Below are 144,179 nucleotides of genomic sequence, written 5' to 3' on the forward strand. Positions count from 1 at the left end.
ACCAATTCCTATCATCTTATCTTGAAGATCATGGCATAAAGCATGAATTATCAGCGGCTAGATCACCGCAACAGAACAGAGTTGCTGAAAGAAAAAACCGCACATTAAAGGAAGCAGCTAGAATGATGCTAGCCGAATCTAGTATTGCACAAAGGTTTTGGACAGAGGCTATTAACACAACCTGTTATACACAAAACCGGTCCATGATCAATAAAAATCATGAAAAGACTCCATATGAGATTTGGACCGGGAATCAACCAGAAGTTGGATAGTTTTGCGTCTTTGGTTGTAAGTGTTTCATTCATATAAATGGGAAAACTCATCTCAATGTATTTAATGTAAAAGCTGACTATGGTATCTTTCTAGGATATTCAGCAGTGATCAAAACATACAGAGCTTATAACCAAAGAACTCTCACTGTTGAAGAATCCACACATATTGTATTTGATGAATCTTCTATTTTTCATGACAATAGTAGTAGCAGTATACATGATTTAATAAATAATCTTGATGCTACTAACCTTGAAACAAGCAGTGATGATGAAGTAGATCTGAGAAAAACAGGTGGAAGCATTTCAAAAGAAAATCCAACCGTTCAAGAACAAACTCCACAGGTGAACGAACCAGAAGAAAACCAACAAATGCAAAACATACAAATAGAAGAAGGAGCACTGAAACAAGAAGAATAAATCACTCAACTAATCGAGCTAAATCCATATGGACCATGTCTTCAGTGTAAAAAGGATCATCCACTCAAGCTAGTCATCGGTGACCCTACTGCTCCTCTTAGAACTAGACATCAAATGATAAATGAATTTATGCATGCTGCATTTGTCTCTCAGATAGAACCTAAGAAAATCGATGATGCACTACTGGACACAAATTGGATAGAGGCCATGCAGGAAGAACTTAATCAGTTTGAAAGGAGTAAGGTCTAGCATCTAGTCCCTCGGCCTAATAACACTCGTGTGATTGGAACTAGGTGGGTATTTAGGAAAAAAATGGATGAAAACAGTTTGATTAGAAGAAACAAAGCTAGACTAGTAGCTCAAGGTTATAGACAGGAAGAAGGTATAGAGTTTGATGAATCATTTGCCCCAGTTGCCAGGTTAGAGGCCATCAGAATATTTTTAGCATTTGCAGCATTCAAAGATTTCAAATTATATCAAACGGATGTTAAATCTGTTTTCTTGAATGGATTGTTAAATGAGGAAGTTCATCTAGAACAACCACCCGGCTTTGTTAATCACACCTTCCCTGAGTATGTTTACAAACTTGACAAAGCTCTATATGGACTAAAACAGGTCCCGAGAGCATGGTATGACACCTTAACCAACTTCTTGCTTGAGCATGGTTTCACAATCGGAACGGTTGATAAAACGTTGTTTAAATTCTCAAAAAATGATCATTCACTGTTTGTGCAAATATATGTGGATGATATTATTTTTGTATCAACTAACCCTAAGCTGTGTGAAAGATTCTCTAAGATGATGCATGAGCAATTTGAGATGAGCATGCTGGGCGAATTAAATTACTTTTTCATAATGCAAATCAAGCAGTCCAAAAATGGTATATTTATCAATCAAGCCAAATATACTCGAGACATTCTAAAGAAACTCGGCATGGAAAATTGCTCTCCAGCTTCCACCCCAATGAGTTCATCAATTAAACTGGATAAAGACGAAGGAATCTCTGTATACACAAAAATGTATAGAGGATTAATTGGTTCTTTATTATATTTGACCGCGAGTCGAACGAATATTATGTTTGCGGTTTGTTTATGTGCACGGTTTCAAGCTAAACCTATGTAATCCCATTTTATTGCTTCTAAACGTATTCTTAAATATCTTAAAGGTACTGCTAATGTGGGTCTTTGGTATCCAAAGATTCAAGTCTCAATCTTGTAGGGTACTCAGACGCAGATTATGCCGGTTGCAAAGTCGATAGAAAAAGTACGAGCAGTTCATGTCAATTCTTGGGCGAAAGACTAATATAATGACTTAGTAAGAAACAGACGTCAATTGCTCATCAACCGTTGAAGCGGAATACCTTACGGCTGGAAGTTGTTGTGCTCAGATAATATGGATACAACAACAATTAAAAGACAATGGCATCCAAGCTGCTGAATCACCCATTTTTTGCGAGAATACAAGCGCAATAGCCATCACATGCAACCCCTTTATGCACTTTCGGACCAAACATATTGACATCAGACACCATTTCATCCGAGAACACGTCATGCAACCCCTTTATGCACTTTCGGACAAAACATATGCTTGGATTAATTGATTTATCTTGATGTAATTATTTCTTGTGTATATTCAGCTTATTATGCAGGAAATAAACGAAACCATAAAGAGACAGTCGGTAATACAAAATAGAAATATTTTATTAAAACAGTCGGCATCGTACATCCCTAATTTCATCTTCAATCGCTCTCGACCAGCTGTCCAACCAAGCGATGAGCTTATCGGTGGAGGTACGTATAAAGTCATCTGAGGAAGCAATCTTCCTCAGAGTCCTCTGCTCTTTTAAGAGCATGAAGAGGTAGACGCCATCATCAGAGAAGGCGTATGATGCATCAGCGACATAAAGAAGACGCTGATATTTCATCGAAAGTGCCACCTCTTTCGAGGTAACACCTAGTACCCCCTCAAGGGAGGACTGAAGCTCTTGGACCTCTGTCCAGACTGCCAGCGTCTTCTCAAAAACGCTATCTTCAAGTTCAGCCTTGCGGGAAGCTATCACTGATTCCATAAACTCTTTCACCAGATCTTGCTCACTTGAACTGCCAGCTTTCGCCATCTTGATATATGTTGTTTAAGTAACCCCTCTACTTGTATTTATAGATGAAATAACATATGAAGGGTCTCTCTCTCATATCGACAGACACTAGGATTTCAAGAGGCTTTCTGTCTAAGCCATCAACGGTTCATCATCCAGTATTAGTTTCTAATCCACATGTTTAGGGGGGAAAATGGTTAAGTAATTAATTAAATAGACTTATCAACCGTTTCCTCCTAACTACATTACTCATACGGTTCATTTTACTTGGGCACGATACTTCCACGTCATTTCATAAAAATTACTCAAACTTTTCAACTGCCTCAAACTGACGTGACAGTTTTTACTTATGAAATTTCAAATTAATTATTTTACCGCCGCCCAAATTTTTCAAAATTTACAAAATTGTCTCCACTAACAGTCCTTCACGTGGACTGACAGGTGATTATCTGAATTGCACATACATACTCTACATTTGCAACCTCATTAAGTTTACCTTGCTATTACAACTCGATCGCATTTTCATCTAACTTGCAAGTGCTAAATTCAAACCCTCTTGGTAAATCAAGGAAATGGCTGCCCCAATTGCTCATAACACAGTCGCTGTTAACTTCGCGTCAATATTCGCCATGCCCAACAAATCAATGCAAGCCATGTTTCTCACGATCGAACACTCTGGGATTCGCTCTTTTCTGGGCTGCCGCTACAGCTAATCTGACACACTACTGAAGGAATTCTTTGATTCCGCATACATGAAAAACAGAGAAATTGTTTGGGCCATTCAAAAAAAAACCTCTTGTTCACACAGAAGATGTTCGATGAATTGTTCAGCCTACCCACGGAAGGAATTATTTATTTCTCTTCACTACCGGTCGGAAATATTGACATTTGGCGTAGTGCCTTCTCAGACACAGACTCTCCAATTTCTCGTCCAACTTTTCAAAAAAGCGACTTAAAGATTCAATTTAAACCGCTGGTAGATATCGTTGCAAAAGGACTGCTTGCCAAAGCTGGTGCTTATGATAAAGTCACCTTGGAGAAATTTCTTGTTATGGCCACTATCTCATCCAAATTGCGAGTAAGCTGGTCTGACGTTCTCTTCAGGATAGTGGTGGCCATTATCAACAAAGAAAATCAATCGCAAGGTTTTGCTCAAGTTTTTAAGAAAAAGAGAACTGCACAACCAGCAAAGATCAAACTGGTCAAACATCTTTCTGCACCGCTCGTTCCTGCCCCAATCCCTGCAATCTCAATCACTAAATTGAAAGGAATTCACATTTCAGAACCAGTGATTGAGTCCTCCTACTTCGGACTTCCTATTATTCTCTCCTCCGATAAGGACAAACAAGTGATGATTGAAAATCCACATCAAAACAATGCAGTTCATATGGCCATAGTGCTCACAAGCGAGCATGTAAATGAGGCTGTCCAGAAGTAGATAAAGATGTTTGATAAATGGGTTCAATATCGGACTGCTGTAACTTTTGATTCGTTACTACAAAATATAAAAGCAGCCGCTAAGCTTGAACTGTTGATTTTGGAATGGACAGAAACGGCTGAAATTCAAACCGCTCTTCGTCGTCGGGACTTTCTGGAACTTCAAATGAAAGAAAGCACTCTCTGAATCATCATATAGTTGAAAAGAAACAATTTTGATCTTTTTTGTCCTACGGCCAAGGATGATTCAGTAGTCATCTCTCAACTTGAGATGGATGCTTTGTCACTTGCTATGAGATTCGCTCAAATGCGATAGGATCTCAATCTTCCAGCTGTTACAGAATAGGGAAAGTTAGACTCTCTGATGGACATTAATGAAGATCTGAGCTCAGAAAAGTTTCAAGCTATCCCCACTACAAAGGATTCCTCATCTATTTCTCCCGGACAAGTCCTATACGCTCTTCACCAGTACTTACCGTGACAACTCAACCAGGTGATGAAGAAAACACTATGCCCTTTTTTGGAAAAATCACGCCTGATAACTTTCCAAGTGGTGAAACACTAAGCCATCAGATTACCACCGACATTCAATCTGAGTCTCCCACAATCTCTGCCATGGATCAGTCTACACAATTGCCTCCACTTGATCTTTCAGTTGCTCAAATTTTTCTGTTGATGAGGCAGAGAAGTTTTTATCCGATTTTGATAAAGCTGTCACCTTTCAAGATCAAACAGTCTCTTCACCAGGTTCTCCCACCAAGGATGAGTCAACAGCTCTTAAAGAACAGCTGTTGACCTCCCCCAAAGATTTTCATACAACTCAGCTGAACAGCCCTTTGATGCATGAAAACTCTCCTCCACCAAGTTCTTCGCCAACAAAACCAGAGAAACCAGATGTCACTGGATCTAAACCGTCTGCTTCTGCTGAAAACATTGATCAACTTATTCAGAGCATTAAAGATGAACTCCTTGAGCCTGAACCATCTAAATTCGCTGGTAAGATATCCTCCTCTCAACTGGTTTCTTTCAAGAACAGGTTGTTATCTGAAGACGACATACCTGAAGACCAAGATTTTCTAAAATAAAGTTGCCAGCAGCAGATTCTGACCAGGTTGATCACCGTGGATCAATCAATTTTGGCTCTAAATCGAAAACAATTTGATCTCAAGGAGGACTTTCGATCAGTTAAGACTGCTTTCCGTAATGATCTTTCCACCATGAAAACAACTTTTTCTCTCATGCAAGCAAAACATAATTCTGCTCATCTTAACCTGTGCATTGGCCTATCAGAGCAAATGACACGTCTTCAAACAAATTTGGAACAACGCCTCGATTCCCAAGGTGCTCAGCTTATAGAGATCATGGAATTTCTTGTTCATGGTGCTGTCAAAAAAGGGGAAAGAGAGCGACAAAAGGCAATTCAAGAAGCAGAAATATCTATTATGAAGGAATTGCATGATTTAAAAGGAAAGGAAGACATGGTAAGAAGCAGTGGAACAAAGTAAAAGGTCCAAAGAAACTCTTATTGCCCAATTTTTTTACAACAGCTAGTTACTGTGTTTATTGTAATTTAATTCTCTTAATGAAATAAAATATTTTTCGCTTTTATATATCTTCGTCAATATTATTATGTTTCTCAGCCCTACAGCTAGGTTTTGTCATCACCAAAAAGAGAGAAATTGTTAAGAAAATATTATTCCCAAGAATTTTGGTGTTTGAGAAAAACAAATCAGATCAGCTGCGGTTCGTATATGAGATATGCATCAGTTTAGCAGCTCGGCTCATCCACTGGTATATCTTCCTGACCGACTAAAGCTCCAAGAAGTCTCAACCGCTTACTTCGGACCGTTAGTAGATTCAGCTTGGAATTTAATGATTCTCAGAACCAGATCATTAAAGAGAACCATTTATTGCTCAAAGACATTCTCTAATCGGCTTAATACAATTCAAAGTATTACACCGTCTTGGAGTCAACGTATACATTCATTAGCTACAAGAATGATATGCATTTATATCCTTATCACAGAAAAGGAAGACCAAGTATAGACTTCGTGTTATGATCAAAGAAGACAGTTACCATAAAAAGAACTCTTCAGTTAAAGCGATTCAGAACCCTGCTGAGCAAAAGTAACATTAAATGATCTTACGAAAGATCATTTAATGCTCTTAAATTCGACAACAACACATTTGTTCAGTGGATGAGATTAACGTTGATGCATTTTTTCCGACCGTTAAGAAGATCGTTTATATATTAACAGAGGAATGTGCTAGCTGGCTGTGCTCTTGATCTACCAGCTAAAAAATCTCGTTGCTAGCATACACAAAAAGATCTCAGAGCACTACCACAAGTTTACATACTTCATCGCTCTCTCAGCACGCTTAAAACAGCATGACACTCGATTTTCTCAGGATCAATTTCGTGCTATCCAAAACAAACTGATTGTTCACATCAGTAACCTGTTGGTTATTTGATTTAGTTTCAATTTCTGGTGAATTAAGTGTTCTTAAAATCCATAAGTGTAAAGTGATCACTAAGAGTTCCAAAATAGGTAGTGTGATAAGTCCTGATTGGAGTTGGCTGTTGCAAAAAGTTTGTAGAACCAAAGTCTTTTAGTAGAAACCTTCCCAAGGGGAAGAAGAGGTGACGTAGGAGTATTCATTCTCCGAACATCCATAAAAACCATTGTGTCACTTTACTTATCGCTAGCATTCTCTTTGTTTCTAATTTTTGAATAAGCCTGTTAACGTGTGCAAGCTTTTATTTGAAATTGTGAACCGTCTTCCGCACTAAATAATGGTTCATATTTCCAACCGTTTGAGAAAAATTGTCTCAATCGTCTAAAAAACGGTTGACACCAACATTTTATACGAGAAAATTTGAAAGAGTTCATTCACCCCCTCTCTAAACTCTTTCTCGATCCTAACACACAATCTTTCTATCTCACGCTGCTCACTTAACACACTCTTATCAGTTTATATCAAATCATCAATGATCATTTCGTGCGACACTAACAATTCAAAGATGTCAAACACTTGGGTGTTGTATTGTTGTCTGGTGAACCGATGGTTTTTAACATCCAGATTTGTAAATTTATCACTAAAAGTTTCGGTCTAGGCAGTGATAAGTCCTGACCTAAGTGTCTTGTTACAAGACGTTGTAAAACTAAAGTCTATTAGTGGAAGAAGGGGTGACATATGAGTTTTTTCTCCGAACATCCATAAAACTACTTGTGTTATTTCATCACACACTCTACATTCTTGCAAAATCATATTGCAAGCCGCTTTTGTTCAAATATTGTTCATCATTAATCAATCCGGACTGTTCCGCACTTATTCATTTTTTAGTGGTCCAACAAGTCTAGTCGTTCAATAATATTTTTTAACAACATAAAAAATGTTCATAGTTTAGAAATATTTTAAAAAAGTTTATTCACCATCTCTAAACTATAATATGATATCAACAAACACATTTAAATGTTCGCATTTATTAAATTATTCATTTATTTTCGATTATCATTTTGAGTTTTGTGTTACTTTTATAAATTTAATTCTCATTACTCTCTATCTTATTAAATAAAATAATTTTTTTATATAGTATAATGTTTTTCAATTTCTAAAAAAAATTTCGTTGTGAATTTTTGGTATATTGATATTATTATTATTATGTATCTTAATTAGAACTTTACTATAAATATATTTTATCTATCCTAAAAAATAATTAAACATTTTAATCAAAATTTATTCATCGAATAAATGATAAATTTTTTGACGTTTTCTAAAATACTTATTTATTGTTTAAATTTTGGATTCGCAAAAAATCATTTTAAAAGATATTTTTCTATTTTTTTATTAGTAACAATTAAATTTAACCAAAATAAAAAAAATCAATTCAACAATGATATTGTTATCCCCATTTAATGCTATCTCAAATAACATTAATATTTTTAATATTAGAATTAAAAATATTCATTATATTATATCAATAATTATAATTAATTATTCAAACATTAATACTTAAACTAATTTAATCTTTACTAAATAAAATAATACTTTGTGCATCACATGGCTGAAATACTGGTTGGAGATTAATGCTCGCAAATTGATAAATGATACAAAAGATCTCAGTTTTATTAGCAAAATTGGACATTTTTCCACATTTAAATAGATATTTTTTATATTTAACTTATTAGAAATTCAAACTTCGGATCCTAAAATTACGTTAAAGTCCAGTACTACTTCACAATATTCAAAAATAATAATAATAATAATAATATATTTATATAATAAGCGTTAGAGAAGAGTTACACTCAACATTGAGAGCGACGGGCGACGAACAAAAAAATGAAAAATATTCACGTGTTTGATTGGTTCGTACGAGTCAAAACTATATTGTATTAGACAAAAATTTATGTAAGACAGTCACACGAATCATATTTGGTGAGACAGATATCTTATTTGGGTCATCAACGAAAAAATATTACTTTTTTGGCTAACATTATGACTTTTTATTGTGAATATCGACATGATTGACCCGTCTCACAGATAAAAATTCGCAAGACCATCTCACAAGAGATCTACTCATTGTATTATATCAAGTTTCATATCATACTGAATTAATTTTTTTTACATATTTATTCTTTTATTCCTCAGTATCGTTTTAACAAAGATCATAAAAAGTATAATGAGTAATTTAATTTCAATCTCTATTTTAAAAAATATAATAATTAAATTACGTATTAATTTTTATTTTCTTTTTTTTTTCCCAAAAAAGACATTCATAATTGCATTTGTGGTTTCTAGTCATCAGCATCACAATTCGATTTTAATTCATAGTTGATTATGCGGCTCGAGTGGTCTATTGCAAGAACCCTCTGAATATTTAATATATATATATATACAACATGATATTAATTAACGAAAAGTCAATTCATAACACATGCATATATATTATTTTGACTTATATATATATATATATATATATATATATATATATATAAGTCAAAATAATATATATGCATGTGTTATGAATTGACTTTTCGTTAATTAATATCATATTGTATAGTTCAATTAAAATAAATCAAGTAGTTGCTGGTTGACCAAATTTATAAATTTCACTTTATTTTATTGAGTGCATTTTATAATTATGAGTGACCAATAGTGATAAAATAAAATAAAATACGTATAAAACTAAACCAATTTGCCATTAATTAAACCGTTCAGCCGACAGGTATCATGCATGCATGGAACGAAAATGATTAAAATTTTCCGACAAAGCCATGCAATTTTAGTATAAAGGCAGTATGCAGTCTCATTAATTTAATTACTTTGACAACAAACCTTAATGATCTGTAACACTGTTCAGGTTCACGCATTTTCCCAATAATTCCTCTTTTCAACAAACACATTCAAAACTCATCCATTTCCAATACCCAAACAATTATAATATATATATATATATATATATATATATATATATATATATATATATATTGTTGAAAAATATATTTAAAATGTGTGTATTGAATATTTGAATGTTGAAAATAAGAGTTGTAAATATTGAAAATTAGTGTGTGATGATTTAGGTAATGATGTATTTTATTTTTGGATTCTTTGTAAAGATTTCCTATAAATAGATCTCTCATTTGTGAAGAAAATCACAATTGAGTAGAGAGAAAAATATTATAAAGTGTGTAGTTTGGTAAATTTTGAGAGTTTGAGATTTTTACTTTTTACCATAATTTTTTACTTTTTCACAATACGTTATCAGCACGAAGCTCTAAAAGTCCTTCATACTTTTCCAAACTCCAAACAGAAGAAAAAGGTAACAAAAGTAATAATTTTTATTTTACTGTTATTTATTTATTGTGTATATATTTAATATAATATAATGTTATTATTAGAAATAATAAAAATAAATTTTTCAAAAACTTGTTATAAATCCTGGGAGGATGTTAAGACGACATCCCACACTCCCGGTAAGGGATACGACAAGTATAAAAGATTATAAGGTTTTTAAACAAAATAAATTATGACACTCATTATAATATTATGATATGATATACATAATTATTTAAACATGTCTAATATTATATATACCATATTATTACCATAAAATTATACAAATACATATCTTTATTTTTTTGTACACCAACGGTCATAAATGGTAAAAAAACGGCTAGTTTTTGCCATATAAATATGATCTCACAAACATATTCAATCACTCCAACTTTCTCTTCTTCTCTAAAAATTATTCTTCATCAAATTTTTCGAAGAAAAAAGAAGATGGCTTTCTCAAAGTTATTTTTAATTATTTTGGTTATCATACTCATGAGTCTTGTATTTATCGGAGAATATACTCCTCGTGTGTTTTCTTTATTTTTACAAATGCTTGTAGTTGTTGTTTATCCATTACTTTGTATTGAAATATTCATTAACTAATAAAATGCATCGTAATTTTTTTTAGTACCACCATGTCAAATTTAACAAAGCTCGAATTTGTTGCGCTCGAAATCACGGGGAAAAATTATATGCCATGGACTCTCGATGTAGAAATGCATCTTGAGTCATTGGGTCTAAGTGAGACAATAAAAGAAAATGACATATCGACATCACAAGAAAAGGCAAAAGCCATTATATTTTTGCATCGACATCTCGACGATGGATTGAAATGTGAATATCTGACTGAAAAAAATCTCATGGCTTTGTGGAAGGGATTAAAAGAAAGATTCGAACATATAAGAGAATTTATACTTCCGAGCGCCCGGAATGAATGGAATACATTGAGATTCCAAGAATTTAAAAAAGTCAGTGATTACAATTCGGCGATGTATATAATAATCTCGCAATTAAAATTTTGTGGACATGAGGTCACAGAATCTGATATGTTTGAAAAAACATTTTCCACGTTTCATACATCAAATATTACTCTACAGCAACAATATAGAGTACGTGGATTCGCGAGATATTATGAACTCATCGCCTGTCTTCTTGTGGCGGAAAAGAACAACGAGCTATTAATGAGAAATCATCAGTCCCGACCCACTGGATCAACAGTATTTCCAGAAGCAAATGCTGTAAGTAAAAATGAATTTAAACCTCGAAACCAAAATCAAATTCAAAGACAAGATTTTGGTCGAGGTCGTGGACGTGGACGTGGAATTGGCCGTGGTCGTGGTCGAGGCCGTGTTTTTGAAAATAATAGAGATAGTTATTTTTATAACTCATCTCAAAAGAGCGTCCCAAACCATCCACCGAAAAGGCATCATGAGAATACAAGTGTTAATGAGAATCACTCAAAAAGATATGAAAGTTCTTGTTTCAGATGTGGTACTCCAGGACATTGGTCCAAAGTTTGTCGAGCCCCTGAACACCTTTGTAAACTTTATAAAGAATCATTAAAGGGGAAAGAAAAGGAGACCAACTTCACTGAACGCAGTGACCGTTTGAGTGATTCAACTCATTTTGATGCTGGTGATTTTATGAATGATTTCTCTGGAAATGATCAATATGTTGGTGGGATAGAAATGAACAATATTGATGCTGCAGATTTCTCAACGATTTCTCGGAAAATGAACAATATAATGGTAGAATATAAATGTACAATAATTTATTTTTCATGTATTCATAGAATAATGTTTTATTGTATAATTATGATATGTGTTATATTTAAATATATATTGCCCGAAATTTATTTCATTGCATATTTTTTTTAAGTTCAAATATGGAAAATGCTATGAGCAAAGCTGAAGTTTGCATACCCGATAGTGGTACAACGCACACTATCCTCCGAGATAAAAGATATTTCTTGGAACTAAAACCAACAAAAACAAGGGTGAATACAATATCGGGTCCTGGAGACTTGATTAAAGGATGTGGTAAAGCAAAATTTTTGTTACCTAATGTTACAAAATTTTTGATCAATGATGCTTTATATTCACCACAATCGAAAAGAAATTTGTTGAGTTTTAATGATATATATTCCCATGGGTATGATACTCAAACAATGAATGAAGGGAATGAGAAATATATGTGTCTTATCACATATAAATCAAGAAAGAGATATGTGATTGAAAAACTACCAATGCTCCCTACTGGATTGCATTATACACATATAAGTCCCATTGAATCAAACATGGTAGTTGATAATTCTTCGATATTAACCAATTGGCATGATCGATTGAGACATCCTGGTTCAACAATGATGCAAAGAATTATAGAAAATACACATGGTCATCCACTGAAAGACCAGAAGATCTTTCAGAATAATAAGTTTCAATGTAAAGCATGTTCTATTGGAAAACGTATTATAAGACCATCACCAGTCAAAATCCAAACTGAATCACCAATGTTTCTTGAACGTATTCAGGGTGATATTTGTGGACCAATCCATCACCATGTGGACCATTCAGATACTTTATGGTATTGATTGATGCCTCCAGCAGATGGTCACATGTATGTTTATTGTCAACTCGAAATGTTGCATTTGAAAGATTACTTGCTCAAATAATAAAATTGAGGAATCAGTTTCCCGATTATACAATCAAGAAAATTAGACTTGATAATGCTGGTGAATTTACTTCCCAGACTTTCAATAATTATTGTATGTCTATGAGAATCATTGTTGAGCATCATGTTGCTCATGTACATACACAGAATGGATTGGCTGAATCATTGATTAAACGTCTGCAAATGATTGCTAGATCAATGATTATGAAAACAAAGCTCCCTATTTCTATATGGGGACATGCAATTTTACATGCTGCTTCATTAATTCGCATCAGACCAAGTGCATATCATAAATACTCTCCATTACAGCTTGCATTTGGTAAAGAACCAGATATTTCTCATCTGAGAATTTTTGGATGTATGGTGTATGTGCTTATTGCACCACCACAACGAAAGAAAATGGGACCTCAAAGAAAGGTTGGAATTTATATCGGTTATGATAGTCCATCAATCATTCGATATCTTGAACCTCAGACAGGCGACGTGTTCACAGCACGTTTTGCTGATTGTCATTTTAATGAGGAAATCTTCCCAATGTTAGGGGGAGAACAGAAACATACCGAAAAAGAAATTACATGGTATGTATCATCATTGTTACATCTGGATCCAAGAACAAAACAATGTGAAAAAGATGTACAACAAATTGTACACTTGCAAAGAATAGCAAATCAAATACCAGATGCATTTGCAGACACAAAAAGGGTAACTAAATCATATATACATGCTGCAAATGCCCCTGCTCGAATTGAAATTCCAAAGAAACAAATGGAAGATACTCATGATGTCATTAAACGCCTGAAGCGTGGAAGGCCAGTCGGTTCCAAGGATAAAAATCCTCAAAAAAGAAAATTCATAGAGAAACACGATGATCACAAAATAAAGAATGATGTTTCTGAAGAAACACATGATGATCACAAAATAGAGAATGGTGTTCCTGAAAAAACACATGATGATAAAAATGTTCTGTCAGAACCACAAACTGACGAGAATCGTGAAATCTCTATCAATTACATTAATACTGGAAAAATATGGAACCGAAAAGATATAGATGAAATTGATGATATATTTTCTTATAATATGACAATCGACATCATAAATGATAACGAAGATCATGAACCAAAATCTTTTGGTGAATGTAAAAATCGGCAGGATTGGATAAAATGGAAAGATGCCATCCAGGTTGAATTAGATTCGCTAAATAAACGTAATGTTTTTGGACCTATAGTCCTTACACCTGAAGGTGTAAAACCTGTTGGATACAAATAGGTTTTTATTCGAAAGCGAAATGAGAAAAATGAAATAGTAAGATATAAAGATCGACTTGTTGCACAAGGTTTTTCTCAAAGGCCTGGAATTGATTATGAAGAAACGTATTCTCCTGTGATGGATGCAATTACGTTTCGGTATTTGATTAGCTTGGCGGTATCTGAAAATTTAGAAATGCGTCTTATGGATGTTGTTACAGCTTACTTATATGGATCACTTGATAGTAATATATATATGAAAATCCCTGAAGGATTTAAGATGCCTGAAGCACAAAGTCCAAAACCCAGGGAATGTTATTCTGTGAAATTACAAAGATCATTATATGGGTTAAATCAATCAGGTCGAATGTGGTATAATCGACTAAGTGATCACTTGATGAAAAAGGGATATGTAAATAATTCAATATGCCCTTGTGTTTTCATTAAGAAAACAACATCCGGATGCGTAATTATTGCTGTATATGTTGATGATTTAAACATCATTGGAACGAATAAGGAAATTCAAGAATTTGTGTCATACTTGAAGGAAGAATTTGAAATGAAGGATCTAGGAAAAACCAAGTATTGTCTGGGTTTACAAATTGAACAAAAAGAATGTGAAATGTTTGTTCACCAGACAAATTATGCAGAAAAGATCCTTAAACGTTTTAATATGGATAAAGCAAATCTTTTAAGTACTCCAATGGTTGTTAGATCATTAAACATAGAAAAGGATCCATTCCGTCCATGTGAAGATGATGAAGATATTCTTGGTCCAGAAGTACCATATCTAAGTGCCATCGGTGCCCTTATATACCTTACAAATTGTACAAGGCCTGATATATCTTTTGCCGTAAATTTGTTGGCAAGATTTAGCACATATCCAACAAAGAGACACTGGAACGGAATTAAACATATATTCCGTTATCTACGAGGAACGACAGACTTGGGACTTTTGTATTCAAAAGATGTTAATCCAAGTATAATTGGTTATGCTGATGCTGGATACTTATCTGATCCACACAAAGAACGTTCTCAAACTGGATATGTATTTACTCGTGGAGGCACTGCAATATCTTGGCGTTCACAGAAACAAACGCTCGTAACAACTTCATCAAATCATGCCGAGATTATTGCACTACATGAAACAAGTCGTGAATGTGTGTGGTTAAAATCAATGACCCAACATATCCAAATTTCATGCGGATTATCATTCGATGAGAAGCCTGTGATACTATATGAAGATAATGCTGCATGTGTTGCTCAAATGAAAGAAGGATACATAAAAAGCGACAGAACTAAACATATTCCTCCTAAGTTCTTCGCATTCACCAAGGAGCTTGAGAAGAATAAATGTATTGATATTCGTCACATTCAATCAAGTGAAAACTCATCAGATCTCTTCACAAAGGCACTTCCTACGACAATATTCAGAAAGCACATATATAATATTGGGATACGCAATCTACGAAATTTGTGAAGAATTGTTCATGTCAAAATCAGGGGGAGTTTACGTGACTGTACTCTTTTTCCCTTACTATGGTTTTTATCCCAATGGGTTTTTCTTAGTAAGGTTTTTAACGAGGCAGTATAAAAACACGTAATGAAGACAATCATTATGATCATCATCACAAGGGGGAGTGTTGAAAAATATATTTAAAATGTGTGTATTGAATATTTGAATGTTGAATATTTGAATGTTGAAAATAAGAGTTGTAAATATTGAAAATTAGTGTGTGATGATGTAGGTAATGATGTATTTTATTTTTGGATTATTTGTAAAGATTTCTTATACATAGATCTCTCATTTGTGAAGAAAATCACAATTGAGTAGAGAGAAAAATATTATAAAGTGTGTAGTTTGGTAAATTTTGAAAGTTTGAGATTTTTACTTTTTACCATAAATTTTTACTTTTTCACAACATATATATATATATATATATATATATATTTATATATATATATATATATGTGTGTGTGTGTGTGTGTGTGTTTATATATATATATATATATATGTGTGTGTGTGTGTTTAGTCAAAATATGTGAAATTTATTATAAATAATGCTTCTTAACTTCCAAAATCCAAGTTTGAAAATTTTAAAATTAAAATAATTAAGAGGGAAGAGTAGTTTGTTTGTCTGGTTATTGAATAACGAAGTTTCAAGTTCAAGACTTAATTGTAGGGTATCTTCTTCACGGCTGAAGAAACCAAGTTGGTAGATTTTTCAAAAGACTCAAGAACAGAGAGTTTTTGGTACTTTTGCCTTTAACTTCTTATTTTACGAAGGTGGAAAAAGTTATCTTAAAAACAATTGGAAAAGTAATTCTTGAGTCTTGAAAAAGTTTAACCAAATGAAATAAACAAAACGAGGGTTTTTGTATATTTTCTAAATGTTACGGCTTCACTGAACTTTTGGTCAACATAAATTTAGATTCTTTACACAACCTGTAAATAATTCAATAAATTTAGGTTTCATATTATATAATGAATTTAATTTGTCTTTATGATTGTGATTGTAACCTTAGCTTTATATTTGGGCTTGTAAAATATAATTATGGACCAACATTTGGCGACTGTGGGTTTTATTATAAGCCAAGAATGAAATAAAACTATTGGGCCAAAAACTGTAGCCTGTACATATAAATAAAGCCACTGGGCTTGTCTTAATCTGATCCAGCTTTCCTCATCCGTATTTTACTAGGATCCAACTTTGAAATTCACTATTCAATTTTCACAATCATTGATTTACATATTATTGAATCGAGGAAAATAGTCTAAGCTACCCGTACTGTGCGTTGACGTATTTTAAGTTTCGATTTTCTAAACAGTCAAAATTTGGTTTTAGTTACAGTATGTCATGCAAGTATCAGATGTTATTGATGTCACATCGGATAGTGTCAACGTTTCAATGAAATATGAGTAGAGAAAAACATGTTATTGTACTGAGAAGATTTTATGATAACACATAAAAACAGAAATTTTCCATGTCGATCTTGCTAGTGGATCAACAACCTGACTAACGATAAGTGATCACTCTAGTCGAGTTCTCATCATCGGAGCTGCTGGTTTCATCGGCTAGTTCATCGCATAAGATACCTTGAATTCCGGCTGGTCGACTTTTATTCTTGTATGTTTGATACCGAGTTGCCAGGCAAAGAACAAGGCTCTTAAAGGTTTTGAGGATGAAGGAGCCACCAGTCTTCTATTTGATTCCATTTATGGTTTTGTTTGAGCATTTTCATTTTTCCCTGGATGATTATTAATGAATTAACTTTATACTTTATTAGTTTTTTTTATTTAAAATTTGAAAGTTCTGTTCCCACAGTGTGAGTGTGATGAGGGTGATTGTTGTGTGTATCAGAAAGTATGTGTGGTACGTAGGTGTTGTAACACCCAAGACAACATGCAGCGGAAGTTACAGTTTAAGAAGCTAACACACAACTTGAATTATAATAATAATACGAGAGACGAGATATAAATTATGCACAAGTATCAAATACTTGTGCGGTGCCTCAGGGCAAAAATAATTCACTAGGAAAACTTGTAAGTTTACAAAAATCAATACCAGTGAAAAAATAAAACAACTCCTTTAAAAGGCGAGTAACAAATTGCATCCTAAACCACTAACAAACCGTATAACCAAAATACATAGGATGCATCAACTGAGAAGTAAAAGGTCTTCAAAAGTTCAACACACTAATCAAAGCAGTGATTAGGTGTTGTCTTCATATGTTGTCAACACTTCACAGCAACACTTCATCAACAGCGAGAGATTGCTTTAATCAGGAAAACTCTCTTTGTATGAGTGCGTCTCTCTCTCAGAAAAACAAAATTCCTTTCAATCTCCCCCTTTTTGCCTTTTTGGACAAAACAACCACAAATGGTATTTGACTGAACCCCCCCTGAGTTATTGGCTTGTTGACTCACCCTGAATCAGTAAACACAGTAGGTGTTGTATGTTAGATGTGACAACATCCAGAGCACAACATTGAAGTAGTTCATACCATACCATTAATCAAACTACGATTAGATGAATAGTATACAGTACTACACACCAAGGCAGTAAGAAAAACCACTAGCAGTAAGAAAAACCACTAGAGTGAAAACTTCAGCATAGTCAACCAGACTCTCAGTCAATTTCATCCTCCTTCATTGCTGTCCGTGTCATCTCTATCATCCATTTGTATTCCACTGGTTCCAGCTTCATCTACTCCCCTTTTTTGTCCAGAATGGATACTCGCAGCCAGTAGAAGTTCATAGTCTGCCACTTGATGTTCATAATGATCAATGGTCTGTTTAGCATGAGCAATCTGTTCTCGACCATAGGCAATCTGCGCTTGAATGTAGGAAAGAGATAATGTAACATAGCCAGGAGGAGGTGTAGAGGGCAGGCTAGTCAAGTCAGGCAGAGACTCCGATGTGGCATCAGCAATATTGCCAACATCCGGAGCAACACTGGAAGTCACCCAAGGCAGATCAATCTGTCTGTTGCCTTTAAAATACACATGAGAAATCTTCAGGGAATCTCTAACAAGGCAGAGATCTTCATCAATGTCCCTAATGAACCCTTGAGACTCCAAGATTCCATAGATCAGTGAGGGATATGGTAGCTTAGTCTTCTTGAAGTCCCCTTCAGCATATTGTAATGCTGTCCTGAACACCAACCTCCCAAAATTAAAGGCCCTTCCAGTGCCAATATTAAACAATACCATGGCTTGAGATCTGGTCACAGTGGTGGAATTTGTTGATTGGGTCCAATTCCAAATTGAGGTCTTATGTAGGACAGAGTAAAAGGAAGTGAGATTAGCAGTACTCAGCTTCTTGGGATAGTCGGGGAATACTTTGATCACACTTCCAGTCAGCACGGAGGTTACACCATGGATGTCCAGGGCCTCTTCCCCTTCCTCAACATCTGGGGTGTTGTAGAATTTGTTGATTACAGAAGGTGAGAAATTGTAGATCCGGTCACGAACAAATGCTCTCCCATACTTCACTGATTCCTCATTTCCCACACTGCTCAGAAGATTGCAGTAGAATTCCAGGACAAATAGGCGGCAGTAGGGCATTACAGTAGTTACAGTGGAGAACAGCCTCCGAGTTTTGAAGAACTCAATCAAATTGTATCTCCCATACACATCAAGATCAATGTTCTTCTCCTCAATCAGCTCTCGCTGAACAAACAATGGCCACAATGCCAAGGCATCCTCTGAATAAAATTTGGGAGAGAAAGACTTACTCAAGTCGTAGTCATCAGAGTCAGTGTGTGGCTCGGTGTTGTCCACATCCTCCTCAACATCGGCAGCAGGATCATCGGCAACTTCGAAAGATTCACTATCCTCAGAGCTAATATCTTCAGAATCATCATCATTTTGTTCTTCAGACTCAAAATCGGATACAGAAGATGAAGAGGACTCTTCAGATGCTCCAGCCCGGTTTTGCTCAAATTCCTTCATCATTTCTGAATCAGGCTCATCATCTTTAGGCGGTTGTTTCTTGGCAGCCTTTTCTTCCTTAAGTTGAGCAAGGAACTCGGCCAGAGATTGTTCATCTTCTTCAGGTTCATCAGTAAACCTTTCTTTTGGAGCTTTTTGTGCGTCAGTGATGGGGTTTGGTTTTTGGATACCCGACGTAGAACCAGTTTCCTTAGCCGCAACAGTTGGTTTAGGGCGAGCCACCAACTCAAAATCATCATCATTGGAGTCGTCTCCGGATGAGAAATCAGGGTCCAGAATATTTGAGACGGTGGATGCCCTTGGCTTCTTAGTGGGGACAAAGTCAGGATCGAACCCTGCTTGTCTTTTTTACCTTCGCCGCATAGGAGCAGGGGGAAAGGCTCTATTCACGGCCTCAAAATTTGGGGGATTCTCGACATCGATTTCGTTCCCAGGTTCACCAGGAGCGATCATTTCCAGCGGGATTGGTTCTTCTGGTACACCCACAATTTCCAACCCTTCAACATTGGTTTCAGCTGTGGGTGTTGGGTCAGGTGATTTTTCACCCATGCTTGCAGCCATTTCACTCATAATGTCGTGAGGATTGAAGCCAGCCATCTGCGAAATAAAGAACGAAAACAGTAGAATGGTTCGAAGAACACAGAAAATCGCAAAGAACAGAGATATTTTTCGCAAAAAAAAAAATGAATTGTGAGGACAGGAGAAACTTTTGAATGTGAGGGAAAATAGTAAACAGTAAAGTTGATCCTTAATCAACCCTAAATATTTAAGCACACCCCTCCAACGGTAACATTCTTTCGAGCCGTGACTGCAGCCCCTTTCCAAATCAATTTTTACTCTCACCCAACGGTAACTTTCTGAACCAGTGTAATCATTATTTCAAGAAAATCAGGCAGGATGAAACGCCACATCGAATTAACCCCACTAACCGTTAGATATCAAGGTATTTAAAAATTAAGTTGGTTAGGTAATTTTTCGAATTTCATGAATTAAAAACTGGTAGCCCACTGGACATGATGAATTTACATAACATCAGTATGAGTGACTTAAATTTATGCCTAAAAATATGATCAAAAATGAAATATACACGCATGTGATCAAACTGTGATCAGTCTGTACTTGGGTGTTGGCAACACATCTTGGCAACACTCACAAGTTAGACTCAAACTTTCTTGAACGTTTTTTAATTCAGACATGGTAGCTCGCACTCCAGAAGAACGGTCTTCATAGGACTCCTCTAGGTAGCTTTTTCCATCTGTATTTTGACTTAGAAGTGGTAGCTCTCACACTAGAAGAACGGTCTTCATAGGACTCCTCTAGGTAGCTTTTTCCAATTTCTTCTAAACAATTTTTTGTTCAATTCTTCTCCTCTTTTCTATTTTTCACCTTATTGCTCAAGAATTTCCAAAGTCATTATCTACATTGGACAAGATCATGTGGGACACGAACATCCTCAACAGCTTTATGACTTAGATTGAGCACACTCCATACTTTTAGAAAATTTTGATAGAAAGTTTGAATCACAACTGAGAGCGCACCATTTAGTATCCTTCACTTGTACAGACTTCTCACAAAACAGGATGTATGCAATATGTCTAGCATCCTACAAATAAAATGCACATGCATACTGAGTGTTGTCCATAGGTGTTGTAACACCGAGGACAACATCCGTGAGTGATCATTGTGTACACAAGCTGAGAGACTTCCTAAGATTGGAAAATCTCTCAAAATCCAATGGTTTTGTGAAAATATCAGCCAATTGGTTCTCAGTTCCAACAAATTCCATTCGAATCATACCCTTTTCAACCAAATCTCGAATAAAATGATGTCTAATGTCAATGTGTTTCGTTTGAGAGTGTTGCAATGGATTTTTTGAAATATCAATTGCACTTGAATTGTCGTAGTATACAATTAAGGTGTCACTGTTGAATCCATAATCTTTAATCATTTGATTCATCCACAGAAGTTGTGAGCAGCAACTAGCAGCTGCAACATACTCAGATTCAGCAGTGGACAAAGACACACAATTTTGCTTTCTACTATACCATGACACCAAATTGTTACCAAGATAAAAACACCCACCAGTGGTACTTTTCCTATCATCTAAGTTTCCAGCCCAGTCAGCATCACTAAAGCCCACTAAATTGGTGTTTGTTTCTTTGGTGTACCACAGACCTAAGTCAACCGTTCCAGATATATATCGCAAAATTCTTTTGACAGCTTTTAAGTGAGTGATTTTAGGGTCAGCCTGGTACCTGGCACACAAACATACACAAAACATAATGTCGGGACGACTAGCACTTAAATAGAGAAGACTGCTTATGATGCTGCGATACTGGGTGTTGTCAACACTTGTGGCAACATCGTCTTTGGACAATTTTTCAGTCGACCCCATTGGTGTTTTCATGTGTTTAGTGTTCTCGGTAGTAAATTTCTTCACCAAATTCTTGGCATACTTGGACTGACATAGAAAGATACCATCATGCATTTGTTTAATTTTCAATCCAAGAAAGAAACTTAATTCTCCTACCATGCTCATTTCAAATGTGGTAGACATGCATTTAACAAATTCATCAACATGCTTTTGAGAAGAAGCTCAAAAAATGATGTCGTCCACATAAATTTGACATACAAGTATTTCATGCTTTGACTTTTTAGTAAAAAGAGTTTTATCAACTTCACCTCGTTTGAAGCCTAAGTCAAGCAGAAATTCCGTAAGCTTACCATACCATGCTCGTGGAGCTTGTTTAAGTCCATAAAGTGCCTTCTTCAACTTGTAGACATGGTCCGGGTGGTGTGGATCTTCAAATCCTTTAGGTTGGCTTACATAAGCTCTTCTTTCAAGATGTCGTTCAAAAAGGCACTTTTCACATCCATTTGATATAATTTTATGTCCATGTGACAAGCAATAGCAAGTAAAAGTCTAACCGATTCAATCCGGGCAACAGGGGAAAATGTCTCATCAAAATCAATTCTTTCAATTTGAGTATACCCTTGCGCAACTAGCCTTGCTTTGTTTCTCACAACAATTCCAGATTCATCAGTTTTGTTTTTAAAAATCCATTTGGTTCAAATAACATTCACATTATCAGGTCTCGGAACCAAATCCCACACATCATTCCTAACAAATTGTTCGAGTTACTCATGCATTGCATCAACCCAAAATTCATCTTTTAAGGCTTCATTTATATTTTTGGGTTCAATGAGTGAAACAAAACAAGAATGGCTTACTTGAGAGTATACGGAAGTCATGCATATTAGTCCCATCATTTTCCGATAGTCTACCTTCTCCTTTCTTCTAGTTTGCATTCCTCCAAATGTTTCTCCGAGGATCTGAGATGAAGGATGATTTTTCTGAATCTTACTGGGAATATCAATCCCTTCATTGGTTACATCATCATCCTTTTCAGAATTCTCTCCTTGTTCATCTTTTGATTCTGCCGATGCAGGTGTTGTCTCAGGTGTTAGAACACCGGGTACAACATCTGTGTTAGGCAGTGTCTCACTTGTATTCAGGAGCCCATCAACATCATCCTCAATTGTTTTTCCCATTAGATCTGCAAGATCATCAAAAACAACGTTAATAGATTCCATAGTCGTTCTTGTTCTCAGATTATACACGCGATATGCACGACTATTAGATGAATAACCAAGGAATAGACATTTGTCACTTTTAGAATCAAACTTCGCAAGATGGTCTCGGTCATTCAAAACATAACATACACACCCAAACACATGAAAATACTTAAGGTTTGGCCTCTTTCCCATGATAATTTCATAGGATGTCATGGTGGAACCACTCCTTAAGTACACACGATTTGAAATATGACATGCTGTGTTTAAGGCCTCGGCCCTAAATCTCTTTGAGATATTCTTTGAACTCAACATGACCATAGCCATTTCTTGCAGTGTCCTATTCTTCCTTTCGGCTATTCCATTTTGTTGAGGAGTCTTAGGGGCCGAAAATTCATGAGTTATCCCTCTCTTTTCACAGAATGATATAAAGTGTGAGTTTTCAAATTCTTTACCATGGTCGGTCCTTATCTTACCAATCCTCAGATCATGTAGATTAGTAATCTTAGCATGTAATTTCTTAAAAACATCAAATGTATCGGATTTTTCTCTAAGAAATCTTACCCATGTAAAGCGAGAGAAATCATCCACACAAACACATGAATACTTCTTGTAAGGCCCGAGATAATAAAGATGATATTATTTTAATCCGAGAGTATGTAATTGGAAACTTTTGGAGTGTTGAATTATATTCCAAGATGTTTGCAATTATTTAGGATTGAAATGGAATTATTTAGGATTGAATTGAATTAAAAAGATTGAGCGGGGGCCAATTTGCAATTAGTGAAAAGTTGAGGGACTAAAGTGCAAATATGGAAATTTAAGTGGGACACTTGTCTTGGTCACCTCTTGAACGTGGCATTCCCTTACAATTTTCATTTTTTTCATGGATGCCTAGCTTGGAAGGGTTAAAACGTGAGTTTCCATGGGTTCCTTCAAGGATTTTGATATTCAAAAAATCATATCTCAACATCCAACCATCAACTTATTAATCCAAGTATAGATTCTTGATCCTTACCTTAAGAGCTTCAAGGGGAGGTAATTTTCATCCATTTCCAGCATGTTTAAAAATTTAGATGTTGGAGGATTTGTGATTTAATTGTTGATATGTGTTCTTGAGTATATAGAGATTATAGAACCGTAATCGGATCGAAGAACGAACATCATATGAATTGGTTTGAAAAAATTCAGCATGTTGTTCGAACCTAGTAGGTGCAGATTTTATTATGTTGTGGTTGATATTGTGAGGTTTTTAGTCGTTGGTATCAGATTAATGATGTTTGAGTTGACGGGTATATCGAATTTGCGCCGTTATGCCGCCGGAATTGATATAGATTGAGTTTTGAGCAAACCAAGTCTTACTTTGAATTATTTGATTTATATGGTATTGATTATGAATTCTGATATGATATTTGTAATGTTGCGATTGACGGGGTTATCGAGACTATATTGTTGTACCGTCGAAACATCAGTTGATTAGATTGATCAAATTCAGAAATGATTTCGATTATATCGTGATGCCGATGATATGAATTAGATTGTATCTCGTTCAGATATTGATCAGATTGTGTTTTGATTCGAGTATTGATCAGAACAGCTTGTGGAATTGAGTTATACATTGATACAGTGTATTCGATATTGTCATTTCAGATTTGATATGGACAGATTTGACTTCGAGACTTCGTCTTCGTCAGACCGGGACGACAAAGGTATAATTCATGTGATAATCGGGAAGATACAACTCAATTAAGATCTCATTTGAGTTTCCCAATAAAATCACATAGTAGAATTATTGTTGTTTATTTTATGATATGATTATGATGTGTTTATAGATGTTATAGATTGATATGCATTGCATTTAAGATAGGGAGTCTTGACAGAACAGTCAAACTTCTAGACGTTCGGTGGTATCACAACGTAGGGGAAGATCAGTCTCCTATTGTAGATGTGGATATAGATCAGGCCGAAGTCTAGGAATAATACGTACCGTCACCCCGATTGATAGGGTAGGTGATAGATCGTATTATTCACACCTGGATCCCTAGAGTTATAGTTGAGTCTAGTCTAGACATGATTTGACTAGAACTGCGTGCGTTTATAGATGTGGTTTCATAGACTATGAAACCCATGTTTATTGCTTTCAGTTATGATAGCATGTTTATATGATTTGATTTAAATTGCATGTTTATCTGAATTGAGTTGCATGCTTATTTTGATTTGATTTCATGGATTATGAAATCTATTACTTCTGAATATGATCATGATAGCATGTTTTATGATTTAGATTGTTTCTATACATGCTTACCATGTTTTATACTGGGATTTATTTTCACCGGAGTTATCCGGCTGTTGTCTTGTTTTGTATGTGTGCATGACAACAGGTGGGGCGGGATCAGGGTCGAGAAGATGATGAGAGAAGACGAGTTTAGCGTGGTGATTCCGGACTTATCGTAGACTTGGTTTTATTACTTGAACTTTAGTAGTTAAACCTTAGATTAGTTGAAAGACTGTTGTACCTTTATACTGAATGTAGTTTTATGCAGATATGTATATTATGTAGATTCCATTACCTTCCGCACTTGTATTTTTAAAAAGAAAAATTTTTAGACCCTGTTTTATCTTAACTGATAATTAAATCCCAAAGATGATTAAGAAAAAGATCAGCGTCCGGGTCCCCACAATAGGTGGTATCAGAGCGATAGATCCTTTAGGATGAGATAATTAGAGCCATAGATCCTTTAGACTGAGATAGAAGAGAATGAGCCGGGTAGATTGGATTTCTTTCCTTGCATGTGATTGCTAGCATGAGAATTATTTCAATGTTGAATTACATTGTGTGTGCTAGCATGATTTATTGCTTTCCCTATTACATGTTGTTTGTTATCTGAGTTGACTACAACATTTAATTACCAAGACTGAATCAGAACCGAGTCTGAATCAGAGGTATATGATCAGAGGAGGGCTGAGACAGATTATATAGATTGTGTATTGATTTGTTTGATATTCAGATATACCGCCTCGGAGATTTCCAGAAAGGGGTAGTACTTCAACTGAACAGATAGATGCATCAGAAACTCAGATAGAAGCCAAGATGAGGGAATTTCAGTTATTACAGCCGCCGATTCTGAGTGGTACCGAGACATCTGAAGATTGTCAGAACTGGTTTGATGATATAGAAATCTTGTTTGATTTACTTGATTGTACAGATGAACAGAGAGTTAAACTGGTATTCCACCAGTTACGAGAGGCTGCCGGAAGTTGGTGGATTACAATCAAAGGAGTATTAGCACAACGTGGTACTGTGATCACGTGGGAAGTCTTCAAAATTGAATTCTATCAAATATTTTTCTCCGTTTCCTACCGAGAGGACAAAAGAGCAGAATTTGAGAATTTGAGACAAGGTCCATTGAATATTGACGAATATGCTTCTAGATTATCTACTTTACTGCGTTTTGCTCCTAATTTAGCTGGAAATGATGAAGCTGTAGTGAATCAGTTAATCAGAGGGTTGAATTCGGAGGTAGTTACATTGATGAATTTGCAGCGACCTTATCATTTTGCTGATATCTTGAGTAGAGCGAAGAGAGCTGAGGCGAGTCTGATTAGACAATTGACAAGGTTGTGTGTGAAGCAACCTCAGACACATCAATCCCCTCTTCGATATGATCACGGCAGTACGAGTGGGAAGCAAGATTTGCTGAAAGTTCGAAAGAAGCCATTCAAGAAGATGGGAAGTGGTTCCTCTAGCTCAAGTGGTTCCAGTCCAAGCCATACTGAAGTCTATTGTAGGACTTGCGGAGGGAGACATTCCTCAGAGCAATGCCAAGGAGTGCTTGGTAGATGCAATATTTGTAGACAGCCAAGGCATTTTGCTAAGGTTTGTCCACAGAGAGGTCCCCGAAGATCTTAGAGGGCTGGACCATCTGGATATGATGATCGAGGGACAGACCCAGGACCCACTGGGTGTCATAGTGACATGTACTGTTCTTTTATGAGTACATCACATATGTATTGATATATACTAATGCTTTCCTTACGATTATCTGTGACTGAGTTGTATGGAAATATGATGTATCTGTGGGGTTTGTTTGTACTGTAGTATTGATCTCCTATTTGTTGGGAAATAAAGAGTGATATCAGAGATTTCTGTGACATATTGCATACTACAGTAAGATGTGACTGAAATGGAGTTAGATTTTGACGTACTTGTGTTTTATGATTTGACCGCATTATTGATGTTAATATGCTGAACAAGTACAGAACTATTATAGATTCTTTTCAGGAGAATATAAAATTCAGACCAGATTTGGCTGATGAGTAAAGAGTTCACGGTAAGGATTCTAGATTTAGAATTCCTTTGATATCTGTGTTGTCTATGACTCGATTATTACAGAAAGGAACAGATGGTATCCTTATGTATTCAGTAGATTTACTGAAATCGAGCATAGCATTGGCAGATTTGTCAATGATAGACAAATTGACTGATATTGCCCAGATAAGATTTTAGAATTGCTTTATATCAGAAAGATAGATTTCAGAATTGAATTCAGATCAGATATTGATTGTTGTTTTAGAATTCAGCATAGAATAACATTGAATGTACAGAATGAATTGAAAGATCAGTAAAAGAGTACCGACCAGGAGTTACATCTGATTTAGTGTTGCTCTTTGGCATGTTTCAGTATATTCAAAGATGTTCTGATGATTTTATGCTTGTTATATCTGTGAGATTTTGATATATTTCCAGCATTTGATTGATTGAAGAGAATATCTGAAGATTGTATTGAATATTCTGAGAACTGCGATGATTGTATACAAAAATTATTCAGATAAGAATCCTGCTTGAAACAGATTGTATTCAGAGTATGCGTTATCTGAAGTTAGTATACCGAGTGAGTTTGACACAGTTGAGATTGCAATCAGTGACAGATAGGATACCGATATCAGAAAGATCAGAAATTTCAGAAATGTCAGAATTGTCAGAAATGTATTTTGTCTGATTTGGCAGATTATTTTATTCGACTGTTGCTTTATATTTGCTGAATATTGTTATTGTTCTAAATCAGTATTTGAGACATCTTATATTGTTTTGGGGAGCATATTTTATTTGCAGATGAGATATAACAGTTGATCAGAATGACATGAAGATATTTACCAGAAATCCTTGTTTTATGAGTTCACTGAACTCACTAGATCTGTATAGGATATTGATACTTCGTTTCTGATTTGATATTACTATTGTTTTGAATCCGTATATGCTACATATTATTGTGAATCACGGAGAGTATATACAGCTCCAACCGAATCAGAGTTGAATTCGAGAGTTACAGTAATTCAGGAATGTGATCAGAATGTTCAGAACTAGATTTCAGTAATCAGAGTCGAGTAACAGATATGTGATTGTGTATTTTATATGAGACTGATTATCTTGTGGTATCAGAATGTTTCAGAATTGAATAACAGAATTGATATCGATAGTCAGAGCTGAATACCAGGTAGGTATTTTTTTCTTTACTTTATGTTATTAACTGATTTGTTTATGTCAGTAGTTCGGATCTGAAATCACAGATAGGGTCAGAAATGCACCGTAGTGGATTTAGTTTTCAGTTTGATGATTGAGAATGTATGATATTCGAACAGATAGTTGTGATATATACAGATGAGATCAGTTATGACAGGAATTGTATTGAAATATTGGCAGAATTTATGTTGAAATGTTGGCAGAAATTGTATTGATATGACTGAATCGCTAACAGAAAAGACAGAAAGATAGAAATCAGAAGATTTATTACAGAATTGTATAGTTCTAAATAGAAGTGGGAGTACATTTCTATGGCTTTCGTAATGAAATTACCGCCATTTTCTCCAGATCATGATAGAATATGATTGTGATTGATAGATTATGTTGGAACTTTTCAAGTTCGCAATCTTTGCTTAATTTTGATGCTAACAAAACTTGTTATTTTGTTTCTAATAATCTACCTTAGTGTGCAGTAAGCTGGAACTGAAATAATCAGTTACGAGCCAAAACTAAAGCTGTCGAGGAATGCTAACTGAAGACGTCCAACTGATCGCGTAAACTGAAAACAGTAGAACTGAAGTGCCAACTGAAAGACTAGTTCAACTGAATGTCCAGCTGATGAGCAGTTCAGCAGAAGACCTTCAGAAGCCCGGCCAGCTGATGAAGTGTTCAACTGATGAAGAGCCCAGCTGACCAGTTCAACTGAAAGAGTGAAATCAGTTCAACTGATTTCACCAGCCCAACAGAAGACCAGTTCAACTGACCAGTTGAAAGCATCAGTCAGAGTCAATCAGTTGCAGATTAAGACAAGCTTAATAATGGAATCCAGCTAAGCACGAAGGTACAAAAGCTATTGTACTACCACAGTACAATAAGAGACGTTGCATCAGAGCTTAAAGCCAAAAGTTCCGGAAAGATGTCGAGGAACAAATTCAAAATGCAACGGACACATTATTGAGTCTTACTGTACGGTCAGCCAAACGCCTATAAATAGAAGCTGAAGTTCAGTGAAGACTAACACTGAGAAAAACGAGAACAGAGAACAAGGGCACGCTTATTACATATCAGCTTGTTAGAAGCAATCAGCCCAGAGGGAACACTTCATTGTATTATCAGCTTAGATTAGAAGCCTTTTTCCCTCAGTGTGTGAGAACACTTTCGGGTAGTGTTCATTGATCAGTTCTCACACACACACACACACACACTCACTCATCATCTCAGATTCCGTCTTGCACACAGACGTAAAACATGTGTATGTAGTCTTTCTCACATAGACGTTAAAGAAGTGTTGACTGGAAGGTGATGCCTTCAGTTTAGAACTAGGAGTTCAGTTAGGCAGTGGGTAAGTCCTAAGCTGGGTGGGTTTGTACAAAGGTTTGTATAAATCAAAGTCTTCTAGTGTATCCTACCCGAGGAGGTAGAAGGGGTGACGTAGGAGCAGTTGAAGTCTCCGAACATCCATAAACATATCTTGTGTTTTGTTTTCAGTCTAACTGTTTAACTGTGTTGTTCTTAATTGTTTCATCAGTCCAGCTGATATCAGTTCAGTTCTGTCCATAACCGAACTGATATAAGCTCTAACTGACTTCTTTTCTTCAGTTAACCAGTTGCACAAGATATATAAAATTGATCAGTTTGTTTTCTTAACGAAGAATTATTTTGAGTATCTTCCGCTTGGTTTTTAACCAAACTCGATTTAATTCATCGGTGTATTTATTCTTAGAACACGAGCTATTGCAGCTCATTGGTAGATTAGTCAGAAGGGTCAACGACTGATGCACAGCTTCGTAACTGATGTTCAGTCGGGGCCCCCATAATCGATCCTGACAGATTATTCAATCTATATTCTATTAGTTTGTACAAGATCATGTACAAATATGACCAAATGACACATATCGTTGTCAGAGAAGTGGTCAGAAAGATCAGAATGCCACAGTAGATTATATCAGATTGTGATTTGATTGATTTTTTTATGTGTGACAGAGTATATCACGAGCTCTCTCTTAAATGGTTTTACAGATTGACAGACTGTCAGAATGTATTAGCCAGATATTAGAAGATTTTGGTACAGCTTTAGTGCTGGATGTTAGCACTATACAGCTTTAGTGCTGGATGTTAGCACTAGTTGTTATGACTTATTGTCACTGTATAAATTACTGTATGACAATAGCTATTAAGGCAGTTCAGAATGGACAGATTTAAGAAACCAACGTCGGATGATGACGATTAGTATTTGAAGCTGAAGATGGTATATGTCCTTGATTGAGATAAAGAGATAAACAGTTTTGATAACAGCAGATGGTACTGATATATGATGAGTTGTAGCTTGGTTTATACGGATGGTGTATAGCCAGTAATGCGAGATTGATTCTATCAGAAGGACTGGAGAAGTATTATGACATTATACTTAGTGAATTATTATTCCAGACTGGAATCAGATATTTGAATTTTGATTTACCTCTTGTATACGTTTCGTGTTGATATCTGACTTGATTACCTGTGATTTCGAGGACGAAATCGTATATTAGAGGGGGAGAAATGTAAGGCCCGAGATAATAAAGATGATATTATTTTAATCCGAGAGTATGTAATTGGAAACTTTTGGAGTGTTGAATTATATTCCAAGATGTTTGCAATTATTTAGGATTGAAATGGAATTATTTAGGATTGAATTGAATTAAAAAGATTGAGAGGGGGCCAATTTGCAATTAGTGAAAAGTTGAGGGACTAAAGTGCAAATATGGAAATTTAAGTGGGACACTTGTCTTGGTCACCTCTTGAACGTGGCATTCCCTCCAATTTTCATTTTTTTCATGGATGCCTAGCTTGGAAGGGTGAAAACGTGAGTTTCCATGGGTTCCTTCAAGGATTTTGATCTTCAAAAATTCATATCTCAACATCCAACCATCAACTTATTAATCCAAGTATAGATTCTTGATCCTTACCTTAAGAGCTTCAAGGGGAGGTAATTTTCATCCATTTCCAGCATGTTTCAAAATTTAGATGTTGGAGGATTTGTGATTTAATTGTTGATATGTGTTCTTGAGTATATAGAGATTATAGAACCGTAATCGGATCGAAGAACGGACATCATATGAATTGGTTTGAAAAATTCAGCATGTTGTTCGAACCTAGTAGGTGCAGATTTTATTATGTTGTGGTTGATATTGTGAGGTTTTTAGTCGTTGGTATCAGATTAATGATGTTTGAGTTGCCGGGTATATCGAATTTGCGCCGTTATGCTGCCGGAATTGATATAGATTGAGTTTTGAGCAAACCAAGTCTTACTTTGAATTATTTGATTTATATGGTATTGATTATGAATTCTGATATGATATTTGTAATGTTGCGATTGACGGGGTTATCGAGACTATATTGTTGTACCGTCGAAACATCAGTTGATTAGATTGATCAGATTCAGAAATGAGTTCGATTATATCGTGATGCCGATGATATGAATTAGTTGTATCTCGTTCAGATATTGATCAGATTGTGTTTTGATTCGAGTATTGATCAGAATAGCTTGTGGAATTGAGTTATACATTGATACAGTGTATTCGATATTGTCATTTCAGATTTGATATGGACAGATTTGACTTCGAGACTTCGTCTTCGTCAGACCGGGACGACAAAGGTATAATTTATGTGATAATCGGGAAGATACAACTCAATTGAGATCTCATTTGAGTTTCTCAATAAAATCACATAGTAGAATTATTGTTGTTTATTTTATGATATGATTATGATGTGTTTATAGATGTTATATTCATATCCTTTGAAATGAGTATGTTTTGTTTATAGATTGATATGCATTGCATTTAAGATAGGGAGTCTTGATAGAACAGTCAAACTTCTAGACGTTCGGTGGTATCACAACGTAGGGGAAGATCAGTCTCCTATTGTAGATGTGGATATAGATCAGGCCGAAGTCTAGGAATAAGACGTACCGTCACCCCGATTGGTAGGGTAGGTGATAGATCGTCTTATTCACACCGGGATCCCTAGAGTTATAGTGGAGTCGAGTCTAGACATGATTTGACTAGATCTGCATGCGTTTATAGATGTTGTTTCATAGACTATGAAACCCATGTTTATTGCTTTCAGTTATGATAGCATGTTTATATGATTTGATTTAAATTGCATGTTTATCTGAATTGAGTTGCATGCTTATTTTGATTTGATTTCATGGATTATGAAATCTATTACTTCTGAATATGATCATGATAGCATGTTTTATGATTTAGATTGTTTCTATACATGCTTACCATGTTTTATACTGGGATTTATTTTCACCGGAGTTATCCGGCTGTTGTTTTGTTTTGTATGTGTGCATGACAACAGGTGGGGCGGGATCAGGGTCGAGAAGATGATGAGAGAAGACGAGTTTAGCGTGGTGATTCCGGACTTATTGTAGACTTGGTTTTATTACTTGAACTTTAGTAGTTGAACCTTAGATTAGTTGAAAGACTGTTGTACCTTTATACTGAATGTAGTTTTATGCAGATATGTATATTATGTAGATTCCATTACCTTCCGCACTTGTATTTTTAAAAATAAAAATTTTTAGACCCTGTTTTATCTTAACTGATAATTAAATCTCAAAGATGATTAAGAAAAAGTTCAGCGTCCGGGTCCCCACACTTCTTACCTCCAAGGCTTTCCACTTCCATTGGACCCATAAGATCCATGGGCAAGAGTCCAAGACACCATGTTGTCCCAAAGTGTTGCAACACTTGATGGGGAACACGTGTTTGCTTGCCCTTTTGATATGCACCACAAACATACGGAATTCCAGAGGATAAATTAGACATACCTCTCACAGCATCGTACTCACCAAGATTCTTTAATGTCTTGAAGTTTGCATGTCCCAATTTTTGATGCCACAAGTTTAATTCACTCACCTTCGAATGATTGCATACTAAGTCTTCTCCAAGTTGATAGCAATTGTCAGCAGACCTTGTACCTGTCAAAATACGAGTATTAGTATTATCAAACACTTCACAATTGTCTTTGTCAAACTTAACATGCAAACCGTCATCACAAAGTTGACTTATGCTTATTAAGTTTGAGTTAAGCCCTTCGACATAAAGCACATTGTTTAGATTAGGCAGTCCATCAACATTCAAGGTTCCTTTGCCAGCAATTCTTCCTTTAGCACCGCCTCCATACGTCACATGACCATTTCTTAGTTGAACATAGTCAATCAAATGGTCTTTAGAACCTGTCATGTGGCGTGAACAGCCACTGTCGAAGTACCATATTCCTGCAATGTTAGTCTTTAATGAAGTATAGACCACAGAACATTGAATCTTAGCCTTTGGCACCCAAATCCTTTTCACCGTCGGTTTTCTTCTGGCAGTGTTGCGCCGGGTGTTGTACCACACCTGCGGCAACACCTGTTCAGATTCCCACCTTTTGTAGTCATCTCTTAGTTTAAAACATAAGGTTTGATATGTCCAGGTCTGAAACAGTAGTGACAGATAAAGTGGCGTTTTCTGGATTTGTACTTCTTGGTAGATATTCGCCCTTTTGATGGAGCATCTTTTTCAGTGTGTGTAGCATTCGAGGTTTCAACACTTCCTTTGACAAAAACAGTTGGTTTTCTCTCAGTATTGGAAGATTCTCCAATTTCGAACAGACTATTCGGATAACCAAGTCCAGCTTTTTCATTCTGTCCAACCATCAAAAGTGAATCAAGTTTGGATGAACTTGAATTCATCTTGGCAAGAATCTGAGTTGCTTCTCTAAGTTCTTCCTTGACTTTGCATAATTCCAGATCTTTCTTGCTTAAGATTACTTCAAGTCGTAATATTTGTGACTTCAGCTCAGCGTTCTCTTTAGAGAAAATTGCATTTCCTTTAGTTCTTTTGATCCAGTCTTCATACAGTTCTTCGTACATTGTCTGCATATTTTCTAGAGTGACTTCATCATCATCTACCTCTTGGATTTCAGACTGACTTGACTCCCCAAGGATTGTCGAATTAAGACATACTGAATTCGAAGAGGTGTTGCGGCCAGGTATTGCAACACTTGTGGCAACACCCAAAGGATTGATTTGCCTTGAGCGTTTCTCCTTGATCACAGCAGATAATGATGTGTGATTTTCCGATTCATTTGATCCTTGATCATCATCAGACTCTTCATCACTCAGGGTGACAGTCATGCCTTTGTTTCTCCGAAGTCGATTGGCACACTCATTGGCATAGTGTCCATATCCAGAACACTCTCTACATTGCACTGAATCTAAGTTTCTGACATTTGATTGGATTTGCACTTCGGTTTTTGGTCGGAATTGTCCTTTCATAGGAGTAAACTTTTGAGCTTTTGCAGAAGTGGTGATGTTGGGCAACACAGATTTCTGCCCACTTTTCTTCTTCTCTTTCATGGTCTTCAAGTAATCACCGAATTTCTTAGTAAACAGAGAGATCGATTCTTCACCTAAATCAGACTTTTCCACCTCTTTTGATATTTGAAGGATTTCATCATAAGATTCGGTTGAGGCTTCAAGGGCTATTGTTTTCCCTTTATCCTTCCTTTGTAAATCAAGGTTCATATCAAAGGTTCTGAGAGAACTCATTAATTCATCCAGATTGATTTTTGAAGTGTCTTTAGATTCTTCAATTGCACACACTTTGACATTACATCTTTCAGGGAGAGATCGTAAGACTTTGTTCACCAATCTTTCACTGGGCATGGGATCTCCAAGACTGTGAGCTTCATTAGAAATTTGTCTCAACCGGCTATCGTACTCAAGAATAGACTCCTTGTCCTCCATCCTCAAGCTTTCAAATTTTGATGTCACCATCCTTAGCCTAGTTTTACGCACGCTCTCAGATATTTCACAGTGTTTCTGAAGTATATCCCAAGCTTCTTTAGCACAGACACAATTGGTGATTAGGTTAAACATCCTTGTGTCAACAGATGAAAATATAGCATTGAGAGCCTTGGAATTAAAATTTGAAGTTTGCACTTCATCAATTGTCCATGTACTTTCAGGTTTGAGCCGAGAGTCTCCATCAGCATCCGCGATCTTTGGTGGATTCCAGCCATCAAGTACACGCAGCCAAGCTCTTTCTTCAATAGATTTTATAAAAGACCCTCATCTTTACTTTCCACAAAGCATAGTTTGATCCATCCAACACGGGAGGTCTAAAAACATTGTTTGTTGATGTTTCCATAATCCTTTTTCACTCTGAGAAAACAAAACAAAACATGATCTCACTTAGTAGCGTCAAGTGGAAGCTCTGATACCAATTGAAAGTTCTGTTCCCATAGTGTGAGTGTGATGAGGGTGATTGTTGTGTGTATCAGAAAGTAGGTGTTGTACGTAGGTGTTGTAACACCCACGACAACATGCAGCGGAAGTTACAGTTTAAGAAGTTAACACACAACTTGAATTATAATAATAATACGAGAGACGAGATATAAATTATGCACAAGTATCAAATACTTGTGCGGTGCCTTAGGGCAAAAATAATTCACTAGGAAAACTTGTAAGTTTACAAAAACCAATACTAGTGAAAGAATAAAAAAACTCCCTTAAAAGGCGAGTAACAAATTGCATCCTAAACCACTAACAAACTGTATAACCAAAATACATAGGATGCATCAACTGAGAAGTAAAAGGTCTTCAAAAGTTCAACACACTATCAAAACAGAGATTAGGTGTTGTCTTCATATGTTGTCAACACTTCACAGCAACACTTCATCAACAGCGAGAGATTGCTTTAATAAGGAAAACTCTCTTTGTATGAGTGCGTATCTCTCTCAGAAAAACAACCCCAAGATATGTATCTTCTTCTCCTATTTATACCCACTTCTCTTCGTAGTCCTATTAAACAAGGAAACCAATTTCATTAGGAAACACACTCTTTTGAAACAAGGCTAATATATCTTAGAGATCATATCTTAAAGATATTTTTAGTCTTTTGAAACTACACGAAATCATCGTTTAGAAAGGCAAAAATACTAAAGATATTTTCAAAAGGAAAGTAATTGACAAGGAAAATATATCAAGGAATAAAATTCCTTTCAAAATTTAAATGTAGGGGGTGCCATAATCGACCAAGAATTGATGAAGAAAATAATGTAGGGTGCCATTGTTGAATACTGCTATGTGGAGGGAAAAACCATTCTCTTTTATTTCTAAAATCCCTTTCACTTTATCTATACAATTGTGAGTTTATATACAAGAAGGTAAAAAACATATTATAGTGTCTAACACTTTTATGCCTATTGTGTGTATATTAACTAAAACCAACTACGACTCCCCCTCAAGATTGGTGGAGATTTAAAACACCAATCTTGGACATCAAGTAGGTGTGTTGATCCTTTCCAAAGCTCTTGGTGAAAATGTCTACAAGCTGATTATTTGTAGGAACATAAGAAGTCTTGAGCAGCTTGGCTTGAATATTTTCTCTATCATCAAATGACAATCGATTTCGATGTGCTTCGTGCGCTCGTGATAAAGTGGGTTAGCAGCAATGTGCATAGCTGCCATGTTATCACAATAAAAAGTAGCTGGTTCTGTAATGGACACACCCATATCTCGAAGTAACTCAGTAATTCATACAATTTCACAGGAGGTGATTGCCATTGCCCTGTACTCAGCTTCAGCGGATGATCGCGAAACGGTGCTCTGTTTCTTAGTTTTCCATGACACCAATGAATTTCCTAGCTTCACACAAGAGCCTGTAAGTGATCTTCGAGACATAGGGCAGGCAGCCTAATCTGAATCGCAGTACGCAGACAAGGAAAGAACACTATGAACAGACAACAAAATACCCGAACCAGGAGTGGATTTTAGGTAGCACACAACTCGAATAGCAGCTTCCATATGTGATTTCTTAGGTGAATGTAGGAATTGGCTGAGATTCTACACCACATAGCAGAGATCGGGTCTAGTGACAATAAGGTATATCAACTTTCCCACAAGCTTTTTATAACTACTAGAATCTGGCAGCAATTAATCAACATTATCTAGTGAAGCCTTTTGTTGAATAACATAATCAAGTTCATGACTTGTAAGCCTAAGATTTTGCTCCATAGGTGTAGCACACGGTTTGACACCACTCAAACCCATTTTAGAAATCAATTTCAGTGTGTACTTGAGTTGACATAGGAAGATTCCTTCACGAGATCGGGCAATCTCAATCCCTAAAAAATATCGCAACAGATCTAAATCATTGAGATGTATTCTGGAATGAAGAAAGGTCTTCAGCTCCTTAATAGAAGCATCATTATCACCAGTTACTATGATGTCATCGACATACACAAGCAATAAGACTATTCAACCGACAGTTTGTTTAATAAACAACGAGTCATCATGTTGCGACTGAAAATAACCTGCATCTTTCATAATGCTAGAAAACTTATGGTTCCATTGTCTTGAAACATGTTTTAGCCCATATATGGATTTCTTTAACAAGAAAACCTTGGACTCCCCCTGTTTGCTCTAACCCAAGGGCATATCTATATATACCTTCTCATCTAAATCTTTCGAAGAAACGCATTCGTGACATCCATTTGATGTAAATTCCAGCCTCTAATAGCTTCCAAGCTCAACATACACCAAATGGTCACAATCTTGGCTGTGGGTAAGAATGTGTCATGATAATCAATTCCTTGTTGTTGTGTATATCCTTTTGCCACAAGCCTTGCCTTGAATCTATCCACAGTTCTATCAGGCTTGTGTTTAATTTTGTACACCCACTTACACCCTGTCGCCTTCTTATTGGCAGGAAGGGCAACAACATCCCATGTCTGTAATTTCCAAATCCATAGCCTCTCTCCATCTAGGATCAGTCATTGCTTCATGATAGTATTGAGGTTCTTTTCAGAAGAAATGGATGCCAAAAAACTTTGATAAGCTGGATGAAATCTTGAAAATGTAAGAAAATTTGAAATATGATAACTGGACTTGGCTAAATGACTCTGTGGCAAGGTTGGACAAGTGTAGTATTTTGTCCAAATGGGTGGTGTTGTGTGCCGAGATGATCTTCGAAGAAGTGGAGGATCTGGCTCAGGAACAATAGGTTGATAAGATGAAACATGATCATGCTCGACAATGGGATCATAGGGAAAAATTGGAGAGTGTTGTGCAGGCCCAGAAAATGAAACACTCCCTCATGAAACACCACATCTCTGGAGAAAAATATCCTATCATTGTGAAGGTTAAGTAACTTATATCCCTTTTGTGTATTCGAATATCCCAAGAACACACATGACAATGCTCTAGGGGACAACTTGTGTTTAATAGTCAGGTTCGTAGCATAACACAAACAACCAAACACTCGGAAGTGATTGAACGAGGGAACCTTATGAAATAAGACTTCATGAGATGTTTTGTTTCCTAAGAAGGGAGTAGGAGTGCAGTTAATCAGATAGACCGTTATCAAAACACAATCACCTGAAACTTAATGGAATGGATGACTGAAATGTCAAGGCCCGAGCTATGTTCAAAATATGTCAATGCTTATGTTCCACAACACCATTTTGTTGTGGTGTGTATGGACAAGAACTTTGGTGTATTATGTGAAGAGATTGAAATAAAATTTTGCATTCTACCTTAAAGAAATCAGATGCATTATCAGTGCGAATAATTTTGACTGACATGCTGAATTGGTTTTGTATAAGCAAAAAGAAGTTTTTAAGGATTCGTAGTACATCAAGTTTAGAATGCATCAAAAATACCCAAGTCCCTCTGGAAAAATCATTAACTATGGTAAGAAAATATCTTTCTCCATTGTATGTTTTTGTTTTGAAGGGTCCCCAAATATCCACGTGCAATAATTCAAAAGGACACCAAGCTTTAGAAGTGATTGCATGTGGAAAATGAAGTCGGGTTTGTTTGATTGTGGACATATAGAGCAATGAGGCGTAGAATCACATGATGAAAGGTAAAAGTTTCATCCTATCAACAGATATACGACCCAAACGTTTATGCCAAAGTGAATTACTTACTGAGGAACAAGCTATTGCATTATCAAGTGTCAATGTATTATATCGAATCTTAAAACTAGAGGTAGGAACATGAGATAATGAAGAAAAACCAGACTGTGAACCGTTTGTGTTGTCCAAGTGATAAAGTCGGTTCCGTTCTCCCCATTATCTATCCAGTCTTGAGGTCCTGAAGCATACAAAAGTGGGGGTAAAATGTGACATAACATTGATGTTCTTTGGTGAGTTTAGAAACAGAGAGCAGATTGAACTTAAAATCAGGAATTTGTAGGACTTTGCTCAGCATGATTGAATCTGTAAGGGCTACAGAACCTACTCTACTAATGAAAATCTTACTGCCATTTGGTAAACCAACTGTCCTAGAGGAATCAGCTATGGATTCAGAATTTTGCAAAACCAATGAATCTCCTACCATGTGCGCATTCGCACCAATGTCTGTTATCCAAGGGACTTTTGGGAAATGAGACAATGATAAAGAGCCCCTATGCCCTATACCTACCATATTCACCATAGGTTCATGAGGAGATTCAGCATTACACTTTCCCAGCATCTTCAAAATCTCAGCATATTGAGCTTGACTGAAGATTGGAGCATCATGAGCTGCTTCTATTGGCATGCCAAATGAGTCCCGCTCAACCACATTCGCATCAAATTGTTGCCTTCTATTCTTCACGACTTTCTGAGGAACACCCTTGCCTTGAGGTTTGAACATTTTATGACCTAGAGGATATCCATTAAGCTGATAACAAGTACCTCGCGTGTGACCATTCCAATTGCAATAGTCTCACTTGAGAACTTCCTTCGCCTGTGGATCTCTACGATTTTGATGAGAAAAAAATACCGCAGCTGGAGAATCTACAGAAAATATAGCACGATGAGATTCTTCTTGAGAGATTATCGAAAACGCTTGTCCCACAGTCGGTAGAGGGGTCATAATGAGAATTTGGCTTCGAATCTGAAGATAGCTCCCATTTAATCCCATCAAAAATTGAAGGAGCCGCTGTTGCTGATCATGTTCAAGATATTTCCGAACGGTTGCACACTCACAAGAAGGTAGAGTTACTAAGGAAAAGTATTCATCCCACAATTGTTTCAATTTGCAAAAATAGACTGAAATTGTACTCTCTCCTTGTGTGAGTCTTCCAATTTCTCGATGCACAGTAAAAATATGTGATCCATTTACCTTATCAAATTGCTCTTTTAAATCAGACCATATCACAGATGCTTCAGTGGCATACACAATGCCTCAAAATATATCTTTGGAAACCATATTGATGATCCAAGACAGGACCAGAGCATTACATCTCTCCCATTGTTTCACTGTAGAAGATCTAGCGATCGGATGCGTACATGTGCCTTCAATGAATCCGTTTTTATTCTTTGCGTGCAACACAATTAACATCACGCGACTCCACACACCATAGTTCTCAGTACCTATCAATTGATCAGTGACGAGATTCATACCTAGAGTGTCTGAGGGATGGAAGAATAGTGGATCGTTGAAATTAGGATTCACAGCCATCTTCAAAATAAAATTCTTCTGCACTATTAATCGTGAAGCTAGCGGAAAAAAATCCCGAACTCAATCTCAATAGAATTGAGAAACGTGTTGATCTTCAATGCTCTGATACCATGTTGAATACTGCTGTGTGAAGGGAAAAACCGTTCTCTTTTATTTCTCAAATCCCTTACACTTTATCTATACAATTGTGAGATTAAATACAAGAAGGTAAAAAACTTATTATAGTGGCTAACACTTTTATGCCTATTGTGTGTAGATTAACTAATACCAACTAACAGCCATAAAAGACCAAGAATTGATGAAGAAAATAATGTAGGGTGCCATAAACGACCAAGAATTGATGAAGGAAATACTAAAAAAAACAAACAAATGATAGATATAGTAATATCAGCGGTGGGTGGTGCTAACATTCTTGATCAATTGGTCCTCATCCAAGCCATCCTAGCCGTTAGGACCATTAAGTTTACTAACGTTTATATTAGTCTATACATTTATGATTTCCTTAGTTACATGACTTTTAAATTTAGTTAATAATCAATGTATGAGATACTGAAAACAAAAATTTGACATGAGTGATCAATGAAATGTTTGGAGTTGCAGAGGTTCTTGCCATCCGGCGCGACTTGGATCAGGCTGACCCGGTGGAGCCAGGGCTGAGCAATGTTAGACATATAAATCATGTTTTAATCTTAATAACATGAATCTGAATGCGGAATAATAAACTAAATGTTACCTCCAGCCATTGATTATGAAGAACACCTTGAATACTTGAAGAACGCCTTGAATACTCCTTGAGAATTCCTCAGGTTGCTTGAGAGTCTTCTAAGTACTCCAAACCTCACTATGAATGGTGTTGTGATTTTCGGTGTGTGCAAGCGTCACTATTTATAGATCTCTCTAACCATCATCGAGAACGTTTGAATTGATTTGTGACTTATCTTGATGACATCAAATCCATGATATGATAAATTAAATCTTTTATCATCATCTTAATACAGATAATATTCTTGATTTACTTATTGATAAATATGAGACGTCTCTCGTATTTATCACGATGAGATATGATGACCACAAATGTTAGATTATTTCAAATAACTTAATTAAAATAACCTAACATTCTCCCACTTGGTCTTCATATTTCAAATAACATAATAATCAAGAAATTAGTCATCATCCAAAGTTTAAGAAACAAATACATGAATCATAGCGATTAGTCCTCTTATACTGAGTATTATCTTCCATGTATCACATATAACATATTCCTTAATATAACTTAATGAATAAAACCCAATGTTTTATTCTAGGTCCAACTTTAGTGATATTTCTCAAATCAATGAATGCGTATACCAAAAAATATGAGAAAAATATCAGAGTTTCATTAATAACTGAATTTGTTCTTATAACAAAAATTACATGGAGGAACCAAGTCCCATACTCTCTACATGATCCTTAAATTTATGTGGTGGCATGCCCTTAGTCAAAGGATCAGCAATCATCAATTCAGTGCTAATGTGTTCGATAATCACTGTCTTATCTTTAACACGTTCTCTTATGGCTAAATATTTAATGTCGATGTGCTTGCTTCGACTTCCACTTTTATTATTCTTAGCCATAAAAACAGCAGCTGAATTGTCGCAGAATAACATCAATGGCCCAGAAATGGAATCCACGATTCTAAGCCCTGAAATGAAACTCTTCATCCAAAAACCATGTGAGGTGGCCTCAAAACAGGATACGAACTCAGCCTCCATAGTGGAAGTATCAGTCAAAGTCTGCTTTGCGCTTCTCCAAGATACAGCTCCACCAGCTAGCAAGAAAATATATCCAGAAGTGGATTTTCTTGAATCAATGCAGCCAGCGTAGTCTGAATCAGAGTAGCCAAAAACTTCCAAATTCTGAGTCCGTCTGAATGTAAGCATGTAGTCTTTGGTCCCTTGAAGGTACCTCATCACTTTCTTTGCAGCTTTCCAGTGATCCATACCTGGATTACTCTGATATCTCCCTAACATTCCAACTATGTATGATATGTCAGGTCTAGTACAAACTTGAGCATACATCAAGCTTCCAACAGCAGAAGCATAAGGTATGTTCTTCATTTGTTCCTTTTCAAAGTCATTTTTCGGGCATTGGTCCAAGCTGAACTTGTCGCCCTTCACAACAGGGGCTATACTCGGTGAAGAATCTTTCATTCGAAATCTATCTAAAACTTTGTTGATGTAGGTTTCTTGAGATAATCCTAAGATCCCTCGAGATCTATCTCTATGTACCTTGATGCCAATGACATAAGATGCATCACCCATATCCTTCATATCAAAGTTTTTAGATAGAAATTGTTTCACCTCATATAGTAATCCCTTATTATTGGTTGCAAGTAATATATCATCCACATATAGGATAAGGAAACAAATCTTACTCCCACTGACCTTCTGGTATATACATTGATCCATGATGTTCTCGACAAAACCAAATGAAGAGATGACATCATGAAATTTTATATACCATTGACGGGAGGCTTGCTTCAATCCATATATGGATTTCTTAAGCTTGCACACCAATTGCTCACCATCACTAGAGGAAAATCCTTCTGGTTGTTTCATATAAACCTCTTCCTCTAGATCACCATTGAGAAAAACCGTTTTCACATCCATTTGTTGCAACTCGAGGTCAAAATGTGCAACTAATGCCATAATTATACGAAGAAAATCCTTTTTAGAGACAGGAGAAAAAGTCTCATTATAGTCGATTCCTTCCCTTTGAGTGAATCCCTTAGCAACGAGTCTTGCTTTATATCTTTCAATGTTGCCCAATGAGTCTTTCTTTGTTTTGAAGACCCATCTACATCCAATGGTCCTTGCACCATCAGGCAACTTAACAAGATCCCAGACTCGATTTGATGCCATTGAATTCATTTCTTCCTTCATGGCATCATACCATAATTTTGATTCACTACAGCTTATGGCTTGTGAAAACGTTTCAGGATCATTTTCGGCTCCTACGTTTAAAGTCCGATTCTTGCAAATACACAATATAGTCACTAGGTATTGCTGATTTTCTTGTTCTAGTTGATCTTCTTAAGTTATCATATTGAGGAACTTCTTGATTAATTGTTTCTTGTTCCTCATTGACAGTTTGATCGACTAGATTTTCATCAGCATTTTGTGGATCTTCAACAATTGGTTGTCCATCACCCGTTGGTTCTTGAGGGTGCGAGGGCATCCAATTGATTAATTGAATAAGAGGGTTGAACATTAATGTGATCATTTTCAAGAATTATATCTTGCATATGATCACTCCCACTAATCAAGTCATTCTCAAGAAATTTCGCATTTCTTGACTCCACAATTCTAGTGCTATGAGATGGACAATAGAATCTGTATCCCTTGGATTTTTCGGCATACCCAATGAAATATCCACTTATGGTTCTTGGATCCAGTTTCTTTTCTTGTGGGTTGTATATTCTCACTTCAGACGGGCATCCCCAAATGCGTATATGTTGTAAACTCGGTTTCCAACCTTTCCATAATTCAAATGGCGTCTTTGGGACAGCCTTGGTTGGAACTCGGTTTAATATATACACTGCCGTTTTAAGAGCTTCAATCCACAAGGTCTTGGGAAGTTTTGAGTTACTCCTCATACTTCTAACCATATCTATCAATGTTCGGTTTCCTCTTTCAGCCACACCATTTTGGTCCGGAGTACCAGGCATGGTATATTGGGCAACAATCCCATTTTCTTGAAGAAACTTCGCAAATGGCCCAAGAGCTTGTCCATTTTCAGTGTATCTACCATAATATTCACCACCTCTATCAGACCTCACGATCTTAATTTGTTTATCACATTGTTTTTCTACTTCAGCCTTAAAAACTTTAAAGGCATCCAATGCTTCGTGCTTATTATGAAGCAAGTAGATATACATGTATCGTGAGTAATCATCAATGAAGGTGATGAAATATTTCGGATCATGCATGTCCATTTCTGGACAACATATATCTGTATGTATGATCTCTAATAATTTGGTACTCCTCTTGGCACCCCTTTTGGATTTGTTGGTCTGCTTACCCTTAATGCAGTCCACACAAGTCTTAAAATTAGTAAAGTCTAAAGTACTCAGTACTCCATCATTTACTAATATTTTAATCCTCTCTATGGAGATATGGCCCAATCTCCGGTGCCACAATATAGAGGAATCCTCATTTATAACACATCTTTTAATACCTGCTTGAACATGCATAGTGGTTTTGATATCATTTTGCAAAGAAATTGAAAAAAGACCATCATTCATTGTACCATTCCCAACGATATTCGATTTATAAAATAAATTCATAGATTTATCTAAAAAACTAAATGAGTATCCAAACGGTACAAGGCTTGAAATGGAAATTAAATTTCTAGAAAAACTTGGAACATAAAATGTTTTCTCCAAAATTAAATTAAAACCACTGTTCAATATTAAATTGCAAGTCCTATAGCCTCCACATGTGAACGCATCTTGTTTCCAGAATAGATGCTCCGCTCACTTCCCACTGGCTTCCTTAGGCTTTGTATACCCTGCAAGGTATTTGTGACATGGATTGTAGAACCAGAGTCAATCCACCATGTGTTATAAATCGTATCAACCATATTAGATTCATAACAAACAAATGAAGTATTAATACCTTTCTTATCAAGCCAATCCTTGAATTTGGTGCAATCCTTCTTCATGTGTCCCTTCTTTTTACAGAAGAAACACTAGGATTCTTTCTTGATGTCAGGTTGATGTGGAATTATTCCTTTCCCTTTCCCTTTGACTTTTGCTTGCTTTTTAAACTTTCCATGTGCAGTCATAAGAACATTATCGCTCTTTTCCATCAACAACCTTCCTTCCTCTTGAACACACATGGTCATTAATTCATTAATTGACCATTTATCCTTATGTGTGTTATAAGAAATTTTGAAAGGTCCATATTGCTGTGGAAGAGTGCATAAAATGAAGTGCACAAGAAAGTTATCAGATATGGTCACTTCAAGAGTTTTTAATCGAGCCGCTATGTCCCTCATTTTCATGATATGCTCTCGCACACCTTTCACACTTATGAGCCTTAACGAAGAGAACTCCATTATTAGGGTGCTGGCAAGGGCCTTGTCTGAAGTTGCAAATTGTTCATCAATTGCCTTAAGTAGGTCCTTGACCTTTTCATACCTCTCAATCGAACCACGAATGCCAACCGATATCTTAGTCTTTATGAACATAACGCAGAGACGATTAGATCGCTCCCACATTTCATAAAGATCGACATCATCAGGTTCACTAGTTTCATGTATGGCAGCTGGTTCGTTTTTCCTTATGGCATAGTCAATATCCATCCATGCCAATTGAAGGAGAATTCTTTCCTTCCAGACTTTGTAATTATCCCCATTGAGGAATAAACAGGTTTTACTGCAATAAATATAATAAACATGCTTATTACAAATATTTTGAGGAAATTTCATGTTTACCAATGTAAATCATGTATAAAATCTAGTGACATAAAATTTGCCTGAGGGCTAAAATTTTAATTCTATTAGATTTTATGCAATTATATAATAAAACTATCAAGAATAATTTTCCTTAACTCCTGTGGGTAAATTAAGAAAAACAGTTTTTGAAATTTTTATCCTAATTAATCACATAAATATAATAAAAGTCCCTGTGGGGTAAAATTTATTATATTTACATAATTAATTACAATTTCGTCCATAAGGTGATCCAATTCAACTTGATGTATAATTTTGCATAATTAAGGGTGCTGTGGCTAAGCCTCAATTATTTAAAATTACACGGTTCACTAGACAAAATTTTGGCACTTAAATATATAATAATTATTTAATAACACAATCAACATTTTTCAAGAGTACTCCCAGGAAGATAGGTAGGGCTAAGGCCCTTTAAATACCTAACTCCTAGACAGAACAACGTTTATCAAGGATACCGGTGGCTAGTCAAGGCAATTTAAACCGGTCCATGAAAACTCCCTCAAATTATGTTTTCATGTGCATTTCATATTTATTATTTCTTAATAAGCCAAAATTTTTCACTTTACATTCACTTTTTTACTTAATATGAACAAATATGCTCCCATCGGTTTTTCTCTTAAATAAGAGTAGTGATAAAGTGAGAATCACATTTTCGTGAAAATCAGGATTCCTCAGCAGTTTTTCTCTTTTATCAAGAGTAGTGATAAGGTGAGGATCAAATTTTCATGAAAGTGATAGCTTCTCAACAGTTTTTCTCTTTTATCGGAGTAATGTTGGAAACTAAATTCTGGAGTTTGACAAAACATAAAATCAACTAATACATGAAAGCATATTCGGCAGCTGAACATTCAACTAAAATCAGTTGACACAAACTGATCAGTTGAGAACTGATCAGTTAAAACATTGAGCCGAAAACATTAAAGCTTCTCAACTGATGATACCTCGGGAAAAATCATTCAACAGACAAAAAGACATATCAGACAGCAACTGAATGTGGAAAGCCGCACTGCATAGAAAAACGTATTTCGGCTATTGAGATTAATACGCCGTCTTACAATAAATGATGAAGCGGCAATCAAGAACTCTGTCCAAGAAATGATAAGGAGGTAATCAACGGATACGAGAATTCAAAATTACCGTTGAAAGATAAGTCTATAAATATGACTAAAGAGCAGTTGACAAAAGTGACGATTGACCAATCTCAAACTTGCCATTACTCTGTTAAAAATCTCTGCTCACACCCATCAGATCTATTCGTAGCAATCAAAGGCTACATATTGAGCAATCTAGCACTGTGAAATATTGATAACTCGATAAGTGCTAAGTTCAGTTACTTACAGAGATCATTGTATTATACTAAGAGTTTCAGTTCAGGCAATAGATAAGTCCTAACTGAAGTGGGTCTGTACAAGCGTTGTACTCGATCAAAGTCTTTTAGTGAATATCCTATCCTTGTGATAGAAGGGGTGACGTAGGAGTTATTCAATTTTCCGAACATCCAGAAACATATTGTGTTGTCTTTACTTCAGCTTTTTACTTCCAGTTAGATATTCTATCTTTCAATCAGTTTATTTTCCGCAACTGCTTAATCAGTTTAACTGAATGATAATTGACAGACAGGATACTCAGTTCAGTTTGTAACAAAAGTGAACTACCTTTTTCGAAAAACATTTAAATTACTAGAAGTGTTTATTCAACCCCCCCTTCTAAACACTCCTTAGTCAATAACCGATCCTAACAAGTGGTATCAGAGCGAGGCATATCCTGTCAAAGATTATCTATCTTCAATCTAATCACTATGTCTTCATTCAATAAGATTCCAATGTTCTCCAGGGAAGATTTTGATGATTGGAAAATCAGAATGCAGGCTCATCTAGCTGCACAAGACGATGACATGTGATACGTCATAACTGACGGACCCATGAAAATTTTGAAAGCAAACACAGCTGTTGCTATTACTGAAGGGGCACCTCACCGAATTGAAAAGCCTCGAGATGAGTGGACTACAGAGGACAAAAGAAAGGCAAATCTAGACAACGTTGCAAAAGACATATTGTATAAGACACTGGACAAAGTAACGTTCAGTAAGATCAAAATGTGCAAAACCGCCAAAGAAATTTGGGAGAAGTTAATTCAACTTTGCGAAGGAAATGATCAAACAAAAGAAAACAAACTTTCAGTTGCTATGCAGAAGTTCGACAACATCAGAATGAAGATGGGAGAAACAATGGATGAGCATGATGAAAGAACAAGCTGTATCATCAACGAACTAAATACACTTGGAAAAGTGTATACAAATAAAGAAGTAGCGTTGAAAGTAATCAGAGGACTTCCCAAAGAATGGGATGTCAAAACTATGGCAATGAGGGAATCCAAAGATCTTAACAAAGTTGAACTTCATGATTTATTTGCAGATCTAAAAGCATATGAGTTTGAACTTCAAACTCGAGAAGGAGAACCATCTACTCCAGCAGCAATTACTGCCTTGACTGCTGTTAGAAATGAATCAACTGGTTCAGTTGAGAAAACTGCTGATCAGCTGAGCAATGATGCCATGTCTCTATTCATTAAGAAATTTGGAAGATTCATGAGGAAAAATCAAGGAAATTTTCAGAAATACTACCAAAGAAACAACTCCAGAGAAGAGACTAATGTATGTTTCAACTGTGGCAAATCCGGTCACTTTATTGCCAACTGTCCAAAGCCTAAAAAGGATAATCAAATCTCAACTGAAAGAAAGAAAAAGATGTATGAACACAAAAGAAGGTCTAAAGACGAAAAGAAGCCTTACAAGAAGAGACATGAAGTACTTCTAGCTGAATACAGCAAAGCCAAATGGGCAGAAACTGACAGCGAAGAGTCAGATCTAGAAAGCTCTTGCAGTTCAAGTGAGGATGAGGAAGAAGTAACATGTCTAATGGCAGATAACCTAGAAGATCAATCAAGCTGCGAGCAGGTATTTGATTTTAGCTCTATTGATTTTACACGAGAAGAACTCATCTCAACTCTTCATGACATGGTCAATGAGTATCAAAAGCTTGCTTTATCATTTGAAAAACTCAGAGCAAAGCAAAATGATCCCAAAGACAATAAAACAAAAACTGATGAATCAGTTGAAATGTTGAGTCTGAAAAGGGAGATTGCTAAACTCACTGATGAAAGAAGCAGGAATCAATCAATGATTCAAAAATTGTCGCTTGAAAATACAAAGCTCAATGAGCTCATTCAAGTTTGGAACAAATCATCTAAAACTTTAACTAATATACAGAACTCTCAGAAATCAGTTGATGATAAAACTGGTTTAGGATTCTGTGGTAAAGATGATTTGTCTTCCCAAGATACTCAACCAAAACTGAATATGAACAAAGGGAAATATATTCACTTTGTAAAATCAGTTATGGTACAAAATCAAGAAGAGTCGAGCAAACCGACTGAACATGTAGTGACCCGTTCCAGAATCACCTACTAATCAAGAACTAAGCATGCAATTAACTTAATTAATAATAATCAGAGATAACAGCGGAAAAGGCCAACAAACGATAGTTATACAACCCAATTGAAAATCCAGAACAACTCAACTTAAACTGAAATATACGGTACAACCATAACGAATCAAAGAGATACCGAAGAACTAAACCAACCAGCTACTCAACGTCCTCCTCCTCCTCCTCCTCCTGAGCTGTCCAACCTGAGGCCTGCCCCGTGGGAATGGGGTGTCCAAGATAAACAAAAACCGAGGACGTGAGCGATAAGAACGCCCAGTACAAAAGTATGAGTATACAAGCCTATATGAAATGCACATGCTATGATATGATACCAGGGTAGTCAAGAAACAGGAGTAACAAAGGATCTCAAAATGCTCAGTCTAGAGGCGCCAAGTGGATAGTGCCGCGCGGTACTCCTCTGGGTCACTGCATCCACTACAAGAACAGACGTGGACCTAAAATGTCCCGGATCACCGAAGCCCTCCCGACCCGTCGGCCACTGTGTACTCTCGGTGTCCATGCGTCCACAAGACAAGACAGGGCTGAGCGGCCCCACAAGATATAGCTTATCTCGAAAGAGATACAGCTCAACAGTAAAGGCTATCTCGAAGGAGATACGGCTCAACATGAAATGCAACATGCATCATAAAACGTGACATATATCAATGCACCACATAATCATGCAACACATATAAGAATGTATACTCGACCAGGATATCTCGGATAGTACTTTCGTACCTCTATCACAGCAAGCCTAGCCTTACGCAACACCGCTAATCAGGTCTAGAACAAGCCTACGCATCAAAAGCATACCCAATGAACAATACTACCATGCTCAACTAGCAAAACCAGTACTACCAAAGGTTTAGGGTTTACCTTCGTCCGTCGACAGCCCTTTGATGTCGATTGCCTCGTAACTCAGGCGTCGCTACACTACCAATCCTGGCAGCTCTTGGCTATCGCTCGACCGACAACTAACCCTAGAAACCTTCCAAACCTCTCAAAATGAGACACAACTTCAAGAACTTGCCATCCAAAATGAGGAATTCCGAGCACTATTTATAGGCTATGTTCGGATCCACCGAACCCACTTCGGAACGTCCGAACTCCTACGTGTCCATCAGCTCTTGACACCTCACGATCGGATCCACCGAACCTAGACTTCGGAACGTCCGAACTCCCACGTGTCCATCGGCTCTTGACACCTCATGATCGGATCCACCGAACCTACACTTCGGAACGTCCGAACTCCCACGTGTCCATCGGCTCTTGACACCTCATGATCGGATCCACCGAACTCACTTCGGATCGTCCGAACTCTTCGGTGCTACCGAACCATCTTCGGTCCGTCCGATCATGACCACGGTCAAAATTACACATTAAACCTTCTTAATCACCATTAATCCGTTAATTACCCAATTTGGAATTCGGGCTACTACAGAACAGCCATCTCAGAATATGAATAAAGGCATGAGATGTGGAATTGGATATACTCCAAAGGGTAAGACTGACTCATGGAATCAGCAACCGAAAACTCTCAGCAGGAAATATTCATATGGCTACTCAAACTACTACAATAGTAAGACAGTTCATAAAAGATATCGGCTGAACAATCAGTTGAAAAAGAACAAAACACATGTCACATCATCCCCACACTATACACCAAGCACACACAGACAGGGAAGGACTATATGGAATACAGCAACAGGACAGTCAGTTAAACTGATTCAAGTCTGGATTCCAAAAGGACTAATCAACTATGGACCCAAATAGAAAAGGGTACCAGAATCTTATTTTGTGTTTAAATGCAGGCAACAGGAACAAGTATTGGATCAATATGGTATCTGGACAGTGGATGTTCACGACACATGACAGGAGATTCAAACTTATTGTCACAACTGGTCAAATACAATGGTCCAAACATCAGTTTTGGGGATAATTCCAAAGGTAAAACTGTGGGTAAGGGTAAGCTTATCCATGGTAACTTCACCATTAATGATATTTTATTAGTCGAGAATCTTAAGTATAATCTGATAAGCATTAGTCAGTTATGCGATAATGGATTCTCAGTTCAGTTTGACAAACACTCTTGTTCAGTCAAAAACACAACTGAAGAGATTATTCTAACTGGCAAAAGGTGTGGAAACACTTACAAAGTTAGTTGGAATGATCAACCTTATACACCAGTATGCTTTATTGCGTCTAAATCATCTCAAAACTGGTTGTGGCATAAACGGTTAAATCATTTAAATTTTAAATCTATTGCTTATCTGAGTAAGCATGAACTTGTAACTGGTTTGCCCAAAATAAATTTTTCAAAAGAAAAACTTTGTTCAGCATGTCAGTATGGAAAACAAGTTCGATCCTCTTTCAAAAACAAAGGCTGTAAATCTTCATCCCGATGCTTAGAATTATTGCACATTGATCTCTTTGGTCCAATACCAATCATGAGCTTAGGGGGAATGAAATACACCTTAGTGGTCGTAGATGACTTTTCAAGATTTACTTGGGTTATATTTCTCAAATCCAAAGACCATACTGCTGCACAACTGATTAAACTTTTCAAAAGACTTTTAAATGAAAAATCAGTTGGGATTGATCGAATCAGATCTGATCGAGGAACTGAATTCATCAATCAAACACTTTCAAACTTTTTAGAAAATACTGGAATCAAGCATGAGTTCTCAGCAGCAATGACACCTCAGCAAAACGGTGTAGCTGAGAGAAGGAATCGGACTCTTAAGGAAGCTGCTAGAACGATGCTTGTTGATTCAGGTATTTCTCAAAGATTTTGGGCAGAAGCAATAAACACTGCATGCTACACTCAGAACATATCAATGATTAATAAAAATCACAAGAAAACACCATATGAGATCTGGCATGGAAGAAAAAGCATAATCACTTACTTCAAAATATTTGGCTGTAGATGCTTTATTCATAACAATGGTAAAAATTATCTAAAAGCATTCGATGTCAAATATGCAGAAGGAATATTCCTTGGATATTCATCAGTTAGCATAGCTTACAGAGTATTTAATAAGAAAACTTTGAATGTTGAAGAATATGCACACGTTGATTTTGATGAAACTGCACTAATCGATAAGCCAACTGATCAAGTTGAGCTAGCTGATCGTTTTACAGATATCAGTCTGGAAGATGATGACTCAGACGAAGATCGTAATAATCAGAATATCTTTCATACACCTGAACCTGAGATATTGGATCAACCAGCTGAATTGGAAGCAAATCTTGACAATCAGTTGATGGAGCAAACTAATGGAAATCAATTATCAACTGAATCAGTTCCAACTGAAACTGAAAACATTCAGTTACCCAACGAAGAATTTGCTGGCTGTGAAGCAACAAATGCTGAATTTAGATGGAAGAAATCACACCCTCTAGAACTGGTAATAGGTAACCCATCTGATCCAGTAAGAACCAGAAATCAGGTGCTCAATCTATTTATTCATTCAGCTTTTGTATCTCAATTAGAACCAAAGAAAACTGACGAAGCTCTTGCTGACCCTAATTGGATTAATGCAATGCAAGAAGAGCTAAATCAGTTTGTCCATAACAATGTCTGGAACTTAGTTCAAAGACCAGTTTCTAAAACTGTTATAGGTACAAAGTGGGTATACAGGAACAAACTGAACGAAGACGGTTCAGTTGTGCGCAACAAAGCAAGGCTCGTAGCACAAGGCTATAGACAAGAAGAAGGGATAGATTATGATGAGACATTTGCACCAGTTGCAAGACTGGAGGCAATCAGAATATTTCTTGCTTATGCATCTTTCAAGAACTTTAAAGTCTATCAAATGGATGTGAAAAGTGCATTCCTAAATGGCCAATTGCAGGAAGAAGTCTACGTTGAACAACCTCCAGGTTTTATCAATCATAATTTCCCTGATCATGTTTATTATTTGAACAAGGCATTGTATGGTCTCAAACAAGCTCCACGAGCTTGGTATGAAACCCTATCAAAATTCCTAACTGATCATGATTTTACTGTTGGATCAGTTGATAAGACTTTGTTTAAATTCTCGAAAAACGATCATATCTTACTTGTTCAAATCTACGTTGATGATATTATATTTGGGTCAACTAACCCCAAATTATGCAAGAAATTTGCTAAGTTGATGCAGGAAAAGTTCGAGATGAGCATGATGGGTGAGCTGACATTCTTTCTTGGTTTACAAGTGAAGCAACTGGATTCAGGAACATTTATTAGTCAAACAAAATATACCAAGGAATTGCTGAAGAAATTTGGCATGGAATCTTGTTCAACAGCAAGTACTCCAATGAGCTCATCAGTTAAATTAGATACTGATCAAGGGGGAATATCAGTTGAGACGACACTTTACAGAGGTTTAATAGGTTCTTTATTGTACCTAACTGCTAGTCGTCCTGATATTATGTTTGCTGTTTGTATATGTGCAAGATTTCAAGCTAACCCTAAGCAATCACATTTTTCCGCGGCCAAACGTATCTTGAGATATCTTAAGGGCACGGAAAATGTTGGTTTATGGTACTCTAAAGACTCATCTTTCAATTTAGTTGGCTATTCAGATGCAGATTATGCAAGATGCAGGCTTGATCGAAAAAGCACAAGTGGATCATGTCAGTTTCTAGGAGACAGACTGATCTCTTGGTTCAGTAAAAAGCAAACATCCATAGCAACTTCCACAACTGAAGCAGAATATCTTGCTGCTGGAAGCTGCTGTGCACAACTGCTTTGGATTCAGCAACAACTGAAAGACTATGGTGTCGATGCAAAGGAGTCACCGATATTCTGTGACAACACAAGTACAATCGCTATAACATATAACCCAGTTCTTCACTCCAGAACCAAGCACATAGATGTCAGACATCACTTCATCAGGGATCATGCACTGAAGAAGAACATCAGATTGGAGTATGTCTCAACGGAACAACAAGCAGCAGACATCTTCACAAAACCACTACCAGAGGCTAAGTTTTCTTATTTTCGAAACATTCTTGGTTTAATTGATTTATCTTAAATATTATTAGAAATATAACTTCTTCAATAGAATTAAAAACAGAAAATAAGAACACAATAAATTAAGAATAATATTTCATTAAGAATACCAACATTCCCAATTTACAGAAGAAATCATAGATCCAACTGTATCTAGCCATGCTCTAACCCAATCATTCAACTCATAGATCCGAACTCTGGCAAATGCTCTAGACTTCGAAATTTTATCAACAACATGCCATTCCTTCCACAGCAGTGCCTCTAAAAGACATTTATCCTCCACCAACTCTCTAACATGGCTAACCTCAAAACGAGCAAGATATTTCAGTGCTCTCCTTTCCTGAGCACGAGTAGGAATGACACCACTGTCACTTACATTCTTCAACTCTTGAATTTTTTCCCAGGTTGTCAGTACCTTTTGAAAGACATATTTCTCCATTTTTCTTTTAATTTCAGCTAAACGAGGGGCTGACTGATCAGTCACATGAACATGAGTGCTACTGCCTGTATCAGAATCCGACATATTAAAAGTTTTACTGATAATATATCCCATTGTGATCACTATTTATAGGAAAATGAAGAAGCCGAAGAGTTTTAAATCATTAAATATGTCTTTCCTATTTACCAAGGATTTTTAATTATGAGTTAATTATTAATAACTCATATTAGTTTGAATATTATAACCAACTTATTAAAATTAATCGTTTATCAGTTTATTTGTTTATCACAACTGATATCAGTTAGCGTTTAAGTGTTTATATCTCATCGCAGATCATTGTGCACAAAAACAAAATAAAATGACACATTAATCAAAATAAATATTTCATTCATCCATAAATATTTGATAGGATTACATGATCATAAATTTCCTTCACACTAGCTATCCACATGTTCATCCAAGCAGTTAGTGCTGGGGAAGAAGTTTTGCAGAAACTATGTGAAGATGTGATGCTGTTAAGAGTCTCCAACTCCTTACGCAACATCAATTCATAAAGGTGGCCCTCCTTGAAGGCATCCACCTCTGCAGAAATTTTTAAGTGCTCACGCACTTCTCTCAACTGGGCCATCCGCCTAAAGGTGGTAACCCTTCCTGAGTTGTACAGGAGCTCCAGCTCCAGTAATTCTTCTCAGTAGGGAAGACTAGCATAGAAGACCTTGTCTTCTATCGCAGCTTTTTGTGCCTCAAGTGAAACTGGAACGACGCTTGAACTACTTGCTCCTGCCATTTCTTCTTAAAACTTTTCTGCTGATACTTGTGACTAACTTTTCAGTCTTATTTATAGGCAAGGACAAGGAAAACGAAAGGACGCTTCTCTCTGTGACGATTGATATGCCAAGCACTATACTCGTCTTTAATCATTACTGTCTATTGCCGTCATTTTTCTTTAATGCATTTATTTAGGGGGAATGATGGTCTAAGAGATTAACTGAGAAGACAGTTGTTAGTGAATTCCTAACTGAAAGGACTCAGTTTTTCCTAACTGATCGTTCAGTTGAAAATTCTACTAATCTTCTCATCAAAGTTAATAAATTAAACCTATTATATTCAAAATCAAATGACGTGACTATCTGCTAAATCATGATGAATTTAAGTTTACAACGTGTACACATTTTTAACCGCTCAAAATTGCACACACATGGCACGCGTACATTATTTTTTTGAAAAACACAAATTATTTACGGACTGACACGTGTCCAAAAATTTGAATAGTCACGAACATATGTACAATTGCCCGCTTCATTTCAGTTCTACTTTTTGATTATTCACAAACTGCCGAAAGTAAGAACAAATATCTTCTCTAAATTTCTCTTTCAGCAAATCACCCAATACGAAATAACGACTCAGATTCCCGCTTACATGCTTAATGCTATGACAATCAATTTTGGATCCGTTTTATCTTTCGGAGATGATGAGGTCAAAAAGGTGTTTCAAAAACTCGAAAATGCTGGTCTGAGAACATTTCTGGGACAATCATCGCAGGATATATATCCAAAAGAACTTCAAGATTTCTATTCCTCTGGCAAAGTTGACTCAAAAGCTATCATAAACTCTACTGTTAATGATCAGTTGCTGACTATATCTGAAGATTCTTTTGGGGAATTATTTTCTTTACCTTGTGACGGATTAGCACAACTTTCGGATGTCAAAACATCTGATATTGATGAAATGCAAATCCTTTTATCTGCTGATGGACGGAAAATTAAAGTTTCCGATCCTAAGAAGGAACTGAAACATGAAATTCAGTTGCTTGCTGATATAATTGCTAAAGGACTCTTAGCAAAAGCAGGATCATTTGCTGCACTTACATTGGAAAAGTTTCAAGCAATTACTACTATTATGACTGATCAAAAATTCAACTGGAAACGACTCATCTTCAACATACTGAAGAATATGTTTTTGTCGTCAAAACAATCCAAGGGTTTTGCCGTACAAATCAGTTATCTTTTGAAAGTAAAAGGTTTAGTGGATGCTGATTCTGAAAGATTATCGAAATTCAAGGTGTTCAATGCAAAGAACACCATGCCACCAAAAATCAACCTGGACATTTCTCCTGCCAAATTCGTCAAGATTAAGAAGGAGATTGGAATTGATCAGGCGACTACCAAATCAGTCAAGAAAACCAAAACGTTATCTCAACTGAAGGCTGCCAAAAGGAAGTTGATTTTGAGTCCATCAGAGTCAGAAAAGACATCATCACCTCAAATTGCGAAAAAGCCAAGAACTCAAAGGGTTAAAACCACTTCTTAGGTATCCATTTCTACTGACAAAATGATTTCCTTTACTGATCAGCAGCCTATAGAAGCAGTTCCTCTACAGATTATCCCACAAGCTGATTCAGTAAGTACCATAAAGAAATCAGTTAGGACCCAGGTTCCTGTTACTCAAATACCTCGACCAATTGGTGTAGCACCTGCCAGACCCAAAGGAATAAAATTTGTAGAACAAATTGAATCAACTCGAACTGGACTGGAAATTCCTCATATCATGAGTACTGATAAAGGGAAAGGGAAATTGATTGAAGAACCCAGACCCTCCAACCCGATTCAGACTCATATTGATCTTGTATGGGGAAAGGTGAATAGTTTTGCTGCTGCAAAAACTAAGTCCTATGATGCTTGGGTAGGCTATCGTACTGAGGTTTTTGCCAAGCAACTGAAGGAAAAGTCCGAGCTCCGAAAATTCATCAAGCTGGAGGCCTTTGTTCTTCGAACTGTCAAAGCTGCCTCTATTGCTCAAGCCTTAGAGAGGAAAAGTTATTTCTTTGATCAGATGAGAGCGAAGAAGTTGGCTCAATTTGTCGCTAAGCTTAAAAACAATTACTTGCCAACTGGTCCTACTGCATATGCTGATCAAGCTGTAATTACTCAGCTTGACACTGACCTTATAGGGCTACTTTCTCGGATCAAATTTTGGGAATTGGATCAAGAGCTAGTAGTCTACCAAGAAGATTCAGATGATGATGTGGAACTAGTTGAAGAAGCACCCTCTAACACTACAGAACCATCATCAGCTTTAGTTCTTGTTCCAACTGAAGAGCCAATTTCTGATAAGCTTTCTTCACCACCTATTGAACAACAACTATATACTGAAGCTGAGTTGACTTTCGCTCATATTGATGAAGTAATTCAAGCCGTGGTAGACGAATCCAACCTTAGTGAACCAGTTCATGATAAAGTAGATCATTCTGTTGATCAAACCCATCCAGAGGTCACTATTCCTTCAGAGGAAATTGTTCCACCAGATCAATCTGTTGATCAGGTTATACCAACAGAAATGCCAGATGACTCAATCGATCATTCCCTAGAGACATCAGTTCAGGTTGTGCCACCATCAACTGAACAAAATCCTTCCTCAAAATCTCAGGATCAAGCAGAAATCCCTGCTGATGATACTTCAGTTCGAAATGTTACTGAAATAGTTTCAACTGATCAAGCCTTGATCGTTTCTGAACTTGATAAGGGTAATGCAAGCACTTCTCGCCAATCCAATCCTCCATCTTCAGCAGATTTTGATCTCATTTTTGAAGAAGTCCAACATATGCAGGACAGCATGAATCAAATCATTACTGCCATTTCAAAAATTCAAAATACACAACTTTCGCACAGTCTGAAATTGGAAGAAAATCAGGAATTCTTGAAAAGACTGAAGGATATTCAATCTACTGTTACTGCTCTCTCTTTTGCAGTTGGTGATATTCAGAAAAATAGAGGTATCATGTCCAGTCTGACTGCCACTCAAGAATTGATTAACCAACGCGTCAACAATGTGGAATCGCTTGTATCTCGGAAAATTGAACTACTGCAAGTCACAATGACTACTGCTATTGAAAATATGTCATCATCTGTCACGGTCCTCTCTTCTCACGTTCGCAAGCTATCTGACAAGATGGATGTATTTGACAAAAAGGGGGAAAGCAGCTGAAGAAACTGATATCATTTGACCAGTTATTTTATGATTCAGTTATGATAAAGAATTAGAAGAAGAATTAATCAAGCTATTATTTTCAACTGATACCAGTTTCTCAGACTTCTACAAGAAATCCAAATATTCTATGTTCAGTTGCGAGCTGAGTTAAATCTCTTGGTTTTGTCAAACACCATAAATGGGGAAATTGTTGGAAACTAAATTCTGGAGTTTGACAAAACATAAAATCAACTAATACATGAAAGCATATTCGGCAGCTGAACATTCAACTAAAATCAGTTGACACAAACTGATCAGTTGAGAACTGATCAGTTAAAACATTGAGCCGAAAACATTAAAGCTTCTCAACTGATGATACCTCGGGAAAGATCATTCAACAGACAAAAAGACATATCAGACAACAACTGAATGTGGAAAGCCGCACTGCATAGAAAAAAGTATTTCGGCTATTGAGATTAATACACCGTCTTACAATAAATGATGAAGCGGCAATCAAGAACTCTGTCCAAGAAATGATAAGGAGGTAATCAACGGATACGAGAATTCAAAATTACCGTTGAAAGATAAGTCTATAAATATGACTAAAGAGCAGTTGACAAAAGTGACGATTGACCAATCTCAAACTTGCCATTACTCTGTTAAAAATCTCTGCTCACACCCATCAGATCTATTCGTAGCAATCAAAGGCTACATATTGAGCAATCTAGCACTGTGAAATATTGATAACTCGATAAGTGCTAAGTTCAGTTACTTACAGAGATCATTGTATTATACTAAGAGTTTCAGTTCAGACAATAGATAAGTCCTAACTGAAGTAGGTCTGTACAAGCGTTGTACTCGATCAAAGTCTTTTAGTGAATATCCTATCCTTGTGATAGAAGGGGTGACGTAGGAGTTATTCAATTCTCCGAACATCCAGAAACATATTGTGTTGTCTTTACTTTAGCTTTTTACTTCCAGTTAGATATTCTATCTTTCAATCAGTTTATTTTCCGCAACTGCTTAATCAGTTTAACTGATTGATAATTGACAGACAAGATACTCAGTTCAGTTTGTAACAAAAGTGAACTACCTTTTTCGAAAAACATTTAAATTACTAGAAGTGTTTATTCAACCCCCCCTTCTAAACACTCCTTAGTCAATAACCGATCCTAACAAGTAATGATAAAGTGGGATCATTTGTTCATTTGTGAATATTCGAATAAAATATCTTAATTTGTTCATAAAAATTATGGATCCAAATATAATTTAATATGAACAATTTCCTCATATGCACAAAATTTTAACATAATATTTAATTGCATGCAAGATAAGGAAATAAATAAAATATTTTTGACATATATTATCCAAATAATTTAAACATGTAAAACATCAATGATATCAAACGTGCAAAATATTCATAATTTGGAAATATAATTTTTCAAAAAAAAAAAAAATTTCGAATTTTTATCAAGATAGAGGTAAAACTTAAGGCTCTGATACCAAATGTTAGACATATAAATCATGTTTTAATCTTAATAACATGAATCTGAATGCGGAATAATAAACTAAATGTTACCTCCAGCCATTGATTATGAAGAACACCTTGAATACTTGAAGAACGCCTTGAATACTCCTTGAGAATTCCTTAGGTTGCTTGAGAGTCTTCTAAGTACTCCAAACCTCACTATGAATGGTGTTGTGATTTTCGGTGTGTGTACTCAGGGACCCCAAGCGTCACTATTTAAAGATCTCTCTAACCAGCATCGAGAACCTTTGAATTGATTTGTGACTTATCTTGATGACATCAAATCCATGATATGATAAATTAAATCTTTTATCATCATCTTAATACAGATAATATTCTTGATTTACTTATTGATAAATATGAGAAGTCTCTCGTATTTATCACGATGAGATATGATGACCACAAATGTTAGATTATTTCAAATAACTTAATTAAAATAACCTAACATGTATAACTAAAAACGAAAAGTCCGGCGAGTAGTTGAAGATGCAGGCATAACCTACACCTATATTTGTTGCAATTCTGTAGCTTCATGGCCTTACTATGATAAAACACACCCTTCTGAGATCTCACTACCTTTGGATAGTTTCCAAAGCTATGGAGATGGTAGTGTGAGAGGTGATTTATCATGTAGGCCATTAATTCATTTGCATTAAGTAGCTTATTTTGTCGCCCAGTCCACGATCAAAGCTGCGGATGACATTCGTACACTGAAGAAATCCTTTCATTTTCGACCATCCTGCAACTACCTCAAAAAATATTAACGAGCTTGCTTCTTTGTGGGAGAAGAAAATTGGTAGAAATCTTCCAAGAATCACCGTCTCCGAAGACCATTTACCATGATGCTGCAAAAGGTTGTTCCACATTTATTCATATATATACATGTTTCAAGAAATCAAACATCCATTAATACGCATTCGAAAAATGTTTACATGGACCAGTTTTAACAAAACTTTTATTAGTGTTACCTTGCAACTGAATGTATACTGCATACTTTTAAATAAAGAGCGTAATTTTGGTTGAAGAGAAAATAATAATCCCACAAAAGTGTGGTGGCATCTTTCACCCACACGACATTTTCTTCAAGGGTTGCCAAACAAATCAAAAAATAGATGGGGTGGATGAAGTTGAAGTCACATCTCTTTATCCAGAGGAGACATTTACGACAATGGATGAGTGGTTTAATGGGTTTATTCCTTCCTACCCCTGCCTGCACTGCCTGCAGGTGTACATCCAAGGGTCAGAATTTTTTCTGGCCCAATTTTTATTTTTTTTTAAAAATTTTTTCCCCATGAAATGGAATCCCAGCCATTGATCCTGGGTGTGGGCACTGCCCCCACACCCAGGATCGAACTTACCGGTTTAATGGCTTCATTATCCAGATGAGTTCCATGGAAATTTATGAAGAAATGGGTAACCCTAATCCAGTCTTGTCAATATCGGCCATGTGTTCTTGAATGATTTGCAGCTCGGGTCTTTGTTTTGCGTTGTTATTTTCCTTTATATATATATATATATATATATATATATATATATATATATATATATATATATATATATATATATTCTTGAATGATTTGCGGCTCGGGTCTTTGTTTTGCGTTGTTATTTTCCTTTATATATATATATATATATATATATATATATATATTTTTTTTTTTTTTTGGGATCGTCGAACTGACAGAAAACAACTGAAGGATCTTATGACAAAAGGAATATTTTATTTTATTTTATTTGTTAATAAATAGTTTTTGGATTGGATGAGGTAAAGAAATTATATTATTCTTTCTTCAGCAACCAAAATACACATCTCTCCCATTTGTTGCACGTGTTGATATATTCCAACATATAGTCCCATATATTATTATTTTTTTAAAAAAACTTGCTCCACATTTTCTTCAAATATGCTACTAATTTCATTTGCACTCAAATTTTAAATCAAATCAACTATGAACCAACTCAAAAAGAAATTCAGTTCAGGCTAAAATATTCGTGAGTTCATGCATAAGCATAAAAAATTTTAAAAGCTCAACTCGAATTCGACTGGATTTCACCCCAAGTTGAATGAAAAACCCAAAACCTTAAAAAATATTTTCACAACGAATAACCACACAATATCTGCATATGCTCATGTTTGCTAACAATGTGACACAAAAAAGTACAAAGGAAAAATAGCCAACCTTGTTACTTCCCAAGTGAAGATAGATATGTATCACATGTATGTAATTCCAAACAGTATGACAAAGGGGCTAAATCAGCCAACATTACTATGCAAATATACACATTAATACTATAAACCAAGCTGTTTAAATTGAGATGGTGAAATGACTTAATAAAACTGCAATCACCCCTTGAATCATTGATTCATTTGCTCAAATTACTCAACCAAACTATTTCTCTTTACCTGGCGATCCCTCTGTAAAACCAGCAGCTACACATCGTATACAGGCAGACGCTCTTCGATGTACACACGACATATGGGGCATTTCTTGCATTTTCCACAGCAGATGCTGAGTTTATAATTCAAAAACGAAGTGTCAACATTTTTAGACATTGAGGCATGATATAAATTCATGAATCAGACAAAGATGGGAAGCTCAGGTTATTTGGGACCAAAAAATCAAGAGGGATACAGGTAATACCTGCAAAGAACATGATGTCTACAAGGGAGTAGAACTATATTTATTTGTTCATCGAAACAAACTCGACACAGGATTTTGTCCTGACACAATAAACAAGCAGGATTACAATATATTCACATTTTAAGGCATATATTACAAGAATTTGAGGATGAGCTGGGTACCGCATTTTCCAATTCTTTGCCTAGTTGACCAAAATATATTGTCTCGATGTGTTCCGAACATATGATCATTTAAATTCTTTATCTTGATTACAAGTTTGCATGTTCTCACAAATCATCATCGGAGACAGTGTTATAAATCCAATAACATAGGCTACACAAGTCACAACAAAACTACATAACAGGAAACAAGCGAGTATGAATAAAAATTTACTGAGTTTACATTTTGAAGCTTTTCGAACTCGTTCTGGGTAATATTTGTGATGTCTGTTTGCTCAGCAAGGGTGGATTGGAGTCTCCATATCTTGAAAAAAAAATTAAACAATGCCAGCCACAATCAATCATGTACATAGTATTTGTAGCGCCAGTATAAATAACATAAAAAAGGTGGAGTAAAAAAAACTAAAATTCCAGCTATTTAAAGACAACATGATAATCACCTCCTTCGCAAGATCTGCCTTTGGCATTTTCTTCACATCATCTGGCGAAAATGTATTATACCTGCGAGAAATAAACAATATTCGTGATTCATTTTCATACAATGATAGTGTTTTCTTTTTAAAAAAACATGGTAACTATATTTTCTGGATCATAATTTATTTCAAGTAACATATCCAACAATCATTGAGTGGTCCAAAAATAAAATTCAGAAAATTCACCCGGATTCCTCAGCATAATATAGCCGAGCTTGCTCTTCTCGACTTCCTTCATCAATAGACCACCAGCCCAATAACCTGATATTGGAAATAATTAGCCAGAATAAATGATAGATATAACAATGTAGTTTAGGACCTTCCGTCAACTTAATGTTAGTACCTCGACCCACGACGCATGAAACCCATATACTCGTAAACACTTGGAGGTAGTCTAAAGGACCTTCTTGAACTGCCGTCGCGTAGTAATAATATGACTTTCTCATAAAACCGAAATATGGCAAACAACAATCCAGCTCCTTGAAGAAAAAGAAGGGGAGAAAACAATAATGGAATTGGAACGTATTTAGCACCAGGCGGAGTTCCCTGAAATTGACAACATAATTACTCTTTATCAACATGCGAAAGCATTTGTAAAATCTGAATCTTTAATAATTTGACGTACCTCCAAGTACATGAACAACAAGATTTGAAAACCAATAAGTGGAATTTTCATCACATGCCCACCAATGTCATGTAAACTGCACGTTCTGCTTTCTTGATTATCATCCTCTGAAGCTATCATGGCACCGTTAGCCAAGTTAAAATATCTAACATCCCTTGAAGATGAAGTGGCTGCTGTTAGATGAGGACGTCTGTGAATTGCGGGATTGTACCACTTGGTGCAAATAAGAAAGGCAAAGCACTCCGCAACACTGAAATAATGTATATGCCTGTTTCAGCATGCACCACACAAGACAATATGTTCAGTAAATGTGGGAAAAAGAGAATTGTATATACCCGTAATTGATAAATAAATCCCACCAACCAAGGCCAGTGACATCACCTGCAAAAAATAGAGAAATATTTAATGAAGATATAACCTTAAAGTTGAACAGTATAAACCGTATAACCTAATTATATAATGAAAAACTACACGAATAATTAATTAGAAAATTCAGTTGCAGAAGAAAAAGATCGACAAGCACATGTATCTGCATCAAGAGCAAAAACAATTGATTCAACGTACAACATCAACAAGAATCTCAAGATGTAAGTAAATAAGTTACTAGCAGAGTTAATGAACACTTGTTTTTCTTCCCAAACTCTAAATAGCTCAGTGTGAGACCTTAATCAGTGGATGAGGTAAAACCGTTAAAAAATTAAGAACTGTAACGCTCATGGTACCCGTATGATAATTAATGTGTTAACTGTGAAAATTTTGAATGATTTTATTCCCTGAGTTGATAATATAAGGGGAAAAAATAGAGTCCATCTTCCTAGTCGCCTGACACTAGTTCTTTTTTTTTCTCTCCCTTTCCTTCTTTTAACTCATTTTATAATTTTTTTTTATCATTGCTTGTGTTCTCATCTCACACCTTAGTATATACACATTTAAGATTGTCAAATGGATGGATCCCAGAAGTAATACATAATAAGATCTCTTAATAGGACAAAAATCAAATTACCACAAAGCTTCAGAAGTGTAAATGCCGTCGCAGCAATGAAGAAGATCATAGATATTGCAACCCAGAAGTGCTGAAAAAGAAATATGAAAACTTAAGGTAAACAACGAGTATGACAAAACAATGATTCACAACATACAGCATAATCTGGGTACAAAGCAACATAAATCACAATTTTTTTCACAAATGATATTAATTAAGGTGGTCATCAGCATCTAAAAGTTTACAAAAAGGTAAATACCCACTCCTTTGTTGAATAACTAGCCAGCATGCAAAAGAAAACATCCTTTTTCGGTAAAGTCCATGATAATATCATCTGGAATGGGAAGAATTATGACATGAACTTGATTTTTTCACAGATGAAAGCCATTTCTAAGTTCACTATTTTTTCCCAAATTTTCAGTTTACAGTTTCTTTAATACAGCGGGCAGTTTCATAATTGAAAATTGATATAGTACCTTGAACACTTACCATACTAAATGTTGCATGAATTGTATGACATATTTTTTTGGAAATAAATTAGAACCAGAGCTTCGTGTGACCCAACAAAATGAATCCGTATCTTGGACTATTTGATGATTTAGTGTATATACTATAACTAGTCTAAAAACTGAGATTCCTTACTTCATATGGTGTCCATTGAAAAAGTTCAGTAACTAACCACTTTAAAGAACTTGAAACAATCAATACAACGAATTCAGTTTTTCGAATATTCAGTGAAGGCTTTACACAATCTTACAGGAAGAGTTTCCCATATTGCCTCATCATTGATACTTTCGTCATCTCCAGGCATAAGGTATCGACACATCCTTAACAAAAAAAAATAACAAATAACATGATAACTCTTGTTTAAACCCATCCACACAATCTCTTAAACAAAAATATAAAATCCTTGGGACAACAATACATACATAACTGCTTTACAAGAAAGAGAAGTATCACCTGATGTTATCAACCAAAATTGCAGTTTCCAGGGCTAGCAGAGGCAGAAATACAATCTTCAAATTCACAACTGCCATTCGCCACATTCGATAATTTATACACAGCTATAGTTACATGTTTATCGGCTCAAAGAAAATGAAAGTGGCGTTCACGAAAAATAACAAAGAATGATGGACCAACAACATTAAATTGATTCTGCAAACTTTTAATCAATTACCAAGGACCAGCGAGAGAGAGAAATTACCATATCTTTTCTCGAGATGAATACACAGAAGTAGTTCGAAAGCCACGAGTAATGGTGTGGCCATGACAGAATGAAGTGGTGCCCACTGGCCATGGAAGGGAGCGAGTCATATTTTAATTGTGGCAAAAGAACACATTTAATTTTTGTTAGTGTAGGTGTGGTGTTGGGGAGGGGGGGTGAAGGGGGGTGTGGCATTTACTTGTCACGTGAACTAGTGATACATTAATTGATGGATTGCAAGGTATCATACTCGGCGATCATGAGGCATAGATGGGGCAGGTAACGAATATCTCCCCCTTGCCACAACCGCATGAAATAACCAAAGAGGAGAAAATATCAACCTACAGAGATAAAACTAATGGAATCAACTCAATGTCTAAAAAGCCTGGAAGATTAAACACACTTAAGTCTAAGTAGGCAGGATCACTACCATATAATAAAGAATCTGGAATATTATAATCAATGCTCGACCATTTTCTTTGGCTATATAATGACTAGAAAAGTATTGGTTTACAGCCAATAAAGGACAAACTAGGAAACATCAACAAAAGATGAATGAAGCTAGTGCAATCATGTAACACATTCGTGCTGATAAACAAGTTTAACAGTCTTAATGGAAAGTAGAGCTTAGAAATCCATTTCTGATTCTGCAAAAATCAAATCCAAACTGCAATAGAACTTCTAGAACAAGTCTGACATTCTTTATACACGAGTCCAAATCCATGAATTTAAATATAAAGAAAAACAACAAACTACAATTACGTTTCATTCACATCAAACCAATTTCCTACGCCATCGAGCTTCATGTCAAACATCACTTTTGGCTAGTAGTTAGGAAGACGTGACACAAATTATCATGACCACATCAACCAAATTAAATATAAAAATTGCTTTTACTTGAATTAAAAGGGATTCGTGTAGCTACTTGAAAATAAAAATGCAGTCAAGCTGGAAAACTGCTAAATAAGACGAGTTAGGGGGAAGAGAGAATAATCTACAACGAATCACCATATGCAATCAATCATGTGAAATTCACACAAATCAAGAAAAAAAATTCCGCATTTTGTATCTCAACGATAAAACATCAACATCCCTTGTTCAAAATATACAAAGTTACCATCTTTTCTTGATAATCAAGCATAAAATTCAATTAAAATTGCTTACAAATCAAACATAGGAATAATAAAAAAAAAGCCCACAAAACCAATTTCTAGACAATCAAGCACAGGAATAAACAAAACCCCCAAAAAATCTTACATGAAAAAATGAGAGAGAAAAGAAATACAGACCACCAAGTATAGTTAATAGCACCATGAAGCTTGAGAGAAAGAAAAATAGTGAACAAGAAGAGCAACCCATGAGCCACGACTACTTGTAAAGACTTCAAAATTCTCCTCCTATTCATCATCCCCTCCCAGATCACTTTGATGCACAATTCTTCTGCATCTAAGTCGGCAAATGATCAGTAATTGGAAAGAAAAAGTTGCAAATGGAACTGTAGCGATTGATGGGAAATTCAACGGAGGTTTTGCGGGCAAAAAAGAAAAAGAAAGAAAAAAAAAATTATTTTCGGATAACAAGGTTTAACGCTGGGCGATGTTCTGCATCTTTTGGAGGCTTCGCTTTCAAGGGAATGACGCTTTGTGAGTCGAGGATTCGGGGTCAGTACCAAAAGTCGAAATTGTCCTACTACTGGGAAGGAAGGGGTACAAAGATGGCGCAGGCGCTGTGAAATTTCCTTATATTTTGTCACCTTCTTTCAGGATTTTTTTTTTAAAAAAAAGTTAAGAAAAAAGTGACTCGAAAAAATATTTGTTTTCTACTCAAATTTATCCGATTCGAACCCAAATTATTTTGTTCGATAGTTCGTGAGTCTTAATATTTTATCAATATAATATAATTATATATTAATAATAAATTTTGAGCTTTTCAAATACTTGTTTTCGAAGAATAGTTCTAATAATTTGCTCACATGTTTGAATTTTTCGAGGCGAATTCGAATTTTAATTCAAACCGAATTCGAGAAAAAAAAATTTAAAATTTTTGAGCTTCAGATCGAGTTCGAACTAGAATAAAAACTAATTCTAAACGAATTCGAATCTTAAATTTTTTGGTCATATTCCACTTGATTGGATCCATTTACACAAATTAACTTTCAACAATTTATGCTGCTTGTTAGGTGGTTATGAAACATATGTCTTGCCCATAGACTTGTCATGGTGATAAAGTATTTAGAGGATAGTGTGATTATTACATTGATAAGTTAAAGTTCAGCTGGAGATGAAAATTATATAGAGACAACTCCAAGTACTTATAGATTATAAGTCTATAACCACATTTGGATTTATTTAACTCTTAATCAATCTTCAGTCGTTTCATACATTATCAACTCTTCATTAGTTTAGCCTCAGCATAAATGCAAGGGAAGCCTATGAATGTATCAATCACAGAGCATAGAATATATAACAGAATATAAATGAAACAAATGCTGGGAATATACATATATCTTCAACATTTTTTTGTAGAATGAAAATATAATCGAAATTATTAGAAAAAATAACTTTAGAATACAAAATTTCTAGATCAACTCACCAAAACAAAAATTACTAAAATGAGAAAACCTCACACTTGAGGCCGACATGAATTATTTGGTCTCCTTTCCAAAGAAGAAAAAGAAGAAGAAGAAAGAATTAAGACCATCTCCAATCATGGCACCACATTGGCCACACCATTGTGGTGCCATGGTTTTTCACTCCAATCCAGGACCAAAACTGGCGCTGGATCGGAGCAGCTCTACAAGCTGCTCCGAATTGCTGCGCCACAATTTTTTTTATTTTTTCAATTTTTTTTAGTTTTTAATTTGATTAATTTAATATAAGTGTTTAATATTTAATTAATTAATATTTTTTTGAAATTTTAATTATAAAATTTTTAATATTCTGATTAGAAATTAATTAAGTGTAAAAATAAAAAATAAAAAAACACAGATTAAATTAATAATGCGTTAAAATGGTACAAATTAAGAACAAAAAACAACAAAAATTATGAAACAATAAACAAACTACGGCAACTAACAAACCAAAAAATTACGAAACATAAAAAAATTACTTCAAAAAAAGATTTTTAGTAATGCGGTAAACCAGACCCCGATTCTCCAATATCTCCAAAATAAGATCCGAAGTTGTCATTTTCTCGACGTTCATCTTCAAGTCTTTTTTGCAATATTTTTTGTTGCTGAGATTTAGTGTACTCACGCAGAGTTGGATCAGTAATTTTGCTCAAATCTTTGTATAAAATTCTTTCATCCATTTTTCTTTCTTCTTGTTCAAGTCTAATCTTTTGAAGATCGTAGTTTTGTTGTCTTTCGGCATTTCCTTGTTTCAAAACATTCAATAACTCGCGATGTTGTTTTCCATTGTACGTTGAATTTGAGATATGTCTTCATCTCTTTTCTTTTTTCATTTGGCTTTTTTCACTCCAATTGGTCTTTCAGAACTGTCACCGATATTTTCATCACTCAAATTTATAGGAAATGTAGAGAACATAGGTGAACCTGATTGGGGCGATTCTTCTAGTGGAGTATCAGATTGTGATGTGTCTAGATAAGTAGCACGCGTCTTAGATTTCTTGGCTGGATGGATTTTGTCTCCTGCAATTTTTTCACAATCCTTAACAATATTCCACACATGATCGAATGAAAATGCTTTGTTATCTTTACTCTCTTGCGCATACAGTATTTTTGCACGATTCATCTACATCAAAGTATACAAAATTAATTACAAAATGTTGATTATTAATAACTTGTAATTTTTAAAAATAAATAACTCACAATATCTTGTTCTGATGCACCACTCGGATTGAGATTTTCAATTTGACGAACACATCCTCTCAAATGTGCAACAGAAGTGAGTATGCTTCCAATGCGTTTCTCAATTGATTTTTGAGGACGAGGATGTAAATCACTTCTTCTTTCTTTGTTGTACTTCTCTGCAACCCGAGACCAAAGCTGACCTCTCGATTGATTTATACCTATTATAGGATCCTGCGAAATATCAAAGTAAATATGACATAAGAAATTATCTTCATCAATAGTGTAGTTCTTTCTTGAACTTTCGTCCATCGTTCTCAAAATAATATGATTGTATTTGTGTTGGATATGTTTCTAAATAGATATAGACTTATTTATAATATTTCGGAGTTATCCTTAGAAATATGAAAAAGAAATGGTATCCTTTGGATGAGATTTCAATAAATCTCATCCATTGAGATCTCATCCAAGAAAATCTTATCATTTTTTATATATTATTCTTATATATATATATATATATATATATATATATATATATATATAATATTTAGATGATACTATGGCATTGATAAATTAAAATAAAATAGATGATACTAAAAATATTATCCTTACAAAAGTATGCATCCATACAAAAATATTATACTATGCATGTACGTATCATAAATTTAAATGATACTATGCCATTGATAAAATAAAATAAATCATACTAAAAATAAATTAAAATAAAAGCTTATCCTTACAAATGTAGATTCTTGTAGATAAGAAATCTCATCTATATTATCCTTACAAACTTTATATAAAGTAGTAACAATTAAATCTTCATCATAACACAATTCACAACACCACCAAAAAAATGAATTCTTCTTCAGGTTCGTCTTCATTGTCTGATAATGAAGATGACATAACTAATTATTTGGTTAACGATGCTAAAGCCATTGATGAAGAAATTCAAGGAGCAATTGTTACTCATATTCATACACGCAATATGATGATGCACACCTATATCAATCAACAACTTAACGAAGGCACGAGAAGAGGATCAATTCCAGGTCATGTTGTAATCCGACGCGATAGAGAAATAGCGGATCGTAATTTGTTCAACGACTATTTTTCTGAAAATCCAAGATTTCATGAAGGTTTGTTTCGACGACGATTTCGAATGTCCCGTAATCTATTCCTTCATATCATCGATGCTGTCAAGAATCATGATAGCTACTTTATACAACAGAGTGATGGGTTGGGACGACTTGGGCTATCAACTAACCAAAAAACAACAACTGCAATTCGTTTATTAGCATACGCCTTACCTGCAGATGCGGTCGATGAATACATCAAAATAGGAGAGTCAACTGCGATTAAATGCTTACAACACTTTTGCCGAGCAGTTGTTGAAGTTTTTGCAAACCAGTACTTACGATCTCCAAATGCCAATGATGTTGCTCGACTATTACATATTGGTAAACAACGGGGCTTCCCGAGAATGTTAGGAAGTCTCGATTGTATGCATTGGAAATGGAAAAAATGTTCTACTGCTTGGGCTGGACAATATACAGGCCGTAGCGGGTCTCCAACAATTATTTTAGAAGCAGTGGCCGATTATGATCTTTGGATATGGCACACATATTTTGGTATGTCTGGTTCTAATAATGACATCAAAGTTTTGGAGGCATCCACCTTGTTTACCAATTTGGCTCAAGGCATTGCTCCTTCTGCACATTACACTATTTGTGGAAAAGAATATCATACTGGCTATTACTTAGCCGATGGTATCTACCCAAAATGGGCAACCATTTTGCAAACTATCCGCGACTCACTTGGGCCGAAAAAGAAATATTTTGCTATGAAACAAGAGTCATGTGGAAAAGATGTGGAGCGTGCATTTGGTGTTCTTCAATCTCGATTTGCGATTGTGGCAGCTCCAGCACGGTCTTGGCGTAAAAATGATTTACATTACATTATGAAAGCTTGCATTATCACGCACAACATGATTATTGAAGATGAACGTGTCCTTAGTGCACCAATTCAAGATGCAATGGAAGCACCTGTTCCAAAAGTTGAAATGATGGTCAATGACGAAAATACAAGATTTTAAGAATTTCTCGCTCGTTATAAAAAAAAAATGAAAAATAGAGATGCTCACTATGAATTACGAAATACATTAATTGAGCATTTATGGGAACAATATAGTAATTCGAATATTTAATATTGTATTTTTGTTGTATTATTAATTTAATATCAAATGAACGTGTTTTTTCAATTATATTTTGATTTTATTAAAATATAGTTTGTATTAAATAATTGTACGTAAATCAAATAATTATTTTGTTAATATGAAATAATTAATTCAAATTTTAATATATAAATTAAAATATTCAAATATATAAATTTTAATATATAAATTATAATATTTAATTATCATTATATTATCAAATTATAAATAATTAACATAAAACAAAAATATTAATATTGAAAAAAAAATATTATTGGAATATTCTATTGTAGTGTAAAATATAGTGCAATGTGGTTGGAGATGATTTTAGTGTAACACCAATGTAGTGCAGAATGTAGTGCAATGGATTGGAGATGGCCTAAGAGCAACTCCAACCCTTGCTCCACAATGGAGTTGCTCCATTGTGGAGCAAGGTTTTTCACTCCAATCCAGCATAAAAAATGGTGCTGGACTGGAGTTGTCCTAAAACCCACTCTAGATGTGGCGCAGTACAAAGTGCTGCGCCACATCTCTTTTATTTTTTTTTTAATTTTTTATTTGTTTTTAAATAATTATAAATATTTAATATTTTATTATATATTAATTATATAATTAATATTTTTATTTTTTAAAATTTTAAAATAATTTCCTCTTGAAACTTAAATATTAATTTAAATTTTTTTAAAACTTTTTTTTAAAATTAAATAGATATTAAATTAATTTAAAAAAAACCAAATTATATTACTAATACATTAAAATGATACATTTTACAACATAATACGAAATAATTTTAAAAATAATAACAAACAAACAACAAAATTACGATACAAACAATAAAATTTATTAAATGATATTTAGTAATCTGGTAAACCAGATCCTGATCCTCCAATATCACCAAAATAAGATCCAAAGTTGTCTCGATTTTCAGCTTGAAGTCTCTTTTGCAAAATCTTTTCTTGTTGAGTTCTAGTGTATTCACGCAAATTTGGATCAATGATTTTGCTCAAATCTTTGTATAAAATTCTATCCTCCATTTTTCTTTCCTCTTGTTGAAGTCTCATCCTTTGAAGGTCATAATTTTGTTGTCTTTCAACGGTTCCTTGTTTCAAAACATCAAAAAGTTTGCGATGTTGTTCTTCCATTGTACGCTGAATTTGAGAAATATCTTCATCTCTTTTCTTCTTCAATTTGGCTTTTTTCACTCCAATTGGTCTTTGAAAACTGTCATCAATATTGTCGTCATTTAAATGTATTGCAAACGCAGAGAAGCTAGGTGAACCTGATTGTGGCGATTATTCAGCTGGAGTATCAGACTGTGAAGTATCCAGATTAGTAGCACGTAGTTTAGATTTTTTGGTTATCGAAATTTTATCTCCTGAAAGTTTTTCACAATCCTTCACAATATCCCACACATGATCAAATGAAAATGGTTTGTTATCTTTACTGTCTTGTACATACAGTACTTTTGCGCGGTTCATCTACATAAAAACCATTAAAAATTAGTTAAGAAATTTGAATGTGAATGACACATAACTTTTTTAAAAAAATAACTTACGATATCTTGTTCAGATGCATCACTAGGCTTGAGGTTTTCAATTTGTCGAATGCATCCTCTCATACGGGCAACAGAAGTGAGGATGTTTCCCATGCGCTTCTCAACTGATCTTTGAGGTCGTGGATGTAAATCACTTCTTCTTTCTTTGTTGTATTTCTCAGCAACCCAAGACCAGAATTGAGTTCTCGATTGACTTATGCCTATAATGGGATCCTGTGAAACATCAAGATAAATATGACACAAAAACTTATCTTCATCAACGGTGTAGTTCTTTCTTGAACTTTCTTCCATCTACCTTTCGCTAATATGCTTATAGGTGTATTGATATGTTTTGAATATAAATGTTACTATTTATAGTATTTCGGATTATCTTTAGAAAATATACAAAAGAAATGATAGTCGTTTGATTAGATTTCGATGGATATCAACCATGGAAATATCATCTGTGTGCCATCCGTCGGATGAGATTACCAAAATCTAATCCTACGGATGGTACAATGATGAGATCACCAAAAGAAAATGCGTGACATTTTAAAAGTTATTTATTTGGTAGAATTCTTTTATCAAACACCAAATTCTATTACTATATACCTTTCTTTATTCATTAATAACTAGTGGACAAACTCAAATTGCAGTTCTGCTTTCCTCGTGACCGTTGAGTCACATGGTAAGAGATATATGCCATTGGATGAGATTCCTTATCTAATGAAATCTAATTCTATGGATGGAAAGATTTGGAGATAGGAAATATCATCCATATTATCGTAATAAATTCTATATAAACTCTAATTCGTAGTATACATTTTTCAAACAATTTATATTTAAAAAAATGAATTCTTCATCAGGCTCATCGTCATTATCCGATAATGAAGATGAAATGACTAATTATTTGATCATCGATAAAGCCATTGATGAGATTCAAGGAGCAATCATTAGCCATATTCATGCACGCAATACGATACTACACACCTACATCAATCAACAAGTTAACGAAGGTCCGAGAAGAGGATCCATTCCAGGTCACATTGTAATTCACCGCGATAGAGAAATAGCCGATCAGAATTTGTTCACCGACTATTTTGCTGAAAATCCCAGATTTCATGAAGGTATTTTTCGACGACGATTTCGGATGTCTCGTCATCTATTCCTTCACATTGTGGATGGTGTCAAGAATCATGATAGCTACTTCATACAACGCAGTGATGGCTTGGGACGACTAGGGTTATCAACTAATCAGAAAGCAACAACTGCAATTCGAATGTTAGCATATGCCATGGCCGCGGATGCGACCGATGAATACATCAAAATAGGAGAGTCAACTGCGATTAAATGCTTACAACAGTTTTTTCGAGCAGTGGTGGAAGTTTTTGGAGCCCAGTACTTACGAGCTCCAACAGCCAACGATGTTGCTCGACTCTTGCATATTGGTAAACAACGAGGCTTTCCAGGAATGTTGGGAAGTCTGGATTGTATGCATTGGAAGTGGAAGAACTGTCCTACTGCTTGGGCTGGGCAATATTCAGGTCGAAGTGGGTCTCCAACAATTATTTTAGAAGCAGTGGCCGATTATGATCTTTGGATATGGCACGCATATTTTGGTATGCCTGGATCAAATAATGACATCAATGTTTTAGAGGCATCCAATATATTTTCAAATTTGGCTCCAGGCATTGCTCCTCCTGCCAATTATACTATTTATGGCAAAGAATATAATACTGGCTATTACCTAGCAGATGGTATCTACCCAAAGTGGTCAACTATTGTGTAAACTATCAGTAACCCACTTGGACCGAAAAAAAGATATTTTGCTATGAAACAAGAGTCGTGTAGGAAAGATGTGGAGCGAGCATTTGGTGTTCTTCAATCTCGATTTGCAATCGTGGCAAATCCAGCACGTTCGTGGCGTAAAAACAATTTGCATGATATAATGACAGCATGCATTATCATGCACAACATGATTATTGAAGATGAACGTGACCTCAGTGCACCAATTGAAGATGCAAGGGAAGCACCGCTTGCCGATGTGGAAATGGTGGTCAATGACGAAAGTACAAGATTCGAAGAATTTCTCTCTCGGTATAAGAAAATAAAAAACAGAGATGCTCACTATGAACTACGAAATGCGTTAATTGAGCACTTATGGGAAGAATATAGTAATTCTAATATTTAATATTGTGCTTGTATCGTATTTATTTCTTAAAATAAATATTTGTATCATTTTCAATGTTTTTTATCTTATATATAATGTTATGCTTGTATTGTATTTTATTCTTGAAATAAATATTTATATCGTTTTCAATGATTATATTGAAATAAAATATGTGTATCATTAAATAATTATTTTATTTATATAAAATAATTAATCGATTTTCTAATAAATAATGAAATAATATAATTATATTTATTATGTATAATTGTGTAATGGAATTACAAATAGTTATTATTGAATTAAAATTAATATTATAAGAATATTCTGAGAATATTCTTTTTTAGTGTAGAATGTAGTGTAGATAGGTTGGAGATGAATTTAGTGTTACACTATTGTAGTGCAGAATATAGTGCAGTGGGTTGGAGATGATCTAATGGTCCTGAAAACATGGCAAAGCCATGGCTATATGGAGCATTGGTGGGGGCTGGTGGTTTCCAGCACTCCTCCGGCTTCTACTATTGCTCTTGTTCAATTTTTTTTATATTGTATTTGGATTGATGAAACAAATAAATCTATTTTGAATTTGAATTGTTATTTGAGCCAAAATAAATTTTAATATTTTATACATATATTATAATTATAAGAGTAGGAAACCCAAAATTTTTTGATAATTTTTTTGTTAAGATTGAAACATAAATCTGTTTCACCCAAAACTAGCTTAAGAGAAGATAATTATATATATAAAATACTTAATTTATATATATATATATATATATATATATATATATATATATATATATATATATAATACTTAATTTAACTAACGTGAGACTACTAACAAAACTGGACATCTAAATAATCCATTTTTTAGTAGGTATAGAATATAAAAATTTCATGGTCAGAAAAATAAAACCAGCCCTTTTTATATTTTATAAATATAAAAAATGGTATATTTTTTTTATTTTTCTCACAGGTAAGCCCCGACACTGCATAGGCGGTGCTTTTAATTTGTTAAGCCATTGTATTTTTAATGCCCGTATGTGAGGGGGTACATTTTTATTTTTATTATTAATAATATTATTACTATTGTAGTTGTATGTTACGTTATTTGATAAAAAGTTATTCCTACGTTGGATTAATCGTACATGAATGAGAGTGGTACTTAGATGAGTGAAAGAAGCTCTCGTACGTTAAGTGTCGCGTATTTTCCACTCGCAAGCGCACGATTGTCAAGTTTTAATATATGAGAATAGAGTATCATTCCCACGAGGAGTGTGTATGTAAGAATATATCAGCACTTGTAATTAGAATAATCCCGACTTTATTTAGAAAAATCAATAAAAGTTTGGTTTGTTTAAAACAACTTAATGGCAAATAAATAATTAGTCTAATCACTGAATGGAGAAATATCAACGAGAGAAAATATCTAGAGGATTGATTTCACTAAGTTTTCACGATAATTATTCTCGTTTGAATTTATACTCAAGAATTCCAATTATTTAATGGTCAAGAACACTTAATTGTTTTATTCTCCATTTCCTAAGTGACGAATAAATTGTATCATTCAAACTTCGATCCAAACATTCCTAATAAGAATCTAAGTTTAATTGATGTATGCAAACGATGTTCTTACCTATGTCTCACTAAAGTTATATGCTTTCCGAACGATATAAAAATTCAACGATGTGTCTCTAATGATCTATAATCCTAGTCCTTCTCCCGAGTTGTAAATTTAATCAGACAACAACAATTTATGACTAGTAAATCGCAGTCGAATAAAAACAAAGAAACACAATTAAATCAAAATGGAACTCAATCATATGAACAACCACGTCAAATTATCGTATCCACAAAGTTATATCATCCTCTAGATTGGAAAATTAGTTCATGACAAAAACTAAACAAAGCATGTTTGAAGTTTTAAACATCGCAACACTATATAATAAAGAAGCGAAAAATTAGATGACAAATCAGAAGTGGCGTCTCTGTCCCCAAATTCGTCGTTCTTCGTCTTCGTGATCGATCTTCGCACTCTAGATCTTCGTCTCGTGCATGTATCTTGTTCTCTCCTATGTTTTCTCTCCAAAACGACAGCTCGCCTCTGAACCCTCGTTTCTTCTTTTATTTTCACGTCCGGGCCGTAAATGCAAGCCCATTAATTTTACACACGCCGCCACTAGCGCCGCAGTGCCTAGGTGCCCGTCTCTCGAAGGTTTGGCGTTGTGGCACTGCTTGAGTAGTGCCTAGGCGCTTGCATTTCGGTGGTCTAGCGCTTCAGCGCATTTTGACTGGCGCCGCAGCATATAAATTAAGTGCAATTCTTGCACTTTTCAACCTACCAAACTTGAAATTTCGCTAGTCCCGAGCAAAATAAAAGTAAAATAGAATTGCAGTTTCAAGCTAGAAATTAACGCTCTCAAACTTATCTATTTTCATGTGGTTCACAATTACTCAAGAGTCACGTGCGTATATGATATGTCAATGTTCATTTACCCAATCAAATGCTCAAATAGATTCACCACACCTACTAGCCTTATGAACTCAAAAGATATTCACTTCAGTTCAAACCATACTTCATTAACATACAAATTCGCTTACACAGCCCCTAAAGTACTTTATTGGTGATTATTTGATTAATAGAATATTCAATACAAGTATACCAAAAAAAATGATGTCACACAATGAGATACTTACATGAAAATGATTAAAGTCCATACTTGCTAACCATGTTTCTCAGATATCCATAAACTTGACTTGAACAACTTTTCTCCAATAGTATATTAGATAAATGTGACAAAGTTAATAGGTCTTGTAGGCTTGTAACGTTAGGCTACGAATCATGGCTACAATGAAGGTATGAAAATCAAAATTTGAGAGAAATATTTGAATTTTCATCATTTTCACTCTCCTTTCATTCACCATCCCTTATTGTTTTCTTTGCAATCAATCCTCCATTTCTCATAGTTTTCTTTTTCACCACTTTTTGATTAATTCCTTTTTATTGTTTTTCTTCTTCTTTTCTTTCTCAACTCCTTTATACACATTGAATTTTATTTTTCTTTTCAAGGAGTATTTTGAATCATTTCAATACCAACGAACTCATTTCTCTCAAAATTGGGTAGGACAATAAGTGTATAAGCTTCATTATGTAGTTGTTGTGGGATGTAGAATAGATAAAGGTGTGGGTTAATTGTATGTCATTGACATACAACACTTGATTTTTAGTAGGCTCAAAATAGGACACTAGGGATTCTTCAGTTCATTTGGTAGGCTCGAAGGCTCAACCGGTTCCAAAAATTGCCTAAATCATCCTATGTCACATATTATCTGTATTTCACCTCGAAAGGTGTTCAAGAAAGTTCTAGATTACTGTCAATCCAATAATTATCTCATACAAATCAATCACATGCATTGATCAATCAAAATGATATATGAGATAGGTACACAAAGAAAATTCAATCTCAATCAACTCGAGGCTCAATAGGCTAACAATCGACAATATACAATTAAAACATGCCCAAAAATATTGAAAAAATTGCCCATATCATCTTTGTGTTTGCAAAAATGTCGGTCATAATTACTAAAAATAAGATCTCCATTGTCTATTTAGCATCACATGCATGTAAATTATCTCTAAGCAACGATAGTATCAACAAACATGACAGTGCATAAACAAATGTGACTCCCAAGTTATCATAAACACATGTATTCATAACCGCAACTTCATTCTCATCATCGGCCACATAATGACTTATACATGACTCTTTTCTAACGACTCTATAATGCAGTAATCAAAATGAAATTTTTTTTCGAAATTAAAACAATGTGCAGGAAATAACTAATCATGTAGTACTAGTCCTCAAAACGAATTAATAATTCAAACTCAAATCAACCAAACAAAGCAAAGTAAAGCAGAATTAACGACCCCTCCCCCCAAAAAAAAACTTAAGTACGTGCATTGTCCCCAATGTACAGTAATAACCCAAGAAAAACATGAGATCACGTACCTCGTACAACAAGCATCAAGACTCATTGTACTCGTCATACTCAGCATCATCCTATATAGGTCGGTGTGAAAAAGCTGGCAGGGGTGAAAATGGCTCGTCGGAAGTGCTAATCGCAGGGAAGCGTTGTGCAAGCACACAAGTAAAATCGTGCACGTAATACATGTGCTCGTGTGTGATCCGCCCTCATCTTACGCTCTAAGTCATTGAGACGCTCGTGGGTGGTCTATCTGCTACCTGTCCCCTCTTGTCTTGTGTGTGATGCCTGTGGGATGGGCTGTGGTTGTGCTCTACTCCCTGAAGCCTCTCCCGTACCACTAGTAATCTGTCTCCGTCTCTCATCTCTAAGGAGGGGCTCAACCAGTGAGATCTCGCCTTTTGTCTGAAACAATCCCTTACTACCATCCCATGTAACCCCTGCTATGTGACAGAGATCCGTGATGGTTTACGAGTGGGGCATGCTAACCGTGGAGGTGCCCCGAGCAGCCTGCAAGACTGAAATCATGATCATCCGACCGACATCCACTGTTCGGCCGATGACGATACAGTAAACCAAATCTTCCTTCATCTTCGTTACATCCGACACATGCCCAGATGACATCAACCGCGAGGCTACAAAATGATATCAATTATATGCCTCCCTCTTCAAGGATGTAGCTGGAAAGGTGATCGGGGTTCATTGATTATTTAACTTCCAAACTGTGCCAGGCTCACAAAGTGTGGTGATGATCTCCTCATAGGGGTATGCCTCTCTTATTAACATCGTGTACTCGTCAGTATCGTAGTTGGACATCGAGTACAACGAGTTGATCATCTCGCTGTTGAAGGCAACCATCCTTCCCCTTATCTTCACTTGATAATATTCATGCCTAACCTGTAACGTCCCGAAAATTTGAAAGTCCACTAGAACCACATGCATGCAACTTATTAAATTTCTTTAGTATTTGATTAAATTATTTTAAAACATTAAATGTATGTTTACTTCGTTAATTTGTATTTTTAATTCATGATTTTTGTAAAGGTTCATGCGTTAAAGATTTTTAAGTTGCATTTTGCGCTCGAACGAGGAATGGAGACCGGAGAATTTTCAGAAAAATTATTTTATTACACGATTTATTTTTATAAATTAAGTTAAAGCATTTTTAAGTGTATTTGTAAAAAATGGGAATTTTCGGGTACTTTTATCCGCAAGATTTTATTTTTATACGGTACGCAAATTCTATCGAATCGGTGTACTTTTTAAGGGTTCGGCTAATATTTTCAAAATCTTTCCAACTCGAAATATTTTTCGGGAGTGAGTTTGGGCTTAATGGGCCTACTTTTGGGTTTATAGGGCTTATTTATCTTTTTAATCTTTAATTAAACAATTTAGGCCCATTAACAAATATTTTATCTATATAATTAGCCCTTAAACACACTTTAACCTAAAGCCTATAATCTCACCAGCCGACACCCCTCATTTTCAGAACCATTCCCCTCGGTTTTCACAGCAGGAAATTCAAGAAGGCTTAGGCTACCATTTTCATGCAAAGAGAAATTCCTCTGGCCATCGTCCTTCGATATCCTCACGTATATACATCATTGTATCATTATTTCTGCATCATTCACGTCGTTATATGCTCTCATGTGTGTATTATTTATGCCTGGCTCGGTATTTTCATGACAAATTCTCGTGGCTTTGGTTTTCATGATTTAAGTTTGCATCTTCTTGGCATCTCACGTTTTCTTCTCCTGTTTGTGCAAGGGGACTGTCAAAGGGTGAGTTTGAGGTATGTTATCACCGACAAAGAGAGGAGTGTAGGCTGGAAACAAGACCACACCGCGTCGAGTAAGGGTGGTCCACGGTTCTTGATTATTAGATCGAAAGTGGGTAGATCGGTGAAGTGGAAAGGACCAGCGTTGCTTGGGCCATACCAAGCCATGGACCAGACCCCGAGGGGTCTGAACCACGGTCTGGAAAGGCTCCGCTAGCGCTGGGACGAGCCACAAAGCCGTTCGAGTTCGGGGAAATAAGTTGGTCGTGTAGGATGCATGAGGTGATTACCGATCGGGTGAGCTGTTCTTCGTGCCTGGGGGTGTAGCCGTGGTTCCTTTGGGTCAAGAGGAGTCCTAGGATGGTCTAGGGGAAGCCGAGTCATGGCTGGTTCATCGGGTCTAGGCTAGGAACGAAATAAAATGAGGGTTAGTGCACTAGGTAGAGGCGTGCAGATTCTGAAATTTCCAGCAGCATACCAGCAAGGTTTTTAAGGTTCTAAGGGGTGAAAATTGGGTGGATTCAGGTCTCGTATGGTGTTGTGAAGTCATGTTTTAAGTTTGGTAAAATTCGGTTAAGTTTCGAGTCCATTCGGGTTAAAATCGGGACCCCGGTGCAAGTTTTAAAACGAATGGATTAAGTTATGAAATGAACTCGATATTACATCTAGGAATGATTATAAATATGTTTTGGGATGTTTTAAGGAGTTTGGTAAGTTTCGGATCAAAATAATGAGTTTTGGTTTTATCCGGGATTTAATCACCGCACGAAACATTAATTAAAGAATTAATTGAAACGCATAGATTTATGCTTAATAAAATTATGAAAAATTATATTTAAGCTCAAATAATTATTAGAAGTTTAAGTTTTTAATTTGGGAATTTTATGCTAAGGCTTGGTTTAATTCGGGATTAAAACGCATTAATAGGTTATATTTAAAGATAAATTTAAAAGTCATAGATTTAAGCCAAATAAAAATATGGGAAAGATCTTGTAAGCTTAAATAATTATTTGGGACGTGTTATAGTCAATGGAATTAAAAAAATATCAAAGAAGTGAAATTTTACGTCTATGGGCAAAATGGTAATTTTTGGGTTTCCAGGAGCAAAATGTTCATTTTGCATCTGAGGTTAGATGTTGGTCCTGACAGCGCCCAGAGCACAAAAATTATGATATTTTAAATGTTCATGCATCATGATTCATGATTTTTAAGATTTTATGAGAATATACGTTGCACGCTTGAATTTAAAGAAAATTGCATTGGAGTATGATTTCATGAGTGATGAAAATGATAATGTTTTGAATGATGCGAATTAGTTGTGGCTATCGAAGTATATGTAAATGTTTAAGATGTATATGTAAATGATGATGATGATGATGATGAGGCCTAGGCATAGTAGATAGGTAATCCTGCCACTGATGTCCGACAGCCGCCCGGTACCGCGGTTCTATGTATGATGGATCCATCGTAAATGATGATGTACGATAGTCACCTCTAATGAACTGAATTCACCAATGATAAATGATGAATGATAAATGATGAATGATGAATGATGATTAACGATGAGCTGTTTTGACACGTCATGATTTTACACGACACGTTTATGTTTTAAAGTTCATGAAAGGTATGTTGGCATTAAGCTTTTAAAGTTCATGAAAAACGATATGATTTTACACAACACGTTCACGAATGCTTTTAAGTTCATGAAAGATATGTTGAGTATGACAATTTTTCACTGTTGTGTGCTACGTATATGTACTTGTTATTACTGGTACAGGTGTGTTGAGTCTTTAGACTCACTAGGCGTGTGTGATGTAGGTGAGCTTCATGATGAGGAGACTGGAGGTGCCGAACTCTGAGTAGACAGACCTGGTGCGGTGACATGACCCGAGGACCACATGTTTTCCGCATTTTGATTTTTGAGATTTGAGACGAGATGAATATTTTCATACGTTGATGATTTATGATTTTTACACGTTTACATTTACGTATGATTTTGAACGAGTTTGGTTATTTTAAACCGCGCTATTTTTATTGGTCAATAAGTACGATTATTTTAAATGTTATTTCGAAAATGCGAACTTTTAGCTTTATATATATATATATATATATATATAAAAACATTTCTGCACTTTTAAAATTAGTAGACGTCACATAACCTTTAAATTAGCATAAGATTACCTAACAAGGAACATCACCGCATCGGCAGGAGGTTTCACAAATTCATCCCAATGAATCCCTCGGGCACGAACCAATGTATTATAGTCTTGGTGGCTCTGATCCATACCCTTTTCCCGCTACATATTTTTTTGTAGTAGTTTTGCATAATTTTCAGTAGCAACTGCATCCTAAAACCGTCGTTTATCAAAACCAGCAGCAGACGACTCACCCTCTCCAGATTGAACATGCTTGCTCTTCTTCTTCGAAGGAATAATTCAATTCAAATACCAACTCTAAAAGGTAGTACTTGTCCCCAACAACAACGAATCAAACAATGATAATCCAACAATATAGTGCCTACAGTATCAACACAATCAATCAATCAATAGTTTTCCTATAACATGCAATGCTCCAATCCAACAATTCTCAACAACAAACTGACTCAGGAAATTTATCGAACACCTTGTGTGCACCAACTATAGGACCCTATTCCTTCAAATTTTAACATGATATTGAAGATTCACAACACCAAGAACAATTAACTTGTGATATGGTATCCAAAATATTCTTGCAATTCATCTGGTTTCGGCTCGTGAAACAGTCTCGTTGAAAATCTTGATCCAAAGGAGACTAGGAATGAGATGTGAAGATGGATTCCGCTTAAGAGTGATTTGTGTGGTGTTGTGTGGAGTTTGGGAGAAGAAATTGTGGAGGGGGCGCGATTTTCGGTGGTGGTTTGTGGAGAAGAAGCCGTGGCGTTTGTATGTTTCATGGTAGAATGAAAAAAAAATAATCGCGAACTAGCGCCGCAGCGCTAAGGTTTCGGCAGGTGAGCGCCGCCGGGCTTAGTAAGTAGCGCCACAGCGCATTCTCTTTGACAATATGAGCGTCGCAACAATTGGTAAGTGGCGCCGTGGCGCTTCAGTTTCGAAAATATTGGCACTGCGGCTCTGTTTTTGTGGTGCTGTGGCGCTGACACTCCCAATGTTTTTGACCAATTAAGCTCTTTTTTGCATGCCTTTTCAACTCTTACCTGCGTAATAAAATACATATCAATGTCTCATCTTCACATGCATAATTTAATAAAATAGGAAAACGTAAAAGCAATTATACTACTGAAAATTAATAAAATAACGAAAGCAGTAAAAGATACTGGTTGGGTTGCCTCCCAACAATCGCTTGGTTTAACGTTGTCAGCCCGACTGTCACCAGTATGCTTAGTTCGGTTCGCTCAAACTAACAATGTCGATATTCCTTACTTGGTCCCATAGTAAGGCTTAACCCGCTGCCCGTTCACCTTGAAGGTTCTTCCATCACTGCATCTTAGCTCGATAACCCCATGAGGATACATTGTCTCCACAGCAAATGGCCATGACCAACGCAATTTCAGCTTACCAGGAAACAACTTCAGATGAGAATTGAATAATAGTATTTGTTGTCCCGGTTTGAGCTCCCTTCGTATAATGAGTCTGTCATGCCATTTCTTGGTATGCTCTTTATAGATCTTGGCATTCTCATATGCGTCATTGCGGAATTCCTCCATTTCGTTTAGCTGCAATTTTTTGACATCGCCAGAATCTTTCAAGTGAAAGTTCAATTTCTTAACTGCCCAGAATTCTCAGTGCTCCAATTCTAGTGGCAAGCGGCATGCTTTCCCAAAGACTAGCCTATAGGGAGACATCCCAATAGGTGTTTTGAATGCAGTTCAGTATACCCACAACGCATGATCCAACTTGAGTGCCCAATCCTTCCGGTTAATGTTGACAGTCTTCTCCAGTATTTGTTTAATTTCCCGGTTGGATATTTCATCTTGTCCATTCGACTGGGGATGATATGCTAGCGCCACTTTATGCTTCACACTGTATTTAGCCAAAAGTGAGTCGAAAATTTTATTGCAAAAATGCGTACCTTCGTCACTTATGATGGCCCTCGGTGTTCCAAACCTGGTGAAGATGTTCTTATGCACGAATTTAGCTACAACACGAGTGTCATTAGTACTGGTGGCGATTGCTTCCACCCATTTTGAAGCATAGTCCACAACTAATAAAATATAAGAATGACCAAAAGAAGGGGGAAAGGGTCCCACGAAATCAATGCCTCAGACATCAAAAAGTTCCAATTCCAAAATATTTGTCAGTGGTAATTTGTGACACCTAGAGATGTTTCCTAACCTTTGGCATCTATCACATGATTTCACTAGAATATAGCTATCTTTAAACAAATTAAGCTAATAAAAACCATATTGCAATACCTTACCCGTTGTTCATGATGCTCCAAAATGTACACCACATGGTGAGGAATGACATTGCTCCAGAATTTCATGTGCTTCGATACCGTCCACGCATCTTCTAAGAACTTGGTCAGCACATTTCTTATACACGAATGGATCATTCCAAAAGAAAAACTTGATGTCACGGAAGAAATTATTTTTCCGATGATGGCTCAAATATGGAGGAAGGGTACCACAAGACAAAAAATTCGCAATATCCACAAACCAAGGAAATACAGAGTTTACCTCAAAGAGTTGTTCATACGGAAATTTTTCTTGTGCTCCCTCTTATTTCTTCTCCTCCAGCTCAAGTCTCAACAAGTGGTCAACCACTTGATTCTCACTATCTTTTTTATCCTTGACCTCGAAGTCAAATTCTTGTAGTAGCAAAATACACCTTATCAAACGTGGTTTTACATCCTTCTTGGCGAATAGTTAGCGAATAGCTGCATGATCAGTAAAAATAACTACCTTTGTGCCGATCAGATAAGGCCTGAATTTGTCTAAGGCAAATACTACTGCAAGCATCTCCTTTTCAGTAGTTGTGTAGTTTTGTTGTGCGGCATCCATTGTGCGGCTTGCGTAATAGATTGCCCTAAACATATTTTCCCTTCTTTGGCCCAAGACAACCCCCATTGGATAATTACTCGCATCATACATTAGCTCAAAGGGCTCCTTCCAGTCGGGCACTATCATAATCGGTGCAGTCATCAATGCCTTCTTGATCTTCTCAAATGTCTGCAGAAAATCATCACCAAAGTTAAAAGTTGACTCTTTTTCAAGCAAATTACATAGAAGTTTAGTGATCTTAGAGAAATCTTTAATAAATCTATGATAAAACCCTACATGTCCTAAAAAGCTCCTTATTCCTTTGATGTTCTTTGGTGGGAGAAGTTTTTCGATTGCAACCACCTTGGCTCTGTCTACCTCTAATCCCCTAGAAGATACTTTATGTCCAAGAACAATGCTCTCTTGGGCCATAAAGTGACATTTATCCCAATGAAGAACCAAATACCCAAAATTCTTCCATGATTTCTCCATCATGTCTGCAAATATGACCATCATGTACCTCTGGAAAGTAGCAGTGTGGGGACCCGGGCTCTAATTCTTTTTCTTTGGGATTAAATGGATCATTATTCTAAAACGTGGGTCAATTTTTCGCTTTTACATTTAATCAAATGTAATTAAACAAGCATCAATCTTTATTTAATTTACAACATACAAACATAATATACATGTCTTATTTTGTATGTTCTCGACTAACCAGTATTAAAAGACAGTACATAATAAAAGACAACTACTGGTCCATCTGCTACGCCCGAGATCTCCACGCTAACACGATCATCTCTGTCTCGACCCAGATCCTGCCCCACCTGTTATTATGCACACATACAGACATAACAACAGCCGGAAAACCGGTGAGAACAAATCCCAGTATAAACATGTATACATGCATTAAAACAATCTAAATACATGAAACATACTAATATGAATATCATTCATATAAAATCATGCAATGCGATTCTAATCATGTCTAGACGCGACTCGACTAGAACTCTAGGGTTCCCGTTGTGAATAAGACGACACTGACTGTGACCTACCCTCCCAATCGAGGTGCTGTCCGTCTTATTCCTAGACTTCGGCCTGATCTGTATCCACGTCTACAAAGGGGCGGTGATCTTCCCCTAAGCTGAGATATCGCCGAACATCTAGAAGTCTGCCTGATCTCCAGACTGTCCTATCTTAATGCATGAATACACAATCTGTAAACAAGCATAATCATTCTAATGCAATGCCACATGATCTGTAAACAAAGCATGGCAAGATTTGTATACAAGTCTATAAACAAATCTATAAACAATCATAATCATATCGAGATATAAACAACAAAACAAGTATGTGATTTTGGTTGGGAAACTCAAATGTGATCTCATTTGAGTCGTAATTCCCCAAACAAAACATGTACTATACCTTTCTTGTCGTAGTCTCGAAGTTGGTATCAATTCTGTCAATCAAATCTGAAATGGCAATGTATAATAAATATACAATTAATTACTAATTCTAGTCAATACCTACACTATCAATAATCAATCTCGGTATAGACTTTGACGGCATAACGACGTATATTCTTAACACCGGTCAATCCAAATCTCAACAGATATCAACACTATATCATCCTCAACTCATACTCAAATCCTATACACAAAACCATATTCAAAATCAATATAATGTACTTCTAACTATGCTGAATTTCATAATAATTGCATATGATATCTGTTCTTCGATCTGTTTACAAATATATCATGCCCAATACGTCAAGAACATAATATAACTATCATATTCCAATTCCTCTAACATATAAATCGTGAAACTTGCTAGAATTAACCAATACTTACATCACTTTGTAGCTTTCAAAGCAAGGAACACAATTCTTAACTCAGAATATGATTTGGATGGCTAAATCGTGCGAAATCTAAATTCGAGCAAGAACTCTCCTTCTTCCCTTTTCTCTCTTTCTCTCGGCTGTGTTATCTGAGCAAGAAGGAAATGAAGCCAGCTCTATATATACTTTGCATGATTTATAACACATGGCTTTGTCTTTTCGTGACACGCAGTACCGCGGGTGCGGTCACACTAGGAGCACGGGTGCGCTATGCCCTCGGCAGTTTTAATATTTTCCATAATGCATCGACCGCGGGTGCGGTGAGGTTGGGACCACGGGTGCGATAACCCTACGGGACTTACACCACGGGTGCGGTATGGTTAAGACCGCGGGTGCGGTCTTGCTTCACACCAAATCTTATTTTCCCTCTTTACACCGCGGGTGCGGTTCTGTCTTATACCGCAGGTGCGGTATGGCTTCGAATTACAATTGCATAATTCTACATTTCAAGCCAAACTTCTTCATCTCTTATTTCTTATCTCTATGCACATTATTCATAACATATCCATCAATTTAAAATGATTACTCAGTGTTCTGGGCATTACATTTCTCCCCCTCTAAGAAATGATTTCGTCCTCGAAATCGCATGTCATTCTATCAGTGCAAGTATAAAAGTAATTACACCAAAACTAAACACATACTTACATTATTGAAATAACTCGGGATTTTTCTGGCGCATATCTGCTTCTATTTCCCAAGTCGCTTCTTCGACGCCATGACGACTCCACTGAACTTTCACAAGTGGAATAATCTTCGTTCTGAGCTGCTTATCTTTCCGATCAAGGATCTGTATCGGTTGTTCCACATAACTCAAAGTCTGATCAAGTTCAGCTTCGTCAGGTTGAATGACATGAGAAATATCTGGCATATATCTTCGCAACATTGATACATGAAATACGTCATGTATACCAGATAGAGAAGGAGGAAGTGCAAGTCCATAAGCTCGATCACCAATCTTTTCAAGAATCTCGTAACGACCAATATATCGAGGAGATAGTTTCCCGCGTTTGCCAAATCTTACAACGCCTCTGAAAGGAGAAATCTTCAAGAATACTCTATCTCCTGCCTCAAATACCAATGGTCTACGTCGGATGTTGGCGTACTTTGCTTGTCTATCCTGTGTTGTCTTCATTCTTTTCTGAATGACTTTCACCTTCTCGGTCATGTCACGAATCATATCTGGCCCAAGTTCTGGCACTTCTGAAATATCATCCCAATATAGCGGAGATCTGCACTTCTTGCCATACAAAGCTTCAAACGGTGCCATTTCAATGCTCGTCTGATAGCTGTTATTGTAAGAAAATTCGCAAAGAGGTAGAGAATATTGCCAACCAATGCCAAAATCTAGCACGACAGCTCTCAACATATCCTCTAGAGTCTGGATAGTCCGTTCTGACTGTCCGTCTGTCTGAGGATGATAAACAGTACTCAGGTGTAATGTCGTACCTAAGGCCTGCTGCAAACTGTGCCAGAAGTGAGAAGTGAATCGTGGATCACGATCTGATACGATAGACTTCGGCACACCATGCAATCTGACTACCTCTCGAATATATATCTCCGCCATCTGATCTTGTCTATACGTCATTTTGTACGGAATGAAGCAAGCAGATTTGGTCAATCTATCAATAATAACCCAAATCGCATCGCAGCCTCTGGATGATCGAGGTAACTTTGTCACGAAATCCATGGAAATGTGATCCCATTTCCATTCTGGAATGGCTAAACTCTGAAGTAACCCTCCGGGCTTCTTCCTCTCGGCCTTCACCTGTTGGCAGTTCAAGCATTTAGACACATACTCTGTGATGTCTGACTTCATCTGTTTCCACCAGAACTGTGTCTTCAGATCATTGTACATCTTCCTGCCACCAGGATGGATGCTGAACCGACTGCAGTGGGCTTCGGACAAAATCTAATGTTTCAAGTCTGGAACATCTGGCACTACAAGGCGGTTATTCACATACAGCACATAATCACGTACCTGATATTCTGATAAATGTCCTGCTCTGACCATCTGAATCGATCTTTGCACATTCTGATCGGTTCGTTGAGCTTCTTTGATCCTCCTGATCAAGTCAGGTTCAACTTGAATAGCAGCAAGTCGTAGTGGCCTCTTATCTGTATCAAATGCTAATCCAGAGAGACAGCAACTTTCAACGAGTTTTGAAACACCTATCGTCGATAAGGATAGGGAACAAACCTTTCGACTCAAGGCGTCCGTTGCTGCATTTGACTTTCCTGGATAATATTTGATTTCACAATCAAAATCTTTTAATAGATCAAGCCATCTACGCTGTCTCATGTTCAGTTCTGATTGAGAAAATAGGTACTTCAGGCTCTTGTGATCGGAGAAGATCTCAAATTTCTCCCCGTAGAGATAGTGACGCCAAATCTTTAATGCAAATACGATAGCCGCCAATTCCAGATCATGAATGGGGTATCGAACCTCATGTGGTTTCAATTGTCTTGAGGCGTATGCGACCACATGACCTCTCTGCATAAGAACACATCCCAACCCTCGGTGAGAGGCATCACAATATACAACGAAATCACCCGTACCTGAAGGTATCGTCAACACTGGAGCACTAGTCAGCTTTTTCTTCAACTCTAGAAAGCTAGACTCGCAATCCTCTGACCAAACAAATGGTGCATTCTTTTGCGTCAATTGAGTTATTGGCTTTGCAATACTGGAGAAATCTTTGATAAATCTTCTGTAGTATCCGGCTAAGCCCATGAAACTGCGTATTTCTGGTACAGAAATCGGTCTCGACCAACTGATCACAGCTTCCACTTTACTCGGATCAACAGAAATACCATCTCCAGAAATGATATGCCCCAAGAATACAACGCAATTCAACCAAAACTCACACTTTGACAATTTTGCATACAGTCGCTCGTTTCTCAACGTCTGCAAAACAATTCTGAGATGCTCTGCATGCTCATATCTGTTCTTCGAATACACCAAAATATCATCGATGAAAACAATAACAAATTCATCCAAATATTTCTGAAACACTTGGTTCATCAAGCCCATAAATACCGCAGGAGCATTGGTTAAACCAAAAGGCATGACAATAAATTCGTAATGTCCATACCTGGTTCGAAATGCTGTCTTCGGTATATCCACATCTCGAACTCTGAGCTGATGATACCCAAAACGTAAATCAATCTTAGAATACACAGAGGATCCCTGCAACTGATCAAATAAATCATCAATCCTAGGCAAAGGATATTTATTCTTGATCGTTGCCTTGTTCAGTTGCCTGTAATCAATGCATAAACGCATCGAACCATCTTTCTTTCGCACAAATAGCACCGGAGCGCCCCAAGGAGATACACTATGTCTGATATATCCCTTGGCTAGAAGATCTTCTAATTGTGCTTTCAATTCTTTTAGTTCAATAGGTGCCATCCTATACGGAGCTCTCGAAATAGGAACGGTACCTGGTACAAGATCAATACTAAAATCTACCTCTCGCACCGGAGGTAATCCCGGGATCTCATTTGGAAAAATATCTGCAAATTCCCGTACTACTGGTAGATCCGCCAATGCCGGGCTCGACTTCTGCATATCTATAGCATAAATAAAGAAACCATCTGCTCCTCTTTGCAATAACCTATTCATAGTCAGAGCCGAAATCAAGGGAATCCGAGATCTGGAACCCTTACCGTAGAATTTCCACTCGTCTGTCATCTCGGGTCTGAATCTGACAATCTTGTGGAAACAATCCACGGTAGCTCTGTACTTCGTTAGCATGTCAATACCGACTATACAATCAAAATCAGCTAGACCCAACACTATACAATCTAGGTCAATCTCATGCCCCTCAAACTGTAGAATGCAATGTCTAACCGTAGTTACAGATATCAATCCACTCCCCAATGGAGAATTAATAGACACAACATCTAACAAAGACTCAACAGGCAATGAATGAAACAATGCAAATCGCTCCGAAATGAATGTATGCGATGCACCTGTATCTATCAAGATATAAGCAGGATAACCATAAAGAGAGCAGTTACCTGCTATAACATCATCTGGTGCATCTTGTGCTTGCTCTTCTGTCAATGCAAACACTTGAGCCTGTTGCCTCGGAGGTTGACTCACCGTCTGACTACCTCGGCCTCTGGGTTGAGTCTGTGCCGGTGGAGGCTGAAAAGAGTGAACCGATGATGCCTGCCGCTCAAACTGAGGTGCTGAACCGGATGCTCTTCCACTCTGGCCTAGCTGTACACCTCTCTGTGGACAGACTTTGGCAAAATGCCCCGGTTGCCTACAAAGGTTACATCGGCCTGTAACTCCTTGGCATTGTTCAGTCGCATGCTTACCCCCACAAGAATTGCAGTAGACACCTGGAGTCCTTGAACTTTGATCAAAACCAGTCTGTCTTGATCCGCTGGAGCTCGACGAACTGCTCCCAGGTCGCTTAAATTGTTTTCCTTTCGCCTTCAACTGTTCCTTTCTCCCACTGCTACTACCGCCCATTTCAAATTTTGGAGGAGGAGATTGTACTGAAATTTGTGGTGGTCTTGACACAGGAGCAACATATGGAGCACTCCGTTGTCTTATCAATCCTGCTTCCGCTCCTTTGGCCCGATTTAATGCATCCGCAAAATTATTAGGTCTCCCCGTGTTTACCAACGTAAAGATGTCCGGATTTAAGCCATTGATAAATTGATCCGCCATGGCCTCGTCATTCCCTGAAACATGAGGTGCGAAACGAAGCAAGGAAGAGAATTTGGCAACATACTCCTCAATGTTCAAAGTTCCTTGCCTCAAATTGGCAAATTCAGCACCTTTGTCTTTACGGTAGGAGATGGGAAAGAAACGCTGATAGAATTCTGTCTTGAATGCTTTCCATGTAACCTCGGTGCCACGCTGTTCTAGTGCTCTCCTTATATTTACCCACCAATACTTAGCCACGTCTTGCAGTTGATGGCCAATGAGTTTCACTCGCTTCTCATCACTATATTCCAGAGACTCGAATAACATCTCGATATCCTCCAACCAGCTTTCACATTCAATTGCATTTTCTGTACCCTTTAAGGTCGGTGGTCGGAATGACTGGAATCGCTTTAATAAGGTCTCCATGGGCGTAGCAGTGACATCCATCGTATCACCGGAGGTGCTACCCTGTTCTGGTACTGGTGGTCGTAAAGGAACGGCTGCACTTCTAGGAGGCATGAATCTGCTATACAAACAGTTTAGTATACAATCTATACCAACTGTCTCAGCCCTCCTCGGATCATTTACCTCTGATCCAGAATCGGTTCTGATTCAGTCACTTACATACTGTAATCATATCATAAACAGTACAACACATAAGAAGGAAAGCAATAAATCATGCTATCATCTCAAAAGCAAGGAAGATGACTCGATCTTCCCCGCTCATTCTACTCTATCTCAATCTACAGAACCTATGGCTCTGATACCACCTGTTGTGGGGACCCGGGCTCTAATTCTTTTTCTTTGGGATTAAATGGATCATTATTCTAAAACGTGGGTCAATTTTTCGCTTTTACATTTAATCAAATGTAATTAAACAAGCATCAATCTTTATTTAATTTACAACATACAAACATAATATACATGTCTTATTTTGTATGTCCTCGACTAACCAGTATTAAAAGACAGTACATAATAAAAGACAACTACTGGTCCATCTGCTACGCCCGAGATCTCCACGCTAACACGAACATCTCTGTCTCGACCCAGATCCTGCCCCACCTGTTGTTATGCACACATACAGACATAACAACAGCCGGAAAACCGGTGAGAACAAATCCCAGTATAAACATGTATACATGCATTAAAACAATCTAAATACATGAAACATACTAATATGAATATCATTCATATAAAATCATGCAATGCGATTCTAATCATGTCTAGACGCGACTCGACTAGAACTCTAGGGATCCCGTTGTGAATAAGACGGCACTGACTGTCACCTACCCTCCCAATCGAGGTGATGTCCGTCTTATTCCTAGACTTCGGCCTGATCTGTATCCACGTCTACAAAGGGGCGGTGATCTTCCCCTAAGCTGAGATATCGCCGAACATCTAGAAGTCTGCCTGATCTCCAGACTGTCCTATCTTAATGCATGAATACACAATCTGTAAACAAGCATAATCATTCTAATGCAATGCCACATGATCTGTAAACAAAGCATGGCAAGATTTGTATACAAGTCTATAAACAAATCTATAAACAATCATAATCATATCGAGATATAAACAACAAAACAAGTATGCGATTTTGGTTGGGAAACTCAAATGTGATCTCATTTGAGTCGTAATTCCCCAAACAAAACATGTACTATACCTTTCTTGTCGTAGTCTCGAAGTTGGTATCAATTCTGTCGATCAAATCTGAAATGGCAATGTATAATAAATATACAATTAATTACTAATTCTAGTCAATACCTACACTATCAATAATCAATCTCGGTATAGACTTTGACGGCATAACGACGTATATTCTTAACACCGGTCAATCCAAATCTCAACAGATATCAACACTATATCATCCTCAACTCATACTCAAATCCTATACACAAAACCATATTCAAAATCAATATAATGTACTTCTAACTATGCTGAATTTCATAATAATTGCATATGATATCTGTTCTTCGATCTGTTTACCAATATATCATGCTCAATACGTCAAGAACATAATATAACTATCATATTCCAATTCCTCTAACATCTAAATCGTGAAACTTGCTAGAATTAACCAATACTTACATCACTTTGTAGCTTTCAAAGCAAGGAACACAATTCTTAACTCGGAATATGATTTGGATGGCTAAATCGTGCGAAATCTAAATTCGAGCAAGAACTTTCCTTCTTCCCTTTTCTCTCTTTCTCTCGGCTGTGTTATCTGAGCAAGAAGGAAATGAAGCCAGCTCTATATATACTTTGCATGATTTATAACACATGGCTTTGTCTTTTCGTGACACGCAGTACCGCGGGTGCGGTCACGCTAGGAGCGCGGGTGCGCTGTGCCCTCAGCAGTTCTAATATTTTCCATAATGCATCGACCGCGGGTGCGGTGAGGTTGGGACCGCGGGTGCGATAACCCTACGGGACTTACACCGCGGGTGCGGTATGGTTAAGACCACGGATGCGGTCTTGCTTCTCACCAAATCTTATTTTCCCTCTTTACACCGCGGGTGCGGTTCTGTCTTATACCGCAGGTGCGGTATGGCTTCGAATTACAATTGCATAATTCTACATTTCAAGCCAAACTTCTTCATCTCTTATTTCTTATCTCTATGCACATTATTCATAACATATCCATCAATTTAAAATGATCACTCAGTGTTCTGGGCATTACAAGCAGGCACATTGCATAGCCCAAAAGGCATTCTCCTAAAAGCGAACGTGCCATTGGGACATGTGAAAGTAGTCTTCTCCCGATGCACTGACGCTATAGCAATTTGGTTATAACCTGAATAACCATATAAAAAGCAATAATGACAATAACCAGCAAGTTTATCAAGCATTTGATTAAAAAAAGGCAGTGGAAAATGATCTTTACGTGTTGCGTTGTTTAAATTTCTATAATCAATACATACTCACCAGCCAGTTACAGTACGAATATATATCAGTTCATCATTTTAATTTATAACCACAATTATTCCACCTTTTTTAGGTACAACTTGCACAAGAGATACCCAACTACTGTTAGAAATAGCATAAATCAAACCAGCATTTTACAATTTCAGTACCTCATTTTTTACAACTTATTTCATTACTGTGTTCAACCTCCTCTAATGATCCACACAAGGAGTATTCCATCAAAATTTTATGCATATATATAGTGGGGCTAATTCCCCTAATATCAGAAATCGACAATCCTAAAGCAGTTTTATATTTCCTCAATACTCCCAATAATTTATCTTTTTCATCACAAGTAAGGGAGGAAGAGATGATTATCGGATATGTCGACTTCTCACCTAAAAATTCATAGCAGAGGTGGTTTGGCAGTTCCTTCAAGTCAGGGGAAGATGATGTTACCTCAGTTTTTTCATCTAATGTCAACTCCTCAAGTGGTGCATCTTTTTTTTTCTTTCTTTGTGCAATCCATCAAGAGCCACGAGTTTCTCTTTCACTTCACAATCATTTTCATTGGCAGTTCCTGTAGCACCTCAAACAACTCTCCAAAGGATCCATAGTCCCCGGACAAGCAAGAGATACACGTGAGTCTATAATATCAATACTTTTACAAGTACTTACCTCATTTAAGCCCTTCATGGCATAATAAATATTAAAAATGACTGCTTCTCCACCAACTTTCAAGGTGAGTTCACCCTTATGCACATCTAGCAAGGTCCTTCCAGTCGCCAGGAAAGGTCTCCCAAAGATTAATGGGGTATCATGATCATCTTCCATATCTAGAATCACAAAATCAGCAGGAAAAATAAATTTATCCACTTAACCAGTACATCCTCAACGATTCCATGAGGATACGTTAAATTTCGGTCTGCAAGCTGTAAGGTGATTGTGGTTGGTTAACCTCTCCAAGCTCCAATTCCCTGTAAATAGATAATGACATCACGTTAATACTTGCTCCTAAATCACATAAAGCTTTACTACATTGAGAACCACCAATAAAGCAAGGAATAGTAAAACTCCCTGGATCTTTTAATTTTCGTGGAAACTTCTTTTGCAGAATGGCCCTACACTCTTCCGTCAGCTTCACAGTCTCATAATCATGTAGCTTCCTCTTCTTAGACATCCCATATTTAATGAATTTTGCATAATTCGACATTTTCTCCAAGGCATCAGAAAATGGTATGTTGATGTGTATCTTATTAAAAATCTCTAAGAATTTTGCAAACTGATCATCCGAATTCTTCTTTTTGAACCTCTGAGGGTATGGAAGGGTCGGCTTCAATATAGGAGGTCGTTCAACTTCAAATTCAGCCTTGGACTCCCCAATTTTATTCTCCTTTCTACCCTCAGACTCACTCTCTTCGACTGTCCTTTCACCTTCCACTTTCTCCTTGGGAATTTGTACCTCCAATTCTTTTCTACTCCTCAAAGTGACTGCCTTGCACTGCTATTTTGGATTAAATTCCGTGTTACTAAGAAATTGACCCCTGTTCTGATCTCTCAATGCGTTAGCCAACTGTCCAATTTGTGTCTCCAAATATTTCATCGTGGACACTCAAATTTCCTATGTGAGTCTCCATTATGTCGAGAAGAGACATAGTCCTAGACATCTTTTTCCCAGACTCAGCAACAAACGTCTCTACCAAATCCTCAAACGAAGGATTTCCTTCCCCCTTTGATGTATTGAACCCTGATGGATGATTCAACACATTTTTATTATTTACATATGAAAAATTCTCATGATTTCTCAAACCAGGTTGATAAGTATTAGGGGGAGTGTTATCTAGATATCCTCCATAACCACCAAAATTCCTTTTGTTGATGTAATGAACTTTTCAGGAAAGGTGGTTCTTCAGCAACAATCGATGGACCTTCAATCTCTGTTGTGCTCAACTTATTCATAGCTACCATTTGTGTGGTCAGTGCAGATACTTCGGCAGTGAGTGATGTAATAAGATCCACAGCATAAACTCCAGCTGTCCTCTTTACTCCGGCCCTCTCAGATGGTCACTGGTAACTATTTATAGTCATCTGCTCAAGCAAGTCATAAGCTTGATCATGAGATTTGGCAAAGATTGTGCCACCAGCCGCTGCATCCACTGTTCCTCGTGTTTGCCCATTTAGATCGTTGTAGAATAATTCAATTTGCACCCAGTCATCAAAACCGTGGTTTGGACATTTTCTCAATAACTCTTTATACCTTTTCCACACCTCATAAAGATGCTCAAAGTCAGTCTTCCTGAAAGTACTAATCTCAATCTTCAACTGTGGAGACTTTGCAGGGGGAAAATATTTAGAAAGGAACTTTTTTGCCAACTCCTGCCACGTTGTGATACTCCCCAGTGGAAGAGATTGGAGCCAACCTCTTGCTTGGTCCCTGAGAGAAAAAGGAAACAAACGCAATCTAATAATATCATCAGTAACAATATTAATTTTTATCGTACCCGTAATCTCCAAGAAAGTCCTCAAATGAACTTGAGGATCCGTAGTGGCAGTTCCAACAAATTGGTTATGTTGAACCATATTTATTAGTGCAGGCTTCAGCTAGAATTGTTGGCATTTATGGACCCTCGATCAATGCCAGAATAATGAGTATTGATCATTGGTCGGAAGTGATCTTTGATACGTATAGCCTCTGCCAGGTTACGTCTGTCATCTTCTATGTTTAGCCATTGCTTGGATCTCTTCTCTTCTCGCTTTTCTTAATCTCCGTGCAGTTCTTTCGATCTCAGGATCAAAGAAAAGCAAGTCAGGACTTTGCGATCTTTGCATGCACTGTCAAACAGGGAAAATGAACAACTCAGTAGTTATAAAATAAAATAGAATAAAAAGTTCTAAATTAAAATCTAGACTAATAGATAACAATACTAATATAAATACAAATTTTGACAATCCCCAGCAACGACGTCAGAAACTTGTCGTGTATTTTTCGCTCGCAAGTGTATGATTGTCAAGTTTTAATATATGAGAGTAGATTATCGTTTCCAAGAGGAGTGTGTATGTAAGAATATATCCGTTCTTGTAATTATACTAGTCCCGACTTTATTTAGAAAAATAAATAACGTTTTGGTTTGTTTAAAACAACTTAATTGCAAATAAATAATTAATCTAATTACCAAATTGAGAAATATCAACAAGATAAAATATCTAGAGGAGTGATTTCACTAAATTTCCACGATAATTATTCCCATTTGAATTTATACTCATGAATTCCAATTATTTAATAGCCAAGAACACTTAATTGTTTTATTCCCCTTTTCCCAAGTGACGAATAAATTGTAGCATTCAAACTTCGGTCCAAACATTCCTAATAAGAACCTAAGTTTAATTGATATATGCAAGCGATGTTCTTACCTATGCCTCGCTAAAGTTATACGTCTTCCAAATGATATAAAAATTCAACGTTGTTTCTCTAATGATCTATAATCCTAGTTCCTCTCACGAGTTGTAAAATTAATTAGACGACAACAATTTATGGCCAGTAAATCGTAGTCAAATAAAAACAAAGAAACAAAATTAAACCAAAAAGAAATTCAATCATATAAACAACCACATCAAATTATCGTATCCACAAACGTACATCATCCCCTAGATTGGAAAATTACTTCATGACGAAAACTAAACAAAAACAAAGCATGTTTGAAGTTTTAGATATCGCAAAACTATAAAATAGAAGCAAAAAATTAGATGACAAATCAGAAGTGGCGTCTCTGTCCCCAGATTCGTCATTCTTTGTCTTCGTGATCGATCTTCGTCTCGTGCGTGTATCTTGTTCTTTCCTCTATTTTCTCTCTAAAATGGTTGATCTCCTCTGAACCCTCGTTTCTTCTTTTATTTTCACGTCCTGGCCGTAAACGCAAGCCCATTAGTTTTACACACACCGCCACTAGCACGGTGGAACTACCCAAGCAGCGCCTAGGCACCCGTCTCTCAAATGTGTGGTGTCGCGGCGTTGCTCAGGCGCTTGTCTTTCGGTGGTCTAGTGATGCGGCGCTTTCTGACTGGCGCCGTGGCGCTTATCTTTCGCACAAAAAGGACGTTGCGGCGCTAGTATTGTGGCGCTACGGTGCTCGTTGCTTCGTGTGCTATCTTAGTGCTAGTTATTTGACGTTGCGACTCTAGTCTATCAACATTTCACACTCAAAAATACCTCTCATTGCTCCCAACCATCCAATAGTTGTTTATCCCCTGCACGACACAAAAACAACAAATACCAAGCAGAATTATGTCAGAAACCAACATAATTCAAATGGATTATCATATAAATTAAGTGTAATTCTTTCACTTATCATTAAGCTACTGACGTTGTGTCGATTAATCTGGTTAGCTAGGTGGGTCATAAAAGAATGACACCAGATCTTAACGAGAAATACTATACTTGTTGGAGACATGGTTGGCGGTAGGGAAATGGTAAGACCGATCTTTAAGATATATGAGACAATACCAGTAGATAGACACATACCTCCCCTAACAGTTCGACCCATTGGCACTCATGTAGGTGTAATCTGCTCTGCCATAAGTATAAGGAAATAAAGTTGTGCATTGGTTAATAGCTGCAGCTTTAAGCCTAGTGGTAAGCGCTTGATCCTAACAATTTGTACCAGACCTGCTTTTGCTCTTTCCTTTACCTTCTCCTGCACTTTGGGGAGCAATTTGTGTGCTAGAAGAAGATCGTGGTCGTGAAGAAATTGCATTGTCAGTCTTAGAATATTCATCAAAAAGCTTATAGAATTTTGCTTTCACAAGTTCTATCTTCTCGAGACATTTAACAAAATCACTCTCAACCTTAGAATAAAAAAACTCCAACATCAAAAGCTTTATTCGTGGGTCAAGAATGACTCCAAATGCAAGCACCATGCTATATTGTGTCCAATAATTTTCAAACTTTCCCAACATTCTTTTACACATATCACTTATCACCTTTTCTTCATGCATTAAGTTTTACTTTAACAAAACTTCAATCTTCCAGACTTGCATAAAATATAAATTTGATGTAGGATAAGAAGAACAGGAGATCAAATTGGTAGTGTCATAAAATGGCTCAAGGAACTCACATATTTTTTCTCCTCTTTTCCACTCTTCACTTGAAGGACAAAATTTATAATTCTTGTCATTGAATTGAAGGAAAACAAAAGCTTTCTTATACTTGATGGCACTATCATGCATTAAATATGTCGAGTTCCAACGAATAGACACATCCAATCGCAAGCCAATACTAGTATCAATTCTACTGACTACTTGTAAACATTCTTGAAACTTCTTCATCCTAGTCTCCGAACCTTTAACATACTTTACTGACTCTCTAATTTTGTTCAAAGCAACAACAGCGACTTTCAAACCTTCTTGGACAATTAGATTCAATATATGAGCAGAACAACGAACATGAAAATACTCACCGTCACACAATAAGCTATCATGCAAAGAGAGTTGCTCTTTCAAATTAACTTGCATGTTTTCATTACTAGATGCATTATCCAATGTCAAAGAAAAAACTTTATTCTCAATTCCCCACTCCTTCAAAAATTCAAATAATTTTGCTGCTAATTCAACTCCTGAGTGTGGTGGAGGCATATGAGAAACGCTAAGAATTTTACTATTCAACTTCCAATCATTATCAACAAAATGAGCAGTCAAGCAAATATAACCCTCACTAGTGCACAACGTCCACAAATCCGAAGTTAAACAAACTCTATTCTAAATAGTAGCCAAAACATGCTTAAGTTTCTCTTTTTCCCTCAAATAGATTCTTTTAATATCACAAACAAGAGTGTTTCTAGAAATACAAGGAACATCGGGATTTATGTATTTCATCCAAGCTCTAATACCATCATATTCAACAAACGAAAATGATAAATCATGTCTAATGATTACACAAGCCAATAATTCACGTGCAATTTTTTTGTCTATTTTCTTAGACCTCATCTTCCCATCTTGATCAAGAATCATTTGTCCTACATCATGGAACTTCAATTTGCTACAAGTTTTCTGATGACGCCACAACGTAGAAGTTCCATGCTGTTTAGTCCCACATTGATACTGTTTTTTACATCCATTACATTCAGCTTTATCTAAACCATCAATCCCTTTGATTTTCTTAAAATACATCCAAATATCAGAAGTTTCTCTACGTATTTTTGGTTTAGTTGAACCCTCATCATTCTTAGGATTTTTCAGTTCATCAACATCCACATCAGCAGTTGGAGTTTGAGAAGAAACGTCCATTTCAACAATATGTAACTTTCTTTCAAAAACCTACTGTAATTTTGAATTAAAAATTTAAAATACAATCATTTCAATAATAACTTGTATTCAAGAATGTATTAATTAAGAGGAAAAATAGCAATTAACAGTAACACATCATTTCACTTGAATCAAAATTTTAAAGTATTAAAGAATGTATTCAATAACTTGTATTCAAGAATATATTCAAGAATGTATTGCTTCTGCTCTTGAAACTCTAAAACCGACTACTTTATGGGAACAGACAACAGCTACGGGTCAAGTAGTAGATGGGGTGTTACTTGGTGGGCGGGGCTTTGGGGTAGCAATGGAAGCTCTCCTGACATATCTAGGATCACTGGATCAGAATATGGAAATACGTATGCACTAGGTACAATGGTAATGTAGTTTCTGTTGGATCTCTTTAAAATATCTCAAATTACATGGTGATGTTGAGAATCCAAAACATTTGCAACTAGTATCATGCAGTATAAGAAACGAAATAAAATTTTAAAAAAATAAATATATATATATATATATATATATATATATATATATATATATATTAATTAAGAGACGTAGCAAAAAAAAAGCATCATAAATTGAAAAAAAACTAATAAAATGAATAAATAAAGCAAAATAGAGGTTAAGCAACCAACCCACCAAAGCTTGAACAACCGGGAGATTATAAAAGTTTAGATTAACTTGAGTTATGAAAAATAGAGCCAACAAAAACAGTATTTCTGGGTTTTACGGAATCTGGAACTGGGAAGAAGCTTTGGAGAAAATTAACGAGTTTGAAAACTTATAATCACTTCCCACTCACCGGTTTAAGGCGCTGATTTTGAGCTTTATTGAATTCAATGACTTCCGCGACCGCCAGTCCGCCTTCCGCAGCTATTGGAGAGTTGGTGGTCGGTGGAGGCAGTGGAGCGTGGAGTGTGGCTGTGAGAAAATGAATTATTATTTAGGGTTCTCACTTTCTCGGTCCAATTGTCCAAAGGTAGAATTAGAGTTATACTTTTAGTAAATAATTTTTTTATTTAACCCATGGCCATGGGCTAACCCAAGCCCATTGGGTTAGGACCAATTCAACCCACAGCCCGAGCGACTGGGCCCGTTTAGGCCCGAATTTAAATGGGCCAACAAAATCAAAACCCAACCCATTAAATTTTCTTGTCGGGCTGGGCCAACCCAGCGGGCCCAGCCCATATTGACAGCTCTAATTACTGTTGACTCATTTATATATTGGCAAACAAATATCTTAGAAACGTGTATACTTGTAGGACATGAACAGAAGACCAGTACGAAACAACCGCAACCATGCTATAGAAACCACAACAACAATAGGAAAAAAAACAACGATTCCACCACCAGGATTGGGCATAAGTCAAGCTGACTTGATGGCTATAGCAACCATTGTGATTACCACAATCCAAGGGTTGGAAAACCCAATGCCAATGGAAATAGCCACCACCTCCGGGACCTAAAAAATATGGGGTCAAGTATCACTACAAATAACTATGCAAGAATCAATCTCAAACATTCAAATGAGATTCGGATCCCGAGGTTGGACAAAACTAGCTCAAAAATATCAAGACCCAACTCCACCTACTCAAGATTCCCAACGAGTTTAAGGTGGATACCAAAACTCCATTTTTAGAGGAAGAGCAGCCAAATGGTGGTAGACAATCTCACCAACCATGAAAACATCCAGACCAAACACATGACAACAGTTTTGAGAGGTATTCATGAAACAGTACTTCCCGGATGAAGTGAGACTACATAAGTTGATTGAGTTTGAAAATTTCACTCAAACTCTGGATACATCAGTGGTGGTGTACATTTTAAAGTTGAACTCCCTTGAAACATATTCTCCCACTATCATGGCTGATGATACCTTGAAGATGCATCAGTTAAAGCATGGTCTGAACAGTCGTATTCAGTTAGCCTTAGCAGTTTACCAACCCACAATCTTTGCTGATCTGATGGATGTAGCAATAAGAGCTGAGACGGTCATCAAACACCAGTAAAGCGAGAATAAGAATGAGCGACCTCTTACCGAGAAATATTCGCAAGGAAAGCTGCCATTCAAAAGACCAAATTAGTTCAGTGGGTCATTCAAAGGCACTTCGTCCAGCCCAATATACCAAGAGGCGAAGATGTGCCACCTACAATAGACGCCATCATGGGAGAATTCTATTGCAAGTCTAGTGCATGTTTCAATTGTGAGAAGTTGGGACATTGAATTGCTGATTGTCTTGAGCCTAGGAAAAGGACATGGTCTAATACTGTTGCGACCCTCAACAAGCAAAAAGAAAATAAGCCTAACGCTCTTCTGTTTACGATGACTCGCGAAGAGGCAGATGACGTGAATGATGTCGTGGCAGGTACCATTGTAATCAACAAAACATCATCTTATGTATTATTTCAGTCTGGTGTCACTCATTCGTTTATATCTAAGAGGTTTACTAAGAAATTAATACTCACACCTGAAATACTTGTTGAAACTTTTAGAGTAGCAACTCCCACCAGTAATACAATTAAAGCACATAGGGTACACCTAGATTGTCCTATTTCAAGCTTAATTGATTCAACTAAACATGGTAGATTTTGACGTCATTCTTGGAATGGGTTGGTTAGCAAAGAATAATGTATTAGTAGATTATCGCATGAAGAACGTCAGGAGCTCCAAACCAAGAAGAAATAGTTTATCATGGCAAAGTCAAGAAACATAAATCCTTCTTATCTACTTCCCATACTTGGAAAGCCATGAAAAGTAGAGAAGATGTTTACTTAGCTATGATAAGTGAGGTAAAAGAAGAAACTACAATTGCATTAGAAAAGATTCCAGGAGCACAAGAATTTCTGAATGTGTTTCTTGAAGAACTCCCTGGCACAATTCCTGACCATGAAGTGTAATTCAAAGATTAATTTGGTACCCAATGCTACACAAATCTCAAAAGCATCGTACAAATGGCTCTGGCATAATTGAAAGAATTAAAAGAACAACTCCAAGAACTGTTAGATAAAAGGAAAATCCAAACAAACACTTCTATGTGGAGAGCTCCCGTCTTGTTTGTGAAAAAAATGGAAACATGAGATTGTGTATCGACTACCAAGAACTAAATAAAAGTAGAGTAAAAAACCACAAAGAACATATTTGCCTCACCTTCAGACCCTAAGAGAGAAATAAAATTATTCAAAATTCAAGAAATGTGAATTCTGACTAAAAAACACCACATTCTTGGGGCATACAATCTCGGAAGCAGGCATAGCAGTATACTCTAATAAAAACCATATTGCAATACCTTACCCATTGTTCATGATGCTCCAAAATGTACACCACATGGTGAAGAATGACATTGCTCCAGAATTTCATGTGCTTCGATACCGTCCACGCATCTTCGAAGAACTTGGTCAGCACATCTCTTATACACGAATGTATCATTCCAAAAGAAAAACTTGATATCATGGAAGAATTTATTTTTCCGATGATGGCTCAAATCTGGAGGAAGGGTACCACAAGACAAAAAATTCGCAATATCCACAAACCAAGGAAATACAGAGTTTACCTCAAAGAGTTGTTCATCCGGAAATTTTTCTTGTGCTCCCCCTCTTATTTCTTCTCCTCCAGCTCAAGTCTCAACAAGTGGTCAACCACTTGATTCTCACTACCTTTTTTATCCTTGACCTCGAAATCAAATTCTTGTAGTAGCAAAATACACCTTATCAAACGTGGTTTTACATCCTTCTTGGCGAATAGGTAGCGAATAGCTGCATGATCAGTAAAAATAACTACCTTTGTGCCGATCAGATAAGGCCTAAATTTGTCTAAGGCAAATACTACTGCAAGCATCTCCTTTTCAGTAGTTGTGTAGTTTGTTGTGCGGCATCCATTGTGCGGCTTGCGTAATAGATTGCCCTAAACATCTCTTCCCTTCTTTGGCCCAAGACAACCCCCACTGGATAATTACTTGCATCACACATTAGCTCAAAGGGCTCCTTCCAGTCGGGCACTATCATAATCGGTGCAGTCATCAATGCCTTCTTGATCTTCTCAAATGTCTGCAGAAAATCATCATCAAAGTTAAAAGTAGACTCTTTTTCAAGCAAATTACATAGAAGTTTAGTGATCTTAGAGAAATCTTTAATAAATCTATGATAAAACCCTACATGTCCTAAAAAGCTTCTTATTCCTTTGATGTTCTTTGGTGGGAGAAGTTTTTCGATTGCAACCACATTGGCTCTGTCTACCTCTAATCCCCTAGAAGATACTTTATGTCCAAGAACAATGCTCTCTTGGACCATAAAGTGACATTTCTCCCAATTAAGAACTAGGTTCTTTTCTTGGCATCTCTACAAAACAAGGGATAAGTTATGTAAACAATTATCAAATGAAGAACCAAATACCCAAAAGTCTTCCATGATTTCCTCCATCATGTCTGCAAATATGACCATCATGCACCTCTGGAAAGTAGCAGGCGCATTGCATAGCCCAAAAGGCATTCTCCTAAAAGCGAACGTGCCATTGGGACATGTGAAAGTAGTCTTCTCCTGATGCACTGACGCTATAGCAATTTGGTTATAACCTGAATAACCATATAAAAAGTAATAATGACAATAACCAGCAAGTTTATCAAGCATTTGATTAAAAAAAGGCAGTGAAAAATGATCTTTACGTGTTGCGTTGTTTAACTTTCTATAATCAATAAATACTCACCATCCAGTTACAGTACGAATATATATCAGTTCATCATTTTCATTTATAACCACAATTATTCCACCTTTTTAGGTACAACTTGCACAAGAGATACCCAACTACTGTTAGAAATAGCATACCCAACTATTGTTAGAAATAACATAAATCACACCAGCATTTTACAATTACAGTACCTCATTTTTTACAACTTATTTCGTTACTGTGTTCAACCTCCTCTAATGATCCACACAAGGTGTATTCCATCAAAATTTTATGCATTTATATAGTGGGGCTAATTCCCCTAATATCAGAAATCGAAAATCCTAAAGCAGTTTTATATTTCCTCAATACTCCCAATAATTTATCTTTTTCATCACAAGTAAGGGAGGAAGAGATGATTATCGGATATGTCGACTTCTCACCTAAAAATTCATAGCAGAGGTGGTTTGGCAGTTCCTTCAAGTCAGGGGAAGATGATGTTACCTCAGTTTTTTCATCTAATGTCAACTCCTCAAGTGGTGCATCTTTTTTTTCTTTCTTTGTGCAATCCATCAAGAGCCACGAGTTTCTCTTTCACTTCACAATCATTTTCATTGGCAGTTCCTGTAGCACCTCAAACAACTCTCCAAAGGATCCATAGTCCCTGGACAAGCAAGAGATACACATGAGTCTATAATATCAATAGTTTTACAAGTACTTACCTCATTTGAGCCTTTCATGGCATAATAGATATTAAAAATGACTGCTTCTCCACCAACTTTCAAGGTGAGTTCACCCTTATGCACATCTAGCAAGGTCCTTCCAGTCGCCAGGAAAGGTCTCCCAAAGATTAATGGGGTATCATGATCATCTTCCATATCTAGAATCACAAAATCAGCAGGAAAAATAAATTTATCCACTTTACCAGTACATCCTCAACGATTCCATGAGGATACGTTAAATTTCGGTCTGCAAGCTGTAAGGTGATTGTGGTTGGTTAACCTCTCCAAGCTCCAATTCCCTGTAAATAGATAATGACATCAGGTTAATACTTGCTCCAAAATCACATAAAGCTTTACTACATTGAGAACCACCAATAAAGCAAGGAATAGTAAAACTCCCTGGATCTTTTAATTTTCGTGGAAAATTCTTTTGCAGAATGGTGCTACACTCTTCCGTCAGCTTCACAGTCTCATAATCATGTAGCTTCCTCTTCTTAGACATCCCATATTTAATGAATTTTGCATAATTCGACATTTTCTCCAAGGCATCAGAAAATGGTATGTTGATGTGTATCTTATTAAAAATCTCTAAGAATTTTGCAAACTGATCATCCGAATTCTTCTTTTTGAACCTCTGAGGGTATGGAAGGGTCGGCTTCAATATAGGAGGTCGTTCAACTTCAAATTCAGCCTTGGACTCCTCAATTTTATTCTCCTTTCTACCCTCAGACTCACTCTCTTCGACTGTCCTTTCACCTTCCACTTTCTCCTTGGGAATTTGTACCTCCAATTCTTTTCTACTCCTCAAAGCGACTGCCTTGCACTGCTATTTTGGATTAAATTCCGTGTTACTAAGAAATTGACCCCTGTTCTGATCTCTCAATGCGTTAGCCAACTGTCCAATTTGTGTCTCCAAATATTTCATCGTGGCACTCAAATTTCCTATGTGAGTCTCCATGATGTCGAGAAGAGACATAGTCCTAGACATCCTTTTCCCAGACTCAGCAACAAACGTCTCTACCAAATCCTCAAACGAAGGATTTCCTTCCCCCTTTGATGTATTGAACCCTGATGGATGATTCAACACATTTTTATTATTTACATATGAAAAATTCTCATGATTTCTCAAACTAGGATGATAAGTATTAGGGGGAGTGTTATCTAGATATCCTCCATAACCACCAAAATTCTTGTTGTTGATGTAATGAACTTCTTCAGGAAGAGGTGGTTCTTCAGCAACAATCGATGGACCTTCAGTCTCTGTTGTGCTCAACTTATTCATAGCTACCATTTGTGTGGTCAGTGCAGATACTTCGGCGGTGAGTGATGTAATAAGATCCACAGCATAAACTCCAGCTGTCCTCTTTACTCCGGCCCTCTCAGATGGTCACTGGTAACTATTTATAGTCATCTGCTCAAGCAAGTCATAAGCTTGATCATGAGATTTGGCAAAGATTGTGCCACCAGCCGCTGCATCCATTGTTCCTCGTGTTTGCCCATTTAGATCGTTGTAGAATAATTCAATTTGCACCCAGTCATCAAAACCGTGGTTTGGACATTTTCTCAATAACTCTTTATACCTTTTCCACACCTCATAAATATGTCTGCCTGAAAGTACTAATCTCAATCTTCAACTGTGCAGACTTTGCAGGGGGAAAATATTTAGAAAGGAACTTTGTTGCCAACTCCTGCCACGTTGTGATACTTCCCAGTGGAAGCGATTGGAGCCAACCTCTTGCTTGGTCCCTGAGAGAAAAAGGAAACAAACGCAATCTAATAATATCATCAGGAACAATATTAATTTTTATCGTACCCGTAATCTCCAAGAAAGTCCTCAAATGAACTTGAGGATCCGTAGTGGCAGTTCCAACAAATTGGTTATGTTGAACCATATTAATTAGTGCAGGCTTCAGCTAGAATTGTTGGCATTTATGGTCCCTCGATCAATGCCAGAATAATGAGTATTAATAAATAATTAATCTAATTACAAAATTGAGAAATATCAACGAGATAAAATATCTAAAGGAGTGATTTCACTAAGTTTCCACGATATTTATTCTCATTTGAATTTATACTCATGAATTCCAATTATTTAATAGCCAAGAACACTTAATTGTTTTATTCCCCCTTTCCCAAGTGACGAATAAATTGTAGCATTCAAACTTCGGTCCAAACATTCCTAATAAGAACCTAAGTTTAATTGATATATGCAAGCCATGTTCTTACCTATGCCTCGCTAAAGTTATACGTTTTCCAAATGATATAAACATTCAACGATGTATCTCTAATGATCTATAATCCTAGTTCCTCTCACGAGTTGTAAAATTAATTAGACGACAACAATTTATGGCCAGTAAATCGTAGTCAAATAAAAACAAAGAAACAAAAATAAACCAAAAGAAATTCAATCATATAAACAACCACATCAAATTATCGTATCCACAAACCTACATCATCCCCTAGATTGGAAAATTACTTCATGACGAAAACTAAACAAAAACAAAGCATGTTTGAAGTTTTAGATATCGCAAAACTATAAAAAAAAAGAAGCAAAAAATTAGATGACAAATCAGAAGTGGCGTCTCTGTCCCTAGATTCGTCATTCTTTGTCTTCGTGATCGATCTTCGTCTCGTGCGTGTATCTTGTTCTTTCCTCTATTTTCTCTCTAAAATGGTTGCTCTCCTCTGAACCCTCGTTTCTTCTTTTATTTTCACGTCCGGGCCGTAAACGCAAGCCCGTTAGTTTTACACACACCGCCACTAGCACCGTGGCACTACCCAAGCAGCGCCTAGGCACCCGTCTCTCAAAGGTGTGGTGTCGTGGCGTTGCTCAGGCGCTTGTCTTTCGGTGGTCTAGTGATGCGGTGCTTTCTGACTGGCGTCGTGGCGCTTATCTTTCGCACAAAAAGGACGTTGCGGCGCTAGTCTTGTGGCGCTGCGGTGCTCGTTGCTTCGTGTGCTGTCTTAGTGCTAGTTATTTGACTTTTGCGACTCTAGTCTATAAACATTCACACTCAAAAATACCTCTCATTTCTCCCAACCATCCAATAGTTGTTTATCCCCTGCACGATACAAAAACAACAAATACCAAGCAGAATTATGTAAGAAACCAACATAATTCAAATGGATTCTCATATAAATTAAGTGTAATTCTTTCACTTATCATTAAGCTACTGACGTTGTGTCTATTAATCTGGTTAGCTAGGTGGGTCATAAAAGAATGACACCAGATCTTAACGAGAAATACTATACCTGTTGGAGACATGGTTGGCAGTAGGGAAATGGTAAGACCGATCTTTAAGAAATATGAGACAACACCAGCAGATAGTGAAAGCGGACCGGTTACGGTGGCCGGAAACGCAACGGAAGCACAAAAATCGAATTTTATGAAGAAAATTTCGGCCACCCCATTGTTCTTGTGCAATATTTACAAAATTAACATACATAGGATGTTTAGAAAATATACCTATCAATCTTTAAAAGATTGATGAATGGCACCAACTTTGTTGTCAAACAACAAAGCTCTTCAAGGCATGAAGATCTACAAGCTCCTCCTCCAAATCCTTGAAACTTTCCTTCAAATTAGGCCCACCACTAGCAAGGTAAACCCCCTCAAAAATTGCACTAGAAAAGTTTGAGGATTTATCAAAGAGAAGGGTTTATTCTCCAACAAAAATTGAAGAACAAAAGGAAGAAAAATGGAGAGAAAAAGTGTATGTATATTTCGGCCACTACATGGAATGAGGGAGGGAAGACTTGTCTTGGGTGTGTGAAAAAGTTGTCCCTCAAAAGTTGCATGCTTTTGAATTTTTTAATGAAAAAGTAATCCACACCTCTTCACCTCCCAAGCATGCAAACCCTAGCATGTCATGTATATAATATGGTTTTTAACACATTAAAAACCATGGACTAAATTTTAATTATCTCAAACATATTTGAGATTAATTAAATACTACTTGAATTTACTCAAGTCCCACTAGTTAAATAATTATTTAAATTGAGCTCTACAAGACTCAATATTTATAATTAATTCAACACTTGAATTAATTTAATTATTTAGACTCTACTAGGTCCACTAGTGTTTAATTAATTCAACACTTGAATTAATTTAATTTAGTCCACAATAATGTTTATGAAAATCACAATTTTCAACTACATTATTTACTTGGCCAAATTTTAATCTTAGGAACACTTCCATAAATTAAAATTTATATTTCTCTCTTAGAAGTCATACTTCTATTTTTCTTAACGCTTATAAACACATTTATAAGCCGTTCAACACATTGAACTATTTTACTTCTCATCGGGATTTACAAAGCTAATACTTGTGTGGCCCTCAATGGTTCATTGATACAACTAGCCGTGGGTTCACATCTCTATGTGATTCGGACTAAACATGTCCTTATTCGAGCATACCCTAATTGCTCCATTCTTACTTATCAACTCCTTGATAGTAAGAACGTCAGAACTCAAGTCTGATAGTACCCAACCAATCACGTTAAACGCCTAGCAGCATCGCTTACGTGATTCCCTAGGTATCACATGATAGTGCCTGCAAGAACCATTCAATTATGGTTAGCGTACAGTACGGTCCCTTCAACTCATATATCCCGACCGATTCGACAACTATTGGTTTATCGAGAGTTGTCAATGAATCGATACTATGTGTCATGTTGTGGTTGCATCGATGGTGTAATCTATGAAACCCCTTTCATAATTACCACCATACTCTGATCAGAGATTTCAACCCACACATACATGAAAAACACATAGGATATCCATACCCGTAGGTAAGCGGTGAATCCCCGACTACAATGCATCGACTCCTATGTGTTTCGACAGAACACCCAACCTTGCCACCTGATGACCCCATGAGAGTCGGTAAACAAGTCAAAGTGTAATTCTAGCACATAGAGTCTCAATGTTGTCCCGGGTCATAAGGACTAATTCTGTACAACCATAAACCAGGACTTTTCCACTCGATAAGTGAGAACCACTTGGAAAGTCCTTTTATGGAGGGTTGTTCAGTGCACTCTACAAGGAGCACCTATCTGCATGTTCGGACATCACAATGTCCCCTACCAATGAAACATGGTACTCACATCGCAGATACTAGTCTCTAACTCGAGCGGCCTTTATCCTTCTTAGTGGCGGCTGAATCGACTAGGAACGGTTTAGAATATACAGTATTCCAAATATGAGTTTCATGATACTCATCATATGAGCATCTCATATTCTTTCTACTATTTGTATATTCAAGGGCTTTATCTATGCAACTAGCATGGGTATACAGATAAAGATGTGCCATAATAATGATTTCAAATATTATTAAAATAAAGATTGCTTATACATAGAGTTCCATTGTGAACACTCGGCCAACACTTGGCTCGACGGGCACCTACTCTAACAGATAGACACGTACCTCCCCTAACAGTTCGACCCATTGGCACTCATGTAGGTGTAATCCGCTCTGCCATAAGTATAAGGAAATAAAGTTGTGCATTGGTTAATAGCTGTAGCTTTAAGCCTAGTGGTAGGCGCTTGATCCTAACAATTTGTACCAGACCTGCGTTTTTTGGAACTCTCATATATTGAAATGACATCATTTTACAAGATCCATATATTTTCTAAAGAAGATTATGATTGGAAGATACACATGCATGCATATGTAGCTGCATAAAATGATGACATATGATATGTCATCACTGATTGTCCAATGAAGATTTTTAAAGTCAACATTACCATAACCATGTTAGAGAGTGCACCACAACTAGTTGAAAAACATTAGTCAAAGTGGACTGCTGAGGATAAAAGGAAAGCTAAATTGGACAATGTGATCAAATATATCCTCTACACGACTCTTGCCAAAAAATGTTCATCAAAATCAATAATTGTTCTACAACCAAATAAATTTGTAAAAAACAAATCAAATCTGTGAAGGAATTGACCACAGGAGAACAAATCTGACATTGGCGATTCAAAAGTTGAACAATGCAAAAATTAAGCCCAACGAGATATTGAATGAGTTTGATGAACAATTCAGTAGCATTGTAATAGAGCTTGATTTCTTAGCAAAGAATACTCTAAATGTGAACTTTCTTTTAAGGTAATGAGAGCATTGCCTAGAGAATGAGACATAAAGACTATAGAAATGAGGGAGTCTAAGGAGCTCAACTAACTTGAGTTTCATGACTTGTTTGCAGATTTGAAGGCTTGTTAGTACAATCTGGGGATGCGAACAGAAGAAAAACCTTCCACCCATCAACCTACCAAAGCTCTAGCCACTACAACCACTACACTAACCACTGTTAAAGAGTCTTCTAGCAGAAAATTCGCTGACCTGTTACGCAATGAGGTCATGTCATTATTTATTTTAAAAATTGAAAAATGACCAAGATGGTGATATTCAAGCTTGTTTTAACTGTGAAAAAAAGAACCATTTCATTGCAGATTGTAATAGCCAAAGAAGGATGACAAAAACCCTATGAGACCATAAGGTCCAGAGATAATAAAATATCATTCAAGAAAAAGAAGAACCGGAAAGTGCTTGTTGACACTACAAGAAATATGACCTATCACGACACACCGCACGTTGAACGTTTTTTTACGATACTATTTGACGACGCATAACGTGCTCAGCATCACTCAAATATCGAATCATGTGTGTTTATTTTCCCAACTTTATTTTGGTTTAGTTGGCGACTAGACAAAGCTAATGCATCACAAAATGTAAGCCTTTGACGACATAAAGCACACTCAACGTTGCTGATACGTAGTGGGAAATTTTCCCTCCAACGTTCTAGGTCCTTTGGCAACCTGACTCAGTTAAAGCGTCGCAGAAAGATAATCCTAGAGCGTCACAAACAGGTAAAACATTTCACGACGCTTAGCAAGCGTTGCCAAAAATTTTTTACGGACAAGTTATTTCATTGATAAATTTTGCGACACATCTTAGACTCAACTTCGCTAAAGCGTGGAGTGTCCTTTCGCAACGCGACTCATTGGCCTTTGTGTGTCGCCGAATAGCTTTAATTTTTTTAAGCAATGTCAAGGAATGTAAACGAGATGGGCCTATTCACGAGCTTTCTGAACCGACTCAGAAATACTTAATTCGAATTTAACTGAACTCAAGATCAAATTATTTTGGTTTATATATAGTTCTCGAGCCGATCGCAAGCTTTGATATCTTATTAATATAATATAAATATATATTAAATAAATAAATTTCGATAATTTAATGATTAGAATAGCTCGTGAGCAAAATATTTTTAAATTTTTTGAACTTTGAATCGATCTATAGCCAAATTATATGTATTTCAATCCGAATTTTAGACATTTAATTTTCATTGTATTCAGCTTGATTCACTTCATTTACATATCTTATAGTAACATCTTCACTTAATATATTTTCCCTTCTTCCATTAAATTCTAAGTATGTCTCATGGTAGGGGGGTGTTCAAACTTTTTTTAAAATCGAAAACCAGAAATTCAAACCGAAAAAATAGGTAATCGAACTGACAACTGAATTTTTTTATTTTGGGATACAAATGCTAAAAATGAAATTTATGTGATTAGATTTCAGATTATGTGTCAAAACCGAACCAGACCGAAAATACCTAAAATTTAATTAACTTAATAATTTTTTTTATTTTTATATAGATCATATATATTTTATAAAATAATTTTTTAGTGAATTAAAAGTATAAATTTGTTAATTTTTAGTTGATTAATATTTATTTAATTCATTTCGATCTTAGATTTAAATGTTTTATAAAACAATTAACTGAAAAAATAAAATCTAAAATTTTATATTGTTATTTATTTACTAATTTAAATAATTGTCCAAACTAAATAAATGAAATCGAAATAATCGAACCATTTTATTATAAAACAAATCGAACCGAAGTCTCATGGCTTCGCCATTCCTTTGTGCTATCTTCTCAAACAACACAAAATCTCACCGAGGATTTTCCAAAGCTCCACCCTATCAAAATGATGAATACCATCGCCGTGAAGATGTACAATAAAATAATTTTCCAAAAGGCGTCGAACTACTGGAAATCAAGAAAGAAAATGGAAAGGAGCAAGAAGCCGCCCAAAGGAGACTTAAGCCGACCAAGACACCGTCTAGAGAAGCCAAAGGGAAGCATGTTTTGTCTTCTGATTCAGTCTCTTATGCGAGTAGGGATAAGGTTCCCCACGCCCAAGTTTTTGGTGGACCTAAGAAGGCAGAAACCAAGAAAAAAGCTGAAAAGCCTAATGTAAAGAAAATCAAACTGATCAAGCATGTGTTGTAACGACTCCATCCAACTCCAACGCTATTCGTCCCATTATATAACTTGTTCAGTTAAAATTTTGGAACATGAAGAAGTCACCACACAGCCTAGACTGTCTGCCATTGACCCTAATGATAAGGGCAAATGCATACTTGTTGAACAGTCTAAGCTTTCAAACACTCAAGCCGCTATCAAGGTTATCATGTAGTGTGTTGAAGAAATTTTCAAAGAAAGACTTGGCATGTTTGATCAATGGGTTGATTCCATTTCTTTGTAATTCGTGAAAAGAGAAAGCTCAAGGCGTTCGCTGAACTTGAAGAAAAGAAATTGCACTGGGCTGAGACTGATCCTATCTCTGAAGCCCTGGAACGACATGAGTTCATAGAATTGAAACTCAAGGAAAGTGTGTTGTGATGTATCATAAAGCGAAAGAGGGCACACTTTAATGCACACAATCCATAAGCCAGAGATGATGTTGTGGTGATTCAACATCTTGAAATTGATGCACTATCTACTTCCATTTTTGTAAAGATGAAAAGACAAGTATGAGTTGGCTATAGAAGAGGATGAGGACTTTCATGGCGTGTTTGACAGTGAAGAAACTCTCACTGGTGGCCAGCTCAAGCCGTAGCAGCACAAAGTCAAGGGGTTGAGATACCCATATGGGAAACTCCAACAGGAACTCCATAAAATCAGATTGTTGAGAACCCTTCCATGGAAGCACTCCCAAAACTCAAGTTGCTCCTACCCCAATCCAGCCAAAGGTCAATATTCAAAAGTTTGAACAAATGTTTGGGTACTCGGAAAATCTATTCGCTGATCCATTCCCCAAAAATATACATGTTGGCGGATCAGCTCATGCATTTCCTCCTCCCTCATCTCGTATTCAAGCTTTTTCAGAAATTCAACTCACCCATGTGGATGATGTGGTAAAATCTTTGTCTCACTTTGATTTTGAATAAGTCCAACCAGAGCTCAAACCAATGGCAGAAATGGCTGAGACACAGCTAGAAGAAAAAGTTCTCATTTCTTCAATCACCACTCCAACTGCTGAACAGTTGAACACGATGTATGAGGATCTCTCTCCCCAAATACTGACCGATTGAGAACTTGTGATTCAAACTTCTTCTGTAGAGACCCAACCAATACTACTTTGATTGGCTCAAGCCACTTATTCTCAGTCTCCTCATAATTTATGCGAGACAGATGAACTCGCTGAAGGAGATTACTTTCTGCAACAGCTACTGGATGAAATTCAAGTCGTGTCAAAATCTATGAACAGTCTGGAGATCAAACACTTTTTTCACACAGTTTCCTTTTATCATTTCAAATCTCAAGTGCTAAAATATATGAGTTTGATTGGGAAGCACTTCCTAAATTTAAGCATTGATCAGACCACGATGAAGAATCAAGTTGTCCATATGAACATTGAAATTTTAGTTCAAATCACTCAATTAAATAATCATATGGATGCGAGTCTTGATCATTTATAGACCACTCTTGATAGCCAATTGCAAGAAATTTTGGAGTACATGCAAGGTGGTGATGCCAAAAAGTAGGAAGATTATAAGAAGTTAGAAAAGCAAAAGAGGAAGGCTAAAAAGCCAAATTTGAAGAAGATAAGCGAGCTAAAGCAAAAAGAGGCGGAGATATGTGAAAGAGGCTAAAAGAAAGAGAGTTGGTGACAGTTGTAGCAACGGCTCAAGTTTTAAGAATTAAGTTTTTCTTTATTTTATAGGTGTGATAGGTTTAATTTCTCCGCACTTGTAAAAATGTAATTTCGATCATTCAATGAAATACATTATTTTCTTTAATTTGTGTTTGATATTTGAACTGATCACTTTTATATATTGTATTTAGTCCAGCCGTTTAGTTTTGACATCATTGAAAATGAGGAAAGTTTTAGATTGAAAATATCCTAGATTTAGTGATAACAAACTGTCTCGAGCTGTTTCATGTCTAGCTGCTATTTTCATGAAATATGATCAGGATTCTAGATGGATGCCAAAAATTTGAGATGGATTGCACTCTCGCTAATTTGTACAAGTCAAACTGCTTTAAAACTAGCTTCTATCCAGCAGGATCTCATCAGCACCTCAACCTGCAGACTGATCCTAGTTGGACAAATATATCAACTAAAGTACATTGACAGATCATGCACAATATCCTATCAACCCTTAATTGATAGTAATGTTTCCTAATATGTCAAGAGAAAATCAACTTTTCAGAATCCCAAATCATTAAAAGAAAAGAAGCAATAAATGAGCATTAATTGCATTGTGGTATGAAGAGAAGTTGAGAATGTCATAATGTAGGAATCTAGTACATATGATCGTTAAAAAAATTATGACCATTGGGAGATATTCAAGTACCAATATGCAAAATCGAGATTGAAGGAAAGAATAAAAAATACTGAAGCTTTTTAACAATATGCAATATATAATATTTCGAACACTATTATTCTTTCAAATATTAAGTTGTTGACTAGCACATGATTACTTTTTCATATCAAATCATCAATGATCAAATTGTGCCAATTCACCAACTCAGTCATTCAAAGCAATCTATTGAAGAGTTGTGTTGTATCTGTCTTAACCAAAGGTTCCAAAGACAACCTGACTTATTTTCAATGTTGTTTGAGTTGTCAATAGAGTTTCGATTTAGGCATTGATAAGTCGTAATCGAAGTAGGTTTGTACAATGATTATATAAATCAAAGTCTTTTAGTGGAGTCTTTCCTAAGTGGAAGAAAGGCGACATTGAAGTTGTTAATCTTTGAACATAGATAAATATCGTGCCTCATTTATTTGAACTTTATATCTCTGTCTACTTTATTTATTTTATCTAGCCGCACTGTTAAATATTTTCTTACATTGAATACATTGTATCACTTGTAAAGGCCCTAAAACTCCTTGCTTGAAAATTTGCGGAAAATTAAAAATTTTATTTTTAAAAATAAATGGAATGCATCATTCATAAAAATGAACTGATAACTCAAGTTCAATGTTTAAAATATAGCAGCGGAAGAAAATAAAGTTTGCCAAAAATGACAATTTAAAAATATCCAACGACTGATAAAATTGTTTGCGGAATAAAATAACAAATGCTGGACTGAGGTCCTCGGGTGCCACTACTGCCGACCCAAGCTGGCTCACTGGTCCCCGCCCTCGGCCCTGGCCTCATCAGTACCTACAACAATCAAGTCTAGTGAGCCTAAAGACTCAGCATGCATATATCGCAGGTAACGAGTAAAATCTGAAGTAAAATATGCATGGGATAAAATATCATGTCATGAGGCATGCTGAAAATAATCTGTACTGAGCAATTATAATACGTGCATAACTGAACTGAAAATCACAGTAAAAATATTTGCTCCTTGGAGCCCTGTACTGAAATAACTGGTAAAATTTTTCTGTTGAGATTATGTTTTACGCCCGTGGCCACTGCACTAAGCTGAACTGATCGGTAACTGGCTACCGGGGAGTCTGAAACTGAACTGAGCTGGCCGGTCACTGGCGACCGGGTGGTACCAAACTGAACTGAGCGGTCACTGGCGACCGTATAAAACAATACTCCCACATAGTGAATGAACCACAAGCCATATCGCATAAATCTCAAAAATAATCATTTTCTATTTAATGCACGTAAAATAATTAACTGTCATAATGAAAATTCATGTATATTTTACCAACTGGATTGGATTGGATCGTCCCCAGGCTCGCTGCAACCTAACTGTGCTATGAAAAATATGCAATAGCTTAAACATGACCAACTACGCAAATTTACGTTCAAAAGATGCGACTATGATGCCTAATGACTTCGCATTTAATCATGACTCCGAACCAACCTGAACCGACACTGAACCGACATAAAGTCATGATTAAAATACGCTTAAAATACCAAAATAATGCACCTATAATGATGATGGTCGAAATCTAGGTGAAATGGAGGCCAAAACATGAAACGCTCTTTCGAGAGTCAATTTGGCACATCGCACCGTAAATTCTCGTACGACCTCAAAAATGATCCGAATCACGAACGGTCAAAAACATGACCTTCCTAACTCAATGGGGCACTGTCCAGTCCAAGGCCATAGGCTAAAAGCCGACCGAGAACTCGAACGAGCCTCCGAACCGACACAGCAACTTGCTGTAAAATTCCAGCAACTGTACAATCGTGTATCTTGTGTTGTTTTCGAGACTACCGGCCATTGGGGCGTGAACCACCGACCAGAGACTCTTACCAACATCCCAAGGAGTGATTTGAACCATGGCTAAAGGCCCTAGGCCAGACACAATCCGCATCACACCATAACTCAACCGAAACTCCAACCGAGAACCAACGTGCATGCGTGTGTAGTGTTTTGCTTAGATCGATGTCTTGCGTCGTTCCAGTGGCCATTTGATAGACCATGGCACGATCTAGACATATAGGGGCATGGTATGAACCGTGGCTATGGGCCATTGGCCAACCAAGATCCATACCAAGCAACCAAAAACCGAAACCATATGCTGAACCAATGAAGAAGCCGAATGGGGAAAGGGGTTGTTCTTGTTGATTTGATTAAAACCGATGCACCATGGACCAAGCCACCAAAATGGCGACTTAGTCACGTCTTAGACATGCTAGGGGAGTGATCTAACCATGGCTAAGAGCCTTAGGGCAGCCAAGATCAGATCAAACCCTCATGACAGGAAGCTGAAATTTTCGAACACCATTTTCTGCACCTATGGGGCTTGCTGTCATTTTGGTTTTTCCAGCAAGCATGGGACTGAAACAAACGTTCTAACATGGCCCTAACATGTCCTAGTACATGTCCATATGCAGCCTCGAGCCCTTGGAACGAGCCATCCCTGAAATCGAACAAACATACCAAATCGTGAAGCATTAAAGCACTCGAAAAATCTGTGCAGAAAGTTTTAAGAATTTGCTATGCATATTTCGGTTTTCATGATAAAAAAAATCATGCACATGTGATATTAAAAGTTCAGTATATGACTTGATTGAGGTTTGAATGAAATCTAGACATGCCTGGTTTCGTTTGAATGAAAAACGAAATGAAGAGACGACGACGCGGCACGGAGGAGGTGGAGCGCTACTCTTGTTTTCTTTACTCTCGATTTTCCTCCCTTGCTTCCTACTGAATTCCCACGGTTTTCTACTGAAAAATACTCTGAGTTTCGGTGGTGAGGGGTGGAGAATGAAAGATAGGAGAGTGAGTGGAGATCCACTAATAAAGGGATTAAGATGGCATGACCAATTCTTCTCTCTTTGAAATTTGAATTATGGTTGCTATCAAATATTTGTTGGGTGATCTAGAATGAGGTGGCCGATCCACTTGCTAGTCTAGGCTAGGATAAGCTCTTAATTAATTAAATGGTGCTAAATAAATCATAGAATCCTACAAATTAAATATCAAGAATGGGTCAAAGTTTGATGAGTTGGCAAGGTATTTTCTAGGCAAGGGGGTGGCCGAAATTTGCTTCTAAAAATGAATGGGGAGTTTTGTTTATTTACTAAATTAATAACTCTTAAAATCCTCACTAATCCCTTAAATAATTTAGTGAATAAAACCCTTAATTATGCAACTTAAATGGGCTTATTTCTTAATCACCTCAAGTAATTAAATTAAATCCTCAAACCTCCTTTCTTAACTTAAATGAACTTACTTGCTAGCTAAATTAACTTCTGGTAATATTTCTCGAATCTTAAATTCTATCTCAAAACTCCAACTCCAGTCCGGCCTTACTGAAATAACTGAAATGCTAAAAATCAAACTACTGAACTGAAATAATAAAATAATTAACTTCAAATAAAAGCATTTAAAAAAAATCATGCAATGAAGTCAATTAAATTTAAAAACTAGAATTATGCATCGCTTATACGTAGAGTAATTTACGAGTTCTACATCACTAGTCTAGCATGACCATTTCAGAAATTTAAATCTTTTATGTGGTCTAGTTTTCTTTAAATTTTTATATTTTCTTTTAAATCGTAATTGGATTGGGAAATCCAATCTTATGTAGGTATCATCAACCAAATTTTGGGGCCATTTTAAAAAATATATTATGTAGGTCTCAATTTTGGTCAAATGAATTTAAAATTAATTAATTAATGTATTTTTTTGGTAATTGTACCAAGACCAAATAACGGATATGGAATATATAATATATAGTAATTGTTCCAAGACCAAATAACTGATATGGAATAAATAAAGTACAAGAGATGAAATTTGGGAGAGTAGATAAAGTAAAAAACTTAATTTTAACAGTTAAAAAATATACTAAATAGAAAAAAACTAAAGACGAAAAGCAAGAAGATTTTTTCTTTAATGGATATATATAATCATCACAAATTAATAAAAACTAGAGAAGCAAATCAAGTAAACTAGGATTAGATATTTAAACTTATCACACAACCAGGTCAACTACAAATCTTGCACTAAATATAATTCCATACATAAAGCACCCATGGTCAACGTGTATACATGATGACCATTACATAAAATTAATAAAAAAGGGACAAAGTGTAACATGCCTTTGCTGCTTTAATAAATATAAATTATAATTCCCACAAATTGGTACGTCACAACCTCCAGTGCCTCCAAACACACAGTATGTTCCTCGTTGGGAGAATTTTACTACGGTAGAGCTTGACACCCCAAATACGTGGAGGCGATGGCGGTGGACGTGGGCGGTAGCACTGCCACTCATGGTGGCTGCCCTAGCTGCGATAGCTGTGGTGGTAGCGATATATGTTTTGATATTGTAACTAATGTCAAAATATATGCCAACATATGTAATTTATCAAGAAAAACACAACCCAAAAGCCACACCATTTTAAAAATGGGGGAAATTTTAAAATGTGAAGGCAAAAAAAAAAGGCGATATTTTTAGCATATAGTATCTTTTAAAGGGACCCGAGTTCAAGGATACTGATATTGGTTCTTTGCCTTTTAACGCTTACAGAACCAGACTCCTCACCATTGGATTTCTCCATCACTGCTTTGAGTGCTTCTTGTATTGAACTTATACTGTATTCATGCTGCTGTAGAATCTGGTCTTCATTATCAGTGATATTATGGTAATTCGAATCTTCGTCATCTCCGGTAATGAACAAAACATTCTTAACCCGGCCGCCAAGTGTGGTTATTTCGGCCTTCAGAGTTTTCAACCTTAAACATTTGAGAGTCTTGATTAGGTCTGGCAAGAGGTCAGATCGGTCCTCGCAGCAAATCGATGCTTTGATCAATAATTTACCATCTTCTTCTGATGCATTATCTACGATTAGTTCATCGGTTTCAGTAGGGATCGGACTAGTTTCCGCTATTAGAGAAGTTTGGCGCTTTAGCTCCTTCACTTGTTGGATCACTTCTGCTAGTAATGAAGCTTTGTCTGTCTGAAAAAGCATAATATACACCTTTGATTAAAGTTTGCGTATGATACACGAGGAAACATTTTTAGGGGTGGGGTAAATTTTAGTTGTTGAAACGAAGGGTTTCATTTTCAAGAGAATTAATTTATTCCATAAAAAACAATGAAAACTGGAAATAAAAAACAAACTAAACAATTAATCTACCAAACATTTTCCATATATCATCACAATGTTTGTGGATAAACGGATAAAGACTTGTAAGAAAGTAAAAGTGTTTGCAGAAAATGGCTAGCTAGTAACAGATTTGAATCATGGGACCAAAATCCTGCTTCTTTTAGTATGTTCGGTGTTAAATGTCGAGGATGGGGTTCGGGGAAACAAACATAGGTAATAATAAAGTGTAAAAAACGAGCCGAATTACTGACAAGAATGCTTCTTTGTCCGTCTTTTTTTAATCTTTAAGAATCTTTCTATTAAATATTTTGACAGCAAATTCCGGCAAGAATTTTCCATGGAAGCTTTTGGACTGCTTCTTGGTTTCTCTTTATTATATCAAACTGAGCGATATTGACGCTTGCTCCCTTTCCCTCCGTCCCCTTTTTCCAATTTCTCGGAACCAACACTTGGAATTTTGTGGCATTTCATCAATAAAAAAGGTTAAGAAATTATTGAATAAATTACAAATTTGATAAAGTACTGTATGATGTAAAAATGAGAGCCCTTTATGTCATTTTTCCCACCTAATCATATATCCACTAGTCATATGAAATCCAGTTCTTTTATAAGTACCTAAGAAGAATCTTAGCATGTAATCTTGGAAAAATCTTTGAACCCAGAAAAGACTACACAAAACTAAACTTTAGGTTTGGTGTGAACACTAATAATGTGAATAAGTTAGATGGTACAGTAATATAATAATGATAAATGCAATAAAGTGTTGAATTCAATTGTTGCATTTCTCTTACTTTAGTGGTGCTAGGGAGTAAGCTTCTCAGCTTAGCTAGATGATTATTGATCCTTTCTCTACGCCTCCTCTCAGCTTCACTGTGGCTTTTAGATGCAGCAAGAGCCTTTGCATCCATAATTTCTTGAGCCGTCATTTTCTGCAGCTCAGCATGGAGCCCAAAAGGGGCCGAATTGGGGTTGACCATTTGGCATAAGGATTCAGAGATAAGCCTCATTTGATGGTCCGAACCTGGTCCGTCGTACCCGAACTGTAACCCGGAAGCCATTCGATTAAACAAACCACCATAGGACGACGCTGGCGGCGGTGGAGGAAAAAGAAACGGGTCGTGATCACGGGTCGGAAAGACCGGATTGAAGGGTTGAGTCCATGGCGGTAGGATTTGTGATATCTCAGGGAATGTTAAAGTTGATCCTCCCCCTACATTTCCTCCAACTCCAATATAAGCATCAGTACTATTTTGTTGCTGCATTTCTTGGATAAGCGATGGCTCCTGAATTTGGAAACCCTGATCAATATTAATATTATGAGTTATATAATGTATGTCAGGTGAAATATTTTCTTGATTCTCTTCTTTCTTGTTATTTCCATACATAATAATATATCGAAGCCCTCAAACCCTTGAAACCCCACCTCAATTTATAAGTATACGCATGTGGGATTGAGGTACTACATGTATAATTTCTTGGTAAACTAAGGCTACAAAAGAGGTCAAAAATGAAGCGAACTTTAGGGTTGTTTCTTAATCATTTCATCTTTTTTTCACATAAAGATGAAAAGAAATAATAAGGGTAAAGAATCAAGAAACTTGGATTCTACTTCATATGGAGGCAAAAGGGGATTATGTGAGTAGGGATTTAGTATAAAGATTTGTACCTTTGTTTTTTTTATACGAGACGGAGAGTATTTTTGCCCCTTTAATCTTTAGACTTTTTTGCTTCTTCTCTTCCTCTGCCACAGCCTTTAAGAAGTGGTGATTTTAGTGAATGGTATAGAGAGAAGAACCCCTTTTATCCTACCATTGATTAACCTTTTTCTTTTAATTATATTGTGCATTGTGGGTATGCTAGCTTTTGGTTTATTTGTTTTCTTTTTTTCTCTTGGCTGATCCCCACCAAGTATTCAACCCCGTTGGTTTTCTTGGTGCGTGTCGTATTAGATTTTATTTTTTCTTGATATTGATAAAATTAAAGTATATGGTATACACACGTACATACCCCTTCTTTTTTCTTGAAAGAGCCACTCAAATTTTGAAAGAGAAGATTAAAACGTCTGAAATTGATAAGTGTAATAAACTTACAATCGATAAATCTTTATAGACTTTATTTATTTTATGAAAAAAATGATAAAATTAAAATAGATTATTTGTATCCACCTTCATAAGCTTACATTACATTCATCAGAAGTATTATTTTCTATATCTCACACAAACTCTAATAACATGTATTACAAGTATATATACAAATCGAAAATATATACATACCACACATATCATAATACTATAGCATGTCGCTTTGCCATAATTGGATCAAAAGCATATATATAAATAGATTTCCAAAAAAAAAATAGAGATAATTTCCAGAATTAATTTAAAAAAGGGAAAAGGAAAAGGAAACACTCACACGACAAACTGATCATTATTACATACATATTAATTTTATGTTCCAAATAAATGTAAATAAACCACATAATCCATCGTTCAAATAAATTAATGTGAATATCTAGTAATAAAAAAATAAAAACTAACGGTGAAATAATAATAAATAAATAATATACATTAGTGTGTGTGATGATAAAAAGGGTTTTGTACCATGGTCAAGCTTCCCCACGTTCTTCCATATGTATTATGCCCTTTCTCTATACCTATTTCCACGCCAAAACTTTCTGTTTCCCCAAGACCCAATGTAATCATTTTGTCTTAGAACACACCCCAACCCCACCATACCCACCCCACCCTAGCTAGCTACCTCACTATATTCTTGCTTACAGTTTTCTGTCTCTATATTCAATAGCTTCCTCGGTTTCAGTTGCCACCTCTAGCTATATATTCTTCATTATTTTCTCTTTTGGAATTTATTAATATTAATTAAAGACAATTTATCTTGTTCCTGGAAACTGTACTGCCTGCATTTTGGTAAATAAAATGGGCAGCAAAATATTTTCATCATCATTATATATGTTAAGGACATGAACTTTTTTCTGTTTTATTTTTTCCGACGTGGTGTTTGTGGGTTTTGAAGTATTTGGGATATGGTATTGGAAAAAAAAACAAAATGGATGTAAATGGTGAACTGTAAGGCTTTTTTTCTTTTTCAACCAACAGTGGACTTACATGCAGTTTTCTTGTGCCTTCAAATGGAGTTGCCATGATTCAGATTTTGAATACTGTGTTGCTTCTCAGCTTTAAATGCGGAGTAACTGTAACTAGATATGTCTGGTACTTCCACAATATTTTGAAATTATATATATATATATATATTTATATATATATATATATATATATATATATATATATATATAATGAAATATTTTATTTAACATATATATACATATGTTTTTACACACAAAAACACAGATACATATATGCTATGATCTGAATCTAAATTTCAACAGTTGTCGGTGTAGGATTTCAAACCATAATCAAAATTTGTCTATACGACGAATTTGAAATTCCATGGCAGCAAAAGAAACTTCATGTAGTATGTAAAGATTTAAGCTCAACTACAAATCCTTTGTTTGTGAATTCTACAGTACTGGAACGTTGCAAACACGACAAACAATGAAGCACCTTCGATATTTGGTGTCATTGAAAAGAAGAAAAAACATATGTTGTGGGAGAGTGAACTTTTTTGTAGATTATATATTCTGTTATGTTGACTCCTTTAATTTGATACAATTTGCATATTTATCGAATAAAATCTCTCTAGGAAACTGCACATTTTTTCTCAAGGGCTGATGTGGTGTCATACACATTATTAATGTCATCACTAGATTAATGGGAAAAAAAACTAAAACTGAAAAACAAACAGCCAAATTGCAAAAGGAAAAGGAAATAGCGGGCTAAGACAAAATGTAATTGACTGCTTCAGCAATAAATTTGCATGCAATAAAACCAACATACATGATTTATATCCCAACTCATATATCATTCATATTCATGAATATTTGAAGGATCGTGTGCTGGTGACTTTGAAGACATTTCAAACACAATATTCTCCAATGAGCTCCAAAAGCTCATATTCTAATAATGCTAACACCGATGAATTAAATCGAGTTTGGTTAAAAACCAAGCGGAAGAAACTCGAAGTAATCCTTCGTGAAGAAGACTGTTAAATTAGAAAATATTTTAAGTTATGTAAACTAAATAACTGAAAAGCAGAGGATCCGTTGTCGCATATATCAGTTCAGTTATGGCAATAACTGAACTGATGTATACTCTAACTTATCAAGTAAGTTTGAAAACAATAGTAAATTAGTTAGATATCAAGATATGTTTATGGATGTTCGGAGACTTCAACTGCTCATACGTCATCCCTTCTACCACCTCGGGTAGGATCCACTAGAAGACTTTGATTTATACAACTACTTGTACAAACTCACTCAGCTTAGGACTTATATTACTGCCTCAACTGAACTCCTAGCCTAGACTGAAGACAGCACCTTCCAGCCAACACTTCTTTAACGTATGTGTGTCAAAGACTACATATACAAGTTTAACGTCTTTGTGCAAGACTGTATTTGGATGGAGGCGGTGAGTGTGTGTGTGGGTGGGAACTGAATAAGGAATACACCGGAAATGTGTTCTCACACACTGAGGGAGTGTGCTTCTAATATAAGCTGATAACACGTTGAAGTGTCCCTCTGGGCTGATTGCTTCTTGTAAGCTAGTATGTAATATGCGTGCCCTTTCGCTTTGTATCTTCACACACTTCATTTTTATTGGTCTTCACTGATCTTCTATTTATAGGCGGCAAACAGATCGTACAGAGAGACTCAATTATTGTATCTGTTGCATCTTGAATTCGTTCCTTGGACTCTGTGTCTTGAATTTTCGACTGCTCTTCTGAAAAATTTGTCTTTAATGCTCTGATGCAACGTTCATTATTGTCCTTTGAGTGGACAATTGCTTTGTATAATTGTGTATAGCTGGAATCCACTGAATTAGTTTGTTTTCATCTACAACTGAAAGATTCTTAACTGACACTCCGAACTAGTCAGTTGAATTGATCTTCAATTGGACTGGTGAAATCAGTTGACTCGTCAGTTGAACTGATCAGCTGGGTTTCTTCATCAGTTGAACACTCCTTCTGCTGGCCGATCTTCTAAGGTTCTCCTGCTGAGCTACCTATAAATTAGTCAATCAGCTGAACTACTCATTTGACGTATCAGTTCGCCTGATTCAGTTTTTGCGATCAGTTGGGTCTTAAGTTTGCGATGTAAACAGCTCGTAACTGATCTTAGTTTCTGCACACTAAGGTAAAACATTGTGACACAAAATAACAGGTTTTGTTAACATCAAAATTAAGATTGCGAACTTGAAAAGTTCCGATAATATTCATCAATATAACTTATGTTGTTATTAAAAAACAATTTAATAAATTCAATGACATAATGTTAACTTCAGTACTATTAATAATAAAGGGAAATATAAATAGAAATAAAAATCAAGCTATTTTCCAAGCTAAGCATTAATTTATTAATTTAAACCATATATATAAATATATATATATATATATATACATATATATATATATACATATATATATATATATATATATATATATATATATATATATATATATATATATATATATATATATATATATATATATGCATGTTGTGATCAATTCCATTGACAATAAAAGAAACAAAGACACCAATACCTATCAGTAACATGTATGTTGAAAATTGGTCTGCCAGGAAGCCTGCGCAAGATGTTACATATTATGATTATCTTTGTTCTTAGATCAAGAAAAGCAATAATTAATGTCAAATTATATGAATATAAATAAAAGTGAAATTAATTATAAGCATGGGTTTGAAGATAAATTAAGTGCCATTGTGAGTAATAAAGCAAAACAAATACTGAATGACACGCTAACTATGGTAATAACACAACAGTATAAAAGTAGTTTTGTAACGGTCATGGGCCATGGCATAGCATGGGCCTCGACCCATACCCACGCACCATTACGTATAGGACTTCTCCAGCCCAGGCACTGGAGTTTCTACCTTCCCAGGATTAGAACCCAAGACCTCCTGGACTTATATAGATCTTGGCAGCAATCCTGGTACCAGTTGAGCTAGTAGATCAACTGGTACCAGGATTGCTGCCAAGATCTATATAAGTCCAGGAGGTCTTGGGTTCTAATCCTGGGAAGGTAGAAACTCCAGTGCCTTGGCTGGAGAAGTCCTATGCGTAATGGTGCGTGGGTATGGGCCGAGGCCCATGCTATGCCATGGCCCATGACCGTTACAAAACGATCATGGAATAGGCTGAACCAACAAAGGCCTCGGCCCATACCCACGCACCACTACTGGCCATGGGTCGTTAGGATGGTCGAGACCCATGCCCATGCACTGCCACTCACAAAATATCCCACTCCTTGGAAAGTGGTTTCTTTCGCCTTCCCCAACAATTGAACCCAGGACCTCCAGGATAAGTACCTAGATTCCTAAGTGTTGGTAACCAGTTGGGCTATGTAGTATCCCGATGCCTAATTTGAGTTAATTATTGGATTAATTATATTTCGTTGGGATCGGAAGGACCGAACCGGGTTCGGATCGTCTGAAGAGGGTTCGGATCGTCCGATCAGGGTTCGGATCGTCCGAAGACAGGTGGCTGGACACGTGGAAGACATGCAAGGTTCGGATCGTCCAATCAGGGTTCGGATCGTCCGAAGACAGGTGTCTGGACACGTGGAAGACATGCAAGGTTCGGATCGTCCGATCAGAGTTCGGATCGTCCGAAGTGTGCCGGATCGGATCTTCCGAAGTGGATCGGATCTTCCGATCGTTGTCTATAAATAGAGGCACGAGGTTTCACTTTTTACTCGCCAATTCCGAGTGTTCCAGAGCGTTTTAGTCGTTTCTGATGGGTTTCTAGTCTTTTCCCGAGGTTTAGGCACTAGCGGGGAGCTACTAGTCTTGTAGCGGAGCTGTGCTCTAGTTGGGAGCTAGCGGCATCAGTGGGCTGACTACGGACGCAGGCTTGATTCTAGGGCTGATTTCTAGGATCTACTGATTTGAGGTACGAAAGTACTATCCGAGATAGCAGGATTGAGTATGCTTTACTATGTGTTGCATGTTTATATGTTGCATTATTATCTGTCATATGATGCATGGTTTATTATGCGGCATTTGCATAATCATGTTGAGCCTGATTATCTTTGAGATAGCCTGTTGAGAGGGTGCTCAGCCCTCGTTTGTTGTGGATGGTTGGACCCCGTTGGCCGACGGTGGTCAGGTCACCGGTATATCCACAGGTTTATTTTGGTATGGGAGCCACCTCCTGGTGCGACGGCGCAGAGTGCTACATACCTTGACGTCATTTACCTGAGCAGTATTTCGTTATACCCAGATCCTGGTATCCAGTACATTTTGCATACATGCATGTCATAGTCTTGTATACTCATGCTTTCGGTGCTGAGCGTTTTATGCTCACGTCCTCGGTTTATCTCTGTTTTGGACACCCTATTCGATGGGGCAGGTCTCAGGTTGGACGGTCCAGGAGGGAGTGGACAGGGAGCTGGCAGAGGTTGACTTGTAGTTGTCGGTATTTGTTCTTGAATTTAGTTCGATCTGGTTGTTTAAGTATTTTTGTACTTACAGATTCGATTGGGTTGTATTACTGTTTTTCCGCTGTTTACCTGATTCAGTTTAAATGTTAAATTTTGCATGCTTAAGTTCTGATTAGTAGGTGATTCTGGAACGGGTCACTACATTTATGGTATCAGAGCATGCATTAAGATTTTGGGATTAGGAACTGTTCTTTTGGGTTTAATCTCTAGTAACTTTTGTAGCTAGCGATGTCTGGTTTTGACGACGATGCTAGTAGTCATGGCAGCATTGGACGCTGGGGAGACCGCGACGATCGGGAGCGTCGCCGAGAGCATCGAGAACGTCGTCAACACCGTCGTGATGAGCCTCGGAGTTTTAGTATGCATCGGTTCTTGCAGATGGGGCCGAAACCTCTTTCGGGCGGTGAGACTCCGGATGTTGCGGAGAACTGGCTCGAGAGGATGGAGAGCTGCTTCAAGACTTTTCAGTGCTCGGCGGAGCAGCAGATTGATACCCTTGATTTCTTGCTGGAGGGTGTTGCGCGTAAGTGGTGGAGGTCTACCTCTGCACCGATAGTTCAGCGACAGGGTCGAGTTCTTTGGGCCGATTTCCGAGCCGCTTTCATGCTGCTTTACTTTCCGCCAGCTCTTCTGCAGACCAAGGCGATTGAGTTGATCAATCTGAAACAGGGAAGTTTGTCTGTTGATGAGTATCAGCAGAAGTTCTTTGAGTTGCTTCCGTATGTTCCACATGTCAGTGACAATGCTAGTGCCAAGTATAACCATTTTCTTCAGGGCCTCAATCAGGAGATTTATGATCGGGTTGTTGTCTGCGATGATCCGACATCGTATGAGGGCCTTGTGAATCGTTGTCGCCAGGCTGAGGGCAGTTTGCTGAGAGGTCGAGCCATGCAGTCTGCTCGTCCTACTAGTTCTTTGGGTCCCCGCGCCCAAGCATTCAAGAAGGCTGGATCTACTTCTTCTTCCTCTGGATCTGGAGGAATTCACCATTTTGGGAAGAAGAAGGGCCCGTGTCAGCATTGCGGGAAGGATCATCCGACGGAGCGTTGTCGCAAGGTTGCGGGTGCTTGTTACAAGTGCGGTGAGATGGGCCACATGAAGAGAGATTGTCCACAGACGGGCGGAGGATCAGGATCTGGTTCTCAGGCTTCAGTTCATCAGAGGCCACAGCAGGGACAGTCTACTCAGGGTTCTAACCTCCGACCGCGTACTCAAGGGCAGGTCTTTGCTCTTAACCAGGATCAGGCGGCTGAGGAGAACGAGAGAGTTATCGCAGGTGTGTTTTTATTATGTGGATTACCTGCTTACGTTCTCATTGATACTGGTGCATCACATTCATTCATATCTGCGAGATTTGCTAAGCGTCATAAGTTACCTTTCACTTCTTTGGACGTTGTGGTATCTGTTTCCACGCCGATGGGTCATTCGGTGCTAGCTAAACGTCTAGTTTTGGGTTGTCCTCTAGAGTTTGAGGGTAATGTTTTAACTGCTAATTTGATGATTCTTGTGATGGAGGATTTTGATTGCATTCTGGGAATAGATGTGCTGACTGTGTTTAGAGCTACTGTGGACTGTTATCAGAAGTTTGTGCAGTTTCGTCCAGTTGAGGGCGACAGTTGGTTTTTCTATGGAGAGGGAGCGCGACCCCCGATGCCTGTGGTTTCTGCTCTGAAAGCCTGTCGTGCTTTAGAGTCGGGCGGGAAAGGCTACCTTATCTATGCTATTGATTCGTCCGCAGATAGTGTCGGTATCAGTGACATTCCAGTGGTTTGCGATTTTCCGGATGTTTTTCCCGAGGAGATTCCTGGTTTTCCTCCCGTTCGGGAAGTGGATTTCGGCATTGATTTAGTGCCAGGCACGGCACCAATCTCTAGAGCTCCTTATCGTTTAGCTCCATCGGAGATGCAAGAATTGAAACAGCAGTTGCAAGATCTTCTTGACAAGGGGTATATTCGACCCAGTGTGTCCCCGTGGGGAGCACCAGTTCTTTTTGTCAAAAAGAAGGATGGTTCTATGCGGCTCTGCATAGATTATCGGCAGTTGAATCGTGCGACGATAAAGAATAAGTATCCGTTGCCACGGATTGATGATTTATTTGATCAACTGCAAGGTACCTCTGTGTATTCCAAGATTGATTTAAGGTCTGGTTATCATCAGCTTCGAGTTCATCAGGGAGATATATCGAAGACTGCATTCAGGACCCGGTATGGGCATTATGAGTTTCTGGTTATGCCTTTTGGGGTGACGAATGTACCAGCAGTTTTTATGGACCTGATGAATCGGGTATTTCGGGATTTCTTGGATAAGTTTGTTGTGGTGTTTATAGATGATATCTTAATCTATTCGCATGATCAGCAAGAACACGTACAACACTTAAGGATTATTTTACAGACACTTCGCGAGAATCAGCTTTATGCGAAGTTGAGTAAATGTGAGTTTTGGATTGACAGGGTTGTATTCCTTGGTCATGTCATTTCTAACGAGGGAGTTTCAGTTGACCCAAGCAAGGTGGAAGTGGTATTGAACTGGTCGCGTCCGACGACAGTAGCCGAGATCCGCAGTTTTCTGGGATTGGCTGGGTATTATCGTCGTTTCATTGTCAACTTCTCTCAGATTGCTAAGCCACTCACTCAGCTCACTCGGAAAGATGTTTCATTTGAGTGGACATCAGAGTGCGAAGAGAGTTTCTTGGAACTTCGCAGACGTTTGACATCTGCGCCTGTTTTGGCTTTACCGTCTGGATCTGGTGGTTTCAGTGTTTACACCGATGCCTCCTTGCAGGGACTAGGGTGTGTTCTGATGCAGAATGAGCATGTGATTGCTTATGCATCGAGACAGTTGAAGCCTCATGAGGAAAACTATCCTGTTCATGATCTGGAATTAGCAGCGATCGTTTTTGCTTTGAAAATCTGGCGCCATTATCTGTATGGTGAGCGATTTGAGATGTTCACCGATCATAAGAGTTTGAAGTATCTGTTCACTCAGGCTGAGTTGAACATGCGTCAGCGTCGTTGGATGGATCTACTCAAAGATTACGATTGTGAGATCAAGTATCATCCAGGATCTGCGAATCTCACGGTCGATGCTCTTAGTCGCAAGGTGAGGTTATCTGCTCTTCAGACTTGTGCTGTATCTGGGATTATTCAGGATTTCTGTTCGATGGGATTCAATTGTAAGCATCGGAAGGGAACAGAGAGTATCCGTATAGCTACTATTTTGTCCGAGCCAGTTTTGTATTCTCGGATTAGAGATGCTCAGATGTCTGATTCTAAGGTTCAGAAATTAGCTCGGTTGGCTGATAGAGATAATACTTCTGGATTCCACTATCAGTCCGAGGGTCTTTTGTGCTTATCTGGTCGTGTTGTTGTACCGGAAAATGACACTTTGAGGGAGGAGATTTTGTCCCAGGCTCATCGTAGCAAGTTGAGTGTTCATCCGGGGAGCAACAAGATGTATAAGGATTTGAGGACTCGATTTTGGTGGAAGGGTATGAAACGTAATGTTTATCAGTATGTCTCCAAGTGCCTAGTCTGTCAGCAGGTGAAGGCTGAGTATCGACGACCCGGAGGTTTGTTACAGAATCTTCCTATTCCGGAGTGGAAGTGGGAGCATATCACGATGGACTTCGTGACTCACTTGCCTATGTCTGTGGGGAATAGAGATGCTATCTGGGTGGTAGTGGATCGACTTACTAAGTCTGCCCATTTTCTTCCGTATAACAGAGATTTCACTTTCGATCGGATGGCACGGTTGTACATTCAGGAGATTGTACGGTTTCATGGTGTGCCCGTGAGTATCGTTAGTGACAGAGATCCTCGATTTACATCTAGATTTTGGGGCAGCTTTCAGCAAGCTTTGGGCACTACCTTGAGTTTGAGTACTGCATATCACCCAGAGACTGACGGTCAGTCAGAGAGGACTATTCGTACTCTTGAGGATATGTTGAGATCTTGTGTGATGGATTTCGGGCCAGCTTGGCAGGATCATCTGCCACTGATAGAGTTTGCATACAACAACAGTTTTCATAGGAGAATTGGTATGTCTCCGTTTGAAGCATTGTATGGTCGACGTTGTCGTACTCCTCTGTTCTGGGAGGAAGTCGGAGAACGACAGGTCGAGGGTCCAGAATTGATTCAGCAGGCCATGGACAAAGTTCTTGTGATCAAACAGCGGATTAAGACTGCTCAGGATCGACAAGCGAGTTATGCGAACACCAAGCGCAGACCTCTCCATTTTGATGTAGGCGAGAAAGTGTTTCTCAAGGTATCACCTTTTCGGAGGATTCTGAGATTTGGACTCAAGGGTAAGCTATCTCCGAGATTCATTAGTCCTTTTGAGATCTTAGAATGTGTGGGAGATTTGGCCTACAGATTAGCTTTGCCACCGTATCTGTCTAGTGTTCACAATGTGTTTCATGTGTCCTTGTTGAGACGATACGTAGCGGATGAGTCTCATGTTTTGCATCCGACAGAAGTTCAGCTGAATCCGGATTTGTCTTTTGTGGAAAGACCGGTTTCGATCTTAGACCGGAAGGATAAGGTACTGCGGAATAAGACTATTTCTCTTGTCTTAGTGCAGTGGCAGCGCCGAGGTACTGAAGAAGCTACTTGAGAACTAGAGAGTCGCATGCGGTCAGAGCATCCAGTGTTGTTCTAGTTGTAGTATTTTCAGTTATGATTGTAATTTCAGTTGTGCTTTCAGTTGTAATTCATTCTTAAGTTGAATGTATTGTTGTTCAGAATTGTCATTCTTCAGACTCGATTTCGCGGACGAAATCCTTTTTAGGGGGGGAGAATGTAGTATCCCGATGCCTAATTTGAGTTAATTATTGGATTAATTATATTTCGTTGGGATCGGAAGGATCGAACCGGGTTCGGATCGTCTGAAGAGGGTTCGGATCGTCCGAAGACAGGTGGCTGGACACGTGGAAGACATGCAAGGTTCGGATCGTCCGATCAGGGTTCGGATCGTCCGAAGACAGGTGTCTGGACACGTGGAAGACATGCAAGGTTCGGATCGTCCGATCAGAGTTCGGATCGTCCGAAGTGTGCCGGATCGGATCTTCCGAAGTGGATCGGATCTTCCGATCGTTGTCTATAAATAGAGGCGCGAGGTTTCACTTTTTACTCGCCAATTCCGAGTGTTCCAGAGCGTTTTAGTCGTTTCTGATGGGTTTCTAGTCTTTTCCCGAGGTTTAGGCACTAGCGGGGAGCTACTAGTCTTGTAGCGGAGCTGTGCTCTAGTTGGGAGCTAGCGGCATCAGTGGGCTGACTACGGACGCAGGCTTGATTCTAGGGCTGATTGCTAGGATCTACTGATTTGAGGTACGAAAGTACTATCCGAGATAGCAGGATTGAGTATGCTTTACTATGTGTTGTATGTTTATATGTTGCATTATTATCTGTCATATGATGCATGGTTTATTATGCGGCATTTGCATAATCATGTTGAGCCTGATTATCTTTGAGATAGCCTGTTGAGAGGGTGCACAGCCCTCGTTTGTTGTGGATGGTTGGACCCCGTTGGCCGACGGTGGTCAGGTCACCGGTATATCCACAGGTTTATTTTGGTATGGGAGCCACCTCCTGGTGCGACGGCGCAGAGTGCTACATACCTTGACGTCATTTACCTGAGCAGTATTTCGTTATACCCAGATCCTGGTATCCAGTACATTTTGCATACATGCATGTCATAGTCTTGTATACTCATGCTTTCGGTGCTGAGCGTTTTATGCTCACGTCCTCGGTTTATCTCTGTTTTGGACACCCTATTCGATGGGGCAGGTCTCAGGTTGGACGGTCCAGGAGGGAGTGGACAGGGAGCTGGCAGAGGTTGACTTGTAGTTGTCGGTATTTGTTCTTGAATTTAGTTCGATCTGGTTGTTTAAGTATTTTTGTACTTACAGATTCGATTGGGTTGTATTACTGTTTTTCCGCTGTTTACCTGATTCAGTTTAAATGTTAAATTTTGCATGCTTAATTTCTGATTAGTAGGTGATTCTGGAACGGGTCACTACAGGCTACCCTTGTCCCACATCGAAAAAAATCAAGATTTAAAATGAGTTTATAAAGGGCTACAATGGACTTCTATAGCAACTTGGGTTAATCATTTTCGTAAAGCGAGGACGAATACGAAGTTGTTGCTATAGGAGCACATTGTGCAGTCACGCAGGCGCGGGCTCGGACTCGGGGCGTGACAAGTTTTCAGATAAAGGTCTTCATCAGGAGACTCTAACTAATTACACGGCTAAAAGAAACTTTGGAAGCTTAGGAAAACTATCATGAACCCTACTTAACTTTATATTTTCTTTTTAAACATCATAAATGAAAATTGAAAGAGATGTTTACATCTCTGTATTTAGACCGGTTTGGTCTTGTAGTTTGTCCATCTTTGATTTTTATATCAGTCACAATTTGCTTGAGTGTTTCTTAAATACTCACCATTTACTATCCTTCATAGAGAAGAATAGAGGAGTAGTTAGATAAGGAAAAACACGCCATGTTTTGGGGTTGGTGATGAAGATCTAATTTGAGCTTAAGCATTGTCAATAACCCAGTTTTGTTATTTTCCTAATTCACTTCCGCATTTTTTTGAATCGCATTGTAAAGACGATTATCTATTTTTATGAAATAGACTGGTTTAGATATTTGATTACTACGAGAATTGTTGTTTACCAAATGTGTGATTTTTTAAACAATGCTGGTGTCGACCAACCCCAATATCGGGACGTGACATTTAAGTGGTATCAGAGCGCCACCATGTTCATAATCTGGTTGGGAGAAATTTGGGCGAATTTGCGCAAGACAAACACTTCAACGCCTATAATTCGAGCACCGGGCGCCAAAGCACCTACGAAGGGGTCCTAGCAGGCACCTTAGTGCCAAAATTCAAGCTATAGGAACCTCAACATCTATATTTTGAAGAACGGGCACCTCAATGCAGAATATTTGAAGCATTGGCACCTCAGCACCTATTATGTGTTCTAATTTTTGAAAATCTTGTAGAACCCTTAACTTTGTCTAGGAAACTAGGAATTAGATTCCATAAAATGTTCTGGAAACCTTATGGCATATGCTATCCATGTATATAAATATCCATATTTTTCAATGTTGAAAATTTCTCGAAAAATTTCAATCAACCATTGTATTGCACCGAAATACTTGAAACTGCTTGATTGATGCTACTTTTGGTCTATTTAACTTATCTTTATCATTTTGGATTGTTCTAAACCATTCGGTTTGTCTTGATCAGTGATTGTAACAAGGATTTATAAAATATTTTCTTTCTTTCGTATTTATTTTTGCACTTCGTAAAACTTTGATTTGTATTGCTTTCCATTTTCATTGGAATCAATAAAAAGTTATTTGGTTTTTTCATTGGTCGATTTCATTGATTTCATGTTCTGACCACTATAACTTCGTGATTACTGTTGACTCATTTATATATTGGCAAACAAATATCTTAGAAACGTGTATACTTATAGGACATGAACATAAGACCAGTACGAAACAACCGCAACCATGCTATAGAAACCGCAACAACAATAGGAACAACAACAACGATTCCACCACCAGGATTGGGCATAACTCAAGCTGACTTGATGGCTATAGCAACCATTGTGATTACCACAATCCAAGGGTTGGAAAACCCAAATGCCAATGGAAATAGCCACCACCTCCGGACCTCAAAAATATGGGGTCAAGTATCACTACAAGTAACTATGCAAGAATCAATCTCAAACATTCAAATGAGATTCGGATCCCGAGGTTGGACAAAACTAGCTCAAAAATATCAAGACCCAACTCCACCTACTCAAGATTCCCAACGAGTTTAAGGTGGATACCACAACTCCATTTTTAGAGGAAAAGCAGCCAAATGGTGGTAGACAGTCTCACCAACCATGACAACATCCAGACCAAACACATAACAACAGTTTTGAGAGATATTCATGAAACAGTACTACCCGGATGAAGTGAGACTACATAAGTTTATTGACTTTGAAAATTTCACTCAAACTCTGGATACATCAGTGGTGGTGTACATTTTAAAGTTGAATTCCCTTGAAACATATTCTCCCACTATCATGGCTGATGATACCTTGAAGATGCATCAGTTAAAGCATGGTCTGAACAGTCGTATTCAGTTAGCCTTAGCAATTTACCAACCCACAATCTTTGCTGATCTGATGGACGTATCAATAAGAGCTGAGACGATCATCAAACACCAGGAAAGCGAGAATAAGAATGAGCGACCTCTTACCGGGGAATATTCACAAGGAAAGCAGCCATTCAAAAGACCAAATTAGTTCAGTGGTCATTCAAAGGCACTTCGTCCAGCCCAATATACCAAGAGGCGAAGATGTGCCACCTGCAATAGACGCCATCATGGGGGGTTTCTATTGGAAGTCTAGTGCATGCTTCAATTGTGAGAAGTTGGGACATTGAATTGCTGATTGTCTTGAGCCTAGGAAAGGGACATGGCCTAATATTTTTGCTACCCTCAACAAGCAAAAAATAAAATAGCCTAACGCTCTTCTGTTTACGACGACTCGCGAAGAGGAAGATGACGTGATTGAAGTTGTGGCAGGTACCATTCTAATCAACAAAACACCATCTTATGTGTTATCTAAATCTAGTGTCACTCATTAGTTTATATCTAAGAGGTTTACTAAGAAATTAATACTCACACCTGAAATACTTGTTGAAACTTTTAGAGTAGCAACTCCCACTAGTAATACAATTAAAGCACATAGGGTACACCAAGATTGTCCTATTTCAAGCTTAATTGATTCAACTAAACATGGTAAATTTCGACGTCATTCTTGGAATGGGCTGGTTAGCAAAGAATAATGTATTAGTAGATTATCGCATGAAGAACGTCAAACTAAGAGCTCCAAACCAAGAAGAAATAGTTTATCATGGCAAAGTCAAGAAACATAAATCCCTCTTATCTACTTCCCATACTTGGAAAGCCATGAAAAGTAGAGAAGATGTTTATTTAGCTATGATAAGTGAGGTAAAAGAAGAAACTACAATTGCATTAGAAAAGATTCCAGGAGCACAAGAATTTCCGAATGTATTTCTTGAAGAACTCCCTGGCACAATTCCTGACCATGAAGTGTAATTCAAAGATTAATTTGGTACCCAATGCTACACTTATCTCAAAAGCATCTTACAAATGGCTCTGGCATAATTGAAAGAATTAAAAGAACAACTTCAAGAACTGTTAGATAAAAGGAAAATCCAAACAAACACTTCTATGTGGAAAGCTCCGGTCTTGTTTGTGAGAAAAATGGAAACATAAGATTGTGTATCGACTACCAAGAACTAAATAAAATCAGAGTAAAAAGACCACAAAGAACATATTTTCCTCACCTTCAGACCCCAAGAGAAAATAAAATTATTCAAAATTCAAGAAATATAATTCTGACTAAAAAACATCACATTCTTGGGGCATATAATCTCTGAAGCAGGCGTAGCAGTATACCCTAATAATGTAGATGCAATCTTAGATTGACTTAGACCAAATACTGTGATAGAAATTCAAAGATTTTCAGGTCCAGCCGGCTACTATAAAAATTTTGTTAAAGGAATTTTTTTCAATACTCATACCTCTCATTAAACTCACACAAAAGAACTAATGGATTGAAGAATGTGAACAAAGCTTTGAAACTTTGAAGAAAAAACTTGCATCTACACTTGTATTGGTACTATCTCGGAAGGAAAGCATTTCACCAACCCATAGTGATGCATCAAAATGAGGTTTAGAATGTGTTCTCATGCAATATGGGAGAGTAATTGCCTATGCTTCAAGGAAATTCAAACCATATGACTGACCCATGACCTTGAACTAGCTGTAGTAGTGTTCGCACTAAAAATTTGTAAACAACATCTTTATGGAGACAAATGTGAGATTTTCTATAATCTTCAAAGTCTCAAATATTTGTTCACAAAAAAAAAGTTAAACATGAGGCAGAGACAATTGATTGAACTCTTGAAAAACTACGACTTGACAATAAGCTATAATCCGGGCAAACCAAATAAGATAGATGACACTTTGACTCGGAATAAAATGGATAAAGTAATCCTAGAGTCACTTTTGGCACAACCATACCTCCGAGAAACGATCAAGATAAGTCAAGATTAAAACCCCACTTTGATGAAACTGAAAGAGCAAGCCAAGGAAAGAAATTCACAAGATCTCCACGCAGATAACAAACAATTCGTATGGATGAAAGGACAATTATGTGTATCTGAAATTGATAATATTCGAAAATAAATGATGCCTGAGCCACACAAATCAAAATTTTTTGTTCACCCCGATAATACCAAGATGTACAGACACTTGAAGAAAAATTTCTGGTAGAGTGGAATGAAAAAGGACGTTAAAGTGTTTGTCTCTAAGTGTCATATGAGCCAACAAGTCAAAGTTGAGAACCAAAGACCTCGGGTATTTCTTCCACCATTGGAAATCCCGGAATGCAATTGAGAACATGTTTTCATGGATTTTTTAATCGGTTTACCAAATTCTAGACAAAGCCATGATGGTAAATGGGTAATTTGAGATAGATTCATGAAAACTGTGCACTTCTTACTCATCTGCATGAAATATAATCTGGACAAACTTGCTACCATATACATGAATAATATCGTACGATTATGTGGAGTTCCAACTATCATACTATCAGATAGAGACCCGAGGTATGTATCTCGTTTTTGGAAGAGCTTTCAACAAGCTATGGGCACTAAAGTTATTCTTAGTAATGCATATCACCATCAAACTTATGGTTTAACTGAGAGGACCATACAAACTCTTGAGGATATATTTAAAGCATGTGTTCTAGACTTCAGTGGTAATTGGAGTAAGTTTCTATTATCAAGGAGAAACTAAAGACTACAAAAGATCGACAGAAAAGCTAAACTCATATGAAGAGAAGACCAACATAATTTGAACTGGGTGAGAAAGCATATATGAAATTTTCACTCGTGAAAGGTGTGCTCCGATTCAATAAAACTGGGAAATTGAATCCTTGATATGTCGAATCTTTTGAAATTTTTGAGAAAGTGGAAGCTCTTGTTTATAGATTAGCACTTCCATGAGACATGTCAAGAATTCACAATATCTTTCATGTTTCACAACTAAGAAGATATTCCAGATCCAAGTCATACTCTTGAGGCCAGACCACTTCTAATAGAAGGAAATTTGAATGAAGTATTAAAGTACGAAGAAGTTTCTATTTTAATTGTGGACATCGAGGACTGAGACTTAGGCAACGAGCCATTTTGTATGTCAAAGTAGAATGATATAACAATAAAAGAAAGGAAGCTATTTGGGAATTAGTGGAAAAGATGCGAAAAAATTACATTACCTCTTCAAGTTTCAAGCCAACACAAGTTTCGAGAATGAAACTTTCAATAAGGAAAGAGGAATGTGAAGACCCGAATTCATGGTATCCAAAATGCATGGTCATACTTGAGAATTAAAAAGAAATTAAAAATCACGATGGACAAACAAATTTCAGCAGGTATAATTTCCAAAAATGGGACATAAAAATACAACAGGATTAAGAGGCTCATTTAGCTAATTTAATGGATATGTAACAAACATTTTAATGGACATTATCAACATTGAATGAGTTGTTATATGTATCAACCATTTCAATGGCTAATGTCAGTCTTGAATGAGTTGTAACAGTTGTCATTTCAGTTGCTCGTGTTGACATATACATAGTGGCTGAAGCTTAAGGTAAATCACTTCAAAACCTCTCCAAAATACTCTAGATTTTCAGTCACCTTAGCTGCAAGAAATGGGCGACTTTCTGCTACAATTCCTTCAGCATTTTAGAGCAAGATAGCTGCCGAGATATTGAGCCAAGTTTTTGTCCTAGAAACAAGCCAAGCAGCACCAAATTTTGAACAACAATCGGCCCTCGTTTGAGCCAATTTCGAGCATCAAGGGAATAATATTTTGAGCAGCAAGTCACTTCATGTTTTATTTCAAGAAAAGAACAAGTAAGTAGACTTTTGAATTAAGTTTGCACACTTATATTTCTTTTTAAATTGGCTTAAAGTTTTTATAAAAAATCAATTAAGTATGTTTTTTAAAAACTTGATCGGCATGATATATTCATTTCTATTTGATATGTTATATTTAAATAAATTTCTTATTCGATATTAGATATG

The 144,179-nt window shown here is 36.8% G+C and overlaps 5 protein-coding genes, 2 long non-coding RNA genes and 1 pseudogene across 10 annotated transcripts; 5 read left to right on the forward strand and 3 right to left on the reverse strand.

The window, feature by feature from the left end:
- The first annotated feature begins 31,330 nt into the window (after positions 1 to 31,330).
- LOC140807074 (uncharacterized) lies at positions 31,331 to 32,932 on the forward strand. The gene is made up of 3 exons (XR_012112619.1): positions 31,331 to 31,483; positions 32,094 to 32,152; positions 32,860 to 32,932. It is a non-coding gene; the product is annotated as an uncharacterized lncRNA (long non-coding RNA).
- A 7,786-nt stretch (positions 32,933 to 40,718) lies between these two features.
- On the forward strand, positions 40,719 to 61,862 carry LOC140806751 (leucoanthocyanidin reductase-like; annotated as a pseudogene).
- Positions 61,863 to 63,065: 1,203 nt separating this feature from the next.
- On the reverse strand, positions 63,066 to 68,692 carry LOC140807205 (uncharacterized). Of its 2 annotated transcripts, XM_073163950.1 has the most exons (14): positions 68,280 to 68,692; positions 67,241 to 67,331; positions 66,991 to 67,075; positions 66,747 to 66,816; positions 66,544 to 66,613; positions 65,808 to 65,877; positions 65,140 to 65,185; positions 64,805 to 65,054; positions 64,523 to 64,725; positions 64,366 to 64,440; positions 64,147 to 64,207; positions 63,930 to 64,010; positions 63,549 to 63,628; positions 63,066 to 63,416 (listed from the first exon to the last, which is right to left on the reverse strand). In XM_073163950.1, the coding sequence occupies exons 1-14, from the start codon at positions 68,396 to 68,398 to the stop codon at positions 63,338 to 63,340; spliced, it is 1,380 nt and encodes a 459-aa protein (XP_073020051.1). In that variant the 5' UTR covers positions 68,399 to 68,692; the 3' UTR covers positions 63,066 to 63,337. The 2 variants fall into 2 exon arrangements, with proteins under 2 accessions (XP_073020051.1, XP_073020052.1); XM_073163951.1 differs by lacking the exons at positions 66,991 to 67,075; positions 67,241 to 67,331 and having other exon boundaries at positions 68,280 to 68,691.
- Positions 68,693 to 70,682: 1,990 nt separating this feature from the next.
- Positions 70,683 to 71,030, reverse strand: LOC140806550 (uncharacterized). The gene is made up of 2 exons (XR_012112584.1): positions 70,820 to 71,030; positions 70,683 to 70,742 (listed from the first exon to the last, which is right to left on the reverse strand). It is a non-coding gene; the product is annotated as an uncharacterized lncRNA (long non-coding RNA).
- Positions 71,031 to 71,651: 621 nt separating this feature from the next.
- Positions 71,652 to 72,890, forward strand: LOC140806752 (uncharacterized). The gene has a single exon (XM_073163290.1). It carries the CDS (start codon positions 71,652 to 71,654, stop codon positions 72,888 to 72,890), a length of 1,239 nt encoding a protein of 412 aa, XP_073019391.1.
- A 2,501-nt stretch (positions 72,891 to 75,391) lies between these two features.
- LOC140807922 (uncharacterized) lies at positions 75,392 to 77,133 on the forward strand. The gene has a single exon (XM_073164878.1). The coding sequence runs from the start codon at positions 75,392 to 75,394 to the stop codon at positions 76,328 to 76,330; it is 939 nt and encodes a 312-aa protein (XP_073020979.1). The 3' UTR covers positions 76,331 to 77,133.
- On the forward strand, positions 76,373 to 76,732 carry LOC140806753 (uncharacterized). Its single transcript, XM_073163291.1, has one exon. It carries the CDS (start codon positions 76,373 to 76,375, stop codon positions 76,730 to 76,732), a length of 360 nt encoding a protein of 119 aa, XP_073019392.1.
- Positions 77,134 to 123,282: 46,149 nt separating the features above from the next.
- On the reverse strand, positions 123,283 to 126,230 carry LOC140808110 (transcription factor bHLH30-like). Of its 3 annotated transcripts, none has more exons than XM_073165135.1 (3): positions 126,074 to 126,230; positions 125,199 to 125,705; positions 123,283 to 124,257 (listed from the first exon to the last, which is right to left on the reverse strand). In XM_073165135.1, the coding sequence occupies exons 2-3, from the start codon at positions 125,667 to 125,669 to the stop codon at positions 123,769 to 123,771; spliced, it is 960 nt and encodes a 319-aa protein (XP_073021236.1). In that variant the 5' UTR covers positions 125,670 to 125,705; positions 126,074 to 126,230; the 3' UTR covers positions 123,283 to 123,768. The 3 variants fall into 3 exon arrangements, with proteins under 3 accessions (XP_073021236.1, XP_073021237.1, XP_073021235.1); XM_073165136.1 differs by having other exon boundaries at positions 125,199 to 125,690; positions 126,074 to 126,223; XM_073165134.1 differs by lacking the exon at positions 126,074 to 126,230 and having other exon boundaries at positions 125,199 to 126,028.
- Positions 126,231 to 144,179: the final 17,949 nt, after the last annotated feature.

The sequence above is a fragment of the Primulina eburnea genome, chromosome 12, assembly GCF_022965805.1.
Source record: "Primulina eburnea isolate SZY01 chromosome 12, ASM2296580v1, whole genome shotgun sequence".
Lineage (NCBI taxonomy): Eukaryota > Viridiplantae > Streptophyta > Magnoliopsida > Lamiales > Gesneriaceae > Primulina > Primulina eburnea.

Excerpts from the sequence above, each read along its gene's own strand:
- LOC140807205 (XM_073163950.1), bottom strand. The coding sequence starts at position 68,398 with ATGATGAATAGGAGGAGAATTTTGAAGTCTTTACAAGTAGTCGTGGCT. Across the intron at positions 66,817-66,990 it reads TCATCTCGAGAAAAGATATG|TTGTGAATTTGAAGATTGTA; the intron begins GTAATTTCTCTC and ends GGCGAATGGCAG. Across the intron at positions 66,614-66,746 it reads ATTTTGGTTGATAACATCAG|GATGTGTCGATACCTTATGC; the intron begins GTGATACTTCTC and ends TTTTTTGTTAAG.
- LOC140806752 (XM_073163290.1), top strand. The coding sequence starts at position 71,652 with ATGAATTCTTCTTCAGGTTCGTCTTCATTGTCTGATAATGAAGATGAC.
- LOC140807922 (XM_073164878.1), top strand. The coding sequence starts at position 75,392 with ATGAATTCTTCATCAGGCTCATCGTCATTATCCGATAATGAAGATGAA.
- LOC140806753 (XM_073163291.1), top strand. The coding sequence starts at position 76,373 with ATGAAACAAGAGTCGTGTAGGAAAGATGTGGAGCGAGCATTTGGTGTT.
- LOC140808110 (XM_073165134.1), bottom strand. The coding sequence starts at position 125,792 with ATGTATGGAAATAACAAGAAAGAAGAGAATCAAGAAAATATTTCACCT. Across the intron at positions 124,258-125,198 it reads TACTCCCTAGCACCACTAAA|ACAGACAAAGCTTCATTACT; the intron begins GTAAGAGAAATG and ends ATGCTTTTTCAG.